Source organism: Peromyscus leucopus, chromosome 6, assembly GCF_004664715.2.
Source record: "Peromyscus leucopus breed LL Stock chromosome 6, UCI_PerLeu_2.1, whole genome shotgun sequence".
Lineage (NCBI taxonomy): Eukaryota > Metazoa > Chordata > Mammalia > Rodentia > Cricetidae > Peromyscus > Peromyscus leucopus.
This window is the reverse complement of record NC_051068.1, coordinates 113,850,906-113,995,084: the sequence shown is the minus strand read 5'-3', so window position 1 is coordinate 113,995,084 and position 144,179 is coordinate 113,850,906. Positions and strand designations below refer to the sequence as shown.

The 144,179-nt window shown below is 37.0% G+C and overlaps 1 protein-coding gene and 1 pseudogene across 7 annotated transcripts; one reads left to right on the top strand and one right to left on the bottom strand.

Annotated features, from left to right (window-relative positions):
• Positions 1-7,109: 7,109 nt before the first annotated feature.
• LOC119088261 lies at positions 7,110-7,680 on the bottom strand (annotated as a pseudogene).
• An 18,806-nt stretch (positions 7,681-26,486) lies between these two features.
• Pkn2 (protein kinase N2) lies at positions 26,487-141,450 on the top strand. Of its 7 annotated transcripts, none has more exons than XM_028893753.2 (22): positions 26,488-26,894; positions 61,697-61,997; positions 81,355-81,509; positions 92,004-92,121; positions 93,266-93,411; positions 93,501-93,714; positions 102,992-103,177; positions 104,077-104,186; positions 113,491-113,634; positions 113,923-113,998; positions 114,858-115,032; positions 115,205-115,331; positions 115,820-115,950; positions 116,032-116,107; positions 116,185-116,276; positions 125,099-125,275; positions 132,379-132,441; positions 133,640-133,716; positions 134,832-134,974; positions 138,438-138,545; positions 138,785-138,865; positions 138,952-141,450. In XM_028893753.2, exons 1-22 carry the CDS (start codon positions 26,847-26,849, stop codon positions 139,153-139,155), a joined length of 2,952 nt encoding a protein of 983 aa, XP_028749586.1. In that variant the 5' UTR covers positions 26,488-26,846; the 3' UTR covers positions 139,156-141,450. The 7 variants fall into 7 exon arrangements, with proteins under 7 accessions (XP_028749589.1, XP_028749586.1, XP_028749590.1 ...); XM_028893755.2 differs by lacking the exon at positions 26,488-26,894 and adding an exon at positions 40,268-40,688 and having other exon boundaries at positions 138,952-139,155; XM_028893754.2 differs by lacking the exon at positions 26,488-26,894 and adding an exon at positions 58,581-59,458 and having other exon boundaries at positions 138,952-139,155.
• The last annotated feature ends 2,729 nt before the right edge of the window (positions 141,451-144,179 follow it).

Here is a 144,179-nt window from a genome sequence, read left to right as displayed (position 1 = left end):
AAACAAATGATTTCCTCTTAAGGTAGGTAACAATGATTGCCTCTGTCTGGCATCTTTCTTTAAATACGATCCTGTGGCTTGTTCTGAACAGAATGCATCTCATTCCTCTATGCGCAGTTAAACACCAAGGCAGCAAGCAGTTCTTACCACGGCCCTCCCTCCCCTGCCATTTTATCACTTCTCCCCAAAGAAGTCAATTTTGAATCTTATTCATGTTAGTTTTTATTTTTGTCTTTTCTTGGTATCATTATCTTATTAAATTATATCATCCTCCCCAAGCTCCTGCTTTGAGAAGGAGCTGATAAAACTGAGACCTGTCTAAGAAATTATTTTATAATTCTTTAGCCATAAAACCTAAAATTGTCCATTAAAGTGGCAATTAATGAAGCAATTAATTCCACAGAGTTTATAACTAAACTCATAACTAAAGGGGTTTATTTTGGGTTAACTTACAGCAAGCAAAAGGGAGTTAGTTGTGGGGTCCAGGAGGGGTGAGGCTTAGTCCAACACGGTTCTCTGGAGAACTATGCCTTGGTCTGAAGTACCAACATCCAGCATCCAAGACCACGAGGTAGCCAAGAGAGTGAGCACTTATGCATTCCAGGTCTTAAGAGGTCCCCCCTCAGCCATGCCTTGGGGGTGGGGGGAGGCAGGTACCTAGCAGTTACCTGCTGCCTACTAGAAGAGGTGCTTCAGGGGCAAAGCACAGACAACCACCCCTACAGTCCATCATCATTTGTGCCAGTCCAACTGATTTCTCTGATAGTGATTTGGACTTCTACAAAGCATCTTGAACCACATTTTCAAATATGACTTCTTACAAATTTCAGGATGATTAAACAACAATTTATAATAGACTTTTTAAGAACTACCTGTCAAAGGAATTTGCTTGCCTATGTAATATATTTACATGGCAATTGCATACTTTTGTAACCCAAACTGAGCATATTACATAAGTTCCTATCTACACCAGAACTATGTAAAATTTCCAGCCCCACAGCTGCTTAGTGATTATGAGATCCACTTCTATTGATGGCAGGCACCTGTCATCTATTAGTTAGAGTTTTGTCATAGCTTCCCAGCATACCTTTCTTGACATTCATTGCTGTGGCTTGTTTGTTCATTTCTTTCCTCAACAAGTATTTGTAGAAGGCCTGTTCTAGGCCAGATGATGTCCTTGGCTGGGCAGATATAAAGTTAATAAGGTAAATTCTTCACCCTCGAGGTCATTATAAAGCAATACAAATGATGGAGAACTAAAAACAAGTATAATACAGAATTTGTAGTGAATGTGCCAAGGATACTTTTCACCATTTGATTGTTCTTTTGGGAAGTTTTACCTACTCTATTGAACTGAAAGAGCTGATCACATTGATTCAGAAATGGCCATACACTTGTTTCAGAGTAGTCAAAGGAATCCTCAAGATTTTTTGATAGTATTTTAAAGGAGGTGCTGTTATTTATCCAACCAAAAGCCCCTATGTTTAAGGCTTGATTGCCAGCCTGTGGTGCTGTTGGGAGATGGTGGAACTTGACAAGGTGGGATCCTGAAGTGGAAATCTTTGGGTCAATGGAACTACATGTTTGAAAAAGATTTGGGGAACCTAATTCCTTGTTCCCTCTCTCTTCTGTTCACTGGCCCTGAGGAGGGTGGGATTGCTTTCACCATGATATGTTGTTTCATCACAGATTTGAAAGTAATAGGGCCAAGAGATCATTAACTACATCCTTCAAAACTGTGAGCCAAGATAATTTCTTCTTTTTGTAAATTTATTTCCTCCCCTGCAACTAAAGAGCACGTGGAGCCATATAACTCATATAGAAATGATAAGAAAAAAGGCAGATTTTTTGATCTACTGAAAAAAGAGAATATGGATATAAGATTAAAAGGAAACTATTGAATCTACTTTTTAAAAGGAACTATTTGTTTTGAATAGAATAAGTGATGAATTTTTTTTGTCTGAGTTTATCAAATATTACTGGACTGGACATTGTTAATACATGTAATGGAGTTTTTTATCTGAATCTGTCAAATGTTAGTGGACTAGACATTGTAAATGTAATTATTGACTATATATATTGTATATACTTATTGGATAGTTTTTCTTGTATTGGTTATAAGTTTTTTTTTTAATTTTAGACAAAAAAGGGGGAAATGTGGTGGTATTGTGTTCCCCAAAATATTGTGCACCCTAATAAACTTATCTGGGGTCAGAGAACAGAATAATCACTAGATATAGAGGCCAGAAAAATAGTGGCACAGACGCCTTTAATCCTAGCATTCCAGAGGCAGAGATCTGCCTGGATCTCTGTGAGTTCAAGGCCACACTGGAAACAGCCAGGCATGGTGACACACGCCTTTAATCCCAGGAAGTGATGGCAGGAAGCAGAAAGGTATATAAGGCATGAGGACCAGGAACTAGCATGGTTAAGCTTTTAGGCTTTTGAATAGCAGTTCAGGTGAAGTTCATTCTGGATGAGGACTCAGAAACTTCCAGTCTGAGGAAACAGGATCAGCTGAGGAACTGGCGAGGCGAGGAAGCTGTGGCTTGTTCTGCTCCTCTGATCTTCCAGCATTCACCCCAATACCTAGCTCTGGGTTTGTTTTCATTAGTAGGAACTTTTAAGATTCATGCTACAACCCCATGCAAGTAGCACAGCCCACCTGCCAACTCATTTTTCTATATCCCATGCTTTTTTCTTTTTTTAACCTTAGAAATTCTGATTGGAGTAAGACAAAGTCTCAAAGCAGTTTTAGTTGCCATTACCCTAATGGCAAAGGATGATGAACACTTTAAAAATTATTTCTCAGCCATTTATATTTCTCACCACGTAGCCCTGACTGTCCTGGAACTTCCTGTGTAGACTGGTCTAACTTCAGTCTCACAGAGAGCCACCTGCCTCTGTCTCCCAAGGGCTAGAATTAAAGGCATGTGCTACCATGTCTGGTACATGCTCCAATTTTAATTGGGTTGTTTTCTTAGTGTTCAGGTTTGTTGTTGTTTTAACTCTTTTTTGTATTCTTAATAATAGGCCCTGTCAGATGTATAGTTGGTAAAGACTTTTCTCCCACTCAGTAGTCTGAGTGTTATTTGCAGTACAGAAGCTTTTCAGTTTCATGAGGTTCCATTTGTCAATTGTTGCTTTTAATGCCTGTGTTACTGGGGTCCTGTTCCAAAAGTCCTTTCTTAGCCTATGAGTTGAAGTATATCTCCTGCTTTCTCTTTTAATATATTCAAGCTATTAAGTCTAATGTTGAAGTCTGTGGTAGTTTGAATAAAATTAGCCCCCAAAGGCTCATAGAGAGTGGCAGTATTGGAGGTGTGGCCTTGTTGCGATAGCTGTGGCCTTGTTGGAGGAAGTGTATCACTAGGGAGTGGACTTAGAGGTCTCAGAAGCTCAAGCCAGGTCTAGTGGCTCACAGTCTCTTCCTATTGCCTGCAGATCAAGATGTAGAACTCAGCTACCTCTCTAGCACCATATCTGCCTGTATGCCACCATGCTTCCTGTCAAGATGATAATGGACTAAACCTCTGAACTGTAAGTGAGCTCCAGTTAAATGTTTTCCTTTATAGGAGTTGCTGTGGTCATGGTGTCTCTTCACAGCAATGAAAACCCTAAGACAAGGCCCTTGATCCATTTGGAGTGTAGTTTTGTTCAGGGTAAGAAACAAAGATCAAGTTTTATTCTTCTACATATGTAGTGGGTAGCCATTCCAGCTTTGGTCTGGAAGTTCCAACCCCCATTGAGGCTTCAGTAACTATCACACCTACAAGGCAGGGCCAAGGGAGGACCCTGAAGACCTGAGATTGGGGTGTGCCAGGCTCTCTTACTGCTGGGAGCCCGGACGCTAGAGGTGGACAGAGGAGAGTTCTCCAGAGAACACCGCCAGATTATGCTGTGTCTTTCCCAGAACTCTCAACCTACCTATCCCTTCATTTGTAAGTTACACCATTAAATAAATCTCCTTTTAACTACGTGGAGTGGCCTTAATAATTTCACCAATATACATATAGCAATCTAGTTGGCTATCACCATTTGTGGACTGTGGGTTTTTGTTTTGTTTTTTATATGAGTCTTCAATTCTGTTGCATTGATCAATGTGTCTTTTTTTTCAAGAACATGCTGGTTTTTTCACTACACCTCTGCAATATAACTCGAAATCAGAGATGGTGATATCTCTCAGTAGTGTTTTTATTGTTCAGGACAGTTTTGGCTATCATGAATGTTTGTGTTTCCATACAAATTTTAAATTTAAAAAAATCTGTGAAAAATGAGTTGGCATTTTGATGGATATTGCATTGAATCTGTAGATTGCTTTTGGTAGGATGGGCATTTTCACAGTATTGATGCTACCTATCCATGATTATAAGTGCTCCTTTCATCTTCTGGTGTCTTCTTCAATTCTTTCTTTAGTGTCTTAAACATTTTCTTTGTACAACTCTTTTATGTCTTTCAATTCATTACAGATATTTCTGAGGTCATTTTTAATTAGATTGTTTCCCTGATTTCTTTCTTAGTATATTTGTTCTTGGTATGTGGGGAGCTTCTGATTTTTTTTATTGTTTATTCTGTATTATACTACTTTGCTGAATATTTTTATCAGCTGTAAGAATTTCCTGGTGGAGACTTTAGGGCCTTTATGTATAAAATCATATCATCTTCAAATAAGGATACTTTGACTTCTTTTCCTATGTGTTCCCTTTGTTTCTGTCTCTTGTCTTATTCCTCTAGATAAGACTGTAAGCACTGTGTTGAACAGAAATGGAGACAGTAAATATTCTTATCTTGTTACAGGTTCAGTAGAAATGCTTTGACTTTTTCTCATTTAGCATGTTGTCTGTGGGCTTGTTTTATAATGCCTTTATTATGTTGAGATATGTTGTCTCTATCCCTAGATTCTCCAGGACTTTTATCATGAAGGGATGTTTGATTAGCAGAAATTTGACTAAGATAGACTCCATGTCCCTTCTCAAAAATTGAGCTGCATTCCAGACTTGTCCTTGCTCTAATCACCCTATTCTCCTGACCTCACCCCACTTCTCCAGGCCTTGCCCTTTGCCCTCCATTGCCTACAGTTGGTACCTTGCTCCTTTGCCTCAACTGGGTGTGTCATGCAAATGATTCCTTGAAGTCAGACAGGTTGAGAAACTATTGTCAACTGATGGCTGCTGGGGGAGGGAGATGAAGTTGTCTTCAGAGATGTAGCCCCTGTAGGGCTCCAGTAGATGGACCTACATCCATGCACACACAAGTATCACTAAGTGTACTCTGTGAGTTTAAAACGAGAGGAGAGAGAGAGAGAGAGAGAGAGAGAGAGAGAGAGAGAGAGAGAGAGAGAGAGAGAGAGGAGAGATGAGGTTGGGAGAGAAAAGTGGAAGGAGTAGATAAGGGATGGAATTGAGGTGGATTTGATCAAAACACGTTGTGCATGTATGAAATTCTCAAACAACTTAAAAGCAAATGTAGGTGAGAAAGAAATTCAACAGTTCCCTACCCAAAAAGTCAACTATATGCAAAGATAATGCCGGATTGAGAGACAAGAAGCAAGGAGGCATATGGAAAACAAACAGCATGACAAAGGTAAACTCTTATTAGCACTTTACAGTATATAAAGACAGACTGAAAGAATAGATGGAAAAGCATTACCCAAGCATGTGCTGTCTACAAGATTCATTTTATATCAAAGGACAAAAACTATGAAAAAGGGAAGTATAAAAACAAACACAGTTCATGCAAAATTGTAACCAAAAGAGAACGGTGGCTGTGCACTATGAGACAAATTAGATTTTCAATTGACGTAGGGAAGCTGTGTATCTGCAGCCATCTAAACCTGGAAGGAAATAGCCTCTTTATCAAAGGAGCTCACTGTTAAATCTATGAGATGAAAAACAAAGAAAACTAGAACCCTGCCAGAGCCTAGGGGAATTTTGCTCATCTTTGAATGAATGGCTGAGCTCCAGGAGCAGTGAAATCACTGCATGCCTCAGCCAGTGGCCCCAAGGTTGTGTTTCCTATTTCCTGGCTCTTAGAAGCAAATAACTGGAGGATGACAGACATCTAGTCCAAACTGCTGGGAAAGTCTGAGCCTCTGAGGGAAAATGACAGCTGAAAAGTCATATAGAGGGGCTGGAGAGATGGTTTGGCAGTTCTGAGCACCAGCTGCTCTTCCAGAGGATTCAGGCGTGATTCCTAGCACCCACAGAGCAGTTGATAACCATCTGTAGCTCCAGCCACAGAGGTTATGACACCCTCTTCTGGCCTCAGCAGGCACTGCATACACATGGTACACAGACACACAGGAAAAATACCCATACATGCAAAACTAAAGGTTTTTAAAAAGTCATGGAGGAGTGATAGACCCAGTTCCAGCAAAAGCCAGCTGAGTGGCCTTCATACACTCCCCACTAGACCAGGGAATACTTAATTCTGCTGTGGATATCACTCTGTATAAATAAAATGCTAATTGGCCAGTAGTAGCCAGGCATGAAGTATAAGTAGGACAAGCAGAGAAGAGAATTCTGGGAACAAGAAGGCTGAGTCAGGAGACACTGCCAGCTGCTGCCATGAGTACCAACATGTAAGATACTGGTAAGCCACAAGCCATGAGCAAGGTATAGATTTATAGAAATGGGTTAATTTAAGATAGAAGAACTAGCCGGGCGGTGGTGGTGCACGCCTTTAATCCCAGCACTCGGAGCAGAGCAGGTGGATCTCTGTGAGTTCGAGCAGCCTACAAGTGAGTTCAGAAAAGCAAAGCTACACAGAGAAACCCTGTCTCGAAAAACAAAACAAAACAAAAAACAAGATAGAAGAACTAGATAACAAGAAGCCTGCCACGGCCATACAGTTTGTAAGCAATATAAGTCTCTGTGTATTTACTCAGTTGGGTCTGAGCGGCTGCAGGACTGGCAGGTGAGAGAGATTTGTCCTGACTGTGGGCCAGGCAGGACTGGAGAAAACTTCAGCTACATAATCCAGTTTAAGCTGCCAGATTGGTTGATCCTTTTAGTTAAGCCCAGATAGCATTGCTAGTTTCATAACAAACTCCTAATTGATTTGAGACAATTTGTACTATTAAAAGTGATAGGGTTTTATCTGCCTTTATTTTATGCTGAATTTATCCCTGTGCTGTTAAGTTTTTGTTTCTTCAGTTTCTTATGGAATATTTTTCTCCTGTGCAACCTCTTCTGCTGGCTTTGGAGCAATTTGTCCCTTTTCAGTGAGGATCATCTCAGTGTGGCAGGGGGAGTGCATGTAGGGGTTAATCCATTGGTCATGAGCTCTGTAAGTTTGCTGGTGTATCTTAGGTGCTTTATTCATTGGATATGTCCAATGACTGGAGAATCTACATCTAAACCATTAAGTTCAGCATTACTCTGCATTTTTAAGCATGTGCAAAAAAAAAAAATCAGCACTCTTTTTAGACCACTGGCCCCATGCTCAGCCCCACTGTTTGGACTGGGAGCCCATACTGACTTTACCATTATACTGCCTGAGCTGCACATAGTCCTTCTTTAAAGTGACTTCTAACAGTCTTCAGGTGGTGGCTTTTGGGATATGCATACCCTTGATGGCCTGGAGAGTCTTATGGATGTTCTTAAAAAGAACACGCAAATTTGAACCTCTTGATTTGCATGATTTTTTAGGGTTGTCTGGGTCAATGGAGTAGCAAACCATCTTCACTGGGCATCTCAGGTGCTTATGGGAAGGGGACAAAAGTGATAGGGTTCTAGATGAAAGTACAAAACAACACAAATGATAGATTTTTTGGCATTTTTTTCAATTAGTGTATATGTACAAAATAATGGGTTTTATTAAGACATTTCTAGCATATATATCAGGTACTATAATCATATTCATCACCCTTCATGATCTTCTCTTGTCCCCACTGACCACTGCTGCTCATCCCCTTTCTCTTCGCAAATACTCTCCTTCTGTTTTCATGTTTTCTTTCTTTGTTTTTTCTAATTTAGATCCCACACAGGAGAGAAAAATGTGCTATTTATTGTTCTTAGTCTGGCTTATTTTGCTTAACATGGTGATCTCCAGTTCTATCTAGTTCCCTGACAAGGACATAATATCATTCTCCTTTATGTGTATGTGCACTTCCTTTTTCCATTCATCTACTGGTGGTCACTTTACTGGTTTCACAATTTGGCTGTTATGAATAGTGCCTCAATAAATGTGTGTTAGGCCACTACTGCATGCTGACTTAGATTCCTTGGATGTAGATCCAGGAATGTTATGGTTGGGTCATTTGGTATTCAGTACTTCTATTTTTGTTTTTTGAGCAACCTCTATTCTGACTTCCATAGTGGCTACACTAGTTTACACTCCCACCAAGAGTATTAAAGAATGATTCCCCCCCCCGCCCCGCCCCATGACTTAACCAGAATTTGTTTTCTTGATGCTAGCCATTCTGACTAGGATAAGATGGAATCTCAAAGCTTGTCTAAGGATGTTGAATGCTTGTTCAAAATTCAAATTCAAACTAATTCAAACTAATTCAAATATTAGTTTAATTTGTATTTCTTTTTTGAGAACTATCTGCATGATTTATTAATCTATTTACTGGCTGGATAATTTGGAATATTTGGTGTTTTGGGTCCTTTAAAAGTTCTAGATATTAATTCCTTGTTTCAGGTGTATTTGGCAAATATTTTTCTCATTCTGCAGGCTGACTCTTCATTTGGTCAATTATGTCCTCTGCTGTACAGAAGTTTTTAGTGTGACATTTATCCTATCTGTTGATATTTGCTCTTATTTCCTGAGTTTCTGGAGTCCTATTCAGAAAACCATCACTTATACCTAGAACTCGAAGCATTTCCTCTAGCTTCCCATTAGTAGTTCCAAAGTTTCAGTACTTATGTTAACCCTGATCCACTTTATATTAACTTTAGCATGGGATGAGATATGGGGGTTTAGCATTCTACATGAAAATATTTTTTAAAGCAACATTTGTCAAAGAGATAGTCTTTTCTCCAACATATGTTTTTTGCCACCTTTGTCAAAAATCAGAGGGCTGTATTGTGATCTTATTTCTATGCATTACAATCTATTCCATTCATCTACTTGTCTGTCTTTGTGCCAGGACCACACAATTTCATTACTATAGCTATGAAGTATAATTTGAAATTGGCATTGTGATACTCCTAACACTGATCTTTCTGTTTAAGATTGTTTTGGCTGTTTTGGACACTTTTGTGTTTCCATATAGATTTCTAATTTTTTTTTCAGTTGTGTGAAAAATGTCATTGATATTTTGATTAAGATTGTATTGAATTTATGGATCACTTTTTAAATTTCCTCATGAATGCTTTCAATGACTAGCTGATCATTCAAACATATATTATTCAATCTGTGTTTGTATAGTTTTTCTAGTTTCTCTTTTTATTGATTAGTAATTTTATTCCATTATGATCTGGTAGTATTCAAGAACTTATTATCCTCTCTTTTTTGTGTTTGCTAAGACTTGTTTTATGGATTAAAATGTAATTTGTTTTAGAGGAAGTTCAGAGAGATGGTGGGAAGAATGTGTATTCTACAGCTACTGAATAGAACATGCTGCAAATTTACATGTATTTTCTTGTCTATTCAAACTATTGTGCAAGTTTTGATTTTATTTTACTGGTCTAAGTTTCAGACAAGCATATATTCTGTTTTGAGCATATTCACTCTCAAAATTCCCTAACTACTGTTTAGTTTAACCCAGAAGCTCCTTTGTTGACTTTTTTAATTTGAAAGATTCATCTATTGATGAGAGTGGGTTATTAAAGTCACTATTACAGTATTTGGACCTATTTGTTTCTTTATGTCCTATAGTTTTTGTTTATAAAATTGAGTACACCAATTGCAGTGGTTTGAATAAGAATGCCCACTGTAGGTTCATATGTTTGAATGCTTAGTCCCCAGTTAGTGAAACTGTTTAAGAACTATTAGGGAATGTAGCCTTATTAGAAGAAGTGTGTTACCAGGGATGGGTTTTGAGGTTTCAAAAGCCAACGCCAGCCCAGTACCCCCACCTCCAACCTTCATTGCCTGGGGATCAGGATATAAAGTTCTCAGCTACTGCTCCAGCACCATACCTGTCTACTTCCTGCCATGGTGATAATAGACTAACCCTCTGAAACTATGAGCAAACCTCCAGTTAAATGCTCTCTTTAATAGTTGCCTTGATCATGGTGTCTCTTCACAGCAATAGAACAGTAATCAAGACAGACCAGATATGTATCTTACAATGATTAAAGAATAAGTTTATCAGAAAGACTTGACAATGATAATTTTATATATGTTCAATAATAGAGTCTCAAAATACATGAAATAAAAATTGAATTGAATTAAAGGGAATATATACAAGTCCACAATGACAGCAGGAAATATACCAATTCAAAGAACTAGATTTTTAAGTCAGTTAATGTAGATGTAATCAACCGTCTTATTACATAAGAAACACAGAACCAATGCAAAGAAGAAAGCCAAGAGATCAGAGCTAAGAGCTAAAACCTTACCCTTCCTCCTGCGGTGGTCCTACCTCTCCAAAAGAGAGCTACTTCCTGTGTTAAAGTCTTTATAAAGACTTTTGGTTCTGCCTTCTCACTGGTTGTAAACCCAACCACATGACCGCCTCATCACTGCCTGTCTATACAGACCTCCAGGTCTTCAAGGTTGGTATTGAGATTAAAGGCATGTGTCTCCAATGCTGGCTGTATCCCTGAACACACAGAGATCTACCTAGCTCTGCCTACCAAGTGCTGGGATTAAAGGCGTGCACCACCAACTGTCCAGCTTTCCTATGGCTTGCTAATAGCTCTGACCCTCGGGCAACTTTATTTATTAACGTACAAATAACATTTTAGTACAAAATAAAATATCACCATAACTTAATACATAGATGACTTGAGTAACACCATTAAACTATCCTAATTGATACTTACTGACTATAGTATCATTATTGGCTGTGACATGTACATGATCCATTCAAACAACATATACTGCATACATATTATTTTTTGACATATGTGATGGTTGGACCCAAAAAGTATGCTATCTTTTCGAGAGACAGAAAATGAATCCTTGTTTGCATCCATCAGTTGAAGTTAGAATTTGGAGATGGGGCTGAAGAGAAGGCTCAGTGGTTAAGAACACTTGCTGCTCTTGCAAAGGACCTGGATTCAGTTCCCAGCACCCACATGGTGGCTTACAACTCCAGTTTCAGTGGTTCTGATGCCTGTTTTGTCCTCTGTGGATGTTACATGCACATAGCACACATATATACATATAGGAAAAACATTCATACACATAGAATAATAATAAATCTTGTGAAAAGACTTTAAAGCTAGTAACACCTTCTCTAGAAAAGAGATAAAACTGAATTTTCTTATAACTTCTAAGTTCTGGTGTGTTTCCATCCCAGCACAATCTTTTATCTCATTGTTCTTTGGCTGTTTTACTATTGTGGCTTAAGTCAACACAGAAAACAAAACATTGTGCAACTTAAGAGTGCAGCAGGCAGGTAAAAAGGACTAACACTGGAATTGTAGGGTTGCTGAAAGTATGACTAGACTTTGAATCTAAGCTGTGTCTGATATAGAGGTGGGGAATTTATTTTGGCTCATCCACAATGTAATTCAAATGAAAAAGCAGATAGGTCTCTGCACAATCCCTTGGTGCTGAAGAAAAGTGAACTAGATCACATGTAAACAGATCAATTGCTGGACAGATATTTGAGTAAGTCATCCACTTAACCTAACTCTAATACATATGCATGCTGCAAAGTCTTATTATTTTCAGAATCAGTTACTGCAAGATCAGATTATTAGATGTGAATCAGAGAGAGGTTATCCAAGTTGAGAGTAGAGAACTGACTCGGTTTATGCATAAAAACTGCACAGATTTGACTAACAGAACCTTCAAGGTGGTGATTAATCAGAAAGATGTGGATTAAAGGAGAAATGGGGATAAGTGTTGGGATTGTTCTGGGATGGCTGATGTACAAACTGTGTCTTAGTCCTTTTCTGTTGCTATAACTAAGAACTTGAGACTAGGTGACTTGTAATGAAAAGAGGTTTATTTAACTTGCAAAGTCTCTAAAGTTCATGGGTGTAATGCCTTTAGAGCTTGATTTGACAGAGGGTATTGCATGGTGAGACTGAGGAATGTGTGTGCTGAGGTCTCTTCTTCTTAGCAAGGAACCGGTACCAACATGGGGGCCACATCCTGACGACCTTAAAACATCCTAAGTATCATATTAATTGGTGGTTAAGTCTCCACCAGAGGGAAGTTGGGTGACACATTCAACCTGTATTACCATACAAATTTGAAAGTAAGTAGAGACAGAGACAAAATATCCAAACTCTACAGCAAATGGATTCTGTTGCTGTGGATGCTGTCTTTATTCTCTGTGTCTTCAACCCCTTTCAGGCAATTTCTAACCATGTTGAGTAAAGACGGTGGAGAGTAGGGAAGGACAGAAAGAAGACACAATGGTATATTGAAGAACACATCTTGCCACTTACAGAAGTAACGGCTAGTTTGTCTATAAGCTATCTCCAACACAGACCACATCAATATCATAGCAAGTGCAGCAGGAATGAATGAATGCTGAGAAAGTCCTGACTATCACACTTCAAATCTCTCCCAGGAATAATGTCTTATCTTTCATCCATTAACACTGCCTTAGGCCAAGGATGTTCTTTATGAACTGCATGCAGATAAGAAATCAAATCTTTAACATTTTGAATGAGCTTTGGTTTTTATAAGTCTTTATAGCTACTGGCTTCATTTACCTTCCAAAGAAAAACAAATGAGCTGACTGCATGCATCATTATGGCTAGGGAATTCAAATTCTTTCAGCACTAAAGTGATAGGGAGGGCAAAAATTGAGATCAGCTTTTGGCATGGTACCTAGGGCAAGTAAAACATGTGCTAATGAAAAATGATTCATTCCGAGATCTTAGGCTACATCATGAATCAGTAGGAGAAAAAAGCATTTGAAGGTTAATGGTTTTAGAAATAAGATTCAAAAGTGAAGAATAGAAGTGATGAAAAAGCCTCAATAGTATATAAAAATTATTCAATTTATTATTGTATTACTATGGTCACATCATGTCCAATCAAGGAATTGGAACTGAGAAATCCTGCTACTCAGTGTTTTTTCAATAAATACAACTGAATCTTAACATTGTGTAGTGGTATGTGAATGGCACCTACATAGTGAGTTTTGACATGTTCCAGTCTCAATGTAAAGGACATCTTTATCAACAACTGACTTAAAAATAAGAAATTTTCCTTATTGTGATAAAACTCTTCATCCTTTCCCCTTTCTCTTTATCATTAAATATAGTGAAACTCAGAGTCTAGCACAATTTGATTGACATAAATACTATTAATACAGTTGATTCACATAATTTTATTAACTGATTGAACATAAGACATTGTTTTTTATGATGACATACATTTTTAGGTAAATAAATACTCCAAATATAGATTTTTTTGTTAGTGTGATTTAAAAAAATGTTGATAATATAGGTAAGCTGTATTTCTGAAGAATTTATAGTAAGACCAATTAACACATAACAAAACCAAAAGCATGTCAAATTCTGTGTAAAATCCTTTAAAATGTTCCTACTGTCAGTAGAATAGTTTCTACAATACTACAGATTTAACATTAACTCAATTTTAAGATTGATCATTTTCATTCTTTGTTTTAAAATAGCTCTTAGTTTTCCATTCCTAGCACATAAAAAATAGGAAGTGTCTTTAGCAAGTGAACTCATGAGGAAAATCTGGAATACCTTATGTGTAGACCCAATTTCAAGTCAAGAGACTAGGTGTTCATGTGGTTTGAGTCCCAGCTGTCTAAAGTGCTTCAGAGGTGTTTGGAAGATTGCTTACGGCAGGATAGCACTGTTCAAAACAGGGCTTCCTGGACACACCTTGTTGAGATCTTATAAGCCTCCTTCTCATGATGAAGGCAGCTGAAAGACAGTATTTGAGTCCTCTCCGTTTTTCTCCAATAAATGACTTGGGAGGTTCTCCTATGATAGCCAACACAGCCGAACAGCTGAGTCTGGATCTCAAACTGCTTGTATATGCATATGTAGTTAGATACCTTAAAAATAAAACTTCATTTGGTGAGGAGCTTACAGTTAAACCGTTAAAGCAATACACAGATCATGTGAATTATCAGCATATAAAAATAAATATGCAAATGACTATAATACACTTTTCCAAAATAGCATCTTTAATGGGGCACCTTTCATAAGAATCTTTATACAGTGACATACTTTAGATTGTTTTATGTTTTAGAAGTACTTATAACTAGCAATTCTTATTTTTAAATAGAAAAAGTCTTTCTAGCCACACCCAAATAATTGGGATGTGTGCACATAAAGAACAGGTACTTATAAACAAGTTTATTGTAAATTAAAAATATCAATTAAACAAGTTTAATAAGCACTTTCTACTCCTAAGCAGCTTTTTACAATACTGAATGCTCTGAGATACAAAGTCTGATTTTTTTTTCACTCACAAAGTTCTAAGTCTACACAGAAACTTAAGAGTCAGTACAATTGGGTCCTGTCAGGTGTAATTTACTAATACAACCCCACTAAAATGTAGTATTCTGCAAATATCATCAGTGAGTATAATGTAAAAGTGAATGTTTTGATTGGGTAGAGAATTTAAATATTTCAGAAAAATTCTATCAAGGGCAAGTTTAAGGAAAGGGACTAAACATATGACTTAGACTTGACCTCCTAATGATTGATTGTATCCCTTTAAAAATCCAACAAACTAAGAAAACCATTTTATTGTGCTTGTAGATTATATGGTTTGGGAATTAAGACAGGGCACAGGAGGGATTGTTTCTTTCCTTGATGTCTATACCCTCGTGTTGGATGACTTAAACAATGCAGGGCCAGAACAGCTGAGATGGAAGTAGATTAATGAATTAATGGCAGGGCTGGAATGATGGGAAGGCTTGGCTCAGCTATCACTACTGACTACAGCATCTGTGTATGGTCTCTCCTTGAGGCTCCGTGTTCTTACAGAATGGTTCCTGGGTTCTAAGAATGGTCAAGCTAATGACAGTTTTTAACTGCCACAATTATTACATTTGTTCTAGGTCTTACAGAATACCAGTAGATTTGGACTTAAGCTTAAAAAGTAGAATGCTTTGCTGATGGCACAAGTCACTGAATTATAATGGGTACTCTTAACTATCCATCAAAATCTACCTTGCTTTCTTGAGGAAGAGTTATGACTATGCTCATGACATTGCTCAGAGACATTCCTCAGCCTCATCTGAAACTAGACACGATCAAGTGACTACTTTTTCACAATGAGATGTGAGTGGGAATGTCTATTTTTGAGTTGTAGCCTTAAGACATAGAACATTATCACCCTTCATGATCTATTTTTCTTCTCAGAAAGTAGGTCATGGAGTTCTCTGACCTGCTTTCAAATATGCACCTAAAAAGAATGCCATAATTACTAGTAGAACAAGAAAGAGAAGACAAAAGTCCTTTGATGGCCTCACAGGGCAGAGTCAGCCTGATAACTTGCTGTTCTGTGCAGTCCTGTGTACAAATATTACTGTTTCACTACAATAAAAAACTTTTAAGTTATTAATGAAAAAAATTTTTTATTAAAAAAAATTAAGCTCATAGTTCTTGAGGCTTCAAGTCCAAATGGCTTCACTTCTGTAATGAGGGTCACCCCTTGGCTGCACTGCCTCATGGTGGATAGAGAGGGCAGCAAAGTCTGTCAGACTAAGAGGTCACATGTTGTGATGCCTATTCTGGGGTGTCAGCCTGACCACATCTGGAACTGACTTGAATCCCAAGTGGCCCGGTACACCTGTAAGGTATTTTTCTTAAATCACTTGCAGTGGGAAAACCTACTCTAAATCCAGATCTTTTGAGGTGGTGTGGTAGTTTGAATAGGAATGCTCCCATTGGCTTAGATATTTGCATGCTTAGTCACCTGTGGGTGAACTGCTTAGAAGGATGTTGGAGGAAGTATGTTGCTGGGGGTGGACTTTGAGGTTTCAAAAGTCTACTCCAGGTCCAGTATCTCTAAGTGCCTGTGGATCAGGATGTAGCTCTCAGCTACTTCTCTAGTACCATATCTGCCTGCTACCATGCTCCTTGCCATGATAGTGAGCAAATCCTCTGAAACTGTAACAAGTCCTCAATTAAATGCTTTCTTTGTAAGAGTTGCTTTGATCATGATGTCACTTCACAGCATTAGAACAGTGACTAAGACAGGTGGCAATATCCACCTTAAAACTGGGACTTACCTTCTAGTGCCAGCCTAAATAAAGGCAAAGGAAGAAGGGCTTGCTTTTTGCCTGCTTGCGTTTGCTCTCTCTGACATGTTCATTCATTCACTGGCGTAAGAGCCCACTTCTTCAGGATTCCATCATACACTGAAGACCAGCTGAGACATCTAGCCTCCAGACCAAACAATTACTGGACTCTTGGAATTTCAATTGTTGGTAGACAGCCATTGTTGGACTAGCAGGGCCACAGCCTGTAAGTAAGCTACTCTAATAAATCCCTTTAGTGTGTGTGTGTGTGTGGTGTGTGTGTGTGATGTATATGTAGGCACACATGCTATGGAGCACACACACACACACACACACACACACACACACACACACACACACACACAGAGTTCTATTCCTCTAGAGAACTCTAATACATGTGTGAAGCCTAGAAGCAGAAATTAGTGAGTGGGGTAGAAAGTGGTGAGTGGTGCTAGGCTTGCTTCTTTTAAAGCAACCTCAAGAGAGAACAACCACAGGTTTGTATGAGAACTCCCTTTATTCTCAGGTAGGCTGATCCTTGAAAAGTTCTACAGCAACTCTCAGTACCGCCACTTTAGGGAGTAGGTTCCAAATGCAGGAAGCTCTGAAGGAACATAAGGGACATCCAAACTATGACAGGAGGAGAGGAACACATCCCAGTGTTCTTTGAGCCATAGTGTTTTGGAGTCTGTTACAAAAAGGAATTTACCACATACATTATTACAGTGGCCTGATGCTGAGGAACTGACTGGGGAAAGTAAGCTTCCTGTGGTGCTCTTCCTCCTCAAAACCTCTCAGGAATTTTGCATGGTCTGTAGTGTTTGCACTTATTCATCTACACTGCCATTTCACAGTTCCAGTTCAGCTCTAAAGCAAGCACTAGTAAATGGTCATGTTTTTACATAAGCTGTCTCCACTCATGTTCCCTTTGGATTGTGACAAAGAGAACCTAAATTTGTCATGTATTAACAACTTCTCACAGGGAAAGCCCATTGTACTTGCTATTGTTTGAATATGGTATGGTCCCACTTAACACTCATGTTGAAATTTGGTTCCTGCTATAACAGTCTGGAGAAGTGGTGGGTCTTTCACAAGGTGATTTGGATATTAAGATGACTGCTGAGTGTAGTGACATATACCTAAAACCCCAGCTCCACTTTGGAGGTTGAAACAGGATTGAGTTTGAAGCCAGAATGGGCTGCATAACAACACCCCCCATCTCAATAGACTAACTCACACATAAATAGTGAGTATGAAGGGACACTAGTCCCTAGTCTTTCTCATTGGACTGGTTAATTCTCATGGAACTGCATAGTCCCACAGCAGGCTGTCATTAGTGAGGGTGTCTAGTTTGTCAACTAGACAGGGGTGGGGAGACCTCAATTAAGAAAATACCTTCAAAAGACTGGGCTATAGGCAAGCCTGTAGGGTTTTCTTTTAATTAGTCACTGATGGGGAGAGCCCAGCACTTGATGGGTGGTGTTATCCCTGGGCTGGTGGTCCTAAGTTCTACAAGAAAGCAGTCTGAACAAGCCAGTAAGCAGCACCCCTCCATGGCCTCTGCATCAGCTCCTGCCTTCAGGTTCCTACCTTGTTTGAGTTCTTGCCCTGACTTCCTCTAAGGATGGACTACAATGTGCAAAGTGTAAGCCAGATAAACCCTTTCCTCCCCAACTTGCTGTTCGGTCATGGTGCTTCACCACAGCAACAGAAAGCCTAACCAAGGCAGGGGGCGTCACTTGTATGAATGTTTGCCCTTCTACTCTCTTTTTTTCATGAGATCTTCATCAGGTCCAGTCACCTGGACGTGGACTTCCCAACCTCCAGAACTGTAAGACACAACCTGTCTCTCCTTCACACCTCACCCAGTCTCAGGCATTTCTTTAGAGCAACAGAAAATGAACTGTGACAGTAGTAAATCAGGAGCTCTGGAAGCACTGAGATCCCGTTTTCATTCACACAGAGTATTGCTAACCTAGTCATCAGATGCAGCCCTAGAATTCAGCAGCTCTCCTACTGTGCTTTGGGAGCCTTCGAAAGATCTGCAAGGTCCAATCCACTTCCATAACAGTGTTAGGATGCCAATTATTTTTTTCACTCTGATGGCCTTTTTCAGGGTTTGTGTGAGAGAGGATAAGACCTTACTTTTAAAGACTAATGGGATATAATCCTATATATTCTTGTGTTTTAAAACTTCTTTGGCTCTAACTTCTAAAATAGTAAACTTCAGAAGATGTAACTCATCAGGTCTTTGGTAGTATTTTAATATAAGAGATCTTCAATGTTTATATTATTTCCAGGTGCTAAAACAAAACACAGAATAGATGGCTTACCAAAATAGAAATTTGTTTCTCACAGTTCTGACGGCAGGAAGTTCCAGATCATCGTGCCATTACAGCTGTGTTTCAGTGAGGGCTATTTTCAAGTTGAAGAGTGCTGGATTCTTACTGTCCCCTCACATTGTATGCAGGAACACAAGCGTTCTCTTGAGCCTCTTCTACAAGGACACAAATCTCACCCACAAAAGGTTCTGTTATTGTTTGAGTCTGACATGTCCTCCCCAGGCTGACATGTTTGCACTGTTTGGGGAAGTGGAACCTTATGGACAGGAGGAGACATGGGGCTATAGTGGGAGGGCTAGTAGTTGTAGTTACCCCATTTCCAAGACAATCTTACTCCACGCTAGGAGATTCCACCTTCACGGATGAAGCCACAGCTGCTGGGACACCAGGAGGCCAAACGAACCCTTCCTCCCTTGTTTCTTCTATTTGGTCACAATGTTGACAAAAGCAAGCTAGGCTCCACTCGTGACCTAAGCGCTGTCCTAAAGCCCCACCTCCTAACATCATATGACGTTAGGATTCCAGGATTTAAATGTAGTGGGGACATTCAGTTCCTGAGACTGAGGGTTATACTAAAAACTGTTCTTTGCGTATAAATTATGTCTTCCAGTTGTGAGCTTTTATGGGATTTCTGAGTGTTCAAATGAGTAGGCCTCTGCATCTGTAGGCCTTTTGTGTGTGTGTGTGTGTGTGTGTGTGTGTGTGTGTGTGTGTGTACCTTTTCTTGGGTTCTTTCCTTTTTTGTCCTATTCCAATGTGTTAGATTTTTGTCTTATCTCATTTTTTATTATTCGTTAGAAGCCCCCTCCTTTTTTTTTTTTTTTTTTTTCTAATGAGAGACAGTAAGGGGTGGGTCTAGAGGGGAGGTGGAAAGGAACTGGGAAGAGCAGAGGAAGGGGAAACCATAATCAGGATATATTATATGGTTAAAAAATCTCACCAATAAAAAGAAAAAACTGTAAAAACAAAATAAAACTTTCATTTCCCAATCATGGTTTAAAACACTGTTTCAGGACTTCAGACTTCAGTGACCACATATCAAGGGAGAAAGTGGCATTTCCTGATATTTCTTCCAGGAGACCTTTTATATACTTGGAATTTCCAAATAATTTTATTTGCGATAACAATTGAAATATCAGAATCTGAGAATGATCAAACTATAACAGGAAAAGGAGCGAGATTTACTTGTTTGTGGGGGTAAAAGGAATGGTGGACGGACTCAGCATTGAAGTGAAAGGCATCACAGCCTACAGTGTGACCTTTTGTACAAAGTTAGTGAAGTCCTGAAATGCTGGAGATAGTGAGTTAAGGGTGACTGGGCATGGACTGAGTTTCTACAACAATGTAGGCACTCAAGAAATACCAGCAGTGTGGATGCTGTGGAAATACATGTGGGAAAGAAAAGTAGCAAGCATTTGAAAAGAGCCTGCCAGAGAATCCTGAAAACTGGGTTCGAAGAAAGAGGCTCTTAACTATAGAGGCTATGACACTGAGCATCCAAGGCAAGAATATTTCATTCTCTGGTTAGCGAGTCCCTGGCTAAGATAGTTATACATTCAGAAATGTAGAAAAGACAAAACAGTTATTTACTACTTGTGAAATATTATATTGTGCTATATAAAACATGGGTGCCTTTCTAGTGATTAAAGCCTAATAGAAGAGCTATATTATATACATTGACTCTACAGAGAGGGAATTTAAGTGCCTATAAAATGTGAAAACAAAGTACTGTGGCAAGACTCCATCAGGCCTAAGATGTAATTATTATTTATAATCTGCCCATCTGCTGGTGCCAGGATCCTTTGGGAACAAGTGTACCAGGGACAGGAGGAGTCTTTAGAAGCAAAGGCTACACCAGCTCAACTGCTGCTGTGCTTACCTGCTTACGTCCTATAGAAGACTGTGGTCATACTTTCACTTATGGTTATCACCTTGACAAAACGGTTAAGGCAGCATGGGAACACAAGTGCACACACATATATAACACAAAAATATATACACATACACACATACAGATACATACATACACAAACATACATACACACAAAAATATATACACATACAAACACATACACACAAACATGCATACACATACACACAGATTCATACACACACACATATATACACATACACACAAACACACAGAGATACATCCATACACAAACATACATACACACATATATACACATACACACATACAAATACACATACATATTTATACAAGAAAGATTGATTAAGGCGATACAAAGAGCCAAGAACAAACATAAATCATAGCAATCGGACTTCCTGGGAGACTGGTAGTCACAAGAACCATGCTGCCTGCTTCTTCTCCCCTCCTGTCAACATCTCTCATCTCTGCTTCTGCTTGCACTAAATCACTTTATTCTCCCATCTATTTCTTGTTGTTGTGGCTTGTTTGAAACAAGGTCTCAGAGTTCCGCCTGCCTCCACCTCTAGAGTGCTGGATTAAAGGCGTGCGCCACCTTGCCGGGCCCTCCTATCTATCAGTAAAATGGGCACTTTCTCTATTTGCACTGCCGTGATCCTATAAAGAACAACTTTCAGGGTGGAGGGACTGAACTGACCTAAGTTTCTTTCTTGAACTTATTCCCCTGTTGCTGTTTAATCCAGATGGGAAGTTTAGTCTTCCCACTCCTGTTAGGATAAAGGCCCAAATCTTGATGTGGTACAAACCAGATTAGACTCACCTGCATTTGGTCTCCTTGGTGGTGGTGTTCCCATGTCTGAGGATGACATGCCCTGTTCCTTTGGCCCTTGCTGCTCTGTTGGTCTGAGAGACTGAAGATGACAAGGAACAGAGCTATGAGGGCATGCAGCAGGAGACAGACCTTATCCCAGACCACTGAGAATCTTTCAGAATATTTTGTCACCCAGCATAATGTAGCCTGTGCTGACTGAGGTGCATCGTCTATGAGCTCTTGCAACTATCTCATCTCTTTGCTGCAGCTGGACTGGTCTTTCCGTAACAGCAAACTTGGTTCTATTGCCTCTCCAAGTTTGTTTTATTATTTCTTCTTGTGTCCACATTTACCCACGAGGGGGATCCTAGCTGAAGTGCTAAGGATCCAGAAAAGGTCCACTTGGCCTTTGTGTAAAGTAAGCTAAGACACACACTCTGGCACAGGACTGTAATCCTAGAACTCAGGAGGTTGAGGCAAGAGGACTGCAAGTTTAAGGCCTGCTTGGTAATTTAGCAAGACTCTCTCCAGTTAAAAGTGGGCTGGTGGCGTATCTCAGTGGAACAGCACTTGTCTAGTATGGGCAAGGCCGCAGGACACAAAAAATGAATAATACATAAGCCTGAATTTAACTTGTCATCATACCTGTTTAGAAAATAGTAAGTTCCATGAAGACAGAGATCAGATATGCTTTAGAATCAAAAGGCAGAAAATGCCATCCCAGTCCTAGTACTTTCTCCCTATTCTAGCATCTTCAATGGACAGATCCCAATTGTGTAGGGACCTACATATAGTCTATCAGGGGTCTGGTCAGCTTACAGGAAGATCTAAATTAAGGTCAGTCACCATGGCTGCAGGGATTTCTTCTCAGTGAGGGCGATTTTCAGTGTAGGGGATGAGGATGAACTGATGATTGCAAATCCATCTGCCACAGTCACTACAGTTGACTTAACTCTTCTGTGTTCTTGGGCTCAAGTTTTTCTTTGGTTATCTTCATATAGTATACAAATAAGTGGTTTCTAAAAGAAGGCTTTTAAAAAAGGAGATTATGACAAAAAAGTTTTTAAAAAATTGTTTGTGTATTTGTGTGTACACACAAATGTGCAGGTGCACACACGTGTGTAAAGGACAGAAACTCTTCCCTCAGCTGCCATCCTCCTTGTTTTTTGAAATAGGGTTTCTCACTCACCTGAATCTCAGTTGAGTAGAGTAGGCTTGGCTGGCCAACGAGCCCCAGAGATCTGTCTGTCTTCCCCCAGGTCTCCCCGACTCCACCCCAGCATTCCCATAAGGTGTATCACTGCACCTGGCTTTTTCACTGGGATCTGGGGGATGCAGGTTCTCATGCCTGCAGAGTAAACACCTGCTGACTGAACTATCTCCCCTGCTGGCCAGGGCGCTCTCATCTTGTCTTCCTGAGTTTTAGGATTCTTACTGTTACTACCACTTACTCTCTGGACACTGGACATACAGTTCATCTGTCTGTTTCAACAGTACTGAAAAAGCACAAAGTTAATTCTAGCCCAATTTCCCCTAAAAAGTTCTCTATGGAAAGGAAAGGATATTACAAAAGAGGAAGACAGAGATAACATGTTTTATATAGTCAGCTATTGAAACTTTACATATATATATATAAATATAAAAAGCCATGACTTACATAAATGTCATCTCTACTTATAGACCTCTAAAATATAAATGAAAAAATGTAAAAGGTGCTGTACAACTATAGATACAAACTAGGCATTTTAATGACTTTAACAGAAATTTAAGTTTCTTTCCTCCTTTTTCTTTTTTAAATATAAATTAAACTATAATGAAGTGAACTGTACTTATGATTTTCTAAGAGACATTTATAAGCATGGGTTGAAATACATCTGAACACAATACTTCTGAATCAAAGTGATAAGCACTTCCATTAAAATTTTTTCAAGCATGCATCAGTCTGATAAGAATGATTCACTTTCTTTTACCCTACCCCCAACCCCCCAAAAAGCTGGGTGGTAGCTTTTAGCTTAGGTTAATTTGCTTTTAAAACTATGATTCTGCAGTTTTTATGACTGCCTCCACTTTGGGTTGTATCACTTTCCCGAGCACAACTTATCTCAGAAATCATTCCCACAACTTTAAAAACCTTGTGCATTTGTTGTTTAGACTTACAAGTGATCTGCATGGTTAAGACTCTTATACTTATTTTAACACTGGAACTATGAAAGATTTGAAGTCTGTTCCTGTGCTAACATTCTGAGGGTGCATAATGCTCTGAATTTCTATGAGGATTCTATTTTAAAGTACAGTATGGATTAAAACCAGCCCAGGTGGCAAATGGGACACAGGTTCTAACACTTAGCTCTTTTCCTGTGTCACTTAGTAATAACACTATCTTTCTCTTAATTAGGCAAACTAGGGTTTATATTTTCAACTTATTGTAAGATTTGGGCTACATGTTTAAGTGTCTCCTAGATCTAAAATTCCATGCTGCTGAAATGTGAACATTTTTTCTTTAGATCAAAATTTTTCTAAAGAATGTTCATTTTTCTTGTTATATCTAAATTAGTTTTTCTAATGTATGTGTTTCTATTTTTCTAAGCTCTTGCACAAGTTATTTATTTATTTTGTATTTATCTATTATTTATTTATTTATTTGAGACAGGGTCTCACTGTACAGCTTTTGCTGAGGTGTCTTAGTTTGGGTTTTCATTGCTGAGAAAAGACACCATGACTATGGCAACTCTTATAAAGAAAACATTTAATTGAGTGGCTCACTAAGTTTCAGAGGTTCAGTCCATTATCATCATGGAGGGATCATGGCGGTATCATGGTGGCATGCAGGCAAACATGGTGCTGGAGCTGAGAGTGCTACATTTGGACTCAGGAGGCAACAGAAAGTCAACTAAAAGTCATACTGAGGGAAGCTTGAGAAAAAAGAGACCTCAAAGCCTGTCTCTACAGTGACACACTTCCTCCAACAAGGCCACACCTCCTAATAGTGTCACTCCCTTTGGGGGCCATTTATTCAAACCACCACACCTGGCATTACATGAATAATTCTTAATTTAACAGGTAACCACTTACTATGTATACACTGGATATCTCAGATCTTTCCTGGAGTGAGGTAAGGTATACACACACACACACACACACACACACACACACACACACATTATCAACAAATGATGAATTTTGTTATGTATATTTTACAATAAAAATCATACTAATCATACATTAACTCCCCCTAACACTTTGCACCTACCATTTAAGATCACATTATAGTTGTTTTGGACACAACGCTGCCTCCCCAAAGGACTCCCCACTCACTTGTTATGGACTCTTTCTTAATCCTACTTATAACTCCAGGGCCTAACTCTCCCTGGCTATTAGTTACTAGGGAAGGTAATTATACATCCTGGCTCTTCTAAATGTTGCTAGTTCCTTGTTTCTTCCTTGATTAATAAGACTCTATGTTATTAGCAAGAGTTAAAAACATTACTCACAGAAACATTACAGTAAGTATGAAGACAAAGTAATGTGTTTCTGATTTACAAATTTGCTTTTCTAGAAGCAAAGGTTATTAAAAACCGATTCCAGACTGAACAAAGTATTTCAAATTCTGCAGTATGATTAAGGAAGAACTGGATGTCGGGTGGTGGTGGCACACACCTTTAATCTCAGCACTTGGAGGCAAGGCAGGTGGATCTCTGGGTTTGAGGCCAGCCTGGTCTACAAATCAGTTCCAGAACCGCCAGGGCTACACAAAGAAACCTTGTCTCAAAAAACAATAACAACAAAGAAATTAAGAAACTGGATGTATGTTTACAGATAAATATTTCATTGAAGTTATAATCAATGTCCAAAGTGAAACAGTATTCCTAAGACAAGATATGGTAAAGTAATAGTGTTTAGCCATTAAACACATTCTAAAATTTATTATGTAACAATATTTAAGTACTTGTTGCTTTTACCATTTTTAACCCAGGCAATTCATTAAACATATAAATAGTAAAACTTCTGAAGCACACACCAGAAAAAATTTGTCAATATATTTTTTGGAGTCACCGAACTCTCCATCTTCAATGTTTGTTGAATTCAAAAATGAGACTTTCAGAGACAAATCAACACAAACCCCGCATCAGCCCAACAGCACATGAAACATAAAGTACTTATCAGACTAGGAGCTTCCTACCTAAAGCCTGCCATTTAACCCCTAATCTTTACCTAAATAACCACTACCACTCTGTCCACATAGCTTTTAACCAGCAATATATACTTAAGCTTCTGAGTCCCAAATAAAGCATATGCAGAGACTGTCCATTCCCTGATTAGACAAAACAAAAGCTACAGTTCAGCGACTGCTGATACTTGCGATACATTGTGTTACTTTTAGAAGCTCAAGCTTCCTCCAGATAGCTATGCTGAGTAGACGGTTTAGTTCTCATTTCTACCTCCCCAAGCAAAGCTGGCTTTTGTCCACGCCCGACCTTGATTCTGCCTAGCTCTTTCCATCAAACTTAGCTAAAAAAAAAAAAAAGAAAGAAAGAAAAGCGACAAATGAGCTGGTTCAACTTTGAGCTCAGTAGTTTCCCAGCCCCAACCACAGTGCAGCTCGGAGGGATTGGAGCTCTAACTTTTCTCCGACTTTTCTCCCAAGTGCCTTTTCCAGGCCAGCCTGGCTCGCGGGGCACCTGACTGGTGGCGAAGTCGCGCGAGCAAAAGGCACGCGGATGACAGGTGGGGGAGGGAGGCGCGGGGCGGCGCGGGGCAGCGCGGTGTCCCGGGGCGGCTTGGGGGAAGGGCGGGCCTGGGGAAGGTAGGCCCGACCTGCGCAGCGCCGGAGCCCAGACCTAGCGTTCGCGCAGGGCCGTTAAACGCGGCCGGAGGTGGGTGTGGCCTGCTGGCTCTTCCCGCCTCCCGGCGCCGCCAGCCCAGGCCTTTCGCCTCACAGTCACCCCGGCCCGCCCAGAGCCCAGCCCGCCCCGCGCGGCTGGCCCCGGGGTCCCCGCCAACCCCCATCTCCCCTTAGACCCCGCCCAGCCGGAGGCGGCGGCCACGGCCGTCACGTGCGCCGGCGGCCGCCAAGCGAGGCGGCTTTTGCGACGCGGTGACAGCCAAATGGTGCGACAGGAGGAGCTGCCGCCGCGGCCGCTGCGCCCCGCACCGAGAGCTCTGAGGCGGCTCCCGGCGTCGCCCTGAGGGAGCGGCTGAGGGAACCGAGTCCGGCGGGTGGCGGCGGCGGCGGCGGCGGGCGGGCGGCCAGCCAGCCAGGGGAGCCGCGCCGAGGGCCCTCGCTCCCCGCCGCTCTCCATGAGCCGGGCCGCCTGAGCCGCGCCTGCAGCCGGGCCGCGCCTCCATGACTCCCTAGCTGCTGCTCTCTTTCTCTCCGGTCCTCACCCCCCGCTCGCCCGCTCGCCCGCCCGCCCTCCCGGCTCCCGTCCCGCCTTCTCCCTCGGCCGCGCCGCCGGCCGCCTTCAGGTGCGGAGTCCCGAGCGGAGGAGCGCCATGGCGTCCAACCCCGACCGGGGGGAGATCCTCCTCACCGAGCTGCAGGTAAGGGCCGCGGCCCTGCGGGACCCCGGGGCGGGCGGGCCGCGCGCGGGGACGCTGCGCACCGCGCCCCCGGCCCGCTAAGTGCGGAAACTCGCGCGCTGACAGCCCGGAGCCGCTTCCCCACGCCCGGGACCGGCCTCCCGCGCGCTTTCCGAGGCCACCGGGCGGAGGGACCCCCCCCCCTTCCCGGCCCCCGCGGGCGGGGCCGTGCGCTCGCTCGGGTCCCCTCCCGGTGTCGCCGCCCCGCCCTCCCTCTCCCCCCCGACCCGCTCCCGAACTCCTTTGAATGACTCCCAGGCTGTGGGCGGTTCCCTCCCCTTCCCCTCCGACAGCACAAAGAGCGAGCGCCCCCAGAACTTGAGCCCCGGGAGGACTCGCTCCGAAGGGATGGCCTCGCTCCGCCAGCCCTCCCTCTTCAGGTGACCGAGTGCCCTTAGCGTAGTATGCGGGCCGTGTCCCTTCCTTTCCTTTTCCCTTTTCACTCAGTCAGAGGAGATAGGTGGTCCCTCCGATGGCTCCCCCTGCTCAGATCCGGAAGTTCAGATGCTGATGGCTTCCCCCCCCGCCAAGACTTTCATTTTCCCTCCCTTTGGATACAAGAGAAAGAGCTCCAGAAGTTGTTTACAAACCAGAGAACAGTTCATTAAGTCAAAACGTTAGGCAGCACATGTCCGCAGAAGATAACAAAGTAGATCCCGTAATTAGTGTAGTTCGTGTCGAAACAATATTATTCTTTCCTATTTCCAGCTAAATATGTGATGATGTCAGCACGATTTTTGTTTTGAGATCTCTGTGGTGTAGGAGACTTCAGTTTACACACTGTTATTTTTCATTACTTTGGAATATTCAAGAGATGTTTAATCTGGATTGAAATTTTGTCTCTTCTTTAAACTGATTTTGGTTTGTTTTAATATACTCATTTTGGCTACTCAAAGATTAGGGGTGAGGACTGAAACACTTGAATTTCTTCTGGAAAAGTTGGACAGTTCATTTTTTTTTTTAACAACTGAATCTAGAGGGTTGATTCTTTATGATGACAAAATTACTCATTGCTCCTACCTGTAAATTTCTTGTTGAAATGCATTTCTCTTAGATCCCGGTGTAAGCCTAGTATGTTAGGCAATCATATGTAAGCTTAAATGTATCGTTATTGGTATATCTTAAAGTTAGAGGCCTGAGCAGGGTACAATAATACATGGCTGCACATGTGGAGTCCTTTGGAAATGCAAAGTGGAATTTCCTGTCACTTGAAAATGTCATTATATAACGTTTTAATTACAATTAGCTTTTAGTATGCAGCTCTTCACAGCACGCATTTGCTAAATGAATAGATTCTGTTTTTAATTTGCATGCTTCTAAAAGTAAAATGTCCTGAAGTTTTTGGAAATAGCGTATATTGCCTAATTTTGAAGCATAAAAAGCACACTTTGATTTTGATAGCAGAAAATGCCACTAAAGTAACAATATTTTTCTATCAGTGCTGTTAGAATTATAAAGTTTATGGCATCCTTGTATTTCTTGGAGATTGGCATAAATGGCACTTATTTTGGCACTGTAACAGAAAACATCTTTGTGTTTATCAAATTATATTTAGGACCTTTTTGTTAATAAGGTCCATTTTGGCAGTAACAAGCAAGCAAATTAAAGAATAAAAAAAAAACTTTAAGTATGACAGTTTAAATAATGGAAACAAAATAAGGAATACCAGATGCAGTTATGTTTTACAATAATAAAGTATAACTCCCTCTGAAAAAATAATAGTTCTTATTAAGTGTTACTTCATTAATAACCTTTATGTTGTTAATATATATCTAGGACATTTTTCTTGATTTATTGTACTCTCAGTTCTAATAAAAGTTATTGCATTTAAAGTTTATCATGTTTATTAAAATATTTACATGCATATAATTACTTAAGGTACATGGTCATAAAATTTACTTCATTTATTCATATACTTATTTCATTTGCTCATGAAACAAATGTAATTGACCCAATATTTGCCAAAAGTGTACTTAGACTGTCATTTTTAAAAGCTTCTAAATTGTTTGAATTTATTTAGACTGAAAACTAGTTTAATATGAATTTCTTAATGTTTATCTGCCAAACTCTTTTTAAAATATTTAAATAGTAAGTAATGTAACCAACTTTAAAATGTGTTTAATGGCCAAACACTGTCACTTCACCATATCTTGTCTTAGGAATACTGTTTCACTTTAGATATTGATTATAACTTCAACAAAATATTTATTTGTGAAAACAGTTTCTTTTACAATCATACTGCAGAATTTGAATAGTTTACTGGAGTTGGGATTGGCTTATTAATAATTTTTGCTTCTAGATAGGCAAAACTACAAATTTGAAATCATTGCTTTGTCTTCACACTTACTGTAGTGTTTCTGTGAGTAACATTTTTACTCTTGTTTGTAACATGGAGGCTTATTAAACAAGGATGCATTAATAGAGTGCACACTAACTTTGATGACCAGAGACTTGAAGGTGTAAGGAAGAATTTTTGTTACAGAAACAACAAAAATAGGCTGTTAAAAATTTGAACTCCATTGGCAGTTTCTAGCTTTTATATCATAATGAATATTATTAATTTCTTTCATTTGAAGCATAGCAGGAAACTTAATTTTGTGAGGCCAAAAACCCTGTGTTTTATTTTTAAAGAAACTGGGATTAATGAAAAGTATAAAGAATCTCCAAATGGCTATTGCAGTATTTTATATTTTAGAGAATCCAGAACCAAATATTGAGTAGAACCAAATATTTAAATATTATTGATTATTGGTGATTCACCTCCTTCATCAAAGTTCCTTGTGAAATGTTTGCCTGGGTAAAGGAAATTTGCTCAAATGAAAAGTTATGGTAGTTACCCTTTAATTACAGATGTTAATGTCAACTGAATATCTACCAAAACTGTATTGTAGGATCTAAATATGACAAAATGATTTTTACTTTCTAGAGTAGCAGAAATATCATTTGTACTAGTAAAGAGTTTTATGAAAGTACAGATAGCATTTATTATTTGCTACATATCAGCCATTGTCATTAGGTATCTTGTGTACTTTAATTTGATATTCAGAAAACTCTAGTAGGGTAAGATATGTTACTTCCATTTTGTAAATTAGGAAACCAAACTCAAGAGTGTTAAGTTGTCTGGCATGGTGGCACACGTCATTAATTCCAGCACTCAGGAGGCAGAAGGCAGGATGATTCCTGTGAGTTCGAGGCCAGTCTATGTAGCAAGTTCTAGGCTAGCCAGGACTAAATAGTGAGACCTTGCCTCAAAAACAACAGCCAGAAACTAACCAACCAACCAACAAGAATGTTAAATAAGTTTCCCATGGTTATGTTCTTAACTCTGAATTTGAACTCTGATCTGTGTGTTTTCAATTACATCATTACATTATCTCAGTTCTGTGAATTCATAAATGTTTTGTATTCCAGTGTTGTATAAAAATTTCTAAAAATTGGTCCAAATGTTGTTAATCAGAGTTAGTGTTGTTGTAAACTTTAAGATCCTACTAGAATCAGGAAAAATGGTGTTCATATTTCATTTGCTAGTGTATAATTTAGCTGTGCTTTATTAATTTCAAATAGGGTACACTATTCCACAAAGAGTAACAATATAAACAACCTTCTCCAGGCTTTCTTCTATTAACAATGATTGTTTCTGATGAGAGGCATCCAAAGCTTGTTGACAAAAATCTCCCAAAGATTGATTTCTCAAGTGGCTATTCATAGGTTAAATTTTAAGTTTGTGTATAACCTAGTTCTGTGTTGGCACTTAGAAGGTGTTTGGTATATTGATAAGAAGGCTCCATTTGTTATCTACAGTGAGGACTGTCCTGATCATTTTATGAGAAGTTCACTATAATTATTGGCCTATGCAATACAATTAACCCTTGTATCCTTGGGTTCTTCATCCATGGATTCAACCAAATGTCTCTGCCCCTCAAGTGCTTGGATCTCTGAGTTTGAGGTCAACCTGATCTGCATAAAGTTCCAGGAAAACACCTATGTAGAGAGACTCCTCAAAAAAAAGGGTGGGGGGTGAGAAAGGGGTAGAGAGATGGCTCAGTGGTTAGGAGCACTGGCTGCTCTTCCAAAGGACCCAAATTCAATTCCTAGCACTCACATGGCAGCTCACAGTTGTCTGTAACTTCAGCTCCAGGAGATTCGACACCCTCAGACAGACCAGTGTACATAAAGTAAAAATAAGTAAATCATCAAAAAGCCAACTGCATCTGTATTGCCCATGCACAAACATTTTTTTTTTGTGTCATTCCCCAAACAATATAGCATTTGCATTGTATTGAAGGATGTGTGTAGATGATCTTACAAATACAATTATTCCTTGAAGTCAATAGGGAATTCATTCCATGACACCTCTAGATCTCAGAATTCTTGGATGTGAAATGGCATGGTATCTGCATATAACTTACAAAATCTTCCCTTTTGCCTTCAATCACCTATCAATTGTTTATAATACCCAATTCATGCATGCTAAAGTGCTGCATTATAAAGATGAATGGGTACACAAGAATTATATAGTATTGGTAGTAGAGTATATCCATTTAAAAGATTTGCAATGACTACTTTGCCTAATTAGTTAATGGTTTAAAGCCTGGGCACACAGGCATTTTAATTTATTGGAAGTAGTTATGACAGACTTTGGAATTTATTTTTGGTTGTAGAAGATTTGCCACCTAGTGTGCTAATGTGTGCTAAGTAGCATGTATTTTTATACCTTAGTCTGTTTTCCCTTCCCTGTAGTTACAAAGGGATGTTATTCTGGCTGTCTGAGAGCTTTCATTGAGCAAATTACATACACTTTTTTTTCTTTTATTAAATCTCAGGCATACTGTACTGAATCATTATTTGTCATAGTAAGTACTCACGGACCACCACTTTCCCTCCTCCAAATATCTACACATTGTTTTCTTCTGTCTCTTCACCCCCGACTTTGCCTCCTTATCAACCCAGATATCATCACTATGAATAATGTGGTTATTCTCTTCCTCATTTGTAATTTTATAGAATGTACAATCCTAAAAGATATGTCTTTTACCTTAGTTTTTATATAATTGACTAGCATATAATCTTTTAAACTTGGTTTTCCACCTACGCTAGATAAATTTATCCGTATTATTGCATGTTGCTGTAGTGTAACAGCATTGAGTGTAATTTTATTGAATGGATATCTCCCATTGTTTGATATTTGAATAGTTAACTCCGTTGGTAATTTATTTTCTTGCTTTTCGTAATTGTGAATAAAGACTGCTGTAGACAGTCTGTGTGTGTTTCTTGTGTATGTGTATGAACGAGCTGAAAGTATATGTGGAGGCTCACTTGCTGCTTTTTATAGTAGGTTAATGCTTTTAGCTTTTAGCATTAAGAGGTGATACTGAACTCCTAGTGGGGTATATGAATTTATAATCATGCCAACACATATATAAGAGAGTAAAGGTTCTTTTGTTATCTGTCTTTTGAACACTTTATATTGTCGTTTTAACTTTTATTACAAATCAAAAGGCCATAATACATTGTCTCTTGATCTTGATGGTATTTCCTGATTATTGTGATATAGAATATTTCTCTTTAAAAAATGTATCTTTATTATTTTGAATTATGTATAGTTGTGTGTATTTGATATGGGTATTTGCATTTGAGTGCAGGTGCCCACAGAGGCCAGAAAGAAGGATTTTGGATTCCCTGGAGCTGAAGTTACAGATGGTTGTGAGCTTCCTGACTTGGATGCTGGGAACCAAACTTGTGTCCTCTGGAAGAGCAGCAACAAGTGCTCTTAACTACTGAGCCATCTCTACAGCCACCCTGGAAAATTTCTTTTTGTTTTTTGACCTTTTATGTTTTTTCTTCAGTGGAATCCCTTTTCTTCTCTCTTGCCCATTTTTCGTGTTTGTTTGTTTTGATTTGTAAGAATTCTATATATTTTTTTTATTCTAAGTCTGTATATTGTATCTTTCAGTTTCAAAATTGTTACTTTCAGTTCAGAGGGTTGTTTAGGAGGAACAGTTTGAAATGTTTTACCATTTTGGGAAACATTGAGACTCATGATCTACAAGCTTGCAGTTATTATTTGTTGCAGATTGGGCATAAAAATAAAAGCATAATTTATGTCTATGGATTTGAAAACATTCCAAATGAAAAGCCCCAGGCAGTTGTATAAAATATTGTACATCCCACACATGCTAGGCACATAAATGTTAGTTAACTTAGAGTAAATTTAGAAATAATGAAAATTATTTATGTGAATGTTGATAAAACTGCTTGTTTTTTCATTTCATTTCTTTTTAATTATGTAATACTGTTATTTGTCACCATTAACATGTAATTCTTATGTTTAGTAGGCAGTATGTTTATGATTTTTCAGTCAGTTATCATGTATTCATACAACTTGTCAGTTTATTTCTGGAGTTGGTCAGGTTTAACATTGAGTATAAAACAAAAAAAGTTACTCATTATCACTATTTGCTAATATTTGCAAACCTGGAATCCTAAGTGCAGTTTTTCTAATTGCTGTGATATCCTTTGATGATGAAAAATTATTAATTTTTAATATATTCGTCCATTTTTTCTTGTATTATAATTGCCTTACACTCTTTTAAGAAATTGCTTCTTAAACCCAATTCCTGGGTTTAAAAGACACTTACTGGTCGGGTGGTGGTGGTGCATACTTTTAATCCCAGCACTCTGGAGGCTGAGGTAGGCGGATCTCTATGAGTTCGTGGCCAGCCTGGGCTACCAAGTGAGTTCCAGGAAAGGTGCAAAGCTACACAGAGAAACCCTGTCTCGAAAAAACAAAAACAAAACAAAACAACAACATCAAAAAAGACACTTACCTGTGTTATCTAGTAAGGTGTTGTTATTTTTGAGACTGTCTCCCTAGGTAGCCTAGACTAGTCTTAAATTTACAGTACTTCTACTTCAAACACCAAATGCTGAGATCACACAGATTTGTGCCACCACCTTTGGCTTCTACTAAAATATGTGTTTTATTTTATTTTTTTATGTTCAAGTCGTTCGATGGTCTTTTTAAAAGAGCAGCTTTATGTTTACAGCAGAACTAGAAAAGGCACTGATTTCCTAACTACCATAACCACACATAAGTATAGCTTCCCATATTACCATGCTCATCAAAATGATATGTTTATTGACATTGATGAATGTGCATTAATATACTGTTTTCATCCAAAGTCCATAGTCTATATTAGGTTCACTTTTAGTATTGTGTATTGGATGTACTTACTCAAATGTATAACATATATTCACCATTGTCTTAGTAAGGGTTTCTATTGCTGTGATGAAACACCATGACCAAAAAAGCAACTTCAGGAAGACAGGGTTTATTTTGCTTATACTTCCATATCACAGTTCATACTAAAAGGAAGTTCACATCAAAAGAAGTTGGGTAGGAACTCAAACAGGGTAGGAACCTGGAGGCAGGAGCTCAAACAGAGGCTGTGAAGTGCTGCTTCCTGGCTGGCATTTCATGGTTTGCTTTTTTCATGGTATAGCATCCAAGATCATCTGCTCAGGAGTGGCACCACCTCCCACATCAATCACTAATTAAGAAAATGTCCTATAGGCTTGCCTACAGTCAATCTTATGGAGGCATTTTCTCAGTTGAGCTTCCTCCCTCTCAGATGACTCTAGCTTTTGTTGAGTTAACATAAAATTAGCCAGCACAACCATTATACTACCATTCAGAGTAGCGGACTAAGAATCCTGTGTGTCTCATCTCTTCATTTCTCCCTCTGCTCTGTTCTGAGAAAAAACTTATATTTTCACTGTATTTTTAGCTTTTCTTTTCCAGAATAGCATGTAGTTGAAGTCATACATTATTATTATTATTTTTTAAAGATTTATTTATTTATTGTGTATACAGTGTTCTACATGCATGCTTACAGGCCAGAAGAGGGCACCAGATCTCATTACAGATGGTTGTGAACCTCCATGTGGTTACTGGGAATTGAACTCAGGACCTCTGGAAGAACAGACAGTGCTCTTAACCGCTGAGCCATCTCTCCAGCCCTCTTTATTTATTTATTTATTTATTTTTTTGGTTTTTCGAGACAGGGTTTCTCTGTGTAGCTTTGCGCCTTTCCTGGAACTCACTTGGTAGCCCAGGCTGGCCTTGAACTCACAAAGATCCGCCTGGCTCTGCCTCCCGAGTGCTGGGATTAAAGGCGTGCGCCACCACCGCCCGGCCCTCTTTATTTTTTTTTTAAAGATTTATTTATTTATTATGTATACAGAAGAGGGCGCCAGATCTCATTACAGATGGTTGTGAGCCACCATGTGGTTGCTGGGAATTGAACTCAGGACCTTTGGAAGAGCAGTCGGTGCTCTTAAGAAGTCATACATTGTTATGTAGCATTTTCACTTTCACTTCTTTTACATAGTAATATGCACTTAGTTTCCTCTGTATCCTTTCACGATTTCATAAATATTTTTTTCTGAGAGAACATTTCATATTATCACAGATTGGCTTCAGACTTAGGCTACCTAAGATGACCTTGAACTTCTGATCCTTTTGCCTCCATTCTCCAAGTGCTAGGATTATAGGTCTGTGCTACTACACCCAGATTATATGGTTCTGGGGGGTCAAACTCAGGGTACCAGGCATGTAACCTACCAGTGGAACTACATCCCGAGCCCAATATTGTCTTACCTCTTTCTTGAATAATAATCTGTTGTTTAGATGTACTGTGCTATGTTCATTTACTTACTAAAGAACATTTTGGCTGCTTCCAAGTTATAAAATAATAAACTATGAAGAATGTCCTGTACAAATTTTTGTGGGGTACACGTTTTTAATTTTCTTGGGTAAATACCAAGTAATGTAACTGTTGGATTGTGTAATAAGAGTCTATCTAGTTTTGTCACTACCAAATCATCCTTAATTGATTGTACTGTGTATGCTCACCTACAAGGAATAAGAGTTTCTGTTTCTTCACATCCTTTGCAGCATGGAATAGTGTCCTTCTCAATTTTAGCTACTCTAGTAGGTATAATGTCTCATTTTAATAGTTGATTTTTGAATATTGAGTAAATGTCTGCACTTTCATTTTTAATGTTTAAAACATTTATAATGTGTATCAAACAACCTTAGATTATAAATTTGAGATCGAGTACTTTTTCATCTGTTAGGATCATGTCTGAATTAGCTTTATTTGGTCCAGTTTTTCCAGTTAGAATTGAGGCTATATTATACTAGGTATGTAAGAATTAGGCCTGAAGTTATCCTTACTTACTTTGTAGCTGACTTCTTCCTTGTAATATTAGTTGTATCTTGTCACTTTATTTCCTAAAATCTGTGTGAGTAAAGATCATTCTTTAACTTCTCTATTGACTCCCACAATATTCACCATTTAAAGCTAAAGTTTTACATTTTCTCCAAGTCCAACCCATTCCTGCTCCTTTGTAATCAAGAAATCACTTGCTTTGTCATTGCCTCTACTGAGTGATATACATGATATGCCACAATGTAAACCTAATTTAACTTTCTTTCTCTTTAATCCTTCTCTCCTTGTGTCCCCTACCCCCCTCTGGCCTTCATGTCCACGTCCCCATCCCTGCCCTTGTCCCTACCACATTTAAGGAGACATTGTATTGTCTTTCTGTGTCTATACTTTGCTGGTCTTTTCCATTTTCTATAGAGTCTATGTTTTATTCTTTACAGTCTGAGGTTTTTATTCTCCTCTGGATTATTGCCTGAAAATAAGTTCATGTCTCATGTTATTAGATTTTTTAATACCATGATCCTTCAGACTTCTTTTATAATAACAGTCATTTAAAGAAATTCCTTAGCTACCTTTATCTTTACTTTCCACTTCTTTAACTTACCTAAATATGATTTCAGTATCAATTATCCATTGAAATTCTCTAAAAGACATCAGTGGTCTCTTGTTTCTAACCATTAGGGACAATTGATATTACTTCAGCTTCCTGGAACTTTCATTTTTAAGCTTTGAAGACTCTCCACAAACCTGTTTTTACATATATGTACACATACCAACACACATATACGAGCTTATGGCTAACTGATGTGTGTGCACTACAGGAAGTTTCACTTAATCCAAGGATAAGATGGAGAATCAATCCCTCATAGTACTAAACAGAAAACTGAATGCCTTCTTTCCCTGCCTCCCTTTTCTTTTCTTTCTTTGATTTTATGTTCCCTTATCTCTTTAACCTTACAGATCAAATACCCACAAGTCCCTGGCTAACTAAGCAGTGTACTCTGTGCCACAGTTTCGAATGCTTGACTGAGAAAATCTGATTGGCCTTATTCACCTTGATCCATTCAGCTGTGTAACTTGGGTAATGGGATTGTATTCGTAAGGGCAATTATTTTCTGAAAAGGGAGTGTAGGGTAGAAAAAAAGCACGTGTTTAAACTCTTTCAGTAACTTTCTTTTGATTATAGAATGAAATAGACCTTCCATTTTCTGGCCCTTATACATCCTTCTAGACCTTTCTCTCTGTCTGTCTTAGGCTAGGGCATATTGAACTATTTGAAGATGTATGAACCACATTTCTTTTTTATACTTTTGTGTCTAGTTTTGAGAATACTAATATTGTCTGTCTTCATGAATAGTATTTTGCAAATTAGACAGTCCTCTAATTGTACTAAGAAACAGTTATATTCATGTAGAATCAAAAAGTTATTACAGACATATACCACTATATTATCATGTAAGTAAATATAGTGAATTAGTCATTTAGCATTTGTGACCGTTTGCAAAATAGGCTATTTCCCATTTACAGCTCCTGTCATAGAATATATCACTTAGTGCAATGGTTAAATTGTGTCTTACTTTATGTCCCTAGCTCCTAGCGTACTACTTATGCTCAGTAAATGCCCAAATTGTAAGTAATATAAAGTTTAATCTTCTGACCAATCTGCCATACTTATCTAAGTTTCTAAATTCTTTTCTTGTTGACTATGCTAGAAATCTGGTCATTTTTATTAGTTGCTATCCTAGCCTCTTCAGTTCACTGTTATGTTATATTTTGACTGTTATGGAAATGCAGTTTTTCCCTCCTCTGGTGTAATTTTTAAGATTGTTTCATTTTGCTGGATATGGTGGCACATTCTGTAATTCTAACACTTGGGAGGTGTGGCAAGGGCATTGAGATCTAAGAGTCAGCCCAGGCTATATAATGAGACCTTGTTTTATAGGCTGGCCTAAAAATCTAGATAATTGATCATGCTTCATAGATTTTATTCCCCTCTCTTTCCTTTTTTGTTCATAGAGGGAGAGGATAGTGAAGATAGCTATCTTAGCCTATAGATACTTCCATGACAGTCTTAATTTAAAATAACAGCAAGCTGAGTTTGTGTGCCTGCATAATTGAAATCTTACACTATATGATGAATTTCTAGGATTGAGCATTCATTGAAGAATTTAAGGTGCTTAATTTATTTGTGCATTGCAAATACTGAACTATAGCACCACTTGCAGACTCTGTGGATCTGCTTAAATAAATTCATAGCCTGCCTTTGTTGTTTTCACAGAAACTTTTGACATAGTTATCAATTTGAACTAAGATTGTATATTGCTACAAAGTACAAAAGGTCCTACACATTTTTGTCCTAGATAGAAAGGTTTTTGGCAATATTCTAAATATTACTAAATAATACGAACTCTATAATTGAATAACTTGAGCTTTGATATGCAAATTATACTAAATGCCCAGTTTGCTTCCATTTATTTCTACATAGACCCTGTCTCTGTACTTCAACATCAAGAGAGTGTTCATTTTCCAAAAATTTTTGTTCTAGTTTGAGTTTTCACTGTGATAAAACCTCATAGAAACTGTGCACAGAATTCTATACTTAGTGTTTGTCTTAGTTAGGGTTTCTATTGCTGCAAAGAGACACCATGACCATGGCAACTCTTATAAAGAAAAAAAACATTAAATTGGGGTAATTTACATTTTCTGAGGTTTAGTCCATTATTATCATGGTGTGACATGGTGGCATGTAGGCAGACATGATGCTGGAGCTGAGAGTCCTACATCTTGATAGGCAAGCAACAGGAAGTAATTTAAGACACTGGGCAGTATCTTGAGCATAGGAGACCTCAAAATCTGCCTCCACAGTGACACACGTCCTCCCAAAAGACCACACCTACTCCAGCAAGGTCACACCTCTTAATAGTGCCAGTTCCTTTGGGGGGGGCATTTTCTTTCAAACCACCACAGTGTTGGTTTGCCCCTTTAAGAACTGGGGCTGGAGAGATGGGTCAACAGTTAAGAGCACTTGTTAGCACTCACATGGTGTCTCACAACCATCTGTAACTCCAGTTCTAGGGTATCCAGCACAGTCCTGTGGTCTTCATGGTCACCAGATACACAAGTGGTGTACATACATACATGCAAGCAAAATATTCATACATATAAAATAAATCTCTAGAGTAAACTAAAAAAAAATTGTCTTATAACCAGTCGAGGACTAAATATCATATATGAGGTAGCACCTTGCTTTATCAATTCGCTAAAAGATGAACTAATTGAGGTTGATGAAGTGGTAGGTAGTTGTTTTATTATGTTAATTATACTACAGTGGTAATAGATAGGAACTGGTATAGGCTATAAAGGTATCTCAGAAAATAAAGAGATTCATGCAGAAAAGTATTAATAGAAATATTCAGTATTTATAATGGCATATTTGTAGAATGTTCTTTAATTACTAAGTACTTTCATGTGCAAATTTTGCATGTGATCATTATAGTTTTTGTTTTTGTTTGACAGGTCTTTCTTTCTGTGTAGCTTATGCTGTCCTGGAATTCACTGTGTAGCCCAGGCAGGTCTTGAATTTGTATTAGTCCTTTTGCCTCAGTCTTCTAAGTGTTTGAGTTACAGGAGTGAGCTACTACTACTGGCTGAACGCTTAAAATTCCTTTTCATTAGGGTTGAAGAGGTAATTAGACCCAATCTGCAGGTTTATATTTATTCGGTCAAAGTCACCTTTACCTGAACCTCTGTCTTCTGGCTCCTCTCTCTCATTAAAATTTCTATATAATTCTATTATTATCACCTTGTAAGGTTTTTGTTTTTTGATTTTAGTCTGCCGTAAAATCAAGATTTTCAAGGGTATGTTCTAGTATTGTTAATTTTTAGAGCTTTTAAAAATAACCTAAAATTTAAAAAATTTTCAAATATATTAAAAATGGCTGTGGAAAAAAATATCTCTTTCAGGAGAACTGAAAATGACTATGAATTGGCATCTGTAATTTGCCACGTACTCATGATAGTATTAAAGTTCTTTGACATAGTTAATAGTAATATTAAAATTACCTATCCTTGTTTACAATTTATATAAAACTTAAAAATTATTTGAAGAAGCTATTACAAATGAAGTTAGATGTTTTCTGTATTTATCAATTAAATTACATGTACATTAAAAGAAGCCAGACGTGTAACACACTGTACAGACTTGCAAAGCAACTTATTTGGCTCATGATTATGGTAGCTGTTGGGTTCATATAGCACAATGCCAGTGTCCTAATAAGTGATTCCCCCAGGCTACATCACAGCTGAATTGTGATGGTGGAGAAGCAGAAAGGGAACTTGGTAGCATGCAGGAGGACCAAATATTTGGAGTGGACTAGTTTTATAACAACAAACTCTCATTCGTCATAGGATACACTCTTCATGACCTTGTTTACCTCTTCTAGGCTGCCTCAACACTACCCAGTAGGCCTAAGTTTCCAGCACATGAGCCTGTGGGAGACAATTCAAACGAATTCAGAGACTAAAGGTCTGTCAGTGACTTAAATAAAAAGATATTTTTTTTTAAATTTATTTTATTTTTATTTTATGTGCATTGGTGTTTTGCCTGCATGTATGTCTGTGTAAGGGTGGCAGATCTTGGAGTTACAGACAGTTGTTAGCTGCCATGTGGGTGCTGAGAATTGAACCTGGGTCCTCAGGAAGAGCAGTCCGTGCTCTTAACCTCTGAGCCATCTCTCCAGCCCCCTTTAAAGAATACTAATTTTTTTTTTTTGTTTTTTTGTTTTTGTTTTTCGAGACAGGGTTTCTCTGTGTAGCTTTGCGCCTTTCCTGGGACTCGCTTTGTAGCCCAGGCTGGCCTTGAACTCACAGAGATCCACCTGGCTCTGCCTCCCGAGTGCTGGGACTAAAGGCGTGCGCCACCACCGCCCGGCATAAAAAGATATTTTAAAGCCCAAGAGTAAATTCCATTTTCACTTGGCATCTAACAAGCTTTCCTAAACCATTTAAAGCACAATCTTTATTCTCGATAATTTTATATAAGTGTGCAACAAAATATTTTATCTACCTTCCATTTCCCCCTTTATCTCTTCAAATCTTTCCCAACATGCCCTCTTCCAAGTTGTAAGCCATTGCTTTCCTTTTTTCATATCTTAACACTCAGTGATCCTAGCATTTCAAAATTAAATACAGAATAATAAGGAAAAGGATGCTCTACTTTATTTTTGTTGTTTACATAAGTTTTATCATGGCAAATGCATTTTTTTTTTTTTTTTTTTTTGGTTTTTCAAGACAGGGTTTCTCTGTGTAGCAATATTTTTCTTAATGGTGCCATTCCTATGCCTTAACCTTGATTTTTCCCTTCTATGCTCTTTAAAAACGTGATAGCCATCCTTTTATTATGACTTTCCGCTAAAATGTCTTTTTAAGGAAGGAAAATTACTGTATATAATTCCATTTTTGTTTTGTTTTGTTGTTCCTGTTGCTCAATATGTGACTTGCTAAAAGCCAGCTCTATTGCCAGCGCCTAAAACAACAACAAAACAAGGAGTAGAAACTCCTGGAACTCACCTTTGATTTTATTTCATCTAGCCTTGGACCTTCTAACCCCCCCCCCCCACCACCACCACTATTCTGTCCAGCTAGAACCTAGCACTTGATGTATAGCTGGGTAGTGTAGCCTGATGGATCATTAGGCTTCTGTAACTGTTTTTCTGTGAATACATCTGACATGTCTATCCATGAAAAGCACTTCATTTCCTTTGGTGACTTTAGATTTTTGTTACATATTCTGTCAGAAGTACTTACTTGGTTAAATTAGGAGCCCTGGTGAGCCATTGAGTGGGTATGGCTGAATGTGAAGACTTAAGACATTACTCTGCACCGATGAGGATTTTATAGACACTGAATTTAAGCATCATTAAATTTGTGAAATATTTCTCTTTCTTAAATAATTAACTTGGCATATTGGAACTTGATACTTTATAAACTTGAATATTTAAAACTTTTGTGCTCTGTAATAGCATTTGGCTTAAAAAAACAAATACTGGCCAGATGTGTGCTTTTAGTCCCAGCACCATGGAGGTAGAGGCAGGCAGATCTTGGTAAGTTTGAGGCCAGCTTGGTCCACATAAGAAGTTCCAGGCCAACCGGGGATGTAGTGTGAGACCCTTTCTCAAAAAACAAAACAACAGAAAAACCAGTGTGTGTGTGTGTGTGTGTGTGTGTGTGTGTGTGTGTGTGTGTGTATTTTGTACAGAAACATATATTCTGGGAAGTTCTGTTTCAAATATAATTTACTTTTTATTTTTTTACTTCAGTAATTTTTTTTGTTAACTAGGACACTAACATAGCCTAGGGCTACATGGGGTCCAAATCATTATTAATATCACTGTTTTTCTACTTCCACATCTTAAATCTTGTCTTAAAGGGAAATAAATGTAGAACTATAATCTCCTGTGCTGATTATCTTCTGACCTGGCTTAGGCTCTTTTGCAGTTAACTTTTAATTTTTTATTGGTAAGAGTATACTCTAAAATAATAAAAATGTATTATGTAGAAAATGACTATTATGTAATCATTTATTTTACCTAGTCATGATCATTTGATATCTAGTACAGTAGTTGTCAGCTAATGTGTAGCTATTAAAATTTAAATTGTGAAATTCAGTAATACTCAGTAGTCAGATTTGACCAGTGGCTGTTGTTATATGGGATAGCATCAACTTTGATTATCATATATTTTATTATAGAAACTCTGTAGAACTGTTCTAGAAAAGAATTTGATTTATTTCAATATTGTCAATTTAGATGAGACCAAAAGTCTGCTATAAATTATATTTCTGCTTACACTTGATGAAGTAATGTATTAGTATGGCTTGAAAATCATTCAGTTTAAAGAGGCTTTCCTAAACCTGGTTGTAGTGATGCATGCCTTTAATTCCAGAACTCAGGAGGCAGAGGCTGGTGGATCTCTGTGAGTTCAAGGCCAGTGTTGTCTACATTCCAGGACACACAGGGTTTTTCTACACAGAGAAAAAAAAATGCTTTCCTACACTGAGTCCTTAATGGTTTTGCTTACAGCCTGATGGAGAAGTGTCAGCGTTACAGTTGGTTGAATATTACATAATTTTTTTGTTGTTGTTGCTCTGTAGACGAGGCTGGCCTCAACTTCAGAGATCCACCTGCCTCTGCCTCTTAAGTGCTGGGATTAAAGGCATGCACCACCACCACCTCCTAGCTGAGTATTATATAAATTTTCATGTAATACTTTCAAATGAGAAGTAAAAAGTAGGTGTATTTGAGCTTTAGTATATTAAGATATAAACTTGTGGATTCTTTTGTTTTGAAAGTTCATAGAAAAGATAGTATGAGTTTGAAGTCATATTTTGTAACCATTCTCTTGGTTAAGGGAATAGGTACTACATTCTTTAAGGAATTGCAGGATTCATCTCAGGTATGAAAAACATCAACTAATTAGTAACAGTTTGTATAGTGCTTTTTCCACATCGCTGTCTTAAAACAGTTTTCTTAGAAATTTTGTATTTTGAATGTTTGCACTGTCACAGAGAAGCATTTTGACAACAGCCTCATGTCATCTTGACAAAAATAGAAAGATGGGGCATATTTGTATTAGTGGTACTCTCTGAAATCATGGGTTTCATTGCTTTTTACTAATACCGGTTTGTTGACTTGTAAAATTACTTTTAAAAGATACTGTTAAATCTTTTTTGAATTTGCTGGCTGTATTTCTTAATGTTTTTTAAAAGTCTTATTTCTTGAATATATTGTTGAAACACATAAACCAAAATAATAAAATCCCTTATTTCTAAGGATTATAGTAATTGTGTCTGTGCGCATGCATGTGTGCGTGTTCGCATGTGTGCATAATAAATATTTAATTTTTCTTTTTAATAGTAAATATGAGGAAATTGATCCAATCTCAATTTTTGTCTCTCTGTTGAGTTTTCCCATTTTATAACATAAGAGACTGACTTTGGGTCCATATGAACATATGCAGACCTTGAGTGGTTTTTTTTTTTTTTTTTTTTTAATTGTGTTAGAGCTTGAACCCTGGGTCTTCCTGGGTCTAGCACATACTGGAAAACAATCTACCAGTGAGCTACTTCATTGTCTCTTCTGAGAATAATTTTAATAAGCAAAAGCCATGCATTAAGGATTCTTCTGCCCTCAGTATCCTCATTGAAAAATTGCATAATAAAGGTTATCACTTTAGGAATAAATAAAAAGTGGGGAAAAATAGAAATAGAAAATTAAGCTTTTGTTTTTCCTGTGTCCTTACCTTGGTGGTGATGGTCAGTCTCTCCGTCTGTCTGTCTGTTTGCCTGTCTGTGATATACTTATAACAAGCCTTTCTGCAGGGGTTCTCTTTGGGTTCACTGCAGTAGTTAGGCTAAAGAAGACTTACTAGTTCACAGTCTAGTTTTTTATCTCACCAACGTTGGTTGGTGGATTCTTATTTAGCTCTTTTTACTACAGTTAAAATTAATGAGCTAGTACTAATCTATGTGGAACAGAGAAAACAGCTGATTTTTTAAAAAATTACAGTATATGTAGATATTTAGAAAAATCCCTTCAGTAATCAAAATCTATTTTAAATGGATATTGTCCATTCATGTAGATTTTTCTACTGTAGAAATAACAAAAACAGCAAATGCAGAATTTATTAAAATGTTTCTAAACCAGAATTTCATAATTGACTTTGAATATTAGCATTTTATCTGATTATGCTTGCAGCAGCTTTTTTCCTTTCATATATAAGCTAGAGTACAATTTACTTATTTAGAATACATGCACTTAGATTATGAGCAAATGAAATAAAGTGTCATGAAATTAAAGTAGACCCATTATCATTTCAGTTGTCCTTAGAGAAACTTCTGTTGTTAATTTCCAAAATTGTATTGTTAGGACTTGTGCATTTGCGTCACTCACTTCTTACCCAGGTATTGCCAACTAAACACCAAACGAAAATCTCCTACTCAGAACTTTTATTTACATAGAAAGAGCAATTAGGGCTTATGGAGCCATAAAGCACACCACTTATGGCTCAGGAAATTAATCTAAGTCAACCCTGTTATTTAATAACAAACGTGTAAATGCCCATACAGTATAGAGCAAAAGTCAGAACTTACAGGCAATTATTCAGCTGAAGGTAAATTTGGTGAATGTCGTATGGGAATGACAATGACTGGGGAACTGGGAAGTGCCTAGAAAATCAGTGAGTTGAAGCCACTCTTGAGCTGTGAGCATTTTTTTGTTTTCATGTTACTGCTTTTCAAGACTGTTAAGCAAACAGGATGTGTTAGTAGAACTACATTTATACCATTATAGTGATTACTTTTTATCAAATCAAATATTTGCTAGCCATAGAGACTCACACCTGTAATTCCTGCATTTAGGAGGCTGAAGTGGAGGAATTGCTTTGAGCTCAGGCATGCCAAGGCAATGCATCGAAACCCTGTCTCAAAGGAAAAGGCAAAATCAAATACTTTATAGTACATACCTTTGCCAGGTATGCTATGTTTGTTAAAAACTATATGATGTATTGAAAGAAACATTGGACTTGGCCATTAACCATTAGAACTGCGTTGTCCAGCAATAATGCTTGTTGTGATTGATAACATTCAGTATGGTAGCCTATAGGAACACATGGTTAGTCATACCTGATTAAGGCTTAGTGTGACTGAGGGACTGATTTTTAAAATTTAAAGTTAAATTTACATAGATATGTGATTAATATTACTGACCTAGACAATGGCACTCTAGATTCTAAGTTCACTTGCTGAGACAATCATAAAAAGCTATCAGTTAAGATTTAAACGGCAAGTTGGAGAGATGGCTTAGTGGTTAAGACCACTTGCTGCTCTTGTAGAGGATGTGAATGCAGTTGCTAGCATCCCCATCAGGTGGCTCACAGCTGCCTGCAACTGTAGTTCCAGAAGACCTGTTGCCCTTTTCTGGCCTCCATGGACACCTGCATGCTCACACACATACACATAAATAAAAATAAATTTAAGACATTTAAATTATATATCTGAAGAGCAGTAATAAGTTCAAGGAGTGTGGGATAATAAGAGCCAAATACATGAAAGCAGGAAGTTGTTCTATTTTTCATTCAGAAGGCTGCCCAGAGTCATGTTTGTGTGATTTTCTTTTCCTTTTCTGGCAGACAAATTATTTAATAACTGTGGATGGCCTTGATCTATTTGCTGTATCTAAACTTGGTCAACAGCGTGAAAAGGGAGGTTTTGTATTGTTTTCTTTCTTTGAGGTTAAAAAAAAAAAGCAACAACAAAGAAGTAAGAAATAAGCATTTTTAAAGAACAGCTGTGCTTTGTTTTATGCTCTTGCTTATTCTTTTTGCTTGGCAGACCAATGAGTTTTACCACCTGAAGGGCTTCAGCCATTTTCATGCTCCTTTCTGGGATGACAGCTTAAGTTGAGCAGCTATGGAGGAAGGCAATTGAAAATTCAGTAGCATGGTTTTCATGTTTTTTTCTTTTTTAGTTTCCACTGGTGTCTTAGTTAGGGTTTTTTATTGCTGTGAAGAGACACCATGACCACTGCAACTCTTAGAAAACATTTAATTGAGGTGGTGGCTTACAGTTTCAGAGATTTAGTCCCTTATCATGACAGGGAACATGGCAGCGTGCAGGCACATGTGATTGGTGCTGGTTACATCTTGACCAGAAGGCAGCAGGAAGTCGACTTGATGTCACCCTGAATGAAGCTTAAGGAAAGAGACCTCAAAGCCTGCCCCACAGTGACACCATCCTTCACCAAGACTACACCTACTCCAACATGACCACACCTCTGATAGTGCCATTCCCTTTGGGGGCCGTTTTCTTTGAAACCACCACAACTGTGAGAAAAAAAAAAAGTTCAGTAATTGTTGGCTTTATTCTTCGAATTGTGTTTGATTCTATAGCATTGTTTTTGCTGTTTGAAATATTTTGTCCTTTTCTTTGGTATAAATACTATGCTCCTTTAAAGACTCCTATATCGGCTGGGCGGTGGTGGTGTACGCCTTTAATCCCAGCACTTGGGAGGCAGAGGCAGGTGGATCTCTGTGAGTTCGAGGCCAGCCTGGGCTACAGAGTAAGTTTCAGGGAAAAGGCGCCAAACCTTTTGGGGATGGGCTCTGTGGTGTCAAAAGTCCATGCAATTGCTAGTTAGATCTCTGACTCATGCTTGTGGTTCAGGATATTAGTAGCTCTCAGCTACTAATCCAGTGCCATGCCTGCCTACAGCCATGCTCCCTGCCATGATGGTCATGGCCTCACTCTCTGAAATTATAAGCTCCAATAAGCTCAGAACTATCAGTTGCCTTGGTCATAGTAAATATTTACTGTCTTGAAAAACCAAAAAAAAAAAAGACTAATTTTTTAAAAATCTTTACTAAGACCAGGCATGTTAATAACCCCAGCACTCGGGAAACTGGCAGGCAGATCTCTGTGAGTTCGAGGTCAGCCTGGCCTACCAAACAAGTTCCAAGACAGCCAGGGCTGTCACACACACAGGAAATTCCCCCCCCCCCAAAAAAAAGATCCAGTACTACTCTGTGTAAAAATTGATTTATTAAAGATAAATTATTCAAATGTCTGTGGGAAAACATTTATCTGATCATCTTACATAAAAATAAAATGAAAGTTACTTTCATATATTACTATAAAATCCAAGGCATGTAAAAGTTTCATTACTTAAATCACTACTTTCTTGTTAATGGTTATTTTAATTATTGAACTTACTGAACACCTTTTATGTATGTATCATATAAAATCAATATATGTTGATTTTAATTTACAATAAAAGTAAGAGATATTTGTTAATTTCTGTTACTGATTTTTATATGGGCTGGAGAGATACCTCAACTTTTAAAGACTAGGCTCATGAAACAAAAATACAAAATAGGCCCGGTGGTGGTGGTGCATACCTTTAATCCCAGCACTAGGGAGGCAGAAGCAGGCAGATTTCTGCGAGTTTGAGGCCAGCATGGGCTACATAGTGAGCTCCAGGAAAGGCGCCAAAGCTACACAGAGAAACCCTGTCTCGGAAAACCAAAACCATCTTTCCAGCCCCAACACTTTGATTTTATTAATACAGAGAAAGTATAATTGTTTACAGTAAGTTTTTGAAAGAACTGAAAAAGGCTTTCTCTTTTTAAGTGCTTTATTCATAAATAATTGGTAGGCAGCAAATTACATATGTTTATGTTTTGATATTTTGACATACTTTCATGCTTGTGAAAATACCATCAACATAATGAAAATGTCCGCTACCCCAAAAGATTTTTGTGTAACCATTTGTAATCCTATGTTTATGCCATTATTTTCTTTCTCTCAGCTTCTGGCAATTTTTTTCTGCTTTCTGTCTCTATCCGTTCTTTGTATTTTCTGGAATTTTTCTGTGAAAAGAATCAGTATAATACGTACTTTGCTAGGGGCCCAGCCTTTACTCAAATATTGATTTTTAAGAATATACCATGCTCTTGCATATATTAATAATTCAACTTGGTTGAGTAAAATTATATTGTATGGATTGTGCCAGATTTGTTTATTTCACTGTTGATAGACATTATAATTATTGCTTGATTTGGTATATTAATACAGCTGCTTCATGTGTAGGTTATTTGATTTATTATGCTATAATCAAAATAACATTGCTTTCAGTATTTATCTAAGGGGATATATGTTTATTTAATGCACTTAGCAGCAATATTGTTCTTATCTCATGTATATATTATAAATCTTCATTTTATAAGTATATTTTATATATATTATATAAATTGGTTATGGTGTTTTTCCTGTTACAAATTGTGACATTACAGACATTTTTTTTTTTTCCGAGACAGGGTTTCTCTGTGTAGCTTTGCGCCTTTCCTGGGACTCACTTGGTAGCCCAGGCTGGCCTCGAACTCACAGAGATCTGCCTGGCTCTGCCTCCCAAGTGCTGGGATTAAAGGCGTGCGCCACCACCGCCTGGCTACAGACATTTCTTTTATATTTTATATATATTTTCTCTCATTCCCCCTTCTCTCTCCCCCTCTCCCCCTCACTCAAGGCTTTAACTGCTAAGCCAACTTCCCAGCCCTTGTTTTCATTTTCAGTTTATTACACATCTAGATGGAATTGCAGGTTCTACGAAGATAATACTGTCAAGTTAATCTCATAATTACTGCCAAACTGCTTTCTATACTATAGTTTTTTTTTTTACAAGTTTATATTTTAAAATTTCCCAATTATTTTGGAGAAATGATATACTGTTAATTGTATCTCCTTGGTTAGTACAGAGAATTGTTTTTTCATTCACTTATTGCTTATTCTGGATTGCTTTTGTACGAGTTACCTCATTATATTTTTTAACTAAAATATTATGGGAAGGCATTTATAATCTTATTTATTTATATTATATTTATTTATATTAATTTATTTATATTAAAATTGCAAGTGTTCTGGGGTCTGTCATTGTTGTTTTTCATTTGATGCATTTCTATTTTGTGTTTGAAGGAAACCCACTTAAAATTCAGTAGCATGTGGGATATAATATTTATTATTCTGCCCCCTTTTGTGTGTGTGTGTGTGTGTGTGTGTGTGTGTGTGTGTGTGTGTCTGTCTGTCTATCTGTCTGTGTGGTGGAAATTGAACCCAGTGATGTATTCAGGCTAGGTAAATAGTCTACCACTGATCTATATCCTTAGCCCTGTTTTTTGGTTCCCATCCCCACACATAATGTCTACTAATATTCTCCACATACACAATGGTGGCGTACCTGTTATCCTCTAATTTGGTTTGTGTGGTTGAACCCGTTAAACCTGTAATTCTTGTATTATATGAATAAGAATAAGGAAATTAGTTGTGGGTATTAGCAGGATCTCTATAAGTTTTTGTTGTTCAGCTCCACCTACAGTGGAATGTGTCACATTAGAAACTTTATTCTGCTTAATGATACAGTATACTATTGCTCATGTGTGACTTTTCTTTTGAGTACTGCTTATGGAAAAGTTGATGAGCTAGTGTGATTCGTTTTCTTGTTACTTCTAAATATGCTAATTCATTTAATGAATACTTACAAACATCTCCTGTATTCAAAGTATTATTTTGAGGTCTAGTCATACAATAATTAGCAACATATTTAATAATAACCGGTGTATTTTCTTTTCTCATGAAGATTAAATATGGGAGAGATGGTTCTTGAGTAATTAAATACCAAGGCAAGGATAGTGGGACTTGATGGGAACTATGAATCACTCTCTTGAGAGCTGCTGAAAGTAGAGTAGTGAAGCGGCGGCGGGTGGTGGTGGTGGTGGTGGTGGTGTCCAAATTGCCATTAAAGAAAAAACATTGATTTCTGGTTTCAAAACTATAACATAAGCTTTTTAACAAAATGAGAATCGATATTGGGAACATACATACCATTCTAAAAATGTCACTGAAAGTAAAAATGATATAGATTTATGAAAACATTTGATTAAGTGTAAACATGTTGAGACTTAAATTTATGATTTATTAGACTGTGTGTTTTTTCCTTAAGTGGAGTTAAATTTTAAGTCTTAAATTGAACAGTGATAAATTTTAGAGAATATCTTCTTAGCACATTGCACCTTTGACTATAATAATGTATCAAGAATCTTTGCAGAGAGAATGAAAAGTGGCTAATGTAGTATCTGCCTATTGATTGACTGTGGAGAGCCAAGGAATGAAAGTATAAAACCTCATTACAAAGGATTGACACTGGATGACTGAGGACTTTGGCATCATTAACAGAAATAGGGAGATTTGGAAAGACTATTGAGGAGTTTAAAATTGGTAAAACAGCTTATGTAGTGAGGTTTATGTAGGCAGCTAGAAATGAGAAACTGATTCTAGGAAGTAGGGTGGTGGAGTATACTCTAAGAAGTCATTGGGTTGTGTTGAATCATGCTGTTAGCTAAGTTAACCAGAGTGTATAAATGTCAAGTAATTAGGAACGATTTGCCTAAAGATAAGTTAATGAAAGGAGGCTCCCTAGAAGTGGGCTGAGATTCTGAAATGATAGAGAGAAAGGTTTCTAGGGCTCTCTGTCTTCCACTTTGTTGCTGTGTTTTGTTTTTTAGACAAGGTCTCTCTATGTTGCCTTGATCCGGCCCACCGTTCACTATGTAGACTAGGCTGGCCTTGAACTCTCAGAGATCCATCTGTCTCTACCTGCCAACTGATGGGATTAAAGGCATGTGCCCCCAGACCCAAGCTTGCTCCATATTTTATACTAACTATATTAAGGAGGAAGTTTTTATAATACCACCTTGAATTCTGTGACATTCAAACTTTTCACATTATCTTGTTCAAATTCTTAATAATTTGAAATTGGTATAGCTGAACTGAGCACTATCTTAGAAAAGAAACAATTGAAGTGTTTGAAAAAAAATCCTACAATAAACCAATGATAGATCTATGACTAGAATTTAGGTTTTCTTATTCAGAATTCCCCTTGTCTTAGTCACTGTTCTATTGCTGTGAAGAGACAAAAGATGACCAAGGCAACTCTTATAAAGGAAAGCATTTAATTGGAGGCTTGCTTACAGTTTCAGAGGATTAGTCTGTTATCATCATGGTGAGGGCATGAGGACATTCATGGCACTGGAACAGTAGCTGAGAGCTATAACCTGATCTGCTGAGAGATGGGGCCTGACACGGGCTTTTGAAACCTCAAAGGCTACCCCCAGTGACACAAAAAGTCATACCTCCTAATCCTTCTAATTCTATCAAAGAGTTCTACTCCCTGGTGACTAAACATTCTATATATGATGCTATGGGGGTCATTCTTATTAAAACTACCACACTCCTCTATTAAAAAAACCTAGATTTTCTGTATATGAGTGTTTTGCATGTATGTATGTAGTATGTATGTGCATGGTGTGTGTGCCTGGTGCCACAGAGGCATTGGATCTCCTGGAACTGGAGTTACAGATGGTTATGAGCCACCATGTGGGTGCTGGGAAACAAGCCCTGGTCTTCTGCAAGAGCAACAAATTTTCTTAACTACTCCCTTAGCCAGCTCTCTAGCCTCCTCCGACTCTCTTCATCTGCCTTTAGGAGGAATGTGCTTTCAATTATGATTATGTAACTACTGGCAGTATTGTCAAAAATAAAATAAACCAATTCTGAGTTATTCAGAATGTAATAATATATATGATTTTAAATGATTATTAAATTAAGGTATGTTGTAAATTAATATTAACATAATGTACCATGAAATAGAAAGCAATTTAAGTTAAGCATTGTAAGTCTGAATCTACTTAAGACATTGACTAGTTATAGTTTCTGTTGACTGTTTCTGGTATATTTGCTATTTATAAAGCTTATTTTCTTTTTATTAAATTTTTAATTAGTGGATTAATAGCATCGAAAACTTTACATCCTACTGGGATATCTCCTTTTTTGCATTTCTCTGGCCAAAGCACAGGATCTTCTTTTGGTTTGTTTGTCTCTTTTATTTGTCTGTATCCATTTAATTTTTTCTTCCTTTGGCTTTGGAGGGAGAAATCTACAATAAGGAGAAAGTGCAGAATCCTTCTCATGACTAGAATTCCCTATTTGGCCTGCTTATTTCCTTCCATTTCATATAGTCTTAGGAGTGTTATTTTGCTCTACTTAGTAGATAGGAGCAAAGGTAACTATTCCATCTTCTCAAGAACCAACGATATGGTAATTCTGACTTCTATTTTAGTTCAAGAAGGGGTAGCTCTTCTGTCTCTCCTTTTAGATAATTCCTAATCATTGCTCAAGTTTTAAAATACATATTAGTTCCTCAGAGTGTCTTACCAATCTTTCTTCAACATTTTAACGTACAGTTTGAGTGTGTTTTTTATCCTTTTCTCTGCCTTGGTCTTTTCTTCTATTGTATACATGCACACAGTTTTTAGTTGTGACTCATCTTTCTATTGGATAATACTCCTTAAGTATAAAGGTTATGGTTTCTAAAGTAGATTTTTATTGGGTAAGTTTGCAGAAAAATGGATCACCATGCAACCACTATGCTCTTGTTGAGTTCAACAGTTTGTACTGCTGTACATTAAAGGAGCGATGGACAGTATGAGCCAGATTTCTCACTGGAGTGGGAACTTATAAATAAGAAAAGGGAGAAGATTAAAATGATCCATATTGTCATTGAAATGAAATTACCCATGTAGTTGTAGATTGTGTCTTTTCACCATTCTATGTCTAGTGTCCAGGAATAGCATCTATTATAAACATTTAGTCAGTATTTGTATGTATTTTATAAAAGTATCAAGTGCTCCTAGCTTCCCCAAAAGAGAGCTGCTTCCTGTGTGTCTGTCTTTAAATAGTCTTTCTGTTCTGCCTCCTCATTGGTTGTAAACCCAAGCACATGACTGCCTCATCACTGCCTGTAAGTACCGCCCTCTAGGTCTTAAAGGCGTGTGTCTCCAATGCTGGCTGTATCCCTGAACATAGAGATCTACCTAGCTCTTCTACCAAGTGCTGGGATTAAAGGCGTGCACCACCACCACCACCACACTCTTGCTATGGCTCTAATAGCTCTGACCTCCGGGCAACTTTATTTATTAACATACAATGAAAATCACATTTCAGTACAAATAACATACCACCATAAAGGAAGGAGAGAGAAAACAGAATAACCATATGATCCAGGTGTGCCTCTGAATACATATACCTGAAGGACTCCAGATTGACATATAGCAGAGAACTTGGACATCCTATTTACTGCAGCACTCTTCACAATTTACAGAGTCAACCTGGATGTTAGTCAGTAGGTAAATGAATAAAGAAAATATATACACTGTGGAGAATTACTCAAACTGCAAAGAAGAATGAAATTATGTCATTTGCAAGAAAATGAATAGAAATGGAGATTTTCATGTTAAATGAAATAAGGCACACTCAGAAAGATGAATACCGTGTTTTCTCTCATATAGAGTCTATATATAAGAAGCACATATGTATTAAATACCTCAGGCATGAAAATAGAAGAGGGACTGTTTGTAAGAGGAAGGGGACCTGCAAGAGTAGGGAAAGGAGTGTCAGAATTTATAGGGGGTAAATATGAGCAGAGTATGTGATAAGTGTTTGAAAATGTCAAAAGAAACTAATTGTGTACATTGATTACATGTGAATAATAATTGTTTTAGAGGCCAAGGGTAGGCAGTGTAGGAGTTGTGTACCAGACGAATAAGGGTTTCTAGGACTGGACCTTTTTTCTGCTCTGTCATTCATGGTGAACTGGCTTTTGTCCTGTTTGTACTTCGGTGTCACAGATGGTTACTACATTTTCAGGCCTTGGATAGAAAAGCAGCTATGAGCACTACCCTGAAGAAGGGGTTAGTTCTCTTTAACAAGAATTATCTATATGGCTGTTTGTAGGTACAAGAAAGGCTAATGAAGTGAAGATTTTATCTGTACACTTGGATGCATCTAACCAAAAGTATTGTCTTAGTAAAGATAATGGGAGGGTGGGTATTATGTAGGAACCCAGTACTCAGCACTGTCTGCTTCAGGGCTGTGTGCCAGGAGTGGCACTGTTGCTATGAAAGCACATTTCTTATACTTTGGTTGTGACCCTAGCCTTAAACAGCTGAGCCATCTCTCCAGCCCAGTCAGTACATCTCCTAGTTCTGGGTATAACCACTGTTAGACTTGGGAAATAGTATATTAAGGTAGTGGTCATAATAATGATGAGGAAATTGAAGCTTTAGCATGATTGGAATATTAGAATTATACATGACCATTCTGATTATGAGTGCATCACTCTTCATGTTACATTCTAACTTGGACTTTCGTTAAATAACTGTTGCCTGCATTTGTGTGAAAGTTTTGAATGTAGCATGAATCTTAAAAGTTCTTATTGCTCAAATCAAACCCGGAGCCAGGTATTGGGGTGAACTGAAAGATCAGAGAACAAGCCACAGCTAACCTCACCTGGTCAACTTCTCAGCTGGTCTTGTTTTCTCAGACTGGAACCTTCTGTGTCCTCATCCCAATGGCTCTCAGCTGAACTGCTGCTCGAAAACCGGAAGCTTAACCAGCCAAATGCTTCTAGTTTCTGGTCCTCATGCCTTATATACCTTTCTGCTTTCTACCATCACGCCCTAGGATTAAAGGCTCGCTTTCTGGGATTAAAGGCGTGAGTCACCAAGCCTGGCTGTTTCCAATGTGGCCTTGAACTCACAGAGAGCCCAGATGGATTTCTGCCTCTGGAATGCTAGGATTAAAGGCGTGTGCTATCACTGCCTTACTAGTGGCTTTTCTGTTCTCTGACCCCAGATAAGTTTATTAAGGTACACAATATTTTGGGAGAACACAATACCATCACATTTGAAACTGGCTTTCATGTGTTTCTTCTTAAATAAATTGAACACTTAAAAAAGGTCACTTTTATCTTTGTATTTTCACTACTGCATATTGTTTCTAATAAGTAGTTAAAAATTAAAAAAAATTAGGAAAACCCTATTTTGTATATGAGCAAATTGGGAAGAGGGAAGTGATGGTTGGTATACCATGCTTGTGTTGGGTAGCTCCTAATAGGGCTACCATTTGAACTGAAGTTGGATTCCTAGTTGAGATCAGGCCTCTGAAGTATAAAATGATGGGTTAGAGTGAAACAAGAGGGGAAGACCTATGTTTGCCAGTGTCCCTGACTTAAGAAAGTTGTAATGCAAGCCATTTAGGTCAAGGCTTAATTCAAATATAATAAGTGAGTGTTCTGAAGGGCCCTCATTAAAGAAGATATAGCAGAAAAGAGCACCACACTAGGAGTCAGAAGGCCACTGTGCTGCACCAGCCAGGTTGCTGACTCTTTATGATCATAGATTATTTGCTTGGCTGCCTTGAACCTGATTGCCTAAAACTACAGTCAAGGGGGTTAGACCAATGATTTTTTAAATCCTTGTAGTCCGGACAGTATATGAATCATGACACCCAGTGTTTTCATGGGTGTTCTGACATTTCTTGGCATCTATCAAGTCAGACTGTTTCATATTTCTGAAATACAGTAGAAGTATCAGCCTTTTTACTTCTCTGGGAACTTTGCCAGTGAGGCATAAACATCCTTTCCTGTCTCCTCTTAATTAAGTACTTGGTCACAAGCGGCAGTCTTAGTCTTCATTTTGTTTTCCAAATCTGGTCCTGTTCTTATTTCAATGTTTTCTTAACTACATTGTGAATTTATTGAAGTATAGTAGATTGAAAATGCCAATTTATGTTTTAGACTAAACCAGAATTTTCTTGTTTCATGATGTATGTATTTGGTAAATTTAACTTTAAAAACAAACAACACATTTCTTCATTTGAAATAACTGGCTGGCAGTGATATGGTCTACTTAGAGAAGAATGTGTAGTTCCACCTCTTACAGTAGAAATGTGTTGAATCAAAAAGCTTAACTATAAAAAGCAAATACATGGTATAAAATACCATTATAAATTTTTAAATTTGACAGAAGTGAAATAGTGAATGCTGCTTTTTGTTTCTTTTAAGAAATACCTTTATTAGGAAGGGTAAAAGATTAGGGAAAATTTTATTTCCAAAAGCTAGACAGAATATGTAGAAATTGGAAGAACAGAGTAAAAATCCCTACTAATATTTTGACCCAGAGATAATTATCATTGTTTTAATATCTTTTTCCATTCTTATGTTAAACATAACATTTGAAGTAAAAATATTGTGTACACTTAGCAGAATACCAAGATAGATATAACTATTGTGAGTGGGTTAATGGAACCCATAAATAAGAGAAATTGGTTTTTATTCTGTAAACTTTTTGTTGGCACTTAAATAGCATCCTGATTATTTTTGTTTTTTGCTGATGAGGATAAATTCTCTTATAGTTGTAGTGTTTTTAGCTAGCAGTCATTACTATTTATTTTCTTTTATTTTGTTCCTATAATTAGAATTACTAGATCAAAAGAAATCATTGTTAAGTTTCTATTTATATTAATAACTTTCTATTAAGGCTATTAATCTTAGAGCTGTGTATAGTCAGCAATATGATTTTTAAAAATCTTTGTCAAGTGGACAAAATCTTTGTCAAATGGACAAATAGTGTAGTCTTTTTTGTCAAAGCAGCAATTTTCTTTAATGAAAGTAATTCAGATGAACTTTTTTATTTCTGTATTGGGAATTTGTTTTCCTCAGCTATCTGTCTGATGTACTAATTATCGCTAGTCTCTTACTTAACCTATTCACTTACATTTTAAAATTTATTTTGTTTCCTTTGAAAAGCCTTGTAATTTTTGTCTTCTGTATTACTCATTTAGTTTTTATTGTTCTGCCAATTAAAACCTTACTTAATCATTTCAGTTGTAAAGATGATTCTTAGGGCATTAATTTCACATATGAGTTCACATTTTTAAAATTTGAATGTTGCTTTACAGATAAAAGATGACAGAAAATTTAATATATATTAAATATTAATAGGTTGGATTGATAATGAAAACCTTGTTAAAACAGTTTAAATAGTTTGGTCAATCATTTGGTAATGTTGGACTTAGATTAGTGGTTAAAAAAACACTTGAGCCTTTGCAAAACAAAATAAAATTAGAATGTATGTAAACAGCAGATTTTAGATTTTTTTTTGTTATTAGAATGGAGTGGCTAAGCATCCAGTTTCAGTGATAAAAGGTAGGCAAAATGTGGCTCTTCTTCATGTATACTCAGTGATAGTGGATAGTCTGCAAAGTTGAGAGTTTAGCTTTATGTCTAGAATTAGCTCATGGACTCATTTTCCTCTCTTGTTCTCATACTTTCAGAGCATATTAGTGAATTTAAAAGGGACTTTGTAATTAGAAGTTAGATCTAACTTTGTTTTTGTTGTTGTTTTACAGTATGGTGGCAGGGAAAAATTGAGGATGTGGGACATGCTAGACAGCTCCCTGCCAGTTTGTTTTTCTAGATAAGGTCTCACCATGTAGCTCAAGCAGGTCTTGAACTGCCTGCTGGTAGACCTGTTAGTCTCAGTTTTCTTGTGTTTGCCTCCCAAGTGCTGGGATAATAGGTATATGCCACTACACTGTACTTTTGTAAAAAGATGTTCTGAACTAATGGATAAAAAGCATGAAGCTAGTAATTTAGGTAGGTATAGATAGTCAGGTCTTCCTCCCACAACAGAAAATACTAAGGCAAAAGTTGCGACCAAGGATTTCCCACTGCTTATGAACTATTTTCCTGTAGCTAATTTAGTTTATTCAGGTTAAAAGTATTATTTCATTGCCTAGCAATAGTTTCTGGCATTATAATTGATTTTAGGTTTTTTTTTTTGGGGGTGGTGGTGGATAGCATCACAATTTGGGGGATAAATACCGTATTTCAATTAGTGTAAATAAAAGAAAATTATGGTTATTTTAAAATAAACTTTCAGTTTAAATAAAATTTAAAAATTTTAATTCTAGCTAAAAGGTTTTAAAAGGGTAGTGGTGGTACATGCTGGAGGCAGAAGTGGGAGGATCTCTGAGGCTAGGCTGGCCTACAAATGAGTGCAAGACTAACCAGGGCTACATGGTGAGAGTATGCCAGAAAAAAAGGCCGAGGCGGGGTGGAGGATGTTCTAACCTTTTGGGGGTCTGGAGTCTGCTATCTGGAACATTTGTTTATCTTCAGTTATTGGCCATATTTTGTACATCCCTGGTTCCTGTCCTAAAGGCAATTGATTCATGTCACAGAAAAAGGTGGATTAAAAATATGGTTACTAAAAAGAAGAGGGAGCCAACTTGTTATCAAAGTTCATACCTGACTTTCCGATGGTGGAATCCTAGTTTGCTTCTGAGCTTCCAGGATTATTCTTTTTATCAGAAAGAGGGAAACATGAGTTTATTAATTCCTGTGTGTGTGTGTGTGTGTGTGTGTGTGTGTGTGTGTGTGTGTGTGTGTGAACTAATTTTAAATGGCAAATCTTTTTCTTTCTTTTTAAAAAGTTTATCTGCCAAATATAACCCTGCCCTCAAACTGCTCATAGTCTTTGGAGTGATCGGATAACAAAAGGGAAAAGGATTTAAACAAGATCCATGGTACCAGCACACAGGAGAATCATTTAACTCCTAAAGCAGAACATTGGCAGGAAATTCTTTCCCAGGAAGGCTATCATGAACTTTGAAACAAAAAGTTACCCAGGCCAAGAAGGAACTTGGAAGATGTAGTTGGAAACAGAGAGGTGGTATATCCCAAAGGTATAAAGTGCATGGTGATGGAGCCAAGAAAAGTGGTCTCTCAAAGTAATTTCCCATAACTTGATATTGTTGGACTTTGGAGAACAATCTGAAAAGAAAGATTTGAAGTAAGTAAGGGCTGTCAAAGAATTGCCATCAAATATGTGAGCTGTTTTTATCTTTTTATTTTAACAGCCTTTTGTTATATAAATGTTACATTTTTGTTTCACTTTGTATTGTTACTGTATACCATTGACTAGGTTGTTAAAACACAAATATTAAGGTAGTTAGACCTTACGATTTATTTAACAGAACTATTGGATATTTTTTGGGTTGCAAAGAATAAGGAAAAAATTACTGAAATAGGAAGAATACCATAAACCAAGAAATTTTAAGGACTTGTGGTTTATTGTATAGTATTAATCCATGAACTTATTAAATTAATTTCTGTGATATTTTCTGATGAACTTACAAGAATTGAAATAAAAATACCTAGTAGAGTTGGATTAATTTAAAGCTTTTTCTCGTCTAAGTATTTTTTGCTTCAATGTTTTATGTAAGCCTGTACAGTAGGACTTTCTTATTCTTTGGTAGTCATCATATGGCTGGTGTTTCCAATACCTAACCTAAGGTGAATTGGAAACTAAAATGATGAGACTCACAGTGGATTATAAATGTTGAAAGAACTGGAGATGTAGCACAGTGGTGTGGGGCTTGGCTAGCATGTGAAGCTTGAGTTTTATCACCAGCACTATGTGGATGAATGTACGTGTGATTGAATGAATGAATGAATACTGAAAAATTTCAACAGTATTTTAGCCCAAGAAGAACATCATCGTAGATACACTTAGATAAAATTAAATTTAAAGCCAATAGGAACATTTCAGGAATTAGCTTGGATGAGATACATGGGATATAGTATAGAAATATTATAGACATGTGAAAAATTCTTTTTTGATAGTGTGTTTTGTTTTGTCAGAATGTCAAGGAGATCTTGGCCTTAAGGATGTTAGAAATCAATTAATACAAGTCAGTTCCTTCATCTTTTGTATAAGTTGGTACCATTAGCTCACCTTTCCTCCTACTTTGCATGATACATATTTTTATTAGAGATTAAGAATTAGATGTAAAAGGTAATATACCAAAAATTTAAATAGTACTTACTCATATCTATATATGTGTGATGAGTTTGCAGGGAAATGAAAGGCAGTCTTTTATTTCATTAGTTCTGTATTTCCAGACGTAGGTAAGCATGCTGCACAGTGAAATATCTTCTTTTCCATCTCATCAACAAACTAAACTCTTCTCAAAGGGAACCAATATATGGGTGCCTCTCAGAACTTAATAATGTTCAAAGCAATGCTATTAGATTAATATCCATTATTATTAGTCTAATTAGATGAGTAAAAGTAGCTAAAACATAACTTTGGCTGTTTTAAATGTAGATTGGATTTATTTAACTGATGTTTCATTTAATTATAAAGGCACCTTCTTGGTTTTTAAGACATAACTTAGGGATATTTTCTGTTAATAATTCTCTGTTTTTGTATTGCCAACCAAACTTACCAGACAAGAAAACCATGAAAAATATATATATGGAATTCTGAATACTATCTTCACAAGCCTAATATGTATTGTGATGTGATAAAAAGTGGCCAGGAAGGTATTTACTTTGTTTTACTAGTTTATTTTTCTGGTGTTTTTTAATATATAGAAGATAACATTATTCACCTTTAGAATTTAGTAATGCTTTTATTAAGTGGTTAGTGAGTTAAAATTATACTTGAAATTTCTTTTAGAATGTCTTGAATTACCAAATAGCTCTGAAAGGCTACTAATACTGTTGTTCAGATTTCATAGATAATTAAATTGAGTTCTTAAAGATTGAATAACCTGCCCAGAGTTTATAATGTGGGAGTGACAATTTAACCATCTTTACACAACCCTGTGATGCCTTTGTATTGTAAATGTGTTGTGATTTATGTACTTAACTAAATTATTTGAGATAATAGCCTTGCAGTATAGCCCAGACTGGCAATCCTTCTGCCTCTGCTTCCCTTTGGGATTAAAGGTATGAACCATCATGCCTAGCTCTTTTTAATGTAAGTGTATTTGTTAAATAACATTACTTAGTAAGTGGACAGAATATTTGAACTTTTATTCCATGTGATTTTAATACAGGAAAATAAATACACTGTTGCCTATTTAGGAGAAACTTAAATGTGATTCAGTTAATAAAATCTCTTCATGATACAAACACTTATCCTTGATGCTACACATGTGCCTTTCTAGATTCCAGTGTTTTGTATTTGTTTGTTTGTTTGTTTGTTTGTTTATTCATTCATTCATTCATTCATTCATTATAGGGAGATTCCCGGAGTCTTCTATTTTCTGAAAACGTGAGTGCTGTTCAGAAATTAGACTTTTCAGATACAATGGTGCAACAGAAATTGGATGACATCAAGGATCGAATAAAGAGAGAAATAAGGAAAGAACTGAAAATCAAAGAAGGAGCTGAAAATCTGAGGAAAGTCACAACAGATAAAAAAAATTTGGCTTATGTAGACAACATTTTGAAAAAGTCAAATAAAAAATTAGAAGAATTACATCACAAGCTACAAGAATTAAACGCGCACATCGTTGTATCTGATCCAGAGGACGCTGCAGGTATTGTACTTGCTTTGATGTTTCTGTGGCATATTAGCAGGATATGCGTCCTTCCAGAGAATTTGAAGTTTTATGACAGTAGTTTTTAGCTGTTCTAAAAGTATAGACTGTTTTCTCTGTGGTTAAAGTCTTGTTTATATACTGTTGAGAAGGTTATTGAGTTGATGGCTGTGAAAGTTGAAGCATTTACTTAGAGATAAGTAACTGCTGTATTCTTTCTTCCCTGGTCAGTAGGACAGGGCATGGAATTATTTTCTAGTATTGTTTTGTAATGAGTTAACCACATGCTTTTAACCTTATGATCAGTAACACAAGTGTTCCAGATGACTTTTAAAAGTGAAAAATTCATTCTATGGGACTGACAAGACAGCTTAGTCAGTAAGGGCACTTGCTCCTGAGCTTGAGTACTGGAGCCTGAAGACTTGAGACCTTTTAATACCCAGTACTCACACAGTGGGAAGACACATTTTTTTTTTTTATTACTTTACTTGCCCCTCCATATATATATATATATATATATATATATATATATATATATATACATATATATATGTGTGTGTGTGTGTGTGTGTGTGTGTGTGTATAAATGTGAAAGAAATATGCATTCTGTGAAAATAGATACTTCAGATTTTTCAGCCGTTAATCAGATTTATCACCTTGGTGCTTTGTGTACAAAGAACATGAATTAAGCACCTGCACTATCAGGCTCATTGTTTAATAAGAAAGGAAAAAAAGTAAAAACAAAACAAAAACCTGAAAACTCAAACTTACCTTTCACTTCTCTTTAAGTATAGAAAATAAGAGTGAACTGTAACTCATGGTTCCAACCTAAGACCATTATTTTTAAAGAATCAACAGACATTTAGTTAGAAATTTTTTCAGTAGTATAAAAAGTGAAGATAGGAAAATAGCCTCTCTCTTTCAGACCTCTTCCCTACAGGCAGCATTGCTTTTTTATTGTATAGCTTTTCAAGAAAAATGTCTATGTTTATACCCTTATTCACTTATCAATAAGTATATTCTTTCTTTAACTTTTTACGAAATATTTAAGACACTTGTAGTATAATAGTTTTGTTATTGCAAAGATCATATTTTGAGTGAAGTTAATTAAACTGTAATCCTTTTATCTGCAGTAAGTAAATAGACAAAGGAAAAGTCATTTATAAAGAGTAAAACCTTAGTATCAGAGATTTTAGATGAACATATGATTAGCTAGTAAGAGTTAATAGGTGTAAAATTAACGAAATTTCAGAAAATACAGTATTTAGTACTCTTTATTACCTTCTACATCTGGGATTTAGGACTTTTCTTTGGAAGAGGCTCTGTATATAGACTTCAGCCATGTACAAGAACTTAATCTTTAAAATGACATAAATAATAGAAAATCAATCTTTCTATTTTAGAACTGAAACAATCCCAAAGGTGTGAATTAATTTGCTCAGAATAGTCAAGCTAGTTATACACTTTCTGCTCCTCAACTAGGATTTTCTTACCCATAAATTTTGTAATTATATTATAAATGGAAACATGTATTGTGAATATTCCATTTTTAGTAGTAGTATTTTATAAACTAAGAAAGTCTGTTGTGTTTGGATCTCTGCCAAGTTCTACATGTCTTGCCTATTGCGTCTTTAGAAGTCTAAAATAAGAAACTGCTAGAGCTTTAAACTCCATTTAGAGAAAGCATTTTTCTTCATAGAATACTGAGAACTGCCTTGTGATTCATTAAAATATGAACGTTTTACTAACACAAAATGTAGCCCATCTGGTTTATCTAGTCCCCCTTTAAAAATTAATGTTAATGGACTAAAAATTGCATATGATAAACATGTGAGTGATTTACATATATGTTTATGTATACAATTTGATGGTTTTAACAAATGTACATAATGTATCTAGGGAAATGTTATTAGATCTACTTAGGATGTTTCAGTGATTCCCTTCTGTGCCTTCCCAGTCAGTTTCCACTCCCATTCCTCGTTCCTAGAAGCTACTAATATACTGTCCATCACCTAACATTAAATATTTTAGAATATTGACCATCAAGATTTATTTGTTTGTTTGTTTGTTTGTTGATTTATTTCACTAGCCTCCTTTAAGACCTACTGTCAAATTCCTGGGCTCCCTCAACAGCCAAATTGAGTAACATTGTGAAAACTTCCCAGACAATTCATCCTTAACCTCTCTGTGCTGCTTTGTTCATTTGTTATTATATTGAAATTGATTTACATATACATTTATCCCTTGCTAAACTGTGTGCCCCTTGATGTTTTCTAGTCTTACTATAGAATATGGAACATAGGGGCATATAATTGTGAATATTATAGATGTTTATACTCAGCAAATCAAAATTATACCTTCTCTTTTGTCATTATTATCAAAGCATAATTTGTCATTTCACTTTAAACATTAAATAAGGTAGAGAACAAGCCTAAAATTAAGTTTTAGGATAAAACCAAAAATGTTGAATATTTATCTTGTAGATAACTGGAAGCCAAATATATAAAATGTCACTTTGTGCTTTGATTGATTAATACATCAGTATGTTGGAATAAAACTTGGTAATTCTGTTAAATTCTGCATTTTATTTTATTTTATTTTATTTGTGTGTGTGTGTGTGTGTGTGTGTGTGTGTGTGTGTGTGTGTGTGTGTTTTAGAGTACAGGCACACATACACATGCCATGGCACATATATGGAAGCAAGAGGAGACAGCTTTGTGTCAGTGAGTCCTTGCCTTTTACCTTGCTTGGTACAAGATCTTGTGTTGTTTACTGCTGTGTACACCAGGCTAACTGGCCAGCAAACTTCTGAGGTTTCTCCTGTCTATGCCGCCTATCTCTTTTGGAGCACTGGGATTACAGATGGGTGCTTATCATGTCTGACTTCTATGTGGTCCTGGGGATCCGAACTCTAGTTGTCAGAGTTGCACATTGAGCCATCTCAGCCTGGAGGCTTGTTCATAATTCAGCTCTGTAATAATTTTTAAATCATTGGTTATACACATGCCATGGCACATATATGGAGGCCAAAGGAGACAGCTTTGTGTGCCCATCCTTGCCTTTTACCTTGCTTCATATAATGTAGGATGAATTGCTAGACGGTCTTATTAATAATAATAAAAAAAAAACAGAGCGAGATATTAGGGTTAAAACCCGAGAGATCAGAGGAATAGGAAAAGCCATAGCCAACCTCGCCTTACCAACACTTTAGTCTCCAAAGAGAGCTACTTTCTGTATACCCACGCCTATATGCCTTTCTGTTCTGCCATCTCATTTCCTCTCTCCACCCAACTACATCACTTCCTCTTCCTGCCCAGCTCTGTTATTTCTTTTTTTTTTTTTTTTTTTTGGTTTTTCGAGACAGGGTTTCTCTGTGTAGCTTTGTGCCTTTCCTGGAACTCACTTGGTAGCCCAGGCTGGCCTCGAACTCACAAAGATCCACCTGCCTCTGCCTCCCGAGTGCTGGGATTAAAGGCGTGCGCCACCACCGCCCGGCCAGCTCTGTTATTTCTATCTGTACAGACCTCCAGACCTTTGTGGTCAACTAGTGTTGGAATTTAAGGCGTGTGTCACCATGCCTGGCTCTGTTCCCAGCGTAGCCTTGAACTCACAGAGATCACCTGCCTCTGCCTCCCAAGTGCTGGGATTAAAGGCATCTGCCACCACTGCCTGACCTCTATGTTTACTATAGTGGCTGGCATTTTCCTCTGCTTGTCAGATAAACTTTATTAGGGTGCACAATATATTGGTGGACGCAGTATATCACCACAAATCATTCAATACAAATTGTGTAAAACATTGCTTATAAGAAATTTAATGTCATAAATCAGTGGGAAAATCTCCTATGTTCATTGGAAGAATAGTATTGTAAACAAGTCTGGTAGTTCAGGCCTGTAAACCCTTCTAACTCAGAAGGCTTAGGTAGGAGGATTGCAAGTTCAAGGTCTCCCTGGGCAGCAAAGTGAATTTAAGGCCAGTCCAGATAAATTATTTAGGCCATGTCCTAAACTACAAAGTAATACAGATAAATACAGTGTGTTAAAATACAAAGTAAAGACAAAGGATTGAGGTTATAGCATAGTGGTAAAGCCTTTGCCTAACGTGTGTCTTTAGGAGGTATAAAATAATAGTAATATTAAAACGTCCATACTACTGAAAATGATCTATAAATTTAATGCAGTCTCTGACAAAAATCTCAATATTCTTTTATTAGCAGTATGTGGGGTGTCCATGATTATGTATACGTATGTGTTTATGAGCCACATGTGTAGAGGTCAGAAGAAAGCTTTCAGGAATTGGTTCTCTCTATCCATCATAGGCTATGGGGCTCAGACTCAGGTCATCGTCTTGGAAGGTAAACACTTTTCACCTTTTGCGTCATTTTGCCATCCTTCAATATAATTTTTCACAGAGATATTTATAGAAAATATCTATAAAACTTGTATAGAGTCACAAAAAACTGAATGACCAGAGCCATTTAGGGAAAAAAAAAAAAAAAAAAAAAAACATCTAGAAGTATCAAAGTACTGGTTCATAGTATATTTTAAAACTATACTAATTAAAACAGTGTAATATTGGCATAAAACAGACATATCAACCAATAAAGTAAGCTGGCCCAGAAATAAGCCTACATATATATGGTCAATTTTGGCAAAAGTGCTAGGAATACACAATAGAGAAGGTCTCTTCAATAAGTAGTGTTTAGGATGCTGGATATCCACATGTATTAAAATAAAATGGGCCCTTAACTCATCCTTACACCAGAATATATTAAAAATAAGTTAAATGTTTAAATGTAAGATTTGAAACTGAGCTACTAGAGGCACACTAGGAGAGAATATTTGTGTCATTGGCCTAAGTAAGGCCTTCTTGAAAAATCGATAAATAAATGGGTTTGCAACAAATTTAAAAGGCTTTTGCATGACAAAGGAAATAATGGATTGAAGAGACAACATACAGGTTGCAGAAAATATATGCAAAACATATTAAGGTATTTTTCAAGGAACTCAGACTACCAATAAAGAAAACATTACCTTAGTTTTTTAAAAAGAGATCAAAAACTTGAATACAGCTGTAGGTGTGGTTCACTCATAGTGTGAGGCTCTGGGTTCTACCCATACCACAAAACTAAAAGGGAGTGACTTTAAAAAAACAGCAAAACAGAAGCCCTGGATATAGGCAGTTCTCAGAAGACATGCAAATGGAAGTGTTCAATACGTAATTGTTGGAGAAATATAGCTGAAGACCATAGAGAGATATTTCTTCCTCCTCTTAGATGAGTTATTTATTTAGAAGTTAAAGGATCCATACTGGCAAGGATAGAGAGAAGGAAATCGTCGTGTATTCTTGGTGCTACTGCAAGTTAGTAGAACTAGTCTGGGAACCACTATGGAGGTTTCTCATAAACAAAAGAAAAAGTAGGTCAGTGGTAAGAGTGTGTGCAAGGTCCCCATTCAGTCTCTAGCACTACAAACACAAAGAATTGCCATATGATTCAGTAGTCTGTCTTACTTCTGAGTATTTGATCAAAGGACTTAAAATCATCACATCAAAGAGATGATGGCCGTACCCCCATGTTCCTTACAGTATTTTCCATCATAGCTAAGCTGTGGGAACAATTTACATGGTCATCAATAAACAAATGCAGTAAAAGTAGGATTTCAGTCCGGGAATACTGTTCATTTGGGAGAACTCTTAACAAGCACAAAGCTTTGTGTTCAAGCCTCAGTACCACTGCACCCTTGTGTGCTTTTATATACATGACGAATACCATTAAGCTCTTAAATAGCTGGAAAACATCATTTGAAACATGGGTGAACCTAGTGGGCTTATCATAAGTACAATAAGCTATATAAAGAGACAAGTATCAGATTACTTGGATCAGTAACCTAAAAACATTCAACTCAACAATCAATACCTGATTTAGACATTTCTGGTGTAGAAATGAAACATTCTGTATACAATGGTTATTCACCAATTAAAAGTAAGATAAAACTTCAAAAATAGTCTCATGGAATGTTATTTTTAGCACAAATAGAAATGAATGTATGGTTAGTTAAGACTAAATGTACCATACATGAAAGATTGCTGATCTCTGTAAAATAGAGCTGCAGTCTAACAGTGAATTAGCACCTGATACTCCAAAAGGAACTGTTTGAGAAAGAACCATTTCTGGTTATGTAAATGAATCATTCTTAAAGAAGAGGCTAAGAAAATTATGCTTGGATCATGGTGCCCTACTAGATAGCTCAGGCAGGAGAAGGAGGATCGGGTTCAGGCCAGCCTAGGTTAGGCTACATAGTGCATTGCAGCAGACCACTAGTGCTACACAGTGAAGCTCTGTCTCAAATAATAAAAAACCACATGTGTCAGGCATGGTGGCACAAGCTTTAATTCCAGCACTCAGAGGCCAAGGCTACATCGTGAAACCCTGTCTCAAAAACAAACCAACATACACAGTGTGGTTAAGTTCCCTGTTTTCATCTTTTTAAAAAATATTTGTTTCTTGTGTTGTGTGTGTGGATAGGGTGCACATGCCACACGTTCCAGAGATTGATTTCTGATTAAGCTTAACACCAAGTGCCTTTATCCACTAAGCTATCTCCCTGACTCACTGTTTTCATCTTAGTTCATTTTTCTATCTTCTCATACCCTCAAACTATAATGAATAATTACACTTACTAATCTAGTGATTATTTTCTTGAATATTTAGTACACATACAAACACATATATGCAGTTGACTTAGTATGTAAGTAACAAAATTGAGGTTTGTGTTTGTTTTTTTCTGGGGGAGAGTTAATCTTAGCCTTTTTTTCAATGACTAGAGTGTGATTTATTAAACTATTCTTGGACAGTAGAAATAGAAATTTAATTTTCCTGCTGTCATCTAAACATGGCATGAAAATTAAAACTGAATTTAATGTGTAGTATAATATAAAGGATGGACCCAGCAATGGTTGCTCATGCCTTTAATCATAGCACTCAAGAGGCAGAGGCAGGCGAATCTGAGTTCCAGGATAGCCAAGGATTTGCAGAGAAACCCTGACTGAAGATAAAGGATGGAATCTGAACCTGTGGAATGGTTTCTTACATTATTCCTTAGTACTCATACCATCCAGTGAGTTTCTCACTCTTCAACAAACATTTTGAATTGTAAAAGTCTCTTTTTCCATCCCTGGATTTGTTTCCTTATCACTGTCATCATATGATCAAACGGTGTGTGGATCCTCATATTTAAATTATTCTTATTTTTATTATTTTTATCTTATTTAATGGCTATGAGTGTTTTTTTCCACATGCATATATGCACCACATGCATGTCTGGTGCTAAAAGAGGACAGGAAGAGTTACAGTCTGTGAACTTCCATTTGGGTCCTGGGAACCGAACCTGGGTCTTATGCAAGAGCAGCAAATGCTCTAAACTACTGAGCCATTTCTTCAGCTCTACTACTTGAATTCTTCGATGTACTTAAAAAAATGCTATATGGTAAACTTGGTTTTGTTTTTGCTTGTTTTATGTTTGTTGTGTTTTTCTGTATCATCCTGATAGTTAACTTATTGTCAACTTGCCATAACCTAGATTTGTTAAGAAAGAAGGAAGTCTCCAAAAAGAATCACTCAGGTCAGTTGTCCTGTGTGCATGTCTGTGAGGGATTGTTTTTAGTGCCTTAATTGATGTGGGAAGAAAAATGAAAAGGTGGATACTGTGTGGTACCATCCTATGGGCAGAAGAAAACAGTGTCTTTATTGTCCCCCAAACTTCTCTACTGCTAAGCCTTATACTTACTCTTCTCCCCAAGCCCATATTCAATGGCAACTGTTTATGATTAGTTTTACTTTTAAGAATGTCACAAATAGAATAATAAAGTATTTAGCCTTTAGAAACGCACTAAAGGCTGGGCGTCAGTGGGGCACACCTTTAATCCCAGCACCTGGGAAGCAGAGCCAGGCGAATCCCTGTGAGTTCAAGGCCAGCCTGGTCTACAGAGCAAGATCCAGGACAGGCACCAAAAAACTACATGGAGAAACCCTGTCTCAAAAAAAAACCAAAAAAAAAAAAAAAAAAAAAAAAAAGGACTAAAGTTAGCCTATTGCCTTTGAGATTCATCTAAGAAATATGTATTAGTAATTGTACAATTTTTCTCAGTAGTATATATGTATCACAGGTTATTCATTCACCAAGGATATTGGAATTACTATTCTGTTTTAGGCAATCATCAGCCAAGTTTCTATAAATACTCATGAATGGAATTTTGTATGAGCAAATCTTTACTTTGATAAACACCTATGACTGAGATTGCAAAGATATATGTGTTAGGGTTTCTTATTGATGTGAAGAGACACCATAACCACGGCAACTCTTATAATAGAAAACATTTAATGGGGTGGCTGGCTTTCAGTTTCAGAGGTTTAGTCCATTATCATCATGGCAGGAAGCAAGGTAGCATGCAGGTAGACAGGGTGCTAGATAAGGAGCTCAGAGTTCTTACATCTTGACTTACAGGCAACAGGAAGTGGTTTGAGACTCTGGGCATAGCTTGAACATGTATGACACCTCAAAGCCCACCTCCATAATGACACTTCCTCCAACTAGACCACACCTACTCCAACAAGACCACACCTCCTAATAGTGCCACTTCCTTTGGGAGCCATTTTCTTTCAAACCACCACAATGTGCTTTACTGTCCTTAAATTTAACAGAAATTGCCAACATATTTTTCAGAGAAATGTTTCCTTCTTACCAGCAATGCATGGATGGGGATTCTGTAATACTACATGCTCACCAACACTTAGTATTGAAGGTCTGTTTTCTAGCCAGTCTCAGGTGTGTTGTGGTTGACAGTGTGCCTTGTGATTAGAGAAATGAAGCAGAAGGATAAAGCATTTAAGCAGAATTTAAGAAGAAGCTGCCTATGCCTTAGGTGCAGAGTTTATATACAGAATGAAGTCTCCTTTCCTAGGAGATGCAGTGTATAGCTTTCAGACAATAAGATGCAACATAGTAGCAATTCTGAACAATGTTAACATTAGCGTTCTTTCACCTAAATCAAAAGCTGTCATGTAGATGTAACCAACCGTCTTATTAAATAAGAAACACAGAACTAATGTAAAAGAGAAAGCCAAGAGGTCAGAGCTCAGAGCTAAAATCTCACCCTTCCTCCTGGTGGTCCCAGCTTCCCGAAAGAGAGCTATTTCCCTGTGTGTAAGTCGTTTCATAGTCATTCTGCCTTCTCATTGGTTGTAAACCCAAACACGTGACTGCCTCGTCACTGTCTATATGTACAGCCCCCCAGGTCTTAAAGGCATATGCCTCCAATGCTGGCTATATCCCTGAACACACAGAGATCTATGGGGTTAAAGGCGTGCGCCACCACCGCCACACTCTGTCTATGGCTCTAATAGCTCTGACCCCCGGGCAACTTTATTTATTAACATACAATCAAAATCACATTTCAGTACAATTAGAATACCACCAAACTGTCACACCCCACAATTTTTTTTTCAGAGCTGAGGACAGAACCCAGGGTCTTGTGCTTGCTAGGCAAGCGCTCTACCACTGAGCTAAATCCCCAGCCCCACACCCTACAATCTTACCTATCTCCATTGCTTGTAATGTGTTAAGAAACCTAACCAGAACCAGGCAGTGATGGCCTATGCCTTTAAACCCAGTACTTGGAGGCAGAGGCAGGTGGATCTCCGAGTTCGAGGTCAGCCTGGTCAACAAAGCATGTTCCAGGACAGCCTGTTACACAGAGAAACCCTGCCTCAGAATAACAACAACAAAAGAAACCTAATCAAAGTTGATATTGGTTTATTAAATAGCAAAATTGTTTTAGTTGATAGTATCTGACAAAGGTCACAATGAATACCCAAAATACAAAAGCTCCATCATATTTTGAGTAAGTTCCAGATGCTATAAGAGGTAAGTCTACCTATTTAAGTAGAAAAGTTGGACTTTGGAGGAAGTATAAGCAGGTAGCTAACATATGACAAGATTCTGAAACAATTTGTTTTTAAATCAATTTATGAGTACCAACTGAAAACTAAAATGTAGAATTTAGTGCCTTGTAGACTTGCAGGCAGAAGCTTAAGGAAATGGATAAGTGGATGAATAATGCTTCTGTATAATATTACTTTTACTAATTTAGATTTGGCCCATTGCTTCAGTTGTCTTTCCTCTTAACTGTTTTAAAGGAAATAAATAGATTTGTCCCATAAGCAGACACTCTGGCTGTATAAGTACATCTTGATGAATTTTGAGCATAGAGTCAGTTAGCTATAAATGAAGACCAAAGGTTATATATGATTGAGTAGTCATCCAGCTAGATCATTACATTGCTTTATAGTTGCTCACCACTTAGATGACCTTTAAACCTTGTTTTTATTATTTATTGAGAAGAAAAAGAAGCTAGGCAGTAGTTTCCTCCCTGGGGTATTTTGTGAACAAGATGTTTTAATAGAGTATGTGTCAGGCATAAGGCACCTAAGCTCACCTGATCAGAATGTGAAACTTCTCTGGATGTAAGTAAAATCTTAAAGATGTCAACTACATTCCTAATCTCAAAGAGGATCAAGGGGGGCTGGAGAGATGCCTAGGAGCACTTAAAGCTCCTGCAGAGGGCCTAAGTTCAGTTCTTAGCATACACATAGCAGTTCAAGCCACTTGTAACTCTAGTTCTAGGGGATCCACTGTCCACATCTGACCTACACAGGCACTGCATGCGCGTGATGGACTTACATGCAGGCAAAATACATATACACGTGAAATAAAAATAAATATTTTTAAAAGGACAATTAGAAAAATGATTGATCTAAAGATATTATTTATTCCCATGTTCTAAACCTCTAATATATCTTTAAAGCACTTACTCAGTTGTGGTTTTATCAAAAAATATTAAAAATAAGCCAGTCAGCAAGATGGTTTAGAGGAGTAAAGGTTTCCCGCCTCACCTGATGACCTGAATTCTATCTCGAGGACCCCATGGGGGAGGGAGAGAACTGACTCCTACAAGTAGTCCTCTAACATCTACACCCACATTGTGATAGATTTGCATGTGTGCACATGTATGCGCATTACAAAATGTTACTTGAAAAGGCGCCAGAAGCAGCGCGTCACATGCACTACACATTTGTGGTGGGGAAGGGTGATAGCAAATCAGCAAATGTTCTGGCCTTCAGAAGTTCCATCCCTAGCGATCATTTCATTTAACCATGCTCTATTTTCTGGTAACTCAAAAGCTATATCTCTAGCCAGGATATTTTCTTTGAGCTGCACTGGTAGTCGGTAAACAGAAGAGCATCCTGTTGTGTTTTCCCTGTACCATGTCTAAGGTTGAACTCTTCACTGCAGAGCTACTTGTAAATCTTTGCCTGTGTTTTCCATGTTAATGACATCACCTCAGTGGCCCTAATTAGAACTTGTCTCTTATCCTTCTGGTCACCTTCACTTTCCCATTCAGATCACCAAGGTCTGAGTCTGTCTTTAACGGATCTGTATCTTTTCTTCTTAGCAGCCAGTTTTTCTTTATTCCATTGTAAACATTGCTACCAGCATTATTTTTAACCTAGTATTCAATGAGGAGTTGGGTTTTTGTTGATTGGGTTGGTTTGGCTTGTTTGCTTGCTTCCTTGTGTTTTTGTTTTTCGAGGCAGGATCTTGTAGCCCAGGCTGACCTCAAACTTAGTAGTAGCCAACAGTGACCTTGGAATCCTGAGTGCTAGGATTATAAGTGCAACACACATTCAAGCTTCCTAATAATGTTTTGATTTTATTGTTTCCTTATTTATGTATTATGTGGGTCTCTATTCTATAAATATAGCACAAATTTTTGTAACATGTTAGAGATTCCCTTTATGGCCTGGCATCTGCATATTACTTCAGCTTCTGCCATTAATCACAACTCCCAATTTCCCCCCTTGCAGCTGTGTTTGTTTGTCTCTTTTGCCTCCCTATTCTTGCACACATATGTTTGTATGTAAGGGTTTATATATCAGTGAGACTCCCTTGGGGAAAGTAATTTTCCTTTGCAAGCGGCTAATTAGAGATAGTTTCTTTGGGGGTGGGGATGCACGTCTACTTCACAGTCTCAGTGCTGGGATCCAGTCTGGTTTGGATCTGTGCTGGCCCTATGCATTTTTTAGCATTATCTTTTTGATACTTTTCAATTTTATGTATTAACTCTGCTTATTTCACATTACACATAACATGTTAATTTTTTAAAATGTATTTTTTGAGGATTTCATGTGTAAACACTATAGTATCAGTGTCTCTATTTTACTCCCTTCTCCTCTTCCTTTTCTTCTTCCTTCTCTTCCTCCTCTTCATCTTCTTTTTCTTTCCTTTTTCCCCTTTCTTTCTTCCTCTTCCTCCTTGTTCTTCTCCTTCTTCAACCCAGAGACTAATTAGTGCAACCTAGTATATGTGCATGCTTTGGAGCCATCCACTGGAGCATGGGCAACTTTACCTGTGGCTACACCAAAGAAGGATGAGCATCTCTACTGAGCACCTGTTCACTGCTAATGATTCCTCAGCTGGGGGCCCCATGAGCTCCTCCACTAACTCTGTTGGAATTTTGTGCAGGAAACCAAAACCTACTGTGAGCTCAAGAGTGCAGTAGCCATGTCACATCCAGAAAACAGCACTGCTGTATGTACTGCTCTAACATTCTTTTAACTGCCCTCTTTTCTGTGTTCTTCCTCAGTTTTGGGAGGTGTGAGTTAGTTGATAAAGGTGTCCTGTTTAGGAACTGGAGAGATGGCTCAGTGGTTAATACTACTTTTCCAAAGAACCTGAGTTTGGTTTCCAGCACCCATGTCAGGTGGCTCACAACTGCCTGTAACTCTGGTTCCAGGGTATCCAGCATCCTCTTGTGATTCTGCACACACAATCATGTACTCATACACAGACAAACGTGCACATAATTCAAAATAAATCTTTCAAAGAAGATGTCGCATTTAGAGCTGAGCGCTTATATCAGTAAGTGAAATTTTTACCAGGCTAATTCTGTAGACTTTTTTCTCACATGTGACTTTTTCCACTTGCGCTTTGTGAGTTTTTAACTGTGTACTAGAACTTTGTGTTAATACTTGTTGAAATGCAGATTCGATGTCTGTTTTTTTTCTTTATTTTTATGACCATATAGAGTATATACAAATTTAAAATTGATGGGTTTTGAATTGAAATAAAATAACTATCTTATCTATATTCTGTCTGTTGATTTAGGGGGAGAATTTTATGACGAGAATATATCATTTGCATTCCTTTAACACTCTCTCTCTCTCTCTCTCTCTCTCTATATATATATATATATATTATTTATTTATATAAATATGCTATAGGTCTCTTTTGTTTGTTTGTTTCGAGATAGGGTGGCCTTGGCTGTCCTGGAACTTGCTCTGTAGACCAGGTTGGCCTTGAACACAGAGATCTACCTGCCTCTGCCTCATGAGTTCTGGGATTAAAGGCATGTGCCACCACCACCTGGCTGCTTTAGGTCTCTTGTAAGCAGCATATAGTAAGATTTGAGTATATGTATGTGTGTATCTATGTGTGTATACATGCATGTGGCTGTCAGGAAACAGCCGCTGGTGTCATTGCTTTTGAGACAGGGTCTTACATTGGTTTGGAACTCACCAGGTGGTCTCTGATGGCTAGCCAGAAAGCCTAGAGATCCACCAGTCTCTGCCTCCTTTGTGCTGGGATTACAAGCATGTGTTACTACACCTGGCCTTTTATATGATACTAGGGATCAAATTATGTGAGTATTAGGGCTCAAACTCATGTTCTTGAGCCTATAAGACAAGTACTTGACTGGTAGAGCTATCTCAGTCCAGATTTGATTTTATTTAATTTTTTCAGTCTAATCTTTACTGCTTGCCTGTATTATTTATATTTAAATAATTGCTATTGTATTTGTGTTTGTAATTTAACATTTGCTTTTCTCACCATTTGTGCCAATTTAAAAATATTAAAAAGCAGTTTCTTTGTTGTAATTGAATGATTTAGCTGGTACAACATCTATACTTAACAAAGTCTATATTGATTGTTACTATTACCTGTCCCTGTCCACCTTCCCTCCCCATATATATCTACCTAGAGTTGGTTGACTCTCTTGAATCTATTTATTGTTATCTCTCACTAGTCCTAAAAACTTGGTCGCTGTATTTTCAATGCTAGCCTACTTTTTTATGAGTCTGATATGCTCTTAATCTCATCTGTTGTAGTAGGTAAGACCCAAGTACTAGTGCCAAGTGCTAGTATTCAAGATGCCTAGAATCTCTGAGGGAAAACTGAACAGAAAACAGATCATTGTTAATATATAAAATTTCAGTCAAGGGAAGAATGTGTGTCCAGTTAGACTGAAGGATGTTAGGGAATGTTTCCTAGAGAAGTGATGCTTATACCAACAGTAGTATGGAGGAATGTTTTTCATTTCTCAGAAACAGCTGAAAATTTTAACATCAGATTTGCCAGGAAAGTAGTAGTGGTAGGCTAGCTTGGCATAGGTCTTTAGAGCCCAGTTGCTGATTTGAGTATTTATTTGGTAGGCAATCATTTAAAAATATTTCCATGAAAGAACTAGTCCTGTGCACTATCCATCTTAAAACATAGCAATTTATGTTGGTTAGTGTTCATAAAGACATGATTTCATTGACCTATCCCTGTTGCTGTCTGCTATAACTTAAGTAAAACATATTGATGTACAATCATTCAACCAAATTTATTAAGTTTGTCTATCATTTTAAACTACTATAATGATGCTTAGAAGATTAGAAATGTGCATAATTTCTTATGGTAACCCCAAATTGTTTTGTTTATTATTTTTACAGTGTATGCATCAATTACAGATTTGTTTGTAGTCATAAGAATGGAGCTAACTTTAAGTGTCAGAGTGTATGTTAAGATCAGGCATGGTGTTGCACACCTGTAAACTAGCACGTAGGAGGTTGAGACTAGCCTGGTTCCAGGGCATAGGGAGACTGTCTCACACAGACAGATAAACTGCTATATCCCCATTTTTTTTCTTATAACTTAAATACAGCCCTAAAATTAAAACAACAAACACAATTTTCATCTTATAAACTTTGGGTTTTTTTTTTTTTTTTTTCCTGAAACTAGATCTGTGTAAACCAGGCTGTCTTTGAACTCACAGAGATCTGCCTGCCTCTGCCCCCCAACTGCTGGAATTAAAGGAATGTGCCACCACTACCAAGCAAGCAATTATTTTTTTAAATTTCCTTTAATTTTTTTCTTACTACATCTCTTTATGCCATATGTATATGTACATAGTAGGGCACATGTGTGAAGGTCAGAGGACAACTTTCAGGAGTCAGGATCCTGGGCCTTGAACATACAGGTCATCAGACTTGATGCGAGCTCTCTACCCATTGAACCAACTCACGAACCCAAATTTCCTATATTACATGAAGTGAACATTAGTGAAGACTTTTTTTTTTTTTTTTTTTTTTTGCTTTTCGAGACAGGGTTTCTCTGTGTAGTTTTGGTTCCTGTCCTGGATTTTGCTCTGTAGACCAGGCTGGCCTCGAACTCACAGAGATCCCCCTGGCTCTGCCTCCCGAGTGCTGGCATTAAAGCAGTGTGCTACCACTGCCCGGCCTAGTGAAGACTTTTTGTTACCACAGTTTTGAAATACTAACAAGTACACTGGAAACTATTTGTTTTCTAAAGCTACGAGTTAACCAATAACCTACATCATTGTGATCCTCCTGCCTTAGACTCTTGAGTGCTGGAAGTAAAACATGAGAGACTATACCTAGCTATTTCTCTAATTTCTAAATGAAAAAATAGAGAGCAGCAGCGTCCCATTAAAAAAAGCATACTAAAAGTTGGTGCTGTATTTGTGACCTTTGAAAATTACTTCTCTGTAAAGATTAAATGAAGAGGACTGTCCACTGTTAAGCTGAACCGTGATTTAATCTATTATACCTGTAGTATTGTTCACCATAATAGCTACAGTACAGCTATGTTAAATATGCAGTCATAACCACACCGATAATTAACAGCCACAAGATTAACCCTGCAATACAGACTCTAGAGCTCTGGCTTACCTGTTCTTTTCCTGTGGTCCTTCAGACTGAAGTCAGTGTACACTGCTTCCATAAGTTAACATACAATAAATAGTTCAGAGTCAACCACAGTAATATACAGGAATTTAATATACACCATCTCTACCAAAACATAATACAAATTTGTATATATGTTTCCAGAGACAAGAAACTTTTTTACATCTTCAGGCAAAGCATATTGTTAGACAACCCTAACTACAAGGATTTCATGTCATGATACAACTTGTGTGCCCACCACCTTTTACCCATTGAACCTCTGATCCATGTGGAAACATGAAGAGGACAGCTTTCATTTCATTTAAAGGCAAATGTTTAGACAGGGATCATTTCTCCCCTCATCCCAGGCTAAACACCATCCGCAGCTTTACAAACAACACATTCCTGTTCTTTGCTCAGCAGGGGCTTTGTACTCTTCATACACTTTAGTTTTTTTTTTTTAAAAATGTGCTTTTATGGTAATTATGCCCCAGATTCTGTGTGATTTGGATTTTTTCTACAACCTTTATATCATTTATATAAAAAGAGAAAGAAAAAAATGTTTTCAGAACTATATTATGTATTATATTATAACCCCAGTAGAGATTATTTTCTACAGTAAATGTGGCCAGTTGATAGTTATTAAATATTTACTGTGCACTACACCCTTTTCTCAAGTCTTTATACATAACTCATTTAATCTTCACAATAATCTTCTGAGGCACATGGTGTTTTCATTCCAGGAGAAGAACGTGTGACAGGGCCATTCAGTAACTTTCCTGAGTTACAAGGTTTGAACTGGATGGATCTCAGTGTCTAAATAATTTAGATGTAAGCACTCTTCTTGTTTCTTTTTCTCCGCCCCCTCCCCCTGCCCCCTTTGAGACCAGGTTTCCCTGTGTAGCCCTGGCTGTCCTGGAACTTGCACAGTAGACCAGGCTGTCCTCAAACTTAGAGATCCGCCTGCCTCTCCTCTGGAGTGCTGGGATTAAAGGCATGCTCCCCTATACCCAGGGTTAGATCTAAGCACTTTTACCCTCTTTACTGCATATGGTCAGTAGTTCTTGTGCGCTATTTTGAAAGCATAGGTATATTTTATGTTACTTTTCTATAAGAATGTGTTGTATATAAAATGAATTTGGCTAATTCAGTTACAATAGAACTATTTCTTAAAGTGAATTCTAGCTAATAACTTGATGGCTTTGTCTAAGTCTTGAAATAGGTAATATCTGTCTCAAAGGGTTACTTAAGGATTAATAGCATACATACTCATGTGATACATGATCATACTGCTGTTTTCCTAAATATTCATACATATACAGAGTTTGGGATAGTTGCTTACAAGCTTTTAAATGCATAACAGAATAAATGCTAAATATAATATAGTACAGCAATCAATAGGGTAGAGGTCAAAACAGAATTGATTAGATTCAAATCTAGTTTTGCCACTTAATAGCTGTATTACATGGGGCACGTTTCTTAATCTCTTGTGCCCTGCTTTTCTTATTTGTAAATGTGAGTATGATTGTTCAGGGCTGATGCTTGTTTATTCATTTATATTTACTACACTTACTATTTGGGTGTGTGTATAGATGTTGGCATGCATACAGCATGCATGTGGAGGTCAAATGACAACTGGGAGGAGTTGGTTCTCTCCTTCCATCGTGTAGCTCTTAGGGATCAAACTCAGGTCATCAGCCATGACAGTAAGTGCTCTTACCTGCTGAACAATCTTGTTTCCATATATGCTCATATTTTAAAAGCATTTTGATTAGTATGTGTATCTAGTTAATTGCATGTAAATGTTGTTTTGTTTTTTGTGTTTTCTGAGGCAGGTTCTTGCTCTGTAGCCCAAGCAGGCCTTGAACTCATGATATTCCTGTTTCTCCTGATGAGATTACAAGTGTGACATGCCATGTCTGGCCTCATTGTTTGCCTGGCCTATTTTTAAATTAGGGGAACTAGTGTGGATATGAAATAAACCAATGACCTTCAATATGAACATTTAGAGATATAATCAAATTATTAGAAGTCAGTTGCCATACATAGTCACCTTTGAAGTCATTTATATTTTGTTTTTAATGTAAATATAAACAACACAGTGTTAGGGAACATTATTTTAAGCTGTGTTACTTTGCTTGTCTAAAACACTTGCTGGTCTAATAAAGAACTGACCAGCCAATAGTGAGGCAGGAGAAAAGATAGGCAGGGTTGGCAAGCAGAGAGAAGAAATAGGAGGAGAAATCTGGGAAGAAGAAAGCCTGAGGAGGAGGAGGGCTCCAGGGACCAGCCACCCAGCTACTCAGCAAGCCACAGAGAAAGAGTAAGGATTTACAGAAGTAAGAGAGCAGGAAAAGTCCAGAGGCAAAAAGACAGAAGGGTTGATCCAAGTTAAGAAAAGCTGGCAAGAAGCAAGCCAAGCTAGGGATAATTAAGAATAAGCCTCCATGTGTGATTTATTTGGGAGCTAGATGGTGGACCCCCAAAAGAGCTTAAAAACAAACAATACAGTGTTCTGTAAAATACACCATAGAAATAATAAATATTTGATCTCTTTATCCTACCTCTCACAATCTGATGTCAATCAATAGCCTTGAACAGTTTCCATTGTAGTTGAATATTCTCACAGTATAAAACAAAATGTGAACATTTTTATGCTTAATTCATTAGCACTTAATGTCAGCATGACCTTTGAAAACTCTCACTTAGTTCTGTTTACAGAGAATTACCAGGGTAGAATTTGTGTAATGTTTGGATATTTTATTCTCTTATCAATAATGGGACAAAGGGGAATTTTATTGTTGAATAAAGTAGTCAAATTGCTAAGGTTTAATTTAAAAGTAGTAATATTGAAAAAGCTTGGGTAGGCATAATTCGGCTTAAAATAGATTTCACTTTGTAGCCCACACTGGTCTCAACCTCCTATGTACAGTGATTGTACCATGCCAGACCCAAAATGGTCTATATGACGTAAAGCTGAACTAGCAGGTAGTTCTGCAACTTGGGTAATTCCTTTGCTTGAGTTATTTAATTCTTTATTATCTATAAACATAAGGAAATTCCATTTAAGTGACTTGAAACTCATTTCAAACTCTGTTATTCTTTGAATATATTAACTTACAGATTATATTTTCAATGATAATTCTTATTAATGTATATCAATTGTACAATATAATGGGTTTTATTGTGCCATTTTCACACATGCAAATAACATACTTTGGTCAGATTCACCCTGATATCCAATTTTAAGCAGCAGTTGATCCTAGTAACATTAACATAATATTGTATATACAGATTGTCCAAGGACTCCAGATACTCCAAATAGTGATTCTCGTAGTTCTACTAGCAACAATAGATTGATGGCCTTACAGAAACAACTGGATATAGAACTTAAAGTAAAACAAGGTGCAGAGAACATGATACAGATGTACTCAAATGGCTCTTCAAAGGTAAGTAAATCCCTAGTATTTGTAGATTGCATATTTTTGAGTTTGTCTACTCCCTAAAATTCATTTGTTACCCTGGTGTCAGTAATAGGCGTAATTTGACTCTCATGGCAGACCTTCACAGACTTGATACTTCTGGCAATGTGAACTCCCTGTTGAGGTCAGCAGGTGACTACACTTTCTAAAACTCTCCCACTGCAAATAAGCATCTCTTTCATTCCATTTAATGCCATATTTTTCATATATTTTTGGTTTGGGTTGGTAATTTCAGGGTTTAAGCAGTATATAATGGTTCTGAGACAATTTTAGCCTCAAAGTAGGAAAATACAGACAAAAAATAGAATGTTTTTAAAGGCAATGGTATAAAAATTGGGTATTGTCTCAAAACCTAGTTAATGAGTAATGAACATGAAGGAGTTCTCTGTATTTTTGACATTTCTATAAACCTGAAATTTCATCAAAACAAAAAAATCTATTCTCCCAAAAAAATCTAGACTATGATGAATTTTCTGGCCACTACCAGGGTTTGGGAAAGGACTAGTGAGAAACTGACATCCAAGTATCACTGACTACATGAATTACCACTGGACATCCTTGAGATTCTGATGTTGTAACTGCCTGAAAATCGGTGTTGAGGGAACAGTTAATAATAAGAACATGCTTGTAGATATACTGTGGCAGGAAAAAAGCCATTGGGAACCTCTCAACTATATTATACTAATGGTTTTTCCCAACATAAAGTGTCATAGATTGTATGATTCTGAAAATCTGGGGTGCATTTATTATAAATTTACCTATCTGATCTCAGTTATTTTAAAGATTCTTATCTCTGAATATCAATGTTTCTTCATATTCTAAAACTTACATTTGTGTGTTACTCTTCTGTGTGGTGTGTATGTGTTTGGGTCCACAGTATGTGTAGAAGTCAGAGGACAACTGTGGGAGTTAGTTCTCCCCTACCACCATGTGAATCCTAGGGATCAGACTTAGGTCATCAGCTTTGGCAGCAGGTATCCTAACGCTACGAACCTTCACACTTGCCCCCCATTCTTTCTTTGTTTGTTTGTTTGTTTATTTGTTGTGTGTGTGTGTGTAGCTCTTATTTTTTATTCCAGCTTGGAAAGAATGTGAAACGAGAGAGGAGAGGATCATTTCTTAAAGTCTTACATCCCACTTTTCCACTGAACAAAGAATATGTATATAATAAGTAAGATTTTAAGGTTAATTATGAAAATTACCTGGATTATATAACATCTAAAAATTTAGTGGAATATATTTTTATTTGATAGAATATTACTTTACTAACCTTTAATATTTACTATTGGAAGATAAAATTATAATTTCCTGTTTTTATCACCCTATCAATGCCCTCCATTCAAGTCCCTTTCTCATATTCATGTCTTTTTTGTTTTATTTTGTGACCCAGTGAGTTTAACTAAAGCCATCTATGTAACCATTGGGAGAAACTATTCATTGAAGGAAGCTTGCCACACTTAACAAGGGATACACAACTGAAGGCACTAACTCCTCCCCTTCCAAAATCTGTCAGTGGCCAATAGCTCATGAGGGAGGGGCCTATGAACACTTTATTCATGCCTCTTTGTTGACAAGCCTACACTTGTGCAGGCCACCAAAGCTGCTATGGGTTTATGTGTGTAGTGGCTGTGTCTTGCTTCAAAGGTGGCAGTTCACGTCTCTCTATTGTCCGAATATTACATTCTTTCCCCTCCCTCTTCCATGGTGTTCCCTGATGGTATAGATGTCTTGGTTAGGGATGAGCGAACACTCAACTGTCACTTGATCTCAGCATCTTGAGAAACCACAGATCTCTGCATTTGCCAAATCTTCTCTGATGAATGCTTTTTTGAGACAGTGTCTCACTATCTAGCCCACACTGGTCTAAAACCCACAATCCCCCTGCCTTGGCCTCCCAAGTACTAGACATTCGCTAATGTGCCCAGCTTTATTATTATTAGCCTTTAGTGATTTTATTATTGGCTTTAGTATAGGAAATTTTTATTTTTATGAAAGGTTGTTATAAAATGTTATACTACATGATGCCAAGCATTTTAAAATTAAATTAAGCCAGTCAGTGCTGTCTGTCATAAGATTTTTTAAATCCCAGGTTGATGGATTAATTTGAGGTGTTTAGGATCTGCTTAAAGTGTGGATAAAAGGACCATAGGTCCCATTGTATTCTTCTAGTGGTCTTAGAGACTAAGAATCAACAGATATAAATTGAACAGTGTTATGAACATACTAAAATCAAAGAAGTACACGGATAATTTACAAAAAACACAAATCCAAACTAAACAGACCTGTGAAGTACTAAAACATAATTATATTCCAGTAGTTTTTGAATTTTAATTAGGAAATCTCTCAATTAATGATGCTTAATTAGAAGACCAAAGCCTATTAGCAATGCTGTAGTTTCCAACACAATCTTAACATCTTTCTTCTGTCTAGACATGATCTTAACTGGTAACTTCTAAAAGGATCCAAGTACATTTTATGAGATTAGAAATAAAATCGAATTGAAATTATTCAGAGTACTGAAAGGATCTAATTTACTCATGGTAGGTCCTGGGATATAAGCTTTTAGAAGACCAATCTTAAAAAGGCAATAGCATGTATAAATAATTGCAAATAATAGTAGTGGCTTGAACAAATGACTCTGGAAACCTGGAGAAGTACCTCTGAAGTACTTTAACACATCATTGAAGTCTCATCTATGGAATTTGAAAGACAATTTGATATTTAAAAACTAAATTCAGCAGGGCTCGGTAGCTCATACCTATAATCCCAACACTTAGGAAGCCGAGGCAGGAAGATCATAACTATAAGGCCAGCATCGACTGTATAATGAAACTGTCCACAAAGGGTGTAACTGCTTTCTAGGGATGGTGGTATGTGTTGCCTGGTTAAGACACTGAGGTCATTGGTAGGGCTATAACACAGATTTGTAGCATCATTTTTAACCTAAGTTGAGAGGAAGTAGAGTTCACTTTTTGTGTGTATGATATACATGTATGTACAAGTAAATAAACAAGTGGGTGTACGTGTGTGGGGAGGTTAGACATTTAAGTAGTTTGTTTTTATGGCAGTCCATGTTAAATGACTTCATATGTCTTGAAGCAGCAGTAAAAATAAAGGCGATAGAAGCAAGCTATTGGTACCTGGATGAGGAAGAATACAGTCAAAAATGACCCTTAGATGATACATAGGCAGACCGAATTGAGTGTGCTATTCACATTGATAAGAAATTCACAAGAGGGAATAAGAAGTTTTGGGGTAAGGGTGATGAGTTTCAGTTTGGCAGTCAAGTCCTCTTAAGCACTCTAGTTTCTGGTTTCTATATGATATAAACCACTATTCCTATATGTGGTATGGCCAGAGTTGCCCTTTCAAATATTAGGTCAGATATTCTAAACCTCCTGCTCAAACCTCAAAACCTTCCATCATTGTTTAGACAAAATCCAAAGTCCTTATTCTGAGTTGGTAAACCCACAGAATTTATCCCTAGGTATCCTATATTCTAAAAACAACTTTTTTGCTCTGCCCTGTACCTTCACTGACCTTTTTCTATCCTTTGAATATAGCTAGTTTTATGAAATGGGGTGTGAGAGGCTTTGGCAGATGGAGCCAAGGTGCTCCACAGTGGGTGAGAGACAAAGACACCATGCAGACAGCACTCAGTGGAGAGTTTTATTTGGTGGAGGGAAGAGAGGGGAGAGGGAGCGGAGAGAGAGGGAGAGAGAGAAAGAGGAGAGCATGCTACCTTGTGGCGAGATGGGGAAGGGAGAGGAGTCCTTTCTTAAAGGGAACAGGAATGTAGAATGACGTCAGGATGCTGGGTGGGCCAGGGTATTATCTGCTTTTTGGCCAGGATTCCAAGAAGTGGGTCTAAATGCTAACAGCATACTCTACTCAAGGCCTTTGTCTTAAGTATTTCCTTCTCCTAAATATTTTCATGACTTTTTCCTCACTTTCTTTAAGTTATTAGATGCAACTGTGTCACAGCAAGCTCGTTACCCCTGTCCCAAGTGAAATAGTAACAGTTCTCCCCTTCACTACACTGCCACTAAACTGAAATTAGTTTATATATGATATGCATGTCTTCTTCCCATTCACAGTACTGTTCTTTTAAAGCTGTGTCTGACCAGGCTGTCTTTGAACTCATTATGTAGTTAGACTGGCTTCAAATGTGTGATCCTCCTGCCTTCTAAGTGCTGAGATTCTTCTAGGTGTATGCATCCATGCCTGCTACACGATCAATTCTGCTGTCCTGTGTTTAACATTAGAATGCAAATTTTATGTAGGCCAAGAACATTGCTTTGTTTTTCACTGTCTGTATTGTTTAGAATTCCCACCTAGTGCCCTAACATACTTTATTACAAAACTCATTACTAGTTACAAGACTGAATGCCTCTCTGTCACTCATTTGTTACTACTATCTTCCATTGGCCCATCTGGGTATTGTAATTATTTTTTCTTTATCATTTATATGACTAAGATATTTTTATTATTATTAATAGAGACCTGGAGATGGGGTACATCTATCTTACCTTATTGTCTAGGGAGTATTATTTCTTAGCATTTCCTCATTGTGCAGTTGTGACTCCGTATGACATCACTGACATTTTCAGCATAGTCTCTGAAGGTTTTGATAAGGCTTGTTAAAGAGACATATCTTGTGCTTATGTTCAGATAGTACACAAAGCTATTTATAAAAATCTAGGGTTCTTTCTAAAGTTTTTTCTCCTTCCCTTCTGTTCTCGCAAGCCTTGTCATACTTTTTCCTAATTGGGAAGTACCCCTTTATCTATCTTTGTCTCCCCATGTCTGTCAAACTAAAAGCTTCATGGGTTAGGATTCTAACAGGCCAAGTCTTGCATTTTAACTGTGTCTGGTAATGTTTAACGTAGGGGAAGTGTGTTACAAGTATTATAGAAAGGTTAAGATAATAATGGGCTCATTTATTTGATAGTTGTATATTTCTGAGATGCATGTTATTCCCAGCATGGTTTTACAAAACAGTACATTGTAAAATGTATTTTTGTTTTTTGAGATAGGGTCTCACTATGTAGCTCTAGCTGGCTGGAGCTTGTTATATAGTCCAGGCTGGCCTTGAACTCATAGATAACTGTTTGTCTCACTTGAGGGTTGGGATTAAAGGCATACACTACCTACCATGACTGGTCAGCTGTTTTCTATTAGTGAAGACTGATACATACTTGGAGGGCTTTTGTCCTGCTGTATCTTGTTTTGTCATGTTTGGTTGTCTCTTGGAGGCCTGATCTTTTCTGAAGGGAAATGGAAAGGGAGTAGATCTGGGGTGAGCTGGAAGAAGTAGAGAGGGGAAACTATGGTCAGCATGTATTGTATGAGAGAAGAATATTTTTAATAAAAAAAAGGACGATGCATAAGTTGAAATTATAAAATATCCATTCCAAATATAATTATCAAGCATTGTAAAGTGCTTATTAGTATTTACTTTACTTAGTCTATTATGTGGAACCATAATAAATCGTTATTTTTTTTAGTTCAAAATTAGTTAAATTTTGGCCTAAAACTTCAGCAGTGTATAGATAGTAGGTGGTGTCCATAGTCACTATTAAAAGCCTTTGTCACACTGTGACATTTGAGTAGCTCTTCTAAAAACAATGTGTGGGGAAAGAAAGTCCATTTGGCTTTAAAATGAAGTATAAGTGTTTTCTTTTGATATTGTACTAAAATAGTTAAAGAACCTCTGGGCTAAGGATGTAGTTTGGTTTATAACAGTGCTTGCCTGTCATACACACTATCCTGCTTTCAATCCCTAGCAGTACATAAACCAGGCAAGTTGGAGACAAGATGAGAAATTCAAGGCTGTCCTCAGTTAAGTAATGAGTTTGATACCGGCCTTAGATACTTGGAAGCTTTCTCATGGGTGGTTGGAGGAGAAGGGAGGGAGAGAGAGAAAACAAAATGTTATCATAGTTATAAAATAATAAAGGAAATGGCTTTACTGAAAACCATACTATTGCATAGTTTCTTTACTCGTTATATTTTTTACATTTAAAGATGAGATACTGTACCATTCTTTTGTTGCTCTAAAGGATTTTTAACCATGATTATGCACTAGCAGTTAATTTTAGCATTATCTAACACAGAAGCTCTGTATTCAGAGAGCTGTTATGTCCTTTTACAGTTTCTGAAGGAAGCCAACAGCTCTCAGAAGGTAGTCATTTTCACACATGAGACAATTTGATTCATGTCTGATTTAATTACGACTTTTAGAGCAAACTCTTTTTCTCTTAACTCTGATCTGACCTCCCCCCCAAACACACACACACACACACACACTTCAATTCTTTGATTTGTCTGATGTTCTTAACACTCGAGAAGGAGAAGAAAAGGAAAAATGCCTTCCTTTAAATTTAGAAAGTTAAGACTTGTATTCATAAAAGTGTTTATGCTATGCCGCAGACAAACACCAAATTCAATCAGCTTCCTTATTGGCAAAGTGTAGTTAGCAAATGTATATGAGGTGTGTGTATATCTGCCTTATAGTGTGCCTTGATATCAAAGGGACTTAGTAAACTGTTTGAGCATGACTCCTTGACTTGGTATGAAATTAAAAAAAATTTTAAAGAGTAAAAACCAGGTAGAAGCACCTAAAATTACTGACTTAGGAGCAGGAAAAAATTAAAAAAAAAAAATGCATGACTGTGCCATGTAGAAGGATTCTTAAAAGTTCTTATTAATAAAATCAAACCTGAGCCAGTTATTGGGGTGAATACTGGAAGGTCAGAGAGATAGAACAAGCCACAGCTATCTCACCTCACCAGTTCCTCAGCTGGTCCTGTTTCCTCAGACTGGAAGCCTCTGAGTCCTCATCCAGAATGAATCCCAGCTGAACTGTGCTGCTTCAGAGCCTGAAAGCTTAACCAGCCGAATGCTTAACCAGCCACATGCTTAACCAGCCAAATGCTTCTTGTTTCTGGTCCTCATGCCTTATATACCTTTCTGCTTTCTGCCATCACTCCCTAGGATTAAAGGCTTGCTTCCTGGGATTAAAGGTGTGAGTCACCATGCCTGGCTGTTTCCAATGTGGCCTTGAACTCACAGAGTTCCCAGATGGATTTCTGCCTCTGGAATGCTAGGATTAAAGGCGTGTGCTATCACTGCCTTACTAGTGGCTTTTCTGTTCTCTGACCCCAGATAAGTTTATTAAGGTACACAATATTTTGGGGAACACAATACCACCACAGTGCCACTCATTTCCCCTGTGATATACTAATTCTGGTAAATGTATCAAACAACATATTAAGAATTTGCTTTTTTTCCCCTTTGTAAAACATCACCATATATACCTATTTTCCCCCTTCTACCGTGTTCCATTCTACATGGTTGATTAGATGAAATGGTGCTGCTAAGTGATGCTTGTCTCCTGAATTCTGGTCCTAAGTCTCATGGAGAATAAAGCTTATTGTAGTCTATTTTATTTCCAAGTTAATACTGATTGCCTTAATGTTAAAGATGCTTGCATCAATAATATGTGAAAATTAGCCTACCATGCAGTTAATCAAGTTTTGTGGATACCTGTTTTTAAAATTTTTTTGTTTGTTTGTTTTTCAAGACAGGGTTTCTCTGTGTAGCCCTTGGCTGTTTCAGAACACACTCTGTAGACCAGGCTGACCTCAAACTCAGAGATCCACCTGTCTCTGCTTCCTGAGTGCTAGGATTAAAAGTGTGTGCCACCACTGCCCGGCTAAAATACAATTGTTATAGTAAGAAATACCATTAACTTCTGATAGTTTTTAAAATTCCTTTGTTAGGTTTCTATGATTACTATATGGAACAAATTGTATTAGTTACTTTTTTTATTGCTGTGATTCCATGACCAAGGCAACTTTTATAAAAAGAGTTTAATTGGGTGTATGTTATAAACATATCAGAGGGTTAGTGTTTTTAATGGTGGAACAACGAAAGCACAGAGGCAGAAAAGCCCCAGCTCACATCTCAAACCACAAGCAACAGCCAGAGAGCAAACTGGTAAAAGTCTTTTGAAACCTCAGTGCCTAACCCCAGTACATACTCTTCCAGCAAGGCCATACCTCCTAATCCTTCCCAACAGTTACCAACTGGGGATCAAGTATTTAAATGCATGAGACTTATGAGGGGCATCTCATTCAAAGCACCATACAAATTAGAGATTTAAAACAATGTATGTTTTTTTATGTGTGACAGCTTAATAGTTTTATTTTGTCAGAATTAGACCTCATAGAACTGCAGTCCAGGTGTTGGCAGATCAGTGTTTGCTCTTAGAGAGTGCAGGGGAGAGAGATTCCGTTCTGAGCCTTTCCATTTTCTGGAAGCTGTACACTGGGAATCACCATCGGAGTGTCCGCTGTTTATCACATTCAATTGCATCACTCTAGCCTGCTCTCTCTTCCAGTTCTACATTCATGGGCCTTTCTGTTCATATTGAGTTTACGTTGATAATCCAGGATGTCCTCTGTATTTTAAGGTCAGATGATTAACAATCTTAAATCCATCTGCTACAAAAATCACTTTGTTGAGTGAGGTAACTTAGAAAATTCTCCCATTAGAACATGGGCATTTTTGGTTGGGCCATTATTTCTTTAATGTCCTGTATAATTCCATGTGTGGTTCTAGAAATAAACAGAGACTTAGTTCAGAGACTTGTTTGAAGTCTTAAGTTGATGACAAAGGGATAACTCCTCCCCAAGTTTAAAAGGAACTCATTAATGACCATCAAGGTTTTCTAGACTTTTCTTGTTACCAGTGTTAACCAGTCCTGTTTCTTGTTTTTGCCTAATTTAAGGGAACACAAATATTTTCTAGGATTAAAATTTACTCATGTATGTGACACTCTCTGAACTTTTAGCTCAGTTTTAAAGACAGATTTTTTAATTATGTGGCTATGTATGTGGGTTTATGCATGTGAGTGCAGGTGCCCATAGAGCCAAAGGAAGGCACTAGAACCAGAGTTACAGGTGGTTGTAGCTGCCCAACATGGGTACTGGGCATTGAACTCTGGTCCTTTGCAAAGGCAGCATGCTCTTAACTGCTGAGCCATCTCTACAACTCATTAACCGAAATGTAGTAAGACAGGAGGACATTTAAAACATTATTGAAGTAAACATCAGATACTGTGCTTCAGATTTTGAGAGTTACTGATCACACTAAGAACACCCATCCAGTTTTGTGTAAAACACAGGTGGAAGAAAAAGAATATCCAATAGAAAGAGAACCAACTCCCAAAAGTGGTCTTCAAGCCACCACATGCATGGCTACATTCAAACACACATGCATGCACACACACACCACCATCACCACAACAATAATAAATTTTAATTTTTCGCTATATGCTTTTAATAATCCCCGCACTCAGGGAGCAGAGGCAGGCAGAACTCTTGAGTTCTAGGACAAGCTGATCCACAGAACTAGTTCCAGGACAGCCAGATCTACACACAGAAACCATGTCTTGAAAAACCTAAATAAATAAATTTTAATTTTAAAACTGGCGTTCTTGTAATTGTAATGATATAGCTAACCCCAGAGGACATCATACCAAGTGAAATTTGCCAGGCACAGAAAGAAAAGGGCTGTATGATCCTATTTGTATGTGGACCCTTGAAAATGACGTTGAATAAATACTAACACTAGAACCCTTGTTTTAGGACAAAGTGGGAGAAGAAATGGGGAAAAGTAGGTCTTACAGGCTACAAATTTTTAGGGCAGATAAGTAAGTCTAGAGATCTCAAATATAGGTTGGAAACTATAGTTAATATTATATATTGAGAGACTGGAGTTTTAGCTTAGTGCTGTATAAGGCTAAGCATCACAGAATTAATAATACTGTGTATTGAAAAGTATGTTAAAGGTGTAGATTTTAGGTGCCTTTAGTACACATATACATTAAAAGGGTAACTAGAAGGTCATGGCTATATTAAGACACTTTGTACTTCTTAGATACATAGCTGGAGATGTAGCTGAGTGAATAGTAGCACACACACCTATTGTGAATAAAACCCTGGGGTTCTGTCCCCAGCAATGTAGTCAGTTAGTCAGTCGGTCAGTAAGAGTCATTTCTTTTCTCTCAAATTGTCTGAACCAATAATGTTTTTCTGTTAACCTTTAAAGTCTTGATGGCTCATGTATGTACATGTGTGTGCGTGTGTGTGCATGTCTGCCTGTCTCTGTATTTTAAAGATTATTAGAAGCTGGACATGGTGGCACACATCTTTAATTCCACCAATGCAGTAGGCAGAGGCAGGTGGGAATCTGCTCCGGGCTAGCCTGGTCTACATAGTGAATTCCAGGCCATCCAAAGCTACATAGTAAGAATGTGTCTCAAAAGACCAAACTTAATTATGAGAATATGCATAGTTCTTTTAACCCTTTTAATCGCTAGGTTATCAGTTGTTCTTTTCAGAAGATAAGATTTATCCTTTTCTCTGCTTACTTTTTCTAATTCATTTTTGATAGGATCGGAAACTCCATGGTACAGCTCAGCAACTGCTCCAGGATAGCAAGACAAAAATAGAAGTCATCCGAATGCAGATTCTTCAGGCTGTTCAGACCAATGAGCTGGCTTTTGATAATGGTGATGGAGTACACTTAAATTTTTGTTGTCTTTTACAAATGTAGGCTACTTACTAAATTCATTAAGAAAAGAAGCATTGGGGCTGGAGAATTTGTTCACCAGCTCTTACAGAGGATCTGGGTTTGTTTCCCAGAAACCACACAGCAGCTCACAACAATCTGTAATTCCAGTCCCAGGGGATTCAACACCCTCTCTGAACTTTGTGAGCACCAGGCATGTATGTGGTGTTCATACATACATGCAAGCAAAACATGCATACCCATAAAATAGTAAAATAAGTCTTTAAAAAAAAACATAAAAACTTTTTTAAAAAGGAAAAGAAAGAAGCAGTCATTCAGAGTTAAGGGAGGAAGGAAAGTTTTAGTTTGGAGATTTTGTTTTGTTTATCTTGAATTTTGCATAGGATGTCCCCCCCCCCCCAGATATTTGCCCTTTGTTTTTCATATGTAGAACATAATTCTTCATTTCAATAAGCAATCAGATAGTTTTTAACTAATGCTTTAAGAAGCATGTTGCTATTTAAAAATATTCCTTTGTTTATCATTTTTCTTATTTAGTTTTTTATTCCACTAGGACTCTTGAGCTAGTTATTAAAAGTAGAGCCAGAAACTACACTTGTCCTTCAGTATCTGCAGATTGGTTTCAAGTCCCCAGTGGATTCCAGAATCTATGGATGCTCAAGTCCAAAGTGGAAGATGTCATAGTATCTGCAGAGAGTATTTGTGCTTCCTCTTGCACATTTTATCTCTGGATTGCTTACTGTACCTAGTCCGTTGGTACAAGAACAAATTGTCTTTACATTATCAGTGGAGATTCAGGTTTTCTCTCAAACACTTTTGCTTTGGAGGTGGTTGAATCCCTACTATAGAACTTGCTGATATGAAGTACCACTGTGTTTCCATATCATCAAATATACATACCAGTGTCTTCAGGCCTAAAACCTTTTCAGATGTGTGATTAATATACGTAACGACTAAAACAACATTTTGTATTTCAGCCTTGTATCTCTTATTACTACAGTGTTCATTGACTTTAAGAACTAACTCAATGTCAGTAATTCATCTATTTTTCGTGGTTTTTAATCACTAGATGTTAGAAAGTGAAATGATTCAGTTCATAAATCCTTGTTTCTTTTTTCTCCTAGCAAAACCTGTGATTAGTCCTCTTGAGCTTCGGATGGAAGAATTAAGGCATCATTTTAGGATAGAGTTTGCAGTAGCAGAAGGTGCAAAGAATGTCATGAAATTACTTGGCTCAGGAAAAGTAACAGACAGAAAAGCACTTTCAGAAGTAATTTTAAAAACAATTTTTAGTTGTTTAATATGTTATTTGAAGAATATCATGGCCTAGATGACAGCAATATCTCTTTTCCTTACAAGGCTCAGGCGAGATTTAATGAATCAAGTCAGAAGTTGGACCTTTTAAAATATTCATTAGAGCAAAGGTTAAATGAACTTCCCAAGAATCATCCCAAAAGCAGTGTTGTCATTGAGGAGCTCTCACTTGTTGCATCACCAACCCTAAGTCCACGGCAGAGCATGATATCCACGCAGAACCAGTACAGCACACTGTCCAAACCAGCAGCGCTAACCGGTGCGTAGTATGTGGCTCTTGTTGTCTGTGTCTTTTTGTTCACATCAGATTATGGATTCATAGTTGGAGTCACTGACATGAGTACAGATCTTTCCTTGAATTATAGTTTAGATTTCTATAGTACAATTTATTGTTTTGCTGGGGCTGATGGTATAACCTGTAAACCTAGCTACTTGCAATGCTGAAACAGGAGGATCACCAGTTCAGGGCTTGCCTGGAGAGCTTTAGTAAAACCCTGACTCAAAATAAAAATCCAATAAGTGGTGAGAATGTAACTCAGTGGAAGAGTACTTGCCTAGCATGTACAAGAATTCATTGAAAGAAAGTTTATTCTGTTATTTAAAGTATAAAATTCAGAGGCTTGTAATATAATGTACAACCATCATCACCTCTGTCAAGTTCTAGAACACTTCATCATCCCTAAAGAAAACCAGTGCTCATTCAGTGCTCCATCCTTCTTCCTAGGCCCTAGTGCTATTAATTGGCTTCTTGTCTCAATGCATTTGTCTCCTAGATAGTTCATGTAAGTGGGATTATATACCTAGTGGCCTTCTATGTCTGACTTATTTCACGTAACACACTTATTCATCTTTTGACCTAAGGATGCCCATGTTATAGTTTTATTTTACATTTTGTTTTTTCATTTGTTAGGATATGTGGGTTCTTTTTACTATTTGAATATTGTGAATAATACCTACATGAATATTTGTGTACATGTTTTTGTTTGAGCACTTGTTTTCAGTCTAGAAGGACACATATCTAGGAATGTACTTGCTAGGTCATATGATTCCTTTGTATTTAAAATTTGAACAGCCATCAAACTTCGACAGTTGTATAATTTAGCATTCTCCAAAACAAATGCATGAGGATTCTCTACATCTCACCAGTGCTTGTTATTTCCTTTTGTTGTTAGTTTTCAAATTATTATAGCTATCCTAGTAGGGCCATTATTGAAAGCGACCCAGGTAGATATCCCTGGCTGTTTTTGTGGAGCTATCTCTTGTTTTCTCTTTCAGTTGTGTGTGTGTGGGGGGGGGTTCACATTTTTTGTCTCTTTTAGATGCATCAATGTATATAATTGTTGTATCTTCCTTATGAATTGACTTTTGTCAATATACAGTTTCCTTTTTTGTCTTTTATAACAAATTTGATGTAAAGTCCATATTGTCTGGTAATAGGTTAGACATATTTACTCTCCCTTGTGGTTATTATGTGAAGCAAATATCCTTTTCTGTCATTTCACTTATAATTAAATGTATATTTGGATCTAATGAATCTTTTGATAAGGTACAATTGGATCATCTTTAATACTTTATGCCAGTGTCTTTTAACTACATAGTTTTATCTAATTATATTTATAGTAACTGCCAGTAATATGTAGTAAATTCTAATACTAACTACTGGAAATTAGGTTAAATTTTATAGGGTTATTCTATATGCTTGCCTTCACTTCAGACATGTAATTATAAGCTTAGAGGTCCCAGCTCATCTGTACTTCTGACAGAGGATTACAAATCCTTGGAGCTTCAGGCTCCATTCCCTGGGACAGTTTGCTGAACTCATGAAGGGTTATAGTTTTATTATAAAGGATATGAATTAGACTCAGAGAAATATGTTTTCTCTTACATGGAGAATGTAGATTTAAAAGTATGTTGTATAAGAGATGAAAAACTAGAAGAATGACCATGAGAAGGGATGAAGAGCTCTTTAAAGAGGGTAGTAAGAGAAGAATAAAAGATAGGTAATAAAGCAGAAGTGTGTGCACTGAAGGGAACCAGTCAAGGAGGGCAGGAAGCCCAGGATGTAAGTGAGAATGAAGTGCAGTGGCACACATGTATGAAATGCCATAGGAACCTCATCACTGTGTATGCTAACCTAAAAATTACTTTAAAAGGGAGGTGGGGAGGTGGAGAGAGTAGGTTGAGCCAAAAGCAAAATGTAAGAACTAGGAGGGTCTTTCTGGTTCTTAGGCTTTGTCGCCCTGCCTAACACATCAGTGTCTTTCACCAACTGGGCAGTTCACTTGAGCTTTAGGTGGCCTGAATTTTTATTGGGACTTTATTATGTGGGTATGATTGAATGAATCGTTGCCATGGCGGTGGAATCAACTCTAGCCAGTTGCCCTGCTCAGGAGGTGAGAACATCAGTCTTATATGACTCAAAGCCCCAACCCCCTAATGTTATGAATAGTCTTTCTAGAAATATCATCTCTCATTGTGAAATTGTCCAGAGACCTACAATGAAACACCTTATTAGCATAAACTCCAGCATGGTCTGAGGTACCACCATGAGTAACAGATTTCTATACTAGAGACAGTTCAAAAGGTTTAGGACAGAGATTCTCAACTGTCCTAATGCTGGGACCCTTTAATACAGTTCCTTATGTTGTGGTGATTGCCCCCCAAACCATAAAATTATTTTCATTGCTAGTTCATAGCTGTAGTTTGCTACTGTTTTCTGATGGTCTTAGGCAACCCCCATGAAAAGGTCACTTGAAAAACCCCAAGGGTCATGACCTACAGGTTGAGAACTGCTGGATTAGGTTCTCTTTGCCATAAACGAAGGGTAAAATTCTTTTTACTATAACAAAGGCACCTACTAGAGAATGAGGCCAGCCTGGGCAAATATGAGACCCCTGTCTCAGAACACAATGAGAACCTGGAAGATGACTCATCAAGTGAAGACATTTGCCAACAATCCTGACTCCCATAAGTGTCCTCTGATCACATGCATACCATGGTATGCACATGCATGTACACATGCATACACTATCAGTCAATCAATATAATTTTAAAATTTTTAAACAAAAGACTTCTTGCTATTCTACAAATAGTACTTTTTTTCTAGAACCTTATGACCTCTTTATAGATTTTTCTAGTCTCTTATTCTCTCATTTTCCTTTTCTATTTAATTAATTAATTTTAATTATTTTTTAAAAGTTATAATAGGCACATACAGAATTTGAGCAAGAAATAGAAGAGACTTCATAAGCCAAATTTCTATGTATTCATCATCTTCCCTACTATCCACATCTTAAACTAGACTGGCATGGATATGTTTTACGTTAGGGTTGTTTCCCCCACTCCCTTTCTCATTTGAGTTTAGGGGAATAGTGTTTTGATGCAGTCTCATTCTGTATTCCAAGCTGGCCTTGAACTCATGGTAATCCTCCTGAGTACTAGAATTACAGGAATGAATCACAGATTTTATAATTGGTGAGTCTACACTGACACATCAATATGATCTGAAGTCCACAGTTTATATTAGCTCACTCTTAATTTGTAATGATGGGTATCTGCCATTATATTTCACTTTTGTATTCTGCCAGTCCCTGTCCCATCACCCGTCTGCAAGCCTGACAGCCCTTTGCTTTTGTATTATTTTATAAATTTATTCCTCTCCCATCTCCCAAGTTCTGCGATTATAGGCATTTGCTACCATGCCCAGCTCAAGGATCCTTCTTTTTTCAGGATGTCATAGCTTGAGTTATAAAATGTGTAGCATTTTCAGGGGTGTGTGTGTGTGTGTGTGTGTGTGTGTGTGAGAGAGAGAGAGAGAGAGAGAGAGAGAGAGAGAGAGAGAGAGAGAGAGAGAGAGAGAGAGGAGGGAGAAGGGAGAGGAGGGAGAGAGAGAGGAGAGTTATGCCAGCATTTCTTTAATACTCTACAAATACTGTTGTATACAGGTGTACCTTCCCCTTCCTTCTGCTGTAATAAATTATGTTTTTGTGCATGATTTGCTCATTAACAGGTTATCATGTTTTTATGAATTTGTCTTTTTAATCACAAGAGAAATTTTAAAAGTAATTACAAACTAAAAATCATGGTATTTGCATTATTATTTACCAAGTGTCATTTGTGTTACCAATGTTCATTATATTTTCTTTGGTTTCAAATCGTTGGTTATTATCTAGTGTCTTTTCACTTAGACATAAGCATTTTTCTTAATGTCTTTTCTGAATAGGTAATGTGAAGGACTGCCTTGGATTTTGTTTTTATAGGGGAATCTAATTATTCTTTCACTTCAGCATCATAGCATTGTTTTACACAGAATTTATTGACATTTTCTCTCAGCGTTTTTATGAGTGCGTGTGCTCGTGCATTCATGTATGTGAATGTGGATGCACACATGCCATGGTGCGTATGTGAAGTCAGGAGAGTCGAATGGATCAATCCTCATCTTCCACCTTGTTTGAAACAGGGTCTCTTTATTTTTCTGCTTTATATGCCAAGCTGCCTAACTCTTAACTTTCAAGGGAGTCTTATCTCTGAAGCCCATCTCCCCCCAGCTTTTGCATGGTTCTGAGGATGTAAACTTGGGCAGCAAGGAGAATAACTGAAAGTTGTTTCTCTTGTTCCATTATATGGGACTTTGTGATTAAACTCAATTCATAGGTTTGTCTCCAAGTGACTTTACCTGTTAAGCCATCTTGCCAGCATGCTGTGGTAAACTGACATAAAACTTGAAGGAAATTTTATAATGCAGCTTCACTGTTGTTACTGTTATCCTAAACTGTAGCTCACAAATTGAACTAAATCTGAGGCACACTGTGGTGCCAAAATGAATTCACAGGAACACAACAGGATATATATCTGAGGCAACATAGCATAAGCTAACCATCCACACTACTAGCTTACTGTAGTTATAGTTTTAATCCCAGCTAGAACTATGTTCTTTTGATATGTGATGTCTGATGTTGTAAAGCTGAGTTTTCTCTGGTTACTTATGTGAAAGGTTAGTAGAACAGGAAATCAAGGTGGGAGTTTTCAAACTTACTCCAGAGTTTGGAAGTTTGTGCAGTGCTCCACAAATGCGCCCTACTAGGAAATAATCTTGCTTATTTAATGAAATGAAAAGAACTTTCAAGTTGTGTGAATTGCTTTTTCAAGTAGCTATTAATTTGTTAACATGTCAGTAATATAGAACTACTATTTAACAAACAGTTTTCTTTAATGCTTGGAACATAAACAAACTGCATACTATGGTATCTGTCTAGCTATAGTTTATGTAGCTCCTTCCACAAATATCTTTCACAATTCAAGTACACTGTAAGCCATCTTCCCCTATCTTCTTTAAATGTCTTTGCCTTATTCTCTGTCTTATAATATGGTATGTATTTTTCAAATTCAGAACAAGAATGTAGACCCCCATAATGAGTGAAGGGATCATCATCAACCTACCATTTTATTTATTCTACAAACAGTTGATAACTACTGTGTAGTAATTAGGTACCCACTGTGCTTACTGTCTTAAGTTTGATGATCTTTTAGGTTAGTGCTTATTCTCAAGAATTCCCCAAAGATTCATTGGTTAAAGTAGGATTTCAAGTATTTGGAAATTGATGTTATTGATAGAAAAGTAATATAGGCACACTTTTGAAACTGACTTGATATACTTACATTTTTATCTTATTTTATTTTATTTATTTATTTTTGGTTTTTCAAGACATGGTTTCAAGACATGGTTTTGGAGCCTGTCCTGGATCTCGCTCTGTAGACCAGGCTGGCATGGTACTCACAGAGATCCACCTGCCTCTGCCTTCCAAGTGCTAGGATTAAAGGCATTCTCCATCACCGCCCAGCTACAATTTTATTTTTCATTCTCTGTTTGAGTCTGGTTTTTCTAGCTAGTTTTATGTCAACTTAGCACAAGCTAGAGATGTATATAAGAATAGAGAATCTTAATTGAGAAACTGACCCCCTAAGATCAGTTTGTGGGCAAACCTTTAGGACATTTTTTAATTGGTGATTGATATGTCAGGGCCCAGCCCATTGTAGGTGGTGCCATCCCTGGGCATGTGGTCCTGGGTGCTATAGGAAAGTAGATTGAACAAGCCAACAAGCATCATGCTTCCGTGGCCTCTGCATTAATTCCTGTCTCCAGGTTTCTGCCCTGACTTCCCTCAATGATAGACTATGCTGTGGAACCTAAGCTGAAATAAAAACCTTTTCATCCCAAAGTTGCTTTTGGTTATGGTCTTTAGTCACAGCAGTAGTAGTCCTAACTAAGACATTTTTTTTTTCCGATTTTGTTTTAAAATATATTACTGAGTTATATCAAGAGTATAAATGTAGAATAGTGGTACATATTGACAGTCCCAACCCTGGGAGGCTGAGAGAGGAGGATCACGGGTTCCAGGTCAGGTGAGGCTACATAGAAGGCCTCACCTCAAAACAGCAATAGCAGTTAATAACAATGGTGCAGGTTACAATACTGAGTACAAAAGTTTATAAATACATTTAGTTCTTAGATTCACATGTTTTAAATTTTGTGTATTATGGCTTATGAAGGTAAAGAATGTAGTTTTACCCTATTTCATAATGTAATTATGCCATGTCATAAAAGAATGAAACCTCTAGATGTTTAATAAAGATCTTAGCTCCCTCTGGATTTTGTTTTTTTCTCTAAATGAAAGCAGGTGGTGAGCATTGTCATGTCCTGATATTGAAATTACTAAAATATTTAATAAGCCACCAGGATTTGAAGTAGTAACCAGATGTTTTCAGTTTCCCCAGGATAACTTTTACAGCTGAGTATTTACACTGGAAATGAGGAAAGTTTGCCATTGTTTCAATAAAACACATAAAACACAAGCACAAGTTGTTTCTTTTGAACAACAAAAAGGTAGCCACTACACTTAAACTGTCTTGTTGCTCCACAGCCTAACAAACTTGAACAAAAAGATAATTGTTTTCCTTCCCACCTTAACAAGTTTGCTGCTCTGCATAGCTATTCAGTAGGATTCACCCATCTTAACTATACTATTTAATGACTTTTTAAAGTAAAATACCTATCACTTTTTAGGACAGTATTACAAGAGTATTTCAGGCATATTGAAAGTAGTTCTGCTCTGTTTTCCAATGAGAAAACCACTGCTATCCTAATCTCTGTACTTCTCTGTATGTGGTGTTATTTTCTTCTTGCTGCCTGTGGTGCTGTTTATAAAAAAAAATTAAAATATGACACACTTTATGATTCTTTGATTTGATATTCATTTAGCTTCTTGAGTTTATAATTTTCATAAAATTTTGGGAGCTTTTAATGACTTTTTAAAAAATACACATTTCTGTTTCCCGTTCTGTCTGCTTTTTATCAGGAACTTTATTTAAACTTACACAATTTTATCAAGATAAATTCATAGTTCACATAAGTGTTATTATTTTCTGTGGTGTGTTAATCCTTTCTGATGCTGTTGTCTTTAACTCAGGCAACCTTTTCTTTTGCAGTGCTGAATCAGCCACCAATTCCATCCAGTACATATTTTTAAATTTTAGGCATTGTCCTTTCTGTCTCTAGAAATTTAGTACTTTGGAGCTTTTTCATTTCTTCCATGTCTCCATTCAACCTCTGAACAGATAGAATATAGATGTCATTGTTTTAATATCCTTATCTGCTGATTCTAATATTTGTCTCTTAAGTCACTATGTCTTAATTTTTAATGTAGTAGTACAAAACAAACTCACCTGATAATCTTTGACTAGATAGCAAACATTGCAAATTTTGCATTGTTGAGTAAGCATTCTTAAGCTTTGTTCTAGTATGCAGATACCTAGGAATAATTTAATCTTGTATGTGTAGTTTTTATGGTCTTCTATGTACAACAAGAACGCCATTTGGGAGCAATTACCTTTTACTGTTGCAACAAAATTCTTTCTGAATCCCCCCTGTAGTATGTAGAGAATTGAATTTTTTTCAATCATGGTTGGTGGGGGAACTTATGCCTACCTATATATACAGAATATTGTTCTTTCTAGTCTTTTCTCATGGTTTCCTTCCATGCCTCTAGTATTTCATTCTCAAGCAGGGAGTAGTTAGTACCTGGGTGATTGTGTTATAAAGGGAAACCTGGAGATCTAAGGAGTATCTAGATGCCTTGATCTCATGCTCTGGGTTCCCCGTGAGTGCACTATGTTCTGGAAAGCCTTGTGGTAGTCCTAGGAGCAGACTTAGAGCTTGTTTCTAATCCTTCAGGGATCACTGTGCTTCAGTGCCTGTGACCTGATGTCTTAACACATTTAAAGATTTTTCTCTGATTGTTTTTGTTGTTTGAAATTGGAGGCTTTGTTTCTATTTATTTGAAAATGTAAGTTTTAGTAACTAAAAAACTTAGACATTAAATTTTAGTCATTTAAAACTTTAACTAGACAGTTCTAGAAAACAGTCTTCCTAAAATATTTTTACTATTTAAAATTTGAACATGGAGGCAACATTTTTTTTAAAAAAGATTTATTTATTTATATTTTTTATGTGTTTTGGTGTTGTCTTCTTACATATCTGTGTATCACACCCAGGCTGTTCAGTTAGAGGGCAGAACAGGGTCAGATACTCTGGAACTCTACTTTCAGACAGTTGCTACCTGCCACATGGGTACTGGGAGTTCAGCCTTGGTCCTCAGAAGAAAACAGTGAGTCTCTTCACCCCTGGGCCATCTCTCCAACCCTGAGGCAACATTTTTAATTATAAGTTTAGTACATAGTGACAAAGCTGTGTATCCAGATAGCTTTAATCACGGTTCTTTGTTTTCATTTTGAATACCTTTAGTATTTATTTGTCTAAAAAAATTATAGTTACTTTATGCTTAATTGTAACCCATAATTACTGGACTATCCTGTCAGAATGAAAAAATAAAATGGTAATTTTACATTTCAAATAGAACAGGAGCTGTTTGTTTATGCAGACATGGTAAAGTACTTTTCTGTGTTAACTATATAACTATTAAGCACAGCTGTTATTTGCACTCAGAATTCTTTGTATCTAATCTGAATGCTAATATTTAGCTTTTTCCCCCCTCATGTTTTCTAGCCACATAATTCTGTAATCTTTATCATAATAAGAAGAATATTCATATATGTGTTTATGTAACTTATTTTGTGCCCCACAGTTAGCTTTGGTAACTATTGTTGTTCTGTTGTTACTTTTTTTGTTTGTTAATACAAATTCTCCTATGTAACCCAGGCTGGACTAGAACTCTGTGTAGTCATAGGCTGTCCCCAAAGGCCTCTTCTGCCTCAACCTTAAGTTTTGGCATAACAGGTATAGCCTACCATTCTGGCTAGTACTGTTCCTGTTTTATCAAAACTGTTGCAGTTGCCATGATTAAGAGTTTTCAGTTGTTTCTTCAGGTGAACTAAGAAGGGCGATAGCTTCCTCCCAGATCCTCTGTAGAAGAGTTTTGTTATTTTAGCAAGTCACCCTCTTTTCTCTCTTTCTAAACAGATAACACACATGATTTTGTATATTGTATTGTTGTTCTTATTTCATATTTATTTATTAACAGGTACTTTGGAAGTCCGTCTTATGGGGTGCCAAGATATCCTAGAGAATGTCCCTGGACGGTCAAAAGCAACATCAGTTGCACTGCCTGGATGGAGTCCAAGTGAAAACAGATCATCTTTTATGAGCAGAACTAGTAAAAGTAAAAGTGGAAGTAGTCGCAATCTCCTGAAAACCGATGACTTGTCCAGTTCAGTAACCATGCTTTTTAAAATCATGCCACAAATTAAAGGGCCTTATCAATGGAGACAGACAAAAATGGGAAGTGTCCAAATAGGACCAAAAAAATTTAATAGCTATAACTTAAAAATGTTTAAATTTATAATAGAATACTCTATTAAAAATGAATGAGAATTCAGGACAAATAACAAAATATTTGAAAGAATGAAATACTAAATATTACTATTTATTCCAAAATGAAGGGCTATAGACACTGTGAGACTTTTCTTCCTAGTAGACACCATCTTGGTTTTTTTAATGGTTTGGTGACCATTACAAACTAATTGCTAATGGATGAGATATGTGCTGGGATAGATAGTGACTAAATAATCAGCCTTGGGAGGGGATGCATTCAGGGTTTTGAGAGCAAAAATAAGAGATTTAGGAACACGTTGAGGATATTCTAGTATATAATGATAAACTAAACCTAAACATATAGCTGAGAGGGAAGGCAAATGACAGTTCAACATTCAAGAGAGTACAGAAGTAGCTTTCTTATGTTTAGAGGGAACTGGGGGTGAGATGGAAAAAAAAAAAACTAAGGCAATAAGCCTTCTATCTAAAAAATGTAGTGGGTGATGATCAGATGGCTAATATGGATACATGTATAAGCAAGGTAGTTGAATTACATTCTTACATATGCAAAATAGCACTTTAGTGTTTGTGTTTTTATCAGATAAAAGATAATTTAGGAGGAGCTGATAGGAATGTTTGTTTATATAAAAGAAAGCCAATTAAAGTTCAGACAGTCTGATATTGATTATAAAAATCCTTTTCGAAGAGTCTTCAGACTTTTAGTGCTGTAAAATGCTGATACTTGTGTTTTAACAGTTTAAAGTTTTTAACCAAACTTATCAATTCTAATTACAGATGATGTTTGTGCTGTTTTGAAGCTAGATAATACTGTGGTTGGTCAAACTAGCTGGAAGCCTATTTCCAATCAGTCGTGGGACCAGAAGTTTACACTGGAACTAGACAGGGTAAGAGGAGAACATTTTACTTGAGAAGAGTGTGTTTTTTATTTATTGAAAGTCTTTAGACGTTTTGTATATTACATTGTTTTGTGTTTTGAGATAGGGTCTTACTATATGCCCAGGCTTGCCTCTAACTCACAGAGCTCCTCCTGCCTCTGGGATTAAAGGCATGTACCTCCACACCAGGTCCAAGAAGTCTGTAAAAGTAGAAGAACTTACATATTTGTGACGTTTCTCATCTGAGGGATGTAGATACATTGGTCGTAAGACGTAGATAGATATCTGATTGCTGCAATAGCTTTAGTTTGCAATAATTTGAAAATGTGTAGTTTATATAGAAAAGTTTGTAGTAGTGAGATCTAGTACCAGAATATGTGTATGTGCATATAGAGTGTGTTAGCTTGGGGTTATTTTGTATTGTTTTTCTGTGTAGCTCCAATTGGCTCAATTGCCAGTATTCCTTCCTCAACCTGTGCTTGGATTATAGCCCTCTGCCACTGCCATGCTCAGCTATTTGTATTTAATAACATACAATCTGTTTACTGCAGTGATTCTTCTGTAGCAAGATTTGCAAAATTGACTTTGAAAGGAACTCTTATGCTCCATTTTCCCAGCTGTCAGTGTGTCAAAATGTCTTTCATGAGTGATGTAAGTAGCTAGGATCCAGTCTGTGTCTATATAACAATAGAAGTCAACACAGTACATTGAACTCTGCAAGATAACTTTTAGATTTAAATCCACTCATTAGTCTAGGAGAAAAATAATCAGCCTTTATTGTATTTTGATCTAAAATTAAAGTAATAGATCTTATTATTTAATCATCTACAGTATCTATGCTATTTTCAAGTTACATATATCATTGAGTCAAAAGCATATATGTATGTTGCCTGAAGAGATTATAGGCTGTGGAAGTGTTTCTAGCTACACCTCCAGCTTATACCTGTACAATGTTTTTCTAATTTATCTGATTTTTATCTTCAAAGTAAACATCCTGGTCCAGACTTATTGTTGCTATATCTGTCAGATAACTTTTATAGATATTTAACCTTTTCTATATTCTACTTCAGTGGTAGATGAGGACTGAGGCCATATAATTATTTAGAGAAGAGGTGAGAACTTAGTGTGCACTCTTTTACTAAAGTAATTTGACTCATCTCTGTCCTAAAGCACCAGACTGATCTTTCCTCTCAGTTCAGAATCATTCATTCATTTTACGCTCCTGTTTAATCAAATATTTATTGATTACTGTTGCATCCCAGGACTTCCAGGTACAGATTAACAATGAACAACATAAACAAATCTCTTAGGTTCTCTTAAGAAATTCACTGTCACTGGCTTTTCAATATGTATCTCAATAGTTACAGGCTTTCTTTTTACAACAGAACTATCTATATAGTCTATTACCTCGTTTCAAAGACATATCTTTTTCTAATGATTTCATCTTAAAAGATAATGACTTGCTATTCATACTTTATGATAGTGTGCTTTGAAAATTCATACAAGAAGACTTGACCTTAGGATTTATGTGAAGATAAATGTGAGGGAGAAGAGATGAAAGGCATGTAGATTTGTAGATATCTATTACTGAGATATAATAATAGGGTAGTGAGAGGTGAACTAGATTGTGGTGGTAGTAATAGAAAGAAAATTTATGTAAAAAATGGAAGGCAATTAGTAAAACTTAATAGCTAAGTGCATCTGAATCCACAGCAAGAAAATAGAAAATTATCTCACAAAGGTTTGAAAATTATACTGGAAAAGGATAAGTTCTAGAGTTTTTCTAGTTAAGAGATCATAAGTGAATCTCATCTATAAGACCATTCTTTGCGTATTTACTCATCAGCTTATACATGCCAGGCATTTTATAGAATATAGGCTTACAGCGATACATAGTTGCAGTGTGTAACTCACAGGCTTACTAGTCACCAATTTACATTCTATGCCAAGTGTCATCTCATTGCTGGCTGTATTGGTCCAAACCATCCAAAGCCTTATAGGAAAAGAAGGTAACTAGTAAATAGTTTAAAATCTGCACAGAAGTGAGCGAATAGAGCTGTATTACAGGGTCAGAAGTGAAAGAATAGAGTGTAGCTGGAGTTTTCTCTTCAGGTCCCGCCAAGCCTCGGCAGTCCGACAGCCCACGTATAAAATAAACACACAGACGCTTATATTATTTACAAACTGTATGGCCATGGCAGGCTTCTTGCTAACTGTTCTTATATCTTAAATTAACCCATTTCTATAAATCTATACCTTGCCACGTGGCTCATGGCTTACGGCATCTTCACATGCTGCTTGTAATGGCGGAGGCTGTCAGTGTCTCTCCAACTTAGCCTTCTACTTCCCAGAATTCTTCACTCTCCTTGTCCCACCTATACTTCCTGCCTGGCCACTGGCCAATCAGTGTTTTATTTATACAGAACAATATCCATACCAATAGAGTTGCATTACAGAGTCAGAAGTGTGGAACCTACCGTAGACAGTAGAAATTATACTTGACTTGAGACCCGCTGTGAGAAAACGTAGACAGATTGCTAAGATCCAAAGAGTATTCCCAAAAGAGTAAACAAATAACTCCCTAACACAGATGGGAACTTGATATGCTGCCAGCAAAAAAACTTGAGATAGAGGTGTAGTGTGAAGTAAAACAGCAGAGTCAGAGAGGTGCCACATTATCGGTTAGTTATAGGCTATGAGGTAGAAGAGAAGAAAAGGTCTTTTTGTTGTTGTTGTCTTTGTTTTGTCTTGTTGTTCCTTTTTTTTTTTTTTAAGCTTATTTTGATCTCAAACATGTGGTCTTCTTGCCTCTGATTCCCACATGTTCTACCATGTCTATATAGTCTTTTAATAGGGTGCTTGATCTCTGGTTTACTACATTAAATGATCTGATAGGAAGAAATACTGTCTGTTATAGAAGCTACCACTAGTCCACGGTGAAAAAAACAATCTTTCATAAGCAATATCTCAAGTTTGACTGTCTTTAAATTTAAAGGAGGAATGAGGAGAAAGAGTTTTAGGAATATCAGTGAGGTTCCAATTTGTGTCTTAACTCACTGGATCACGTTCATAAAGATCTTTCTTGGGCAAGTCCTAGTTTTAAGAGATGATTCTAATGAAGTAACTGTGTTAGCCAGATGCTTGGAGAAGATATTGGTTGACTATGCTTTGTGACTCTGAATGACGGAACACAAGCCAGTAGATAGCAGATTTGAGTCTTTAAGTCCATTTGTTATCTTTTAATTGTCTAATAGTGTGGCAAGTTTTATAAGTTTTCTGCTGCCCATTTGGGTCACTATTTCTAAGATGGGTGTTAAGGATGGAATACAGTAATGTTAGTTAGAAATACTGGTACAGTGTGTGTGTGTGTGTGTGTGTGTGTGTGTGTGTGTGTGTGTGTATGTGTGTGTATGTAATGCCTTTTATTATCCTGGCACATTTTAGCCACTCAGTGATATACTCTTACAAACTTTTTAAAATTTATGTAATGGGTGTGTGTGTGTGTGTGTTCACGTGCATTCGCGTGCACTCACATGCACCAGTGCCTACTTCCACAGGTCCATCCTCAGAGGCCAGGGTCGAACATCCTGTGTCATCTTTTGCTCTTCCCTTGAGATAAAATTACTATAAGAGAAATGAAAAAGAATTAGAAGTGTTTCTTCCATTAAAGGTTCTAAGATTGGCAGGTTAAAAAACAAATTGTTGGCCGGGCGGTGGTGGCGCACGCCTTTAATCCCAGCACTCGGGAGGCAGAGCCAGGTGGATCTCTGTGAGTTCGAGGCCAGCCTGGGCTACCAAGTGAGTTCCAGGAAAGGCGCAAAGCTACACAGAGAAACCCTGTCTCGAAAAACCAAAAAAAAAAAAAAAAAAAAAAAAAAAAATTGTTTGTGGCAAAAAAAAAAAGAACTTTAAATAATTTGCAATTGTAAAGCTGAATTCTACTCCATATGAACTTGTATCCAAAATTTGAAAATAGATGAGAATATAATGATGTTTAAGCAGAAATAGATAACAGGATTGAGATAGATAATATAAAGTTAATGTTTAAAGAAATAATAAGTGTTTGAAAACTTGAGTGAATAATGAATAATAAACCAAAATGAGTAGGCAAAGTTTTAAGAGAATGGAATGAAATTGAAGATGTATAGATTTCAGTTTGAAATGATTTAGCCATTAGTTGGTGAATTATTTGTTCATGCACATGGGAAGGAGAACTAATAGAACTTATAAAAGTGGTGAATGTTATATTTGAAATTGAGGATGAGTTAAATGGCTCTGTGATAGAGCCAAAGAAGTTATATGGAGTATAAAACGAGGATTTTTTAAAAATTATGAAGAAGAGGCCAAGACACATGAAGGATAGAACAAGAAGGCCAACACACTAAGTAGAGTTCAAAATGAAGGAATGGAGGGTGGCCATATATACAAATTTTCTTGAGTTAGTTATAATTGTGAATTGCAGATTTGAGAACCAAGTTTCTAGAAGAATGAATAAGACACTCACATCTAAAATGAAAAGAGAGAGGACTGAAGTTAGTCAGAGCACCATTACGACAAGTGGATGTTTAGTCTAACCTTGGAAGACCAGTAGGAAAGTCTACTGGTTTTGTTTGGGGGATACATTCAAGTTTAGAAGTAGGAACAATAAGTGTATAGAGACAGAAAGATATGTAAGTTTGGAATAAAAGGAAGGCTGTGGAAGAGTGTGAACTGACATAGGAAAGAGTTACACATAACATAATCTTGTACGACTTAATTCAGTTCTCGTGGTTTGCCTGCCTCTTTCCCTGTAAGGCCACAAGCAGTGCTTCTGTGGCAGACTGACTTTTCAAGCATAAATCATGGCCTTCAGTGTTCACTGTCCCTGTGTCTTGTTTTTTGTTCCCTCTTGTCACATTTTTTCCAGCTGTAGAATCTTCTCATTGGACTCTCAGAGTGAACCAGATAGATATTATTGTTTCCTCAAGTGGCTGATTTGTCTTTTCCCCCTGGAGCTTCCGGTCTTCTCCCTGTTCTATTCTTTGCCCCAATAGTCACGTAACAGAGAAGTTCTTGAATTACTGAATGATGTCCCAGAATAAAAGATACTGGTTGATGAGAGGGCAGGAGCATGGGAAAGTTAATGTGCACTCCCTCTCCTTTTGACTTCTTGGCCTTGCTTTTCATGGCAGTGTCCATCTGTGGTTACCACCCCTTCTGGGTGGTCCTCTTGTCAAGATCCATGCTCACTGGATTCTGATAACTATTGGCTCTTGTTCGTTTATCCTAAGAGTGATGTTCTCATTCTTAATTCTTTAACTTTAATCACATCTCCTTTTAGAATTTTATTTAACTCTTTCAATATTTTAGTATATAACCTGCTTGCTTGCTGCAAAAAACCCACGTTTTCCTCAGAAGCTCACTGAAGACCAATAAATAGATAATTGTTACATGCACCCTTGTAAAAATGTCACCATTCCTTAGCTCATGAATTTCCCAAACTGACCTTTTTTTTTTTTAAAACTTTAGCACAAACAAATGTTTACTTTTTGCCTTTTTTTTTCAGCAGTGTAATTCCATTCTTCTTTACTTCAGCAAAGCTCTCAAACTTTCTCAGTTTAGTGTTCCAGTAATTTTTCCTGGTGTCTCTATAGGCCAAAACATAAAAGTAAATAGCCACAGTTGTCTTTATTAGGAAGTAAGTGCCAGGTGAAGTGTACCTGTAATCCCAGCACTTAGGAGGTCAAGGAGGAGAGTTCAAGGGCAGCCTGGAATATGCAGAGTAAGACCCTGTCTCAAAAACAGAACAATAAATTAATTATTAATTAGTATTTGTAATTATGTCCTAGAAAGTCAGTATTGGGGGAACAAGTGTTAAATGCTTTTATTTAGTTATTATTTAACTACAAGTAATAAATGGTATGCCTGCATGTTGTCTAAAATATACTTTTCCAAAGTTTGGATCAAATGGACCCTCATTTCTTTTTGCTTTTTCATTTTCTTTTTGTTATTGTAGAGAAGGAGGCTTAGTAAAGATTTGATGGCATCAAGATGAACATAGCAGTGCTAACAGTGAAACTATATACATAAAGCTCATCTGGTAATTGTCATAGTGTACCATAGATGTCACTGTTCCCTCCGAAAAGTATTCTCAAGCACCCTAGGCACCTCAGCACATCATTTGGAAATTCATCCTTCCTTGTGCCTCTTTGTAGTACATGTGCATCTTTTTTTAAGTGCAATACAGTATTGTATTTGTTACACCTCTACCTTAGCTACATGTAAATCTGACTTGGTGCCTCTTGTCTTTTTCTATTTATATTCTATCTCTAGAGTGATAAGCCACACAGATGCCTTATTCATTCCCTGCAGTTTTCTGTTATTCAAAATTCAAATTAACAATAAAGCAAAACGAAGCAGAAACTGTATAGTCAGCCAGTATTGCCAGTTAATTCCTAACTTAGATCCTATTGCCCAGCATTTTTTAATTGTACTTTTACTCTGTCCATATTGTATTTCTCCTATCCTTTGAAATTACTTGTAAACCCTTGCCCTTTAGAGCTCACCTGTAGTTTACATTCTAGACAGTGGTGGCATCTCTTTATATAGAAGCCTTAGTTGGTCTGTATGGTGCTTTGTGCCTCAGATTCCATATCTCTAGTCAACTTTCCTAAATTACACTGGGTGTTAGGGGTTAAAGAAAACTGACAGTTCATGGTATAAATTATAGAGTGCTGATAGTATCTTTAGGTGATAGATAACCACTCAGTTTGGGAAGAGTGTTCACAGGGAACAGTGCAAAGGGACAAAAGGTAAAGGTTCTTGTCCCTGAAACCTGGTAGAACTCCAAGAAACTTATGTTAGCTACCAAATCTCAAATCTCTAATTTATTTCAGTTTGACATATAGACTAGAGACAGGGAAAGAAAAATCAATTAATAATTGAATATTAGTTTTAATAGACTCACTAGAATGGATAGCAAAAATGAAGTGACTGGGGCTGCTCTCTACATAGTCCCACCGCTTCATCAGTGTAAAGAAAAACAGTAGTAATTCCATCACTAACATTTGTACCCCTTTTATCTGCTTCATCTATAAGCCTTTGCCTCATATATCTTTTTGATCCTTAATAAGTCTTCCTGCTCAAAACAGTGGCAGAAGATAGGAGCCAGTAAATCTCCATTATCCTGATTTAAGAAGAAAAAAAAAAAAACTAAATTACCAATCTTCAGTTTATTCTTGCAATTTATTTCTAAAAAATAACTCTAAAATATTTAAACCTTGTGTTTGCATGTGATTTGTGTGTATGTGTATATACCTGTGTGCACCAGTGCATACACATTCAGACACCAGAAGTAGAGGTCAGGGATCTGGTTCTATTACTCTCTACCTTATTCCCTTCAGACAGGATTTGTCACTAAATGTGAAGCTCACCATTTTGTAGCTAGCCTGGCTAGCTAGTAAGCCACATCAGTCCTCTTGCTACCCCTTCCCAACCTCAGCACTGGAGTTACTGGCTTCCACAGCCACACTTGACTGCTCAGGTCTTCGTGCCCAAACAGCAAGGGCTTTTACCCATTTAGCCATCTCTTCAGCTCCTAAAATACTTGAACTTCTAATGGAATGTAAATAGTATTAATGCTCGTGTGTGTGTGTTTGTGTGTGTGTGTGTGCGCGCACGCACGCGTGCCACTTGCTAATTTTAAATATTTACATTCTCATACTTTTTATTCCAAGGTAATTTTGCCATATTACTTATGAGTCAGAAATGAGATGAGATCCTGGGACTTCTGATTTTCTATTTTCTGATTCCTTCTTTTGCTAGCAATGAGTCTGTGTTAGCCAGACATTGTCACTGTGACAAAACACATGTGAAAAATCATCTCAAGGGAGGAAGTTTTACTTTAGCTTCCAGTTTCAGAGTTTGGGGTTCATTGTCACTTGTCCCAGTTGTTTTTAGACTTGGGTGAAGCAGACATAATGAAAGCACATGAAGGAGGAAGGCTGCTTAACCTCCTGACAGCCAGAAAGCAAGGAAAGAAAAAGCACAGAATGCCAATGTACTCTTCAGCTACATGCTCCCAGTTTGCTCCTTCCCCACTAAAGCCCCACCTCCTGAAGTTCCACCACTTCTCAGAAGCACTGCTGTCACCTGAGATAAACCTTCCTTCTGCAGGGGTTCTGGGGATGACTGGCAGTTCAGATCATATGACAACAGAGTATTTCTGACTTGTTTTGTCTTGACTCCTGTTTAATTTTTATAAATGTTTTGATTTTCATCAACTAATTTTATAAAGTAAAAAATCTATTATGCATGCATACTAGAAACTTAAATAATAAGTTGTAAAATTTCACATAATGAAAATTGTTATATAAAAGAAGTAATTTATTGTAGAACCTAAAGGGAAATACATTTAGATCTTATTGTGGGTAATCTGCATAATTCCTAAAAATAAAACAGTGGAAGAGTCTGGTACTTTCTAATTAAAATGTGCATAAATTATAACATACTGCAGAAATCAGCTCATGGCTTGATCCCAACATACAGACTATTATCTAAGGTATATTTAGTAGTAATCTGTCAAAACCTTAAGTATGTTTTCACATGTAAACATTATTTCTAATAATCACAGTATACTCTCTTGTGTGGATGTGAAATCATATATACTTAACTTTTCCTTATGATCTGGATATTCAGGTCATTACTAATTTTTTATATGTCTTTTTTATGTTATAGTAAATGACAATATTTAAAACATGGGTTAAACACCACCACCCACCTTCATTTGACACAGACTGCTGTGCTCACCAGCCTTACTGCCTTGTGGTAATCTTGAAAATTCAATGACCTGATGGCACATATAAGTTCCAAAGTGAAGCCATTCCAGGCCTTCTGTGGCCCAATAGTGGGTCAAAGGAATAGGTTTTGACATGGTTCTTCTGAGGGAAGCACTGTGACATTTTATCGACAGGACAGCAGGCAACAGTATTTGGAGAAAGAAGAGAAACCCAAAAGATTGGGGTTCTAAGTGGAAGAGAAGTTTCGGTGGTTAATAATTGTTCTCAGTATGTGTTCTGGCCTTAAACTTTAGAAATGCATTAGAGAGATTGTCTGAATATAAGTTTGGTTAAGTTAAAATTTGTAAGTTTGATAAAAGTGATGTAAAATTGAAAAAATTACAGTTTTATTCAAAGTACTGTGATTTTGGGTGTGTACTTTGTTTATTGTATTTGTATTTCATATATTTTGTGATATTTTATTCAAGTGTGTGTCCAATGATGTCTTTTCTGTTTGTTTGTTTTTTTTGTTTCTTTTTTTTTTTAAATTATCTTAGTCACGTGAACTGGAAATTTCAGTTTATTGGCGTGATTGGCGATCTCTGTGTGCTGTAAAATTTCTGAGGTTAGAAGATTTTTTAGACAACCAGCGGCATGGCATGTGTCTCTATTTGGAACCACAGGGTACTTTGTTTGCAGAGGTAATAAATGTATTTTATTTAATGTGCATAACTACTATAGAAATTGTATGTGTTGACAGCATGATGTAGAAGTGGCAAGAATGTTGTGGCTTCTCTGCTGCAATATTAGGGGTGTGGCCTTGAGAAAAGTCATTTATCCTCTCTAGGTCCATGTTCTCATCTGGAAAATGAAGGGGTTGGACGAAGTTATAGATAAGATTCCCTTAAGTTCTCAAAACTTAGGATCTAGTAGATTTCATGAAGCCATCCTTACAGTTTTCATGTCAACTTGAATTTTCGTCACTACAGGTTACTTTTTTTAATCCAGTTATTGAAAGAAGACCAAAACTCCAAAGACAAAAGAAAATTTTTTCAAAACAACAAGGTAATTACTAAGAATCAAATGTGGCCAGGCGGTGGTGGTGCACACCTTTAATCCCAGCACTCGGGAGGCAGAGGCAGGCGGATCTTTGTGAGTTCGAGGCCAGTCTGGACTACAGAGTGAGTTCCAGGAAAGGTGCAAAGCTTCACAGAGAAATCCTGTCTCGAAAAATAAAAAAAAAAAAAAAAAAAAAAAAAAAGAATCAAATGTGGTATTTTGTTTATAGAAAATCCAGCTGTCATTTTAAAAGTAATTGTGTTTTCTTTCTTTTTAATTGTAATTTCTAACATTTTAAGTAGTATTTAAACATATCCTTAATAATAGAATCCATTACTCCATTTCTTTGTTTTTTGTTTGTTTGTTTTGAGACAGTCTAGTAGCCTGTGTGACCTCAAATTATGCCGTCTGACCTTAAAATGATTCCCCTGCCTTTGTCTCTCAAGTGCTTGGATTACAGCCACAGACCACCATGCTTGCCTTCATCACTGAGTTTCAGTAATAATCAACTAATGATTGTCTTAACATTTCCCACCACTCCCTGCTTTCTGAGCTTATTTGAAGCAAACTTAGATACCACTGAATCCTGTTGTTCATTATCATAGATGCCTTAAACTTTAACTATACCTAACTACTAGAGTTAAGAAAGAATCCAAACTTGTATCTATTTTTTTAATTGTGTTATTTACACTAGTTTTAATAAAAATACAAAATAATTAAGAACTAGAGAACTATTTTTTAAGTTACATATTTTATTTGTTCATAAATTATAAACTGATGAATATGGAATTTTTAATTTTTTATGGCTTTTGGTAATATATAAAGAAATTACTTATCCTGCTTTCATTATTCACTATATCTACAGGCAAAACATTTCTCAGAGCTCCTCAAATGAATATTAATATTGCCACTTGGGGAAGGCTAGTGAGACGAGCTATTCCCACAGTAAATCATTCTGGCACATTCAGCCCTCAGACTCCTGTGTCTACTACAGTACCGGTGGTTGATGCACACATCCCTGAACTTGCACCTCCAGCCAGGTATATGTCATAGAAGGCTTAAGTATATCTTACTCAGTCCCAGTCTTTCCGAGTAAAATTGAGAAACTACTGCACTCCTTATTTAAAAGAAATTAGTTTGCTTTCGTTTTGCAGCTACTTAAAAATAAAGACATTGATTGCTGTTTTGGTAAATTGTTTTGTCTTCTGTAAGTGATTCTACAGTAACCAAATTGGACTTTGATCTTGAACCTGAACCTCCTCCAGCCCCACCACGCGATTCTTCCCTTGGAGAGATAGATGAATCTTCCGAAATGAGAGTTTTGGATATACCTGGACAGGCAAGGCATTCTAACCCTTCCTTAATACAATTCCTTCTTACAGTAAAAGCATAGTAATGACTAAAGTGTACATTTCAGTTAAAATTACCAGTATGAGCTATGAGTTTGTGTTTTGGTTTTTTAATTGTTGTTTTGGTTTTTGGGCTTTTGTTTTGTTTTTGTTTTTTCATGATTCAATTTTCTCAAGGAGATGAAGTTGATGGGAGATAGCCCCTTTCTTCCTGTTGGAACACTGTTGTCATTAGCCTCTGTATTCTCACAGGCCCAAAGGAATGCAATGGGCTGCATAAATGAGAAGAAGATGATAATGTGTTGCTCTTTTTGTGGTTTTGTTTTTGTTTTTGTTTTTGTTTTTTTCTATAAGAACAAGTAACCAAATCTGAAATTGTTTCTCTAAAGCTTTTGGAATTGTTTCTCCAACTTTATGATTATCAAATAATTTTTTTACTGGAGGTCCTCTAGTTTATTGAGCACTTGATATTTTACAGGGTTCAGAAACTGTTTTCGATATTGAGAATGACAGAAATAACATTCGTCCAAAATCCAAATCTGAATATGAGCTTGACATTCCTGACTCAGGTCGAAGTTGTTGGAGTGTTCAAGAGCTTGAGGAGAAAAGGTGAGGAGCAAGTAGGTGTGATATGATGCTGCTGTCCACTTGGTCCTGTAGTTGCCTTATTTTTGTTTATTACTCTTTTAGATCTCAACAGAGGTTTCAGTTCAATCTACAAGACTTCAGGTGCTGTGCTGTCTTGGGGAGAGGACATTTTGGAAAGGTAATCTATCAGCACTTTAGGAATACATACAAGATTAGTAATTTAAATGGAAATGAATTATTTTAATCTTATTTCAGGTGCTGTTGGCTGAATATAAACACACAAATGAAATGTTTGCTATAAAAGCCTTAAAGAAAGGAGACATTGTCGCTCGAGACGAAGTAGACAGGTCAGTTTTTTAAAATAGAAGTTTTTCTTTGAGGTGAGAGATTAAGAGTGGACAGCAATAAATCTGAATTCCTAGAAATATTTGATGAACTTAAATTTATCTATATGGCAAAAGGCAGACATAATTAAATGTTGCTTTTCTTTCCAGTCACTTCTCTCCCTTATGCTGGGTTTGTGGATACCAAGTAAAGACAGTGGAATGTTTTAAACTAATTCCATTACATTTTTATAAGTTGAGATGCTAATAAAGTATTAGCATGGAACTGTTACTTATTTGTGACTTAGTAAAACTAATTGCGTTTTAGCCTCTGAAACAGGTAAAATGTCATTTCCTGATAATCCGCAAGTAACTCAATGGTTAATACCATCACTTTTGAAATACACCTTTATGAATTTTCCCTTCTACATATTTTTTAAAATTATACTTATTTATTCTGTATATGTACACACATGCAGTGGGATACAGTATACATGTTGAGATCATTTATATGTGTGAGTGTTTTGCCTGCATGTATGTCTGTGCACTATGTGCATTCAGTTGGACCATGTGGGATTTGAGTTACAGACAATTGTGAGCGGTCATGTGGGTAACAAAAATTGAACCTGAGTCCTTTAGAAGAAAACCAGTGTGCTTAACTGCCAAGCCATTTCTTCAGTTACCCGCTTGTGTTTTTTAATTCATAATTTTTAGTATAGTGCCTTAGCTTTCAAAGAGTTTAATAATGGTAAATGCCATGGATACATCTTTATATGGTTATTACAATGAAAGGACTTTAGGAATAAAAGATTAAAATTCAAGAATATATCTTAATATGACACATACACAACGCATATATGTGGAAATATTTTATAAAAATGACATGTTTATCAGAAAGGCTTTCATATGATATTTAGTAGTGTTTTTCTTACACTACTAAGTATCTTAATAGAAAGTAGTCCTTGCAGAGACCGAACAGATAGGTCATCTATGAAGAGCAATTGCTGCTTTTTTAGAGGACCAGGTTTGGTTGCCAACTCCCACATATAGATAGTTAGTTTTGGCTTTTTGTTTTGCTTTAATTCTCTATTTTTATGATTAGGGATTGAACCCAGAGCCTTGTGCATAATAGATAAGGACTCTACCACTGAATTACATTACCCAGCCCTCTGTTTGCTTTTTTGAAACATGTAGCTCAAACAGGTTTTGAACTTGTGGCCCTCTTGCCCCCAGCTCCCAGATATCTGGGTTTACAAGCCTGCACACTAGACCTAGCCATGTACATTTCTACATATGTGACATATATGTATATCTGTATTTAACTACATTTGCCTTTCTAGTTAAATTAATGCTTGCAATATTTTTTATTTCTTCATATAAGTAGTTCTTAGAATTAAAATAGGTTGCTGGGCATAGGTGCACACATTTAATCCCAGTAGTCAGGAGACTGAAGCAGAAAGATTGTTGTGATTCAGGGCCGGCCTGGGCTACACGCTGAGATCCTGACTTAGATCCCTCCAAAAGAATTTAAAATTTAGACCCTTGTTTAAAAATCGACATTTAAAATAAATTGGAATTTGCCTATTTGACTTTTACCCTTTTTCCCCCCTACTTTTTCTCATTCTTACCAAATCATATAAAAAAAGATACGTCTTTGATAGCCAAACTACCAAAAAAATGGAATTTATGGAGCTTATAAAATAGTCAACCATTTTAAATACATAGAAGTGTATTTATGTTACAGAACAGGTAAGTGAGGGATGGTCTTTTATTCCTTCTCTTTGAACTTGAAATATCAGAAGTTTCAAATGTTTTTATTTCCTTGAACAGTTGGTTTTATTCCAGGTTTGTAATGTTAATAATGTTGAACTCAAGCCAGGCATGATGGCACTGGCTGTAATCCCAGCACTCAGGTGGCATAGGCAGGTACATCTCTGGGGATTTGAGGCCACCCTCCTCTATGTTGAGAGTTCTAGGCTAGTCCATGCTACGTAGTGAGACCTTGTCTTAAATTTATTTGTTCCTAAAATAATAAGAAACTAGTTATAGATTGAACATCTATAATCTAAAAATCTAAAACCTGAAGTGCACAAATTCTAAACTTTTTGACTGAAGATGTGATGCCAAAATCTATCACTCAATGTTCACAAATGTTTCATACACAGTTATTTAAAATATTGTTGTAAAATTACTTTTAGATTGTGGATATAAGGTACATATGAAACATAAATTAATTTTGTATTTAGACCTGGGGCCCATTGCTGTACTGTATCTTATTACCTATGATGAAAAACAGTTCTGGCCTTGAGCACTTTAGATAAGGTATCTCTAACCTTTACTACTGTGTTATCCTGGTAGCTTATATAGCTTTTTGCTACATTGTCATTACCTTGAACCACAACTTTGTAGAAAGATGCTCTCTAAATAATTCAATCAGAATAATCCTTTTGGGTTTTTTTGGGTTTTTTTGTTTGTTTGTTTGTTTGTTTGTTTGTTTTTTTGTTTTTTTTGAGACAGAGTTTCTCTGTGTAACAGTCCAGAATTATCTTAATATCACCACAGATAAAAAAGTATAGATCAGAGGCTAGAGCCAAAGCCAAATCCTAAGCCATTACCTCAAGAAAATGAATCAGTTAAAAAAAATAGAGCAGTATATTCTTAAATGACATATATTACTTGTAAATATGACTAGGAAATAACTCAAACTAGTTATACGTAAGCAGAATTCTTTATGTTTACCTTGTAGTTTGCCCTTTTAATAATTCCATCAAGTTCTTTTTAACTCTATGTTACTCTTTCATTGTTATTTTGGGAGAAATAAAGTCTCTATGTGGCCCAGGCTGGCCTGCAGCTTGCAGTTCCAGTTGCTGAGATTACAGGTGTGTGCCCAATATTCAGTTGTGCCCCACCCCGCTTCCCTTGATCATGAGTCTCTAAATTGGTTCTGTAGTCTGGGCTATATTGTTTTTATATTATTTTACTTTGAAGTGTGCCACTTTACCTAGGTTACAGTAAATTTCAAGTCAGTTTCTTTAAATTAATATGTTATCATTGAAAACCAATGTAACAGCACACCCAGTCTCATTATTTGGGTTTCCTACCACTGTTCTGAACATTCAGTTCATCTCTCCCACCGCGTGCAGTGTTGTAACCACTCACTCAGGGTTTTTATCAATTCATAATAATTGTAACAACACTGAAACAGAAGTGGCTTCAATGTGGGGGGTGGAGGGGTGGGGTGTGTGTGTGTGGTGCAGAAAGCCAAACCTGAGTTTTATTAATGGTTTGGTTTTCTACTGGCTAAGATGTTCATTTATTTCTTTTATATATTTTAATAACTGATGTGAACATTATTCTTTCATACTTTTTAATAACTGCTGAACTCTGAACAAAACTGGTTACTGTAAGTAGAGTTTTCCTGCCTTGCCCACAGTCAGGACAAATCTCTGTCACCCGCCAGTCCCACAGTCGCTTAGACACAACCAAGTAAACACAGAGACTTATATTGCTTACAAACTGTATGGCTGTGGCAGACTTCTTGCTAACTATTCTTATATCTCAAATTAATCCATTTCCATAAATCTATACCTTGCCACGTTGCTCGTGGCCTACCGGCATCTTCACATGCTGCTTGTCATGGCTGCGGCTGGCAGCGTCTCCCTCCGCCTTCTTGTTTTCTCTGTTCTCCTCTCTGTTAGTCCTGCCTATACTTCCTGCCTGGCCACTGGCCAATGAGTGTTTTATTTATTGACCAATCAGAGCAATTTGACATACAGACCATCCCACAGCACTTTCCCTTTTCTTCTTCTTCTTCTTTTTTTTTTTTTTTTTAAAGAGGAAGGTTTTAACTTTTACACATCTCCAAAGCCAGCTTGGTATATTGGGAATTTGGGTATAGCTTGTCTTACTACTTCCTGCTGGAGGGGGGCGCTGTATCTTATGAGAACACAAAGAAAATTTTAGGATTATGGAGTAATCTGTGAGGGTGTATCGTCTGAGCCAGTTGCCTTGAAACTGTTCTGGATGTTGGATCATCTGGGCCATGGTGTCATCTGAGACCTTTCAGGGGTCTTGGCTGGTCAAACCTGATGTATCTTAATCTGGAACAAATCCATAGCCTCTGGCTTTCTGAGGAAGCAAAAGCAGAGCCTCCTTTCCAAAGCAACATATCCTTACATCCAAATTTTGAAGTCAGGGTACCTTTAAAATATACATTTTGGCATAACTCAACAGCTTTTGCAGTCAAATGTTTTTCTTCAGTTATGAATATCAAAGAGAACATAATCCAGATTCTCTGTGTGGTAGCCATCGTTACGGTCCATCCGTCCCTGTCCCCGTCCCGCCCCCTCCCCCCCCAGACAGGATTTCTCTGTGTCGTTTTGGTGCCTGTCCTGGAACTCGCTCTGTAGACCAGGCTGGCCTCGAACTCACAGAGATTCGCCTAGCTCCCGTGTGCTGGGATTAAAGGCGTGCGCCACCGCCGCCGCCACTACCACCACCCATTTTTTTTTTTTTTTTCAGGAACTGGTATTTATTATCAAAGTCATATTTGATGTCAACAAGATGCCACAACTACAAAAAAATTGCGCACATTGCAATCTCAATGCAAACAGTCAAATGGAACCCCAATCATTAAAATATTAATTCAGATTACCCCAAAAAGCAACTGAAGTTTTTAAACATTTTTATACATCCAGCCATCAAATTAAAATGGTTAACAAGGAAAAATACAAATTCAGAGGTCTGATACTAATGTTTAAAAAAGGCAACTGCTTAAGCCTTTCTATCTATTCGAACATCAATCTCTCGGCCACTCAGGTTCATGCCATTCATCATCCGGCAGGCTCTCTCAGCCACCTCTGGAGACTCCAACTTAACCATACCACACCCCCTCGGATTTTCCGTTCTCCATCTTGATGTCGGCGTGCAGCACATGGCCAAGTTCGTTGAATTTGTCCTTTAGCATCTTCCATGTAAAATCAAATGGGAGATTTCTCACAGGTGTCTGGCAGGCCTTCCTGGCTACTCCAGGTGCATGGCCTCCAGCTCCGCCAAAGTTGCCCCGTTCCACCTCAATGGCTCATTCCATCTCAATGGCTTGGTCAAAGCTAGCACCTCCAGCACCACCCATGGCCAAGCCCATTCGCTCACGTTACTTAAGGCAACAATATAAAAGCATTGTTAGTAAAGAAGGCTGGATAAATTTTACCTACAAATAAATGTTACAGACAATAGCAATTTATTAGAAGGATATCATTATATACTGATATATTTAGGGCCCCACCTTTTTTAAAGTAGAAATTGGATTTATACTGTTCTAGAAAATGAAGGATACAGAATTTAAAGTTTGAGGGGCTGTCAAGATGGCTTAGTGTATAAAAGCACACCTGACAACTAACTCTTACAGATTGTTATCTGACCACTACATGTATTCAGTGTCATCTGTATGTAGCAGCACACATACTCAACACATAAAATAAATACATAAATGTAGTTACAAATATTAAAGTTTGAATTATTGTAAAAAGTTTTAAGGGGAGTATGCAATTTAGACAACATTGAAACAGTTTAAAGATTATTAGTTTTCTTGGATCCTGTAAAATGCTTAAGACTAAAATCATTGTGTTAATTTCAATTGTTAAAGAAGCTTCTTCCTCTCTCTAATTCTTATCTTCAATATTGTCAGGATGTCTTTTCTGCCTGTCTTAGGGTTTCTATTGCTGTGAAGAGACACCATGACCATGGCAACTTTTATAAAGGAAAACATATAATTGGGTGGTTTACAGTTCAGAGGTTCAGTCCATTATCATTGTGGTGGGACATGGAGGAAGGCAAGCAGACATGGTGCTAGAGAGGAAGCTTAGAATTTTGTATCTTGACATGCAGGCAGTAGGAAGTGGTCTGAGACTGGGTGTCACTTGAGCATATATGAGACCTCAAAGCCCACCTCCACAGTTGCACACTTCCTCCAGCAGGGCCACACCTACTCCAACAAAGCCATACCTCCTTATAGTGCAAATTTGGGGGCTATTTTCATTCAAACCACCACACTACCTCTCACATGGTCAGGTCATATCCAATATGACATCCATCAAGTAGAGTACTCGTGATCCACCATAAATTCACCCATAATGGATTACTAAGTCACACATAAATATACCTCATGTTTATAATTTGTTTGAGCCCAAATTATATCTTAGATAAGCTTTGTCTTACCTCATCTAAATATTTCACCTACATTAACTCAAAAAATGCAGTTTGTTTTAATAAAGCAGATGTTTTTAGAATATCTTATTTAAAAGAATTTTAACACATTTTTCAATAAATTTAAGTAGGAAAAATCAAAGGTATTAACTTAAATTTTTTTCCTATGGATTTTTATGCCTGTGCTTTATGTAAACATCAAAGTAGGAAAAAATCATCCTGAGTGAGGTAACCCAAACCCAGAAAGACAGTCATGGTATGTACTCACTCATAAGTGGATTCTAGATATAAAATAAAGAACAATCAGACCACAGCCCATAGAACCATAGAGGCTATATATATAGTATGGAGGTCCCTAGGACGACTGTGGCTTATAATAAATTTCGGTTCTACTCAATTATTGAAAAAAAAAATAGCCAAATGAATAGAAACACATGAACTATGAACCAAAGGCTGAGGGGCCCCCAGCTGGATCAGGCCCTCTGAATAGGTGAGACAGTTGAATGGCTTGATCAGTTTGGGAGGCAACTAGGCAGTGGGACCAAGTCCTGTGCTCATTGCATGAGTTGGCTGTTTGAAACCTGGAGCTTATGCAGGGACACTTGGCTCAGTCTGGGAGGAAGGGACTGGACCTGCCTGGACTGAGTCTACCAGGTTGATCGCAGTCCTCGGGGGAGGATTTGCCCTGGAGGAAATGGGAATGGGGGGTAGGTTAGGGGTAAGGGAAGGGGGTGGGAGGGGGGAGAATAGGGGAATCCGTGGCTGATATGTAGAACTGAATGGTATTGTAAAATTAAAAAAAAATTTTTTAACACATTTTTCAATAAATTTAAGTAGGACAAAATCAAAGGTATTAACTTAAATTTTTTTCCTATGGATTTTTATGCCTATGCTTTATGTAAACATCAAAGTAAAGCTTAGGAGTATTAGTGTAGCTTTCTAAGTATGTAAAAATTTAAAACAAGATCTCGGCCTGATAATGCACACCTGTACTGCTTGCACTCTGAAGGCTAAGGCAAGTGGATCATGAGTTTGAGGCCAGTGTAAATCACATGAGACTGTCAAATAATTAGAATGTGTGAAATCAGTATCTAGTTATTTAGAATGTGAATCTGTAAGGAGCTCAAATGTTATCAGAAACTGCATTTATTTTCAGTATTTAAATGTAAACTGGTATTTTTGCTCTTGTCCTAGTAGAGCAAAAACACAGAATTTAAAATACTTTTGTAACAAATACGATTCTTAATGGCTACCAGGCTTATTTAAATTTTCAAGTCACTCATAATATAATTTGGATACTCTCATATAAAATATTCTATCTTTTGTGAAGGGTGGTTTGGGGTTTTTTGTTTGGATAGTTGGTTAGTTGGTTTGTTGATTGTTTTTTTGAGACAGGTCTCTCTGCATAGCCCTAGCTGTCCTGGATCAACTCACTATGTAGACCAGGCTGTCCTCAAGCTCGCAGAGACCTGGCTGCCTTTGAGTCCTGAGTGCTGTGATTAAAAACATGTGCCACCATGCCTGGCAACTTTATCATTTTTTTTAATTAAATAATAATAATATCAGTAATTTACCTTGACATTTGGAATGCCACAGTGTTGTTTGGGACAACAAAAATCGAAATCTAAGCATTTAAAAATATTTTAGGATAATGATGATCATAATCATGTATGGTGCCCATGAAGTTCAAAGAACAAGTTCATGGTGTTCTTTCCTACCATCCAACTTTGTGTGTTGCAGATATTGAACTCAAGTAGCTAATTACTCACTCAGCTATCTCACTGGCTTTGTCCTTCTTAATTTAAAAATAAAAGCATTAAACAGAGCTTTAAGAAATATTTTTTATTCTAAGTTGCAATAGAAACAGAAATGAAGCTTACTTAGTATTAGAAATATATATTATTTCTTAATCAGGTTTATCTATTGGTCCGTATTTTGATCAGATACTAAAAAAAGTTAATTCAAGCTTCATTTGAATAATAATATATTAATACTTGACATCAGTTTGTCAGGTATTAATACTTGATATCAATAATACTTGATATAATTATCTTTCACTGAGTTTTGCTAAATATTTTCAGGAGAAGGGAGAATTCTTTTGCTTTTGCTGTTTAGGGAACATAAATGTTCCACATTCAAGGAATTTTGCCACATTCCTTTCAAGAACTTGTCTTGTTCTTGTGGGGATTACTACAAACATTTGTATGATATCACAGAAGATCACATTGTTTTCAAAGAATTCCCTTTTGAAACGTGTAGAATTCTCTTTACTTTCTTGTCAGTCTTTTAGATTAAATTTTTATCAGCCTATCTATGTCTCTCAGCTTCATATTTTTTGATAAAAATTTGAATACTGAAGCTAATGAATTATAAATGCTGTCCTTGGAATTACCATGTTCACAAACTTTATTTACTTATTGGGTCTCTCTATGTAAATTAACTATAATTACTAGCCCCATTTGTGCCAAGCTGTTATTATCATGCGAACTATAATCTTTATGTTCTCCTACTCATTAATATGTTTTCAGTTGCCATTATATATCAAGTAGAACATTTCTCATAATATTGCAAAATACATTTTTATGATTTTTAAATTCATAAGTTTGAAATTTTTTTCAAATTTTGGTATTTTTCTCTTACAGTCTGATGTGTGAAAAAAGAATTTTTGAGACTGTGAATAGTGTCAGGCACCCCTTTTTGGTGAACCTTTTTGCATGTTTTCAAACAAAAGAGCATGTTTGCTTTGTGATGGAGTATGCTGCGGGTGGGGATCTGATGATGCACATCCATACCGATGTCTTCTCTGAACCCAGAGCTGTGTGAGTATGCCTTAGACATCTGCCTCATTCTCTGTGATTTTTACACCTTGGTTCTTCCCTAATGACCCTGTATGAAATAGAGTTTCTTACTTTTTGCTTAATACTTTTTGTGTTTATATACTCTGTTGTCCATGATAAAAATTTCATGAATTACCATTATTTCATACTTGATTCAACTTAGGTTACATTTAGATCGTTTTTTATTTTAGCTTTTCCCCTACAGAATGACATCCTAGAATCCTAACTTTAAAGGTAAATTATACTGCAAGTACAATATGTGTATGTGTGTGTATATATATGTGTGTGTGTGTGTGTGTGTGTGTGTGTGTGTGTGTGTGTAAATAAATATATATATATATTTAAAGTATAAGAATGTTGGTATCTCTTATTTGTTTAAAATATTTATATGTGTGTTTTATAGGGTAAGTCTGTATCATATTTCTCAAGAATGCTTAGGAAAAAAAAAGCTGGTATAGGTTGATTGTCCATTACACAAAATGCTTCCGATTTTGAAATTTTGCCAAATATTCCGAATCCTTAATCACAAAATTCTCCAAGTTCTATACCTTTTTTTTTTTCTTTTTTCCTACATAAGGTCTCCCCATGTTACCCAAGCTAATCTTAAAAGTTGTATGTATCCTAGGCTGGCCTTAAAAGCCAGAACCATCCTCCATCATCTTCCCAAGTTTTAGGATTGTAGGTGTGTACTACTAAACCCAACTCTGAAACTTTCCGAATGTTGTATTAGAGCCTTTCATATTTCAGATTTGGGGATTAGGGATGTTCAACTTATATTCTTATTGCCTCCAGGGAAAGAGATGGAAAAGAGACTTCAGGATAAACCATTTTTGTAGTTCAACAAAATTGTGTATTAAAAGTTAGCTTAGCCAGGCAGTGGTGGCACACGCCTTTAATCCCAGCACTCGGGAGGCAGAGGCAGGCGGATCTCTGTGAGTTCGAGGCCAGCCTGGGCTACCAAGTGAGTTCCAGGAAAGGCACAAAGCTACATGGAGAAACCCTGTCTCGAACCCCCCCCCCCAAAAAAAAAGTTATCTTAATCAACTACATAAACATCAAGATTAGTAAGCATTTTAGATTATAGGCCATATACAGTGTATTATTTATTGTTCTAATTTTACAGCTTTTACATAGTGTAAACCAAGGAAAGTACTCCTATTAGCTGTATCATACGAGACTCACCAAGTTTATATCCCTAGTCCCAATCTCTTCCCTAATGGCCCAGCTATTAATAGTGACCTGCTCAGCACCAGCTTTTCCATTTGTAAGGCCCATAAAAATCTCATTAAGCATCTCAAGTTGTTTTCCTGCCTAATTTTCTACCATTTCCCAGGCCTGCTACTTTTCCAGTCTTCCTCATCTTAATAAATAGCAATATTACCTTCTGTGGTATTCAAGCCACAATGCAGAGTGCCATTCTTGGTCCTCTTTTTCCCTCCCCTGTAACATCCATACAATTAGCAAATCCACTCAGCTCTCTTCAGAATTTTCCCAAATCATTTGACTAAAAAAATCCAATAAGTAATTTTATTGATTTTACTTTTGAATTATCTTAAGTCTATTTTCTGATGAAACATCAGCTGACATTCATGTACTAATTCCACTTTCACACCTTTGATTTTCTGTGTAACTGTTAGAGGTGTGTTTACATAGACAGTGATAGTGTCAACAGCTTTCAGTTTTCAGATAGGAAAACAAGAATTAATTCTGATGTATAGTAAAGTATTTTAAAAGCAGGCCGAGTAGTAGAAAGTCACTAATAATTCATTTTCTGAATGTTTAAAACTTAAAAAATTTTCCTTATTTCTATTTTATGTGTGAATGAGTGAGTGTCTGCATTGATGTCTGTGTACTACATTCATGCAGTGCCCATAGAAGGCAGAAGATAGAGAAGGATCCCTGTAGGTGTTTTAACATTTTTTAAGGTGGTAGTGCAAAGTAGACCCTCCATTCAGGAGATGGTACCAGGAGGATCCTGAATTTAGGTCAACCTGAACTACATAGATAGTACCTGGATTCAAACAAACATAAAGCATAAAAATATGTTAAGCAGATATTTACTATACATGGGAATTATTTCTTGTTTTGTTTGGTTTTGATTTAAAAAAAAAAAAACTTAAGAATTGTTGATCATTTACTCCCTTATTAACAGAGAAGCAGTTCCTCTATCCTGTTGAGTAATGTGACAGCTGGAAGAGAGCCTGGCACATATGGCAGTGGGGATCTGTACCACCTGAGACTGCAATGAAAGCAGTTGAATATTTGTAGCTGTGCTGTTTTCCAGTGTGTGGCTCTAAACAAAGGAGTTCCTTTGTCTGAACTTCATTTTCTGCTTTTGTAAAATAGAGACTTGAAGAAATGCAAGTAACAAAATACCTGAGTATACCAGACTTAGTCTGTGTTTTCCCATTTGTTTTGTAAGTTAAATGTAATCAGTATAATCTGTTAAAAAAAAAAAAACAGAAAAGGAGGAACTTTTTTAATTGTTGCAATACTGTTTTGCAACTACGAAAAAAAAAAGCTTGACAAAACTATCTGATTAGTGTATTAAGTTTACCAAGCTGCACACAAATGCTTTAACCTGTTATATAAGATTGAACTGACTTGTAAGTAGTTGCACTTAAAAATTCTTCTAAATTACACCCCATTTTTATAAAGATGAGTAAACTTTAAACCTGAGTATAATACCTATATGTATGTAGTACTAATGTATTGACTTCACATAAAAAATATAATTATTTCTGTGGATAGCAGTTGAGCTGGAGTGATAGGAATAAATTGCTGAGTAGAATATTATACTTTGGTAAAGGGGTAGGTAATAATGCATATTTTATAGAGAAGATAATTATACTTTTATATAATTAAGAACCTAGTTTTCCTAGATATCTCTAGATTTGCATTTGTAAATTCATTGATTTATTTATTCTCACCCTCACTCAGCAAACCTATTATGAGTCAGGATTTTGCTATGCCTTAAGAGTTGATATTCCAGCTAGGCTCAGTTTTTCCTGGAACCCAAAGCTATGTATCCATGCTAGGCTCTGTTTCCTGTCCCACAAACAATCCTAAATCCACACATCTAAAACCAAACATTTTCTTGACAATACTTTATTTCTTTGTTACCTATTTATTTCTGTTCTTTACTATTATCTCACCTTGAATAACTTAATTTTCTTTGCTAGCACTGTACTGGAATTCCTCATAATCTTTCTTCTGTTCCATTGTAAAAAGTCTTATTTGTTTGTTTTCTCTCTTCACTACATACTTCTATTCCAGTACTTACAATGTCCCTAATATAAGTGTTCTCCCCCACTAAAATGACCTGATCTCCTATCATTATAAGAGCAAGTTACAATATCTGTTATATGACATTCATGATTCTTCTCAGGTCCTTTCAGCTTCATATCCTTCTATGCTCCCCATAGACTCCCATCCTGTGCTTTTATCCACAACTGTAATAAGTATTTTTCTGTCCTGTCAGCCAGCTCCCAAATAATGACACCAAGATTTCTTATGAAATACATTTATTTAACCTATTTATGTTAATCTATGTTCTATCACATGGCCTTCCCTCTCTTCCATTTTGTACCTCCTGTTTCCTCTCTGTGTCTCCCCTCACTTCCTGCATGCCTAGATTTCTCTCCCTGGAAATCCTGCCTAGATATTGGCCATTCAGCTTTTTATTACACCAATCACAGCAAATGCACCTTCACACAGTGTAAAAATACCCCACAACATTTCCCACTTTTTTTCTAAATAAAGTGGCAAGATTTTAACTCTTATGTAGTAGTAAAACTACATACAGTAAGAAAAATTATCATGTAAGAATTACATTCACAATGTCCAGTCCATTTGTATTTGTATTGGCATATTCAGAGAAAATACTCTAATATCTACCTTATCTTGATGAATTTAAAGTTTTATACAAGTGCAAAGCAAACAACTTTCAAATTGATAAAAACGACAGAGACAGCTGGCTATCTGGACAATCACCCAAGTTTCCTCTGCAACATTGGGGCATCCATCTTCAGTCTATAGGCCTAGAATATCTAATAGACTCTTCTGTTAAGCAGGAAATTTGAAGGTCTGTCTGACCTTGCCTTAGGCAATTTCAGCAGTCACCTTTTTGTGTGTCCTGCTTGTCCAATTTGGACAGCATACTCTCAGCAGTCGAGGAAGGGCAGTTTCTTGCCGAAATAGCTAGCTTTGCCACATTGAAAACAAACTCCATAATGAGGTTTTCCAATGTCCAGCGTCCCATTTTGAAGTAAATTGATGTTAACAGGAGCAGATGTGTTTCACTGTTATAAGAAGTCTTGTGTTATTAAAGCATTTTAAATGCTGTATTTTGTAGGTCTTTAAAGTGTTTGAAGACCATCTATCTATTTAAATTATACCTCTGACCTTGAAAACATACTTAACATGACTACAAGTTTGATTGTCATAGATAACTAACTACTAACCTGTATTTTTTTTATTATCCTAAATAGCTTTCAAGGACTAGAACTTTATATTTTTCAATGAGCTGCATAGGTACAATACCTTAAACAAGAGTTGAAACATATATACAGTATAACAAAAATAACCTTACATTTGTATTCATATACAAAATTCCATACCAATGTAAAATATTTGGGACTAGTGGTTGAGACTCAACAGTCCACTCTTTTACCCTATCATTTCTATACTATATTCCCCCCTCCCCCCTTCAGAGAGAATCCACAGAATGACAAAAAACACCCACGTCAACTCTTGGGTATGTGGGTGTTATATTTTTTAGACTGGTTTTTGTTGTTTGGCAGTGACAACATCTTTAGGGAACCCTAGAAAATTGGGATAATGATCAAGTCCCGGAAGAGCTAATTGTATTATCTTTTATTTAGTTTTTGTGTGACGGGAAAGGGTATAGCTTATCTGAAGTCTTGGCTGAATAAATAGTCTGTGAGGCTGGACCACCTCAGCTAGCAACTTTGAAGTTGTTTTGGATGTAGAATTTTGAGGAAACTGCAACAGGTATTCTGAGAGGCTGGATCACCTGGGCTACTTGTCATATATATATATAAATGGTGTCTGGTCTTTAAAAAAAAAAAAAACAAAAAAAAAAAACAAAAAAAACACGCACTCGGGAGGCAGAGCCAGGCGGATCGCTGTGAGTTCGAGGCCAGCCTGGTCTACCAAGTGAGCTCCAGGAAAGGCTCAAAACTACGCAGAGAAACCCTGTCTCGAAAAACCAAAAAAAAAAAAAAACACATAAACTTTTTAAAAATAACATATATCTATATTAACATAAGTATGGGATGTGCAGTGTATACAAGTCAGCTAAAGATGATTTTTTTGTTTTATGTTTGAGCAGGTAAAAGACATCTGTCAACTTTATAAGTCAGTTTGGACTGTATAACCAAACTAATGTAAATGTCTATTCATTCCATATGAAAGGATGTCATGTAATAATAAGTCATGAGGCCTCTGTAGCCAACAAGATTTATAGTCTCAGAGGTTTTTTTCACGTAGAGGGATCAGCATGCATATCCCGTCTTTTTTGTCTTTTTTCCTCATGTCTGTAGCCAAGATCCTCAGGAGGTCTCCCCTAATCAAATCTGATCTTTATTAATATATAATTTTGAAGAGAATCATAACTTTTTGTTTCTTGTGGAAACAAAGGCATAACCTCTCCCAACACAGTATATTTTTTGACATTTATTCTGAAGTAAAGACAGTTTTAAAATGTATAGGCTAGTTTAATTTGGTAGTTTTCATAATCCATTGTCTCTCAGCAGCTATTGTTTTTTGTACACTAGCATTTTAAAAAATTTAAAGTTAACAAAGCACCATACAGGATTCAGATGCCCTGTGTATTTCCCAACCTTACGTGGCTTTTTTTTTTTTAATATATTACTTTATTTTTACACTTTTTTTCCCCCGATGACTGTCTATATCCATTTTTTACTATATCTGTTTAAATAGTTTCTTGGTCTTGACCACTTTACTGCTCGCCTGTAGCTTTCTCTGACTGTGTGAGCCAAGCCTTAAACTGTTAAGCAGCATATTAGCCCTCCGCAGAATGGCTCCATTTAGCACATGCAGCTGGCTCCACCTACTTCAGGTCTGTGAGAGTGGAGCCTCATGCCTGCCGCCTGGGCCTGGAGCCAGTCTATCTGGTAGGTAGGCACTTCTACCTAGTCTCCCACCACTGAGTAGTGTGCAGCCTGCTACTCATAAACCCCATTCAAGTGTTCGGGAGCAAGGCCTTTTAAAAGAGCCACATCTGTGTAAGCTGCAAACGCTGAGCTACTCAGAACTTTTTTTTTTACAAGCTTTCTCAGGCCCTATGTAGATTTACATGCTGTTCACTGGGCACCAAATGTAATGAGTCTTTTTCTGTCCTGACAGCCAGCTACCAAATAATGACACCAAGACTTCTTATTAATTATAAAAGCTCAGCTTATAGTTTAAGCTTGTTCCTAACTAGTTCTTATAACTTAAATTAACCCATTTATATTAATCTACAATCGATCATGAGGCATTACCTCTCCTCCATCTTGTACTTCCTATTTCCTCTGTGTCTGCCCACATCTCCTGCATAGCTAGATTTATCTCTTCTTCCTCTCTCTCCCCAGAAATCCCACCTATACCTCCTGCTTAGCTATTGGCTGCTCAGGTTTTATTACACCAATCACAACAAATACATTATCACACAGTGTACAAATACCCACAACACACAACAAATTCCTTACGAGTTGTCAAACTGGCAGCTTTCATGCCTCTGTTCTATTCATTTCCCCTTTATATTTGCTTATAAAACTTCTGCTTTGCCACTCTGTCCTTCCATCCTTATAGCACATTGTAATTCCTCCTACAGAACCAAATCAAAAGTCCTCTGAAGATTCTCAGTGAGTACCAGGCTAAATGAATGCATAACCATATTCTCTCATTTTTTAAAATTCATCTCAAATAGCACAATACATTGTACTTAGTGTGAATAAATAAATATTTGAGGACTTAACTAACTACAGTTATGCATTGAACTATAAAAGGGTTCAAGAGCAGTGAAGTTTATTAAACATTTGATTTAATTTTTCCATCAGATTTTATGCAGCATGTGTAGTTCTCGGGTTGCAATATTTACATGAGCACAAAATTGTTTATAGGTAAGTACATTTTTCTTGTTACTAATAGCTAACTTCCATGTGAATTGGAATTCAGGATAATTAACAAGGATATTTTATGCTTAACAAACTTTGTAGTTTTCTCCTACATGTGATAAGTGAGTTCTATCCCAAGTTGGAAAGATAGATCACTAGCATGAGAGTTGTGTGATGGACTTCTTGGTTCTTGGCCCTCTGCTCATTTCGTAATTAAAACAGTGAAAGTATGAGTTGGCCCCTGGTGACACAGTTCACCAGTAATATTCATCTAGTGATTACATTTAGCCATCTACTACAGAAAACTTCTGTAGCTAATTGGCCCCAGAGAGAGAAAAACACAGCTATGCCAGAATGTAAACTGCCATGCTGCTCCTTCAATTAGGATGTCTTGAATAACATGGGATGGTAGTGAGGTTATAATATGTGACACCCTAGGTTTGATCTCCACAAAAATAAATAAATAAATAAATAAATAAATAAATAAATAAATAAATAAATAAATACTGCCATCATCCAAACTAAAAAGTATATTGGTGGTATAGCCCATTCATATCTTGGCACTGGCTCCTTGTCAAACTGCACAACAGCTTGTCGCCAGCATCTGGTCCCTGGCCACACTGAGTAGTAATGCTCTTACTGCACAGTTCTGCACTGCATGGTACTAGAGAGCAAGCTCATTATGGGAAAGCCAGTCAGAATACGGAATCTATAAACAGTGGTTTATTCAAACTTGTAACAATGTTTTTTAAGATAAAGATTTCCTCATGGTTCTGTTTACTTAAAGTATTTTAAACTAGCTTAATTTGTAATCGATTAGCTTTCTCTTTATTTTAAATTGTACTCTTAAATGTTAAAACTTATACTTTATACTGTTAGCTTAAATTCTTTGATAATGTATATAAACAAACTTCAAATTGTGACTAACGTTACACTAAAATTTAAACTTGAATAAAAGGTATTTAAAATTAAAATAAACGTTTAAAGAGAGAATGTTCATTTTGTAAATATATTCTCATCTATATAACAAAAAATTACTTAAAAACTCTATTACTACACAAAAGGAAGAAAAATGAGAGCATCCTATGCTACAACTTGGAATAAAAAGTTCCCAGAAGACAAAATTGGGTTCCTCTTGAAAATAAAAATTTTGTTTTGTACTATGTGGTTTACTGATTTATTTTCATGTTTCCACCTTGAACAGAGATTTGAAGTTGGACAATTTGTTGCTAGATACAGAAGGCTTTGTGAAAATTGCAGATTTTGGTCTTTGCAAAGAAGGTAATTGGACTTTTAAAATTCCTGTTCTGATAGATTATTGTTCCTTTGTACTTTGGTAGTTTTCAAATTTGCATATGAAAAACATTTTAATTTTTAATTTATGCCATTAAAATATATGGGTTGCGCCGGGCGGTGGTGGCGCACGCCTTTAATCCCAGCACTCGGGAGGCAGAGCCAGGCGGATCTCTGTGAGTTCAAGGCCAGCCTGGGCTACCAAGTGAGTCCCAGGAAAGGCGCAAAGCTACACAGAGAAACCCTGTCTCGAAAAACCAAAAAAAAAAAATGTGGGTTGCTTATATTGCCCAGTAACACATCAAGACTTTATTCTGTAGATACAAATAGTGGTTGTTTCCACACACTGCAGTGTGAGACTCAGCTTCTCTGTATGGTTGATGTTCTCCCACTATTTTAACATGGTACTAAGGTCTGGCTTATTGATTGGGACTGTGCCAAATGAAATACATGCACCTAGTGACTTTGCCAGCTTCTTAGAACTATTAATATTTTAAATTGGAAAGAAAGAAGTATGTAAATATCTCAAGATTTTCTATATATTTAGAATTAAATAAAGCAGCAAACTGAGGCAATTCAAATGAAAGGTCACGTTAGAAAGTATAAAGATCATGGATGAAAGCACTTAACACTGCTAGGTTAGGTTTGACTCTTAACTTGCCACTTACATTCTATGTGTCTTTGAAAAACTTGTTTTAATTTCATTGTGTCTATTTTCTCATCCATAAAGTGAATATAATCCATTCTCCCTCGGAATAATTAGAGATGACTATGGAACATAGTAACCAATATTTTAAATAAGATATTCTTCTCTTTATACTTAATGTTATAACTCATATGTACTTCCTCCTCTGTACACTGATAGCTTTATTTTATTACTTAACTTTGTTTCCATAGTATACAAACACAGTTCTTGGGTATCTTAGTATTAGTAGATGTTTGCTGAGTCAATAGTTTGATGGGTGAAACAGATTTGTAAAGTCTTGGTATGTCTGAGTTAGATACCATGTACAGAAATGTCAGTTTTCTTTCCTAAACACACCTTCTAATTTTCATGCCAGTTTTTTTCTTTGCTAATAAATACTTGAATTTATCACCTCCAGGAATGGGGTATGGAGATAGGACAAGCACATTTTGTGGTACTCCTGAATTTCTTGCCCCGGAAGTATTGACAGAAACATCGTACACAAGGGCTGTAGATTGGTGGGGCCTTGGCGTGCTTATATATGAAATGCTCGTCGGAGAGGTAAGCAGCAGGAAATAGGTAGATGAAGAGAGGGAAGATGATTGGAAGGATAAAGCACATCATTTTTATAAAGACACCTTCATGTGTCTCCTGTATAAGTAGAAAGTCGGTTTTATGCTAAGGGTTAGCTGTGCTTCTACAGTATCTTTACTAGCCTAGTTTAGACTTTATTTATACAGTGGATGAACTGTATTATGAATGTCTTCAAATAGGTTAAGTGTTTTGAGGTGGTTATGTTTTGTGATTTTAACATAATCGCTATTTCATAGGGAATAGAACAGCAGGAGACTAATAAAAATGTACCCAACAGGCAGGTGTAGTGGTACATACCTGTTATCTTAGCACTTAGGGGGAAGAGGCAGGAAGATCATGTACATGGCAGAACACCTTGTAATTGAATTAAAATACAAAAAGAAAAAAATCTGCCATCTATAAAGAAAAGCTGGCTGGCCAAGTGGTAGTGGTACATGCCTTTAATCCCACCACTCAGGAGGCAGAGACAGGCAGATCTCTGTGAGTTCGAGGCCAGTCTGGTCTACAGAGTAAGTTCCAGGACAGCCAGGACTGTTACACAGAGAAACCTTGTCTTAAAAAAAAAAAAAAAAAAGTAGGTCAGTCCCAGCTGTCTCTCGACCATTGCGAGCAGTCTTTTGTGGGGGTATCTTTGTGGATTTCTGTGGACCTCTTTAGCGCTTTGTTTCTTCCTTTTCTCATGTGGTCTTCATTTACCATGGTCTCCTATTCCTTGTTCTCCCTCTCTTTTCTTGATCCAGCTAGGATCTCCTGCTCTCTTTCCCTTGACCCTCTAGGCAGTGGTACCAGGTCCTGGGCTCATTGCATGAGTTAGCTGTTTGAAACCTGGGACTTATGCAGGGACGCTTGGCTCAATCTGGGAGGAGGGGACTGGACCTGCCTGGACTGAGTCTATCAGGTCGATCCCAGTCCTCAGGGGAGACCTTGATCTGGAGGAGGTGGGAATGGGGGGTGGGCTGGGGGAAGAGGAGGGGGCAGCAAGGGAGAGAACAAGGGAATCTGTGGCTATTATGTAGAACTGAATAGTATTGTAAATTAAAAAAAAAAATGTATTAAAAAAAAGGAAGAAGGAAAAGAAAAGCCAGCTGTACATTTATTGGTAATAAATGACTTTCAAAAACAACACCAGTGTTGGAGAGATGGCTCAGCAGTTCAGAGATTGCATATTACTGTTGCAGAGACCCCAGTTTAATTTCCAACACCCTATTCTGAGAGCTCACAACCATGTATAACTCCAGCTCTAGGGAACTGGACACCTCTGTACTCTACAAAGTATCTGCACACAAGTACACATATCCCCACACATAGACACACGTACACATAATTAAAAATACTTTACAAACCTTGTTTAAAAAAAAAAAAGACCAGAATTGAAGCAGTTGACACTTTACCCATTTTCTTAATTAACAAAGTAAATTTCTGAGGATAACTTGAGTTTAATACAGAAATTTTTATAATTTATGAAACTTATGAAGTAAGTGAAAATGATAAGAACCTAATGTATGTTTTATGAATTGCTAAGAATGATAATGGGAATGGTATTCAAAATGAATATATTTTTTGTCAAGACAGTTGAAACCCTTCTTAAGAGGGATTTATCTAGAGATACAAACTTGTTGGAAATGATTTGTTATTCTGGAGTTTCCCATTGCCAGCCACTTTCCTTGTATATCCAAGTTATGAAACATTTAGTGACTAGATGAATGAATGGATACCTTCTTGTGTGTTAGATGGCTCTGAAATTTTAGTCTGTGTGTTGTTTACTGACACTTAACCATAATGAACAGACCTGTCCAATGGACAACAGATCTTTCAGTGTGTTAAATTAGAGTAGATTCTCTGGAAAAAAAAGAGGAAGAAATGGCTCATTAAAAGAGCTGTGGGCTTATTAGCTCTTTTTATTTTGCATCAACATTTAATAAACTCCAAACTAGTATTACTGCCACTTTCAGATATGTTAGTAGACACAAAGAGGTTAATAACTTGTCATACAGCACCTGTGAGGTAGGGTTGCGATTTTTTTTTTTTTCTCGTCATTTTCAGAACCTGTATCTAAAACCTACACTTCGCCCTTTAGGATCAGATACCAAATCCATCTGGCCTCATTTATTTTCCTAAGACATGTGATCCAGATTGAATCTTCCACCTCTGTTTAGAAAAGCAGCTTTAGGTATTTGGAATGGAATAAAATTGTTTTAGCCTCAATATATACATGATCTTTCTAAGGTGAGGAATACCACTGCTGGAGGCTGTGGCATACCTAAACTCTGTCCCTTCTTCAGTTTTGAAAAGAATGTTTCTGGTTGCCATATTTTTAAATGTAACATTTAAGTAAGGCTAAGATTTAATTCTGATCCTTATCATTTCTACCAGGAATAGTGGCGCATGCCTTTAATTCCATCATTCAGGAAGCAGAGGCAGACAGATTTCTGAGTTTGAGGCCAGTGTGGTATACATAATAAGTTCCAGGACAGCCAGAGCTACATAGTGAGAACCTGTTTCAAACCCTACCACCACTTCCCCCAAAAATACTATGTTAGAAATAACATGCAAAAATTAGTTTTATAAACCTTGCAGAATTAATAGGCTACTGATTTTGCCTTCTTCTGTTCAAGCCACTGGTTTAACAAGTGAGGAGGTTCCTTCTTCCTAGTTTTGAAAGGGTTTCTAAATGGTTGAGTTTTAAACACACCCAGAAGGCATTACTATTCCATTATAGTTGCCTTTCAATTCCATTTATCTTTAGTGCCTCCACAGGAAGGTAATTAGGAAAGGAATTAAACTTAAAACCTATTGGTCTGCATTATGATTTTAGAGTATTATTGAAGCTTCAGTGATAATGGTTATTTTATGTTTTTAATTGTTGAAAGTGTAGTTTGGCTAAACTCTGTTGCTTTGTTTGAGGTTTTTTGTTGTTTTGATCCAATTGGGACATCCTCTCCATTCCATGCTGACCTGAAATCAACTGTGGTCTTAGTACTGAAGTCTACCAAATGCTTGGATGATAGATATAAGCCAGCATGCCCAGCTGTCAATCAGAACTTCATATAGTTTGTTTGTTTAAAATATGGTTTCATGTAGCCCAGAAATAGCACAAGCTACTTATATTCACTATGTAGTAGGGGTTAGCCTTGAACTGCTAATCCTCCTCCCTTTATCTTTCAAGTGCTGGGTGAGAAGACAGGCTTGTACCACCATTCCTGGTTTTGTGTAGTGCTAGAGATTGAACCCAGGGCTTCATACATGTTAGGCAGGCACTCTAACTGAGCTACATCTCCAGGTCCTGTTTTTGTTTCATTTCGTTTTCATTGCCTGAATTTTGGTTGTACTTTGAATATATGTTGTTTTATTTTATTATATTATTATTATTATTATTATTATTATTATTATTATCTTGGACTTTTGTCTTACAAGAAAATATTTCTTCTAGTCTCCCTTTCCTGGTGATGATGAAGAAGAAGTTTTTGACAGTATTGTAAATGACGAAGTAAGGTATCCAAGGTTCTTATCTACAGAAGCTATTTCCATAATGAGAAGGGTAAGAAATTAGGATCAAGAATTCTTTTTTTAAAAAAAATTTAAGCTTAAACTTTTATACTGAAGAAAATTTCCCATTTGAATTTTAGAAGTTGTTTTTAATTCATAGATGGCGAATGCTCTAGACAAATCTTAAAAAAATAAAAAAATCTAAGTCTGAAAGTTGAAAGTCACTGTCAATGAAACCTGTTCTACTGGTTCTCTACTGGTTCTGTCTTAACTTCCTGCTTTGTCTGCTAGCTGCTGAGAAGAAACCCTGAGAGGCGCCTGGGAGCTGGCGAGAAAGATGCAGAGGATGTAAAGAAGCACCCATTTTTCCGGGTAAGTGCAAAAGGTCAAAGTTCTTTATGAATCTTGAATGATTACAACAAGAAACTAAGCTGGTTGTTTTCTATTGTGTGATCCAGCTAACTGACTGGAGTGCTCTGATGGACAAAAAAGTAAAGCCACCATTTGTACCTACCATCCGAGGACGGGAAGATGTTAGTAATTTTGATGATGAATTTACCTCAGAAGCACCTATTCTGACTCCACCTCGAGAACCAAGGATACTTTCGGAAGAGGAACAAGAAATGTTCCGTGATTTTGACTACATTGCTGATTGGTGTTAAGTTACTGGACACTGTGAAACCAAGCAACTGACTGACAAGAAGACCTCTTGAGAACAGCACCCTTTATTTGCCTTCTGTGCCACCAGGAGCTTCCCAGGTTGTTTTTAAAGCACATGAAGATGTGGCTAAGTACTGTTTTAATACCTTCTCAATGTTTTTAACGTAAATCTGAACACTGGAAGCTGTTTCATGGAGTTTAGGTTGAATGAACATTGGCCGTGGAAATCCATTACAAATAAATACTTTTACATCAATATTCTGTTTTTAAAAAGAAAAAGAACCACTCTTTAATAGTCCCCATCTTTGCCCTAGGCCTGCCTTAAATGAAAGGAAGATTAATCATTTAACTGTGCTACAAAAGAAAAAATAGGGCTTTGGAAGCTATTACTGTTAACTTAAAGTGTGATTCTGTCTGAAAAAGACAATTTGTTTTTGAAGAAATCACTATAATATGAAATAATGTGGCAATTTGTACACCTTTGGTGGCTTGATTTAAAGAAAAAAAACGAGAATGTATTAATGTCTAGTTTTATAAATTTTCTATTATTTATCAGGAGAACACTCTTTATTGCCTTAACTTCCCCAGCCATGCAGCAGAGCCTCATAGCTTTCCAGCAGAGCTACCCGCCAAATGAGCTTTTCTTTAGTAAACAATGCTGCAAACAATAGGAACATCGGCATTTACTTACCATTAAGAGTGAGGCCTTCTGATCAGCTGGAACCAAGATACTGTGCTAACTGTATGCATTCCCAAAGTCGAGACACCCTGGAGGATGTTCAGTCGGGTCTTCCAAAGTCAGTGAGCCTGATTAACCCTTTATCGATAATGCATTCTACACTTTTATCAACCTAGTCATCTTGTTCTTGTGTCTGCTGTAGAAGGGAACTCTATCTTTGTTAAACCATAGAGATTATCATGGTATACATGCTGTGAACATGTATATGTACAAGTTGTAATGTATTCTGTGTTGTAGGCATATTATTTAATTTCACCACTTCATCACTTTTGTACAGTGGCCAAGCAGACACCTCAAACTCCAGCATTTACATTAAGTGCATTTGTACATTTTAGGCCACTGGATCCAGATTTTATATTGGCAGTTATTGAGGGCAAAAGCAATATATTATAACAGAATGTATAAATATTTTTGATAAAACAGTCTATATTTTATAAAAAGTTATTATAACACTAAAGCTGTACCTCAAAAGTCTCACAAACAATTTGATCAAATACTCTACATATCTTCAGAGGATCCGTTTGTGGCTTTTTATCTTTCTTATGGTATGCCTTTTTACAATCATGACCTTCACTTGGCTGGAATTTTTTCAGGTTTTTGTTTGTTTTTACTTTTTTTCTCTTAGCCTGTCATTTCATTGTTTTTCCTCAATTCAGTATCATTGATGATCCTGTGCTTAGCATGTTAGGGCCATTATACCTCAGGAATAGCAAGTTTGGTAACTAACCACACTTGAATTAACCACGCAATCACAGTGAGCTCATCTCTTAAAATTGTCCAAATTTGAGTCTAATGAGAAACATAAAAGCACACTGAAACATTAAGAGTTGAGCTTAAAGTAGCCTTGCTAAGATGCGTTGGCATGTTTTTATTGTACTCTGAGAAAAATTAAAATTGTTCAGAGATATTTTATATTACCTTCCAAATTCATTATGATTTTTTCTCTCAAGATCCTTTTGAAGAAAATTTTATAAAAAGAGGAACAATATGTTGTTCTAAGTTGCTTTACCTTGTTAATTACCTTGGAAAAGAACAATTGAAAAAAATAGCCTAATTGTCTAACTTTAAACAGTGTTAACACAATATTAAAATAAAACACTAACTACTTTTGAGGTACAGTCTGCATACCTTTGTTGGTTCTGAAATATGCACAGAAAGCAATGTTTCAAATGGGCTTTTTGCATTAAAAACTGACACAGAGTTATATACACAGTGTACAGAAATTTTTTTAATTGATGTCAATCACTAAAAAATTTAGAGGTCAAGGCATAGTCACACAATTATGCTGAAAAAAGCACTAATTTTTCTGTAGTTTAAATTTATATATATATATATATATTAGCCAGATTTTAAATTTTAAAAGTGTAAATAGATTTTGCTTTTACTGTATGTGTATGTGACTGCTCAAGCACTTTGTAAGCAAACCGGATACTTTATAATGGTACCCTATGCACCCAAATGAATTGTGCCTTTACGTCATTCTAAGAAAAGGGTGTTTTGCAGTCATAAGTTACCACAAATGCACAAATTAAAGTTTAAAATAGATTGAAATTTTTAACTTTGGTTTTACGTATTCATTCCTTTTGGAATTTTGTGTCAAAATAATATTGGCTCTACTACTATGTTCAAGATCTGGAGAAAATTATTTTTAGTTAGCTTGCTGGTAAGTACTTTTTATTCTGGGGAAGGTATGTTGTCCACTTCACTTGGAATAATGGGGGAAATTCATGCTGTAGTTCTGTATTCAGCACCTTCTTTCATCCATGCATAAAACGCCCACTATCACTAGACACTGGGGCTAGGAAAGGTGCCTGGAGAAGAGAAGCAATGAAGCTTTCAAGACCGAAGAAGCCAACGTGCTATGTTAAAATGTAAGCGGTAGCAGTATGTGTGTTTTCCTCGTTAGAGGATAGTATTTCAATTCAGATCTGACATTTGAGAAAATAGGCAAATTAATAAAGCAGGTTGCTTGCCATTTTGTAGTAATAACACTAAAAAAGTATATTTTAACAATGTACAATGATATATAGTATTGTTGGAACAAAATGAACATTATTATACGCTGGCCTGATCAAAACTGACTTCCAGGCTCAAATCTGACAAAATTGTGTAAGTATTGCCTATCTTCCCAGAGCAACTGAGTGAGTTGGTGAGGAAAAACCCAAAGTAGAAGAAAAAAATTACATCTGTTTATATACAAGAGTAGAGGTAAGTACCTAGATAACTTGGAAATCTATTTGTCAAAACCCCTACGTGATGTTACTTACTCTACTAGGAACCTGACTAGGTGGAATCCCTAAGACACTGGAAACAGCCACACTTGCAATCCTAGAATGAGCCCAGTTTGCTAATACAGCAGTATCTATTTCAGATGCCGCTGACTCTGACTTGGTCATATTTGATCTAGTACATTTGCAAGTAATATAGTATCCTTACCTAATTTATCTAGATTATGTTGATTTCATAGTACAAATTGTTATTTTTTTCATTATTAAAAACTCCTGTGAGGTTAAAATCTCTTCTTGGAATGTTTGGATAAATTTATTTTTTCATTCAGTGTAAGTCAATGTTTTATTTATTTTAGGGGGCAGAATAACACAAAGTAGCCTTGGCTGGCATGGATACCAAAATTGCCTCAAAGTTGCAGTAGTTTCTGAATACTATGATTTATAGGCACACACCACTTGAACTGTAGTTTTGGGTACACATTAAAGCCTTTGGGTGTTAAAGCCTAGTGTGTCCACATTCCTGCTCAAGACCATTTCCTTGTTTGGTATGAAGGGCTGCCAAAGTTCATTCTTACCTTTAATGAGACCAATAATAGCCAGTAATGTCATCATCAATTTGATCACATAAGAATGCTGCCCTGGTGGTGGCGCACACCTTTAATCCCAGCACTTGGGAGGTAGAGCCAGGCGGATCTCTGTGAGTTCGAGGCCAGCCTGGGCTACAGAGTGAGTTCCAGGAAAGGCTCAAAGCAACACAGAGAAACCCTGTGGGGGGGGGGGGGGGGGGCTGCCATAAAAACCTAAAGATAAATGGAGTGACTCATTTCTATCTTCCTACCACTTGGAAGGCTGAGGTGAAAGGGTTTCCAATTCCAGGCTCCATAAAGAGATGCTATTCAGAAAGCCAAATCATACACACACGGCTCAAAGAGCAGTTAAGAACTCCCTGATAGCTGACTGCATGAAGATTCCTGGAAGATGGAGTGCCCAAAGTAGGTCTGAAGTTCTGTCCTTAGCACATGCTTTGACCATCAGGCTGTTTACCTGTGTCCTTTTATAAGTAACAAGCTGGTAAACATGTTTCCTTGGGCCCTGCTTTACAAATTAATGAAATTAAAGTGAGAGCTTCAATTTTCAGTCAGCTGACTACTGTCTGCAATTTGCATCTGAAGTGGGACTCAGTTTTGAACCTGTGGAACCAGACAATACCTCCAAGTAGGTAGTGTTGGAAATTATTCCTAAGTAATGTCTTTTTAGGTGTTACTTGGTATATAGGGAAATACTCCCTCACACATACCCTGCACACATGTACACAGGCAAATGCATACACAGTCAGTGATTCGTGAGGTAATTTTTTTTTCCTCTCAAAGTCATACTTTCATTTTCTGTCAAAAGCCTCTTGAAACTAATTTAAAGGCCATTCCTCCCCCACCTCAGACCATGAAAATGTAATGAAGTATGTGAAAGACACCAGGATCTCTGACCTGGAGATCAACTGATAATGCCTTTATTGTGATGCCATGCAATCCTGATATCCTGAGGCATCTGTGTGGGTATCTGGGAGTGGGGAGAGCATAAGGATGTCCTGAGGGGTTTGGGGAGTCTTTCAGTAGACTTTCAGCTCAACAATTGGTAGTTGAGACTAAAATCCAGCGTCAGGAAAAGTCAGGGCCACTGACAATTGGAAATATTAACATGAGGCATAGAAGCCTTTTGCCTGGATTAGGACCAGATGGGTACTAGGCTGACCCCTTCAGCTGTTCATCTTGATAATTAAAGTAAATCTCACACCTGTGATAGAAAATTAGCTCAGGACCCAAAGATAGCCGTGGATAGAGTACATTTACTGCTGTAAACACAAAGGCTTACTGTCAAGAGGCATTGAGTTGCCAGAGTTTTTAGTTTGGAAGAATAGCTAAAGGGCAATTTCTAGTTAACTCCTTGTCACTGGGCTGATTTAAGTTATTTTATTTGCATGTTTGTGGTGTGCAATTTGTGTTCCCATGTGTGCAGGCACACATGGACATGCATATAAAGGCTCAAGGTTGACCTCAGGTGA

What these genes read in the sequence shown, in the direction of transcription:
- Pkn2 (XM_028893753.2), top strand. Translation starts at nt 26,847, where the DNA reads ATGGCGTCCAACCCCGACCGGGGGGAGATCCTCCTCACCGAGCTGCAG. An exon ending in GAAAACCGATGACTTGTCCA is followed by an intron (nt 103,178 to 104,076) that starts GTTCAGTAACCA and finishes TTCTAATTACAG; the next exon opens with ATGATGTTTGTGCTGTTTTG. An exon ending in AGAAGCACCCATTTTTCCGG is followed by an intron (nt 138,866 to 138,951) that starts GTAAGTGCAAAA and finishes TGTGTGATCCAG; the next exon opens with CTAACTGACTGGAGTGCTCT.